Raw genomic sequence first — 116,141 nt, 5'->3', positions numbered from 1 at the left:
ATGATGTCACAACATAACACCATCAACATGACCTCAGAGATCCAGGGAAAACGCACCATTATTTATCCTATTTTACTGAAGTTGCCAGTACCCCTTATCGCAGTGTTTCTCAATGTGGTCATGGCCTTGATGGTTAGAATGTCTACCCCGGGAGTAAGAGGTGATGGTTTAATCTCCAGCCAAGTCAAACAAGCCCCCAGAACTTTGAGGGAAGAACGGTTTCAACCAGTTGGCTCGATATTCGGGCTTGCCCACGGAGGTACACTACTGCACATTTGAGCAATCCATAGAGTTTAATGCATGGGGATTTCCGGTGGCATAATAACTCTACAACATACACATACAAAAAACTATAAAAATGGGACCTAATGCCTCCCTGCTTGGCTAGGTCCCTGTGACAGCGCCATGTCTAGGGGTGGACATGTAGGCCTACATCATGTAATATAATACTAGTACACTAGTGCAGTATATTAGTGTCATGTCCAGGATATGTAAAAAGGCAAAAGATAACAATTTAATAAGAAGACAAAAAGCTCTTATCATCATCATACATCAGCCAATCAAATCATCACATTCCATGCCCCCCCCCCCCACACACACACACTCACACACACAAAGCTGTGCATAGGAAGGGCTAGCGCCCCTCAAAAATAACACTAAGACAATGAATACATTTCAAAATTGTTGAAATTGTTAACATTGTTAACAGGTGTATAGACAGATGATATAGGTTCGTTGTTACCTACCTAGCATATAGTTTCAATGTAGGCCTACAGATTATTAGTTTCATTATAGCTAGGTTCTTGGTTTACTGAGGCACTACAATGTCCCTCTGCATTTGACGTATGCGTTTACCTTGATTATTGTAAGTCGCTCTGGTTAAGAGCATCTGCTAAATGCCAAAATCGCATTAACATTAAACCTGTGAAATCTTGCCTTTTAATAAAAGGCAAAAAGCCAAATGAGCAACATTGACTGTGATAGAGTGGAGCGGTCATTATCCAGAAATAACACACAGCTGAATTTGGCGATTGACCAATCAGAATCAAGCATTAAAAATCTGTGTAATAAATGGAGATATCTGTCAGTCCTTGACCCTTTCATGCGCATATATAGAGGGATCTAGATCTGTCTGTCCTTGGCCCTTTTTACATATACTGTATATGCTGACTGATTTGTTAAAAGGGTCCCTGGCTAATGAGACAAACGACAAGAGAGCACGCCAGTGCGTTCAGGGCGCATTTCCGAATGCACCCTAGAGATGTCCCGATACTGTAACGGCATCGGCCCTTATTTGCCATATCGGGTGATATCGGTATTGGCGAATATGCCAACCACCAATCCGACTCAGGTATGGCAGGTAAATAAAATGTTGGGGCATGTAGAGTTTGAGTTGCCCAAACTGCAATTGCACATGGAGTCTGCTATAAACACACCATGAGATATAGCTAGATATAGCTTCGGGGGGCGTTCGGAAATGCACACCGAGAATGTGGTCAGTTTGTTGAGTGTGGTGGGCGGTGACGTCACAGAGTGCGTTCAGTGTCCCTTATTAACGAACGACCACAGCTGTGACGCATTCACACGAATCACAACGACAGGCTTCAGGGTAGGGTCACTCAGTGCGGGCACTCGGCACATCCGGTGCGCAGCGCACTGGGTTTCGAACGACAACACACCGAGTGCACTGAATAAACGAACGACAAGAGAGCACACCAGTGCGCATTTCCGAACACACCCATAAACACAATACGAGACGTGATGGGAAGTTTACGGAATGCATTGGGCTATGTGCTCGCGCGACTACTTGAACCACGTGACCAGGCTGTTTTCTGCCCCCTCAATGTCGTAACTCTGTCTTATTTTATGGCTCTGGTGCACACCAGAAATGTAGGCCTACATACAGGGTGCGTTCGGAAATGCGCCCTGAATGCACTGGTGTGCTCTCTTGTCGTTCGTTTATACAGTGCACTCGGTCTCGGTGCGTTGTCGTTCGAAAATCCAGTGCGCTGTACACCGGGTGTGCCGAGTGCCCGCACTGAGCGACCCTACCCTGAAGCTGGGGTTGTCCAGTGTGAATGCGTCACAGCTGTGGTCGTTTGTAAATAAGGTATACTGAACGCACTCTGTGACATCACCGCCCACCACACTCAACAAACTCACCACATTCCCGGTGCGCATTTCCGAACGCACCCTAAATGCACTGGTGCGCTCTCTTGTTGTTCGTTTATACAGTGCACTCGGTGCGTTGTCGTTCGAAAATCCAGTGCTCTGCGCACCGGGTGTGCCGAGTGCCCGCACTGAGTGACCCTACCCTGAAGCTGGGGTTGTCCAGTGTGAATGCGTCACAGCTGTGGTCGTTCGTAAATAAGGTATACTGAACGCACTCTGTGACATCACCGCCCACCACACTCAACAAACTCACCACATTCCCGGTGCGCATTTCCGAACGCACCCACAATCTACACTGGATGATATGCTAATGGAGCGAGATGTTACACAATAACTTAATTGGCCCATGTCATTGTACATTAAAATAAACAATACATTCTGATTATAATGTAAACATTAAAATATATTATATATTTTATTTTATTGTATATTTTTTGTTTGGGGAGGGGGGGGCAAAAAGCACACAAAATTGTGACAAAATTAAATTAAAACATAAAACATTACACATGTAAACAATGAATCACTGCATGTGACCCATATGCACCCCTGTCGTACTCCAATTATTGTAAAATAATAATAATAATAATAATAATAATAATAATAATAATACTTAACAAACAAACTTAATATTTAATTATCTTTTAGTCACATAATAACCATTGCTGGATAATTGATCAGGTTCCCATCGGACCAGCTTCAAGTAGAAAAGTAATTATTAATCACATAATAAATGATCGATCAACGGTGATGAGACTTCCTGCTCAAACCAAACGTACGACACATTGAAACGAGTTGCATTCTGGGTAACTGAGGCTCAAATTGGCGAAAACATCGCTCGGTTTAAGTATAAAATTGGGCATTGGAAGTTGAATCAATTCAACGCTATTAGTGTGATTACAACTATTGACGAGCTTCTGCGAACTCGGCACGTTTTGAGACCGACGAACGTTTATAAATCGTCAAGTTAGAACGAACGGGGATACAAAACACTACAACTACCAGAAGCCACCGCGGCGACGTGGGATTTACGTTCCGCAACATAACAGCGTCGATAGAGAGAAAAAAGGCACCCGCTTCCGTGTTGTTCTGGTGTTTCTAATAACAAATAAACAGTCGTTGGGTGGGTCAGTCCAAACCGGGCCGCACTGCCATGGTTCTGTAAGATCTTTTGACCGTTTGTGGCTTATTATTATCGTCCATTCAAAACAATGTCTCTTCTGCAAAGCTCCAAGAAGAAGGACAAGCGGATCCTGTCCGGTACCTGCCCGGACCCGAAATGCCAAGCCCGGTTGTTCTTCCCTGCCTACGGCTCCATCAGCATCGAATGCACCGAATGTGGCCAGCGCCACGAGCAGAAGAACCTGCAGAACGTGGAGGAGGTGACCGATCCCGACGTGGTGCTCCACAACCTTCTCAGGAACGCCCTGCTGGGGGTCACGGGGGCCCCCAAGAAAGGCACGGAGCTGGTGAAGGTGATGGGTCTGTCCAACTACCACTGTAAGCTCCTGTCTCCGGTGTTGACCCGCTACGGCATGGATAAACAGAGCGGAAAGGCTAAGCTGCTGAGGGACATGAATCAAGGTGAGATGTTCGACTGTTCTCTGCTGGGAGACAGGGCCTTTCTCATTGAACCGGAACATGTGTCCACCGTGGGTTATGGCAAGGACCGCTCTGGGTCCCTCATCTACCTCCACGACACCCTGGAGGAGATCAAAAAAGCCAACAGCAACAAGGAGTGTCTCATCCCGGTCCATGTGGATGGAGACGGCCACTGTCTGGTCCATGCCGTTTCCCGGGCTCTGGTGGGCAGAGAGCTGTTCTGGCATGCCCTCAGAGAGAACCTCAAACTCAACTTCAAGCAGAACCTGGACCGCTACAAGGCTCTGTTCCAGGATTTCATTGACGCGGCCGAATGGGAGGACATCATCAACGAGTGTGACCCGCTCTTCATCCCCCCAGAGGGAGTTCCTCTCGGACTGAGAAACATCCACATCTTTGGCCTGGCCAATGTCCTCCACCGGCCCATAATCCTGCTGGACTCACTCAGCGGGATGCGGAGCTCCGGAGATTACAGCGCCACCTTCCTGCCGGGGCTTGTGCATGAGGACAGCTGCAAGGGGAAAGACGGCAAGTTCAACAAGCCCATCTGCATCGCGTGGAGCAGCTCGGGTCGCAACCACTACATCCCTCTGGTGGGCATCAAGAACACCGTCCTGCCGACGCTGCCTGCCCAGATGCTGCCGAAAGCCTGGGGCGTCCCCCAGGAGCTGATCAGGAAGTACATCCGGCTCGAGCAGGACGGCAGCTGTGTGATCGGTGGAGACCGCAGCCTCCAGGACAAGTACCTGATGCGCCTGGTCAACGCCATGGAGGAGGTGTTCATGGAGAAGCACGGCATCCACCCCTCCCTGGTGGCTGACGTCCACCAGTACGTGTACCGCCGCACGGGGGTGATCGGCGTCCAACCGGAGGAGGTGACGGAGGCGGCGCGGAGGTCGGTGTTGGAGAACCGACTCCACCGCTGCCTGATCTGCGGGGCGCTGTCGGAGCTCCATGTCCCACCCGAGTGGCTGGCGCCCGGCGGTAAGCTCTACAACCTGGCCAAGTCCACACACGGCCAGCTGAGACCAGACAAGAACTACAGCTTCCCACTGAACAACGTGGTTTGCTCCTACGACCCGCAGCGGGATGTCCTGCTGCCTGACTACAAGCTGAGCTCACTGACCACGTGCCACTGGTGCCATGGCACCTCCGTCCGGCACGTCCATGGAAACGGCTCCGTGGCGTACCTGGATGGCGACCGCACTAATACGCGCTCGCAAGGCGGCAAGTGTGGCTGCGGCTTCAAGCACTACTGGGAGGCGAAGGAGTACGACAACCTGCCCGAGGCCTTCCCCATCACCCTGGAGTGGGGCGGGCGGGTGGTGCGGGAGACCGTGTACTGGTTCCAGTACGAGGAGGATGTGTCGCTGAACAGCAACGTGTACGACGTGGCCATGAAGCTGGTCACCAAGCACTTCCCGGGGGAGTTCGGCAGCGAGCTCCTGGTGCAGAAGGTGGTGAACACCATCCTGCGCCACACAGCCAAGAAGAACCCGGGTGAGTACAACCCGGTGAACATCGACGGTGCGCACGCACAGCGCCTCACCGATGTCGCCGAGGGCCAGCAGCAGCAGGCTTCGAGCGACAGTCAGCCGCCACCCTCCAAGATCATCCTAACGGGGCAGAAGTCCAAGACGATTCACAAGGAGGAGCTGACGATGAGCCGTGCCGAGCGCAGCCTCCAGCAGAGCATCAGCGAGCAGGCGCTGCTCAGCCAGAAACGACTCACTGACCGCCTCAAACAGGACGAAAACAAAAACCCTGGCCGCCCGGCGTCCCCCGGAGCTGGAGGGAAAGGGTCTCCAGAAACAACGTCCTCTTCCTCCTCCGCTCCGGCCACACCCACTAAATACTCTTCTTTGTCGCCGTCGTCCAATAAGGAGAAGAAGATCCGTGTCACCACAAGCGACGGGCGGCAGGCCACACTCACGCTGTCGGCTCGCACCACCTTCTCGGAGCTGCAGCGCAACGTGTGGGCGCAGTTCTCTGTGCCGCCGGCACGCCAGTGCATCCGCTACGGCTTCCCGCCCAAGGAGCTGGTGGCTCCGGCCCACGGCGAGGAGAACGAGCCCGTGGCGGCCCTGCAGCATGGTGACAGGGTCACCGTGGAGATTCTGAAGGGCCCTGAGGAGAAGGGCACCGCTGTCCCGTCCTTGCACTCGCAGCAGGAGAAGAGCCCTGCCCCGCCGGCCGAGGCTCTGCCCCTTCGCACGACCGGCTCCGCCCTCCTGAAAGGCGATGGGGAGGGCCTTGGCGGCGGGCGGCTGAGCAGCAGAGAGCTACAGGACAGCATAGACCTGGAGATGTCCTCCCTGTGTCTCCTAGCAACCTTGATGGGTGAGTTCAAGAGTTGATAAGACTTGACATGAAAGCGAAGCGAAGCTAAAAGATAAGCTACAAACGTCATTATAGCAATTACATTTGTATGTACAAAATGGTTACTTTTCACTTTATCAGAAAATGGAAAAATAATGGATTCAATATCGTTATGTAGTCACAAGCTCAAACCGGCATACACACTTAACCAGTTTCACTGTCACTTTCAAAATCGCAATATTTTTTATACTTTGGCTCACTCTTGTACGATGAAGTAGGGTATTAATTTATGGGCGGTACAATCTGGAGATACAAGGTTTCTGCCAGACTGTGGCAACTTCCAAGCACTGAGAATCGATGAACTACACTGCATTACATGTAACCTGCACTCCCATGTTTCTCAAACATTTTTCATGTCAAGAAGCACCCCCAAAACTACATATTAAGCTGCCCCGTTTGAGATTATTTGGTGCCAGGGACCCCCATAGAAGATTATGAATTATGTTGAAAATGCATTAATTTGGTAGACATTTAGCAATTAGCATAACACTATTTTACAGCTGTATGTGTCACTCCGGTGTACTCTGTGGTTACAAACGACCCACTTGAGTGCCATATCAACTTTTAAATTAGCCTGATTATTTTTAATTAATCTTGCCAGTTGTCGGAAGTATGTCACTGCTGAAAGACAATATATTATAATAGACTTGATGCAGAATGCCTAATCTTCCTTTGATTGAGGAAGTTGGATTTTAGATAGTGCATCCATGGGATGCCATGGATGGCACCCACTTTGAGAAACCCTGGTCTAGGCTACGGTGTGTCCCTTGTCGAGTGTATGCTGAGTCACGGTGGTAGACCTAACGAAGTATACCTTTACTCAAGTACACCATGTGTAGTGTCTGTCCTTTAGTGTTTGTATTTTTTGGATACTCCACTATATTCCACTCCACTCCACCTTTCAGGGCTGACATTCGTTTCTGCTTTAACCCATGGATGTAACTAGGAGTGCATTCAGTGCAACCCAAAATATTGAAAGTAGCCAGCATTGTGAGCTTGTAGATCGACTATTTTAACGTTTTTTTTGCACGACACTGTTGTGATGCAAAGTATGAAATTATGCTTAATGGCTGGGGTGAATCACAAAAGCCTGAGTAGATGTTAAAATCTACTCACATTTCACATGAATGTGAAATATCCCTAAGTGGTTCATTGATTTGTTTGTTTTTCTAGATTATTCAATTGAAAAAGTAATTGATGGAAAAATTGCTAAGAAAATAATAATGGATAGTTGCAGCATTATACGTAACAATGGGGATAATTGGTGTAGAAAACAGAAACACAGTGAGGGGCCTCTGGTAGTCGGGATATTTAGGCCTGAGGCCGATTCTAAAAACGCCTCTAAATCCTGACCTAAGTTTTCTGAAAAACTTCAAATATTTATATAGCTGCATCAAACTTTTTACATTTTTGAATACTGTACATACTGTACAGAACCCCAACATGGGTTCCCGGCCTGAAGGGGCAAAACACCAAAAGGGGTTCCCGCCCAGAATGGGTTAATAAAACCTGGGAATCTCACTTATCACATTTGCGCTGACAGCTATGACCGTTTTTTAGCCGAATGTGTGTTTTCTGTGCAAAAAAATACTTAAAGCACAATGGAATGTTGTACATTTTGCCTGCATATAGGTTGTTAATGGTTAATGTCACAGATTCTCCTAGACCTAGGGAAACTGAATTTCAATCTTTGTGAGATGTGTTACCAGACACCTTTACAAATGCATTGGTGAAGACATTTATTGGTGAGGAATATATTCCCAGACTGGACATAGTCCCTGACTATGGTGCCAGCCAGGAATAAGAAAATATCTTAGTTGTTATTGTTAAGCCCAGTCCACAACTATACATCATGATGCAACGAAGAAACGTTGCGGAGAAACGTTGCAGCGGTCTGATTCATTCCGTTGCAGATCGACACATACACATAGCCGGCTCATTGTATCCGATCGCAGGTTATTCAACTTGGAGAGGTGAGAGAGAGAGAAAAGAGCGAGCAAATGGGGGGGGGGGGGGGGGGGGGAAGGAAAGGAGAGCTATTTCATCTCAGCGCCACTGTCCAGTTGCAAACCCCGGTTTTAGAATTGTGATGCAAGTGTTTGCCAGTTTTAAGTGGTTGTGTTGGCTATAGATTATTGTACAACAGGATTGCCTGGGTGTGTGGGAGGGGCTGTTCCATAGTGACATTACAGGTGGACTTTAAACTGCATGTGCACAACACGCATGCACAATAACACACTCGCGTACACAAACAAAAATATACCGTTGTACTTTAATGTTCACAACAAACTCACAATACATTAACCATACTGTAGCTAGCACGCACGCACGCGTGTGTGCGCACACACACACACACACACACCTACCTGTCATTTGTGATAAGCTCTCAGGTACTTTTGGGACTTTTGACCGACATACTGACCGAGAGGGAGAGGCGGAGTTGCACCACTCAGTTCACACGGTTGTGATTTTCTTGTACAAATACAATTTTCAATTTAGGCGTTTATCAGACAGACTTACAAGTGCAAAAAGAGTATGAACTCTAGTCAATAAACGACAAGGTAAACAGACTGAAGTAGAGTGCAGAGAGATTACTGTAGTTGTAGTGCCTCAAAGCAACTACTGAATAGCCTTATGCAATTTGTCTAGGTGGTAATATGTCTAGTGAAAACATAGCTTAGGATACCACATAAACAATTAACCTAGCATCTATCTAAACAACATGCTACGTATCTAAATAACATTCTGTGCCTTTGAAACTATAGGATTCCAGTTAAACAATTAACCTAGAATCTGTCTTAACATTTAATAACATTCTGTAGATAAGTGATCAAGAAACAAAAACATGATTAACTAACATACTGTAGTCAAGAAATGTCAATCCAAACTACTAACTAGTGAAAATAGCAGATCTACAAGTTCACAACGCGTCACTTCGTGCTGCATTGTGTTGTTGTAGATTGGCTATTTTCACTACGGCTCCAACATTTGTTTGTCTTTGATTTCTTAAAAAAAAAGTAAAATATTGCTTTTTTGGGAACGTTCTTTGCAAATGTTTTCAACTGATAATAATTAAAAACTAAATGTAGGAAACAAAAAGCAAAGACCCATAAAATGTGTCCGTGACCCACAATTGGGTCCCGTCCAACTGTTTAGGAAACAGTGCTGTATATCATTCTGCATAATGAACTAAACTAGCATCTATCGAATAAAAGGTGACAAGAAGGATTACAAGTGGGGAAACAGTGCTAAAGGGTGAGGTGCAGTCTGAAGAGGTGTGTGCTAGGGGGTGAGGTAGAGTCTGAAGAGGTGAGTGCTAGGGGGTGAGGTGGAGCGTGAAGAGGTGAATGCTAGGAGGTGAGGTGCAATTGTGACTTGTGTGATTTGATTTGCAGGTGAAGACGTGTGGTCGTATGCGAAGAAAATGCCTCACTTGTTCCAGCAGGGCGGTGTCTTCTTCAACATCGTCAAGAAAGATATGGGTATGTTCTCTCCTCAACCCTACTCAACACGTGTCTTAACTCTTGAACCCATTCAGGAAGGCCAAGGGAACCCCTTTTGGTGTTTAAGGATTATGTTATACTTAAGTAATACTTAAAAATAGCAGATCTACAAGCTCATAGTGTGGCACCGAGTGCCACTCTACAAGATTTTAGAATTGCTATTTTTGAAAAATCGTGAAAATGGGGCGCAAATCTTTGAATATACATTATATTCTTTCAGTGCGAACATTTTTAATTCAAATCTTTGCTTCTGGGGGGGTGGGGGGTCTCTGGGAAAAAAATTTTTTAGATGAGGGTCCGCAGCTAAAATTCTTGAGGTCCTTGACATGAAAAAGGTTGAGCACCACTGACATAGAAACATAGGTTTTTCAGAAAACTTCTCATTAACCCTCCTCAACACGTGTGTTATCTATTTAAAGGAGGACTTTGCCCACTTTCTGCCTTATCTTCATGTAATTGGTCCTCACTAATGTTCATTACAAGAGCACCATTTCTGTCTACTCACTGTGTCTCAGAGGAGGGCTGTGGAGTCAGTTCAGAAACATGCCTGCCTACCAGTGACATCATTTGTAGGTGGGTTTGGTCATTTCAAACAAGATCTTAATTATTAAATGTAATAATGCAAGAACAATGGCTTCTATTCAGGGGAGAAAAAGGCTGTAGTTTCTTGTCCACAGTCCACCAATGAGAAGCAGAGTGAGTAGACGGAAATGGTGATCCGAGGTAGTTCTGTGTCGTTAGCTCCATTTGCTCGATAGAGTATTAACAGGATAGAGATTGAACCGGAGTGATAGCCCCGCCCTCCGCTATTTATTTCAGTGTAAGTTGCTCAGTGGTGTTTTGAAGCACCCGGAAGAACCGTCTACTTCCGCATTTGTGTCCAAAATGCGGAAGTGCAAACGGGTGCTCAATGTTAAAGCCCAGCTGCACGGGGTTTCCTCATCATAACTCCACGGGTCCGCCTGCAGTCCCCGCTCTTACCACTAGGGCCGAGCGCCTCAACGTTGGAGAGCCTCACTGGGGGCTTGATTTGCTCCATATGCCTAGAGCTTTTAAGATCACTGTGAAAATAGTGGTTAACACACAAATCTGTCCTTTTCATTGTGTGTGTGTGTCACTGTGTGCGTGCAGGTCTGTTGGACGGTAAACACTGCAGCCTGCCTCACCTCAGTGGTAAGACGTTTGTTTACAACGGGGCGGAGCAGCGCGTGGAACTGTGCGTGGACGCCGTGGGCCACTTCCCCGTCGGGCCTGACGTAGAGGAGCTGGTGAAGGAGGCGCTGGCCGACTCCACCTCCTCCGGGCGGAGCCGCGAGGGGAGCCCCGCCCACACGGGCGGAGGAGGAGGCGGCGTCCTGAGGCTGGGCAGCGGCGGCGTGGTCCGCAAGAAGGAGCACGCTCAGAACATCACTGCCTTCCAGGGCAAAGGTCATTCGCTGGGCAGCGGCGGCACGGGGGGCTCCTCCCCCCAGGAGCACCGGCCAATCACGCGGCAGCACAGCAGCGGGGTGGACCTGAGCGACAGCGTGACTCGGGGGGCGGAGCTGTGGCAGATTCCGGAGGAGGCGGGGCTGGGGGGCGGGGGGATCAGGGAGCTAGTGCGCGTGGCGCCGGGCGTGGCGACGTCCCGCGACAGCCGGGGGGCGCTGCTGGACCCTGGCTACGTGGAGGAGCAGAGACGCAGGCTGCTGGAGAACGTCTCCAACATCCAGGCCTCCATGGACCGACACCTGCGGCAGCAGCAGCAGGTCTCCCAGGGGCCCAAAGAGACCCCCGGGGCCCCCCCGGGCGCCAGGCAGCGGACAGACGGGGCCGATAAAGCGGCCGGCACCGAGTCCGTGCCTCCCAGCCAATCAGTGCCTCCGGCGGCGTCTTCCATGGACGTGTCGGCGCTCCAGCCCGAAGCACAAGGTGGCGCCGCGGCCGCCGGCCCCCTGAAGGAGGAGGACGAGGAGGAGATGGAGAGCCAGGATAACGAGCTCCGCCTCCCCTCCACTGAGCCCATGGACCACTCCTGATCCAGGTTTTTGGTCTTCCAATCAGCTTGTGGTTTCTTTGGTTGTTTGTTTTACTGCATGAAGAGTAGAATGAATGAAGAAGGGTTCTCCTCGACAGCCGCCGATCTCATCGCTGACGCAGCCGCTTGCGCGCTGCCGCTAAACGCACCGCGGGCTGCTGGGAGGTTTACTGGGAGGCAGGAGGGGCTACCGGGAGTTATACTGGGAGGGCAGGGTGTGTGAAAACAAAAGCATTCCTGTAGATAGGATCCATCCTACTCTGAGTCTTAACTCTGAAAGCTGCAACACAGCAGAGATTGTTGAACATGCTCCAAACGACGCCAAACTTTTCTCCCGGTTTCGGGAGGGCTCTTCCAACACCAAACAAAGTTCGGAAAAAACTAAACCATTTTATACCCTCTGAGTTTCGGTGGACAGTGTGTGTGTGTGTGTGTGTGTGTGTGTGTGTGCGCGTGTTTTATCTCTCCATGAATTAATTGCCATCTAAATTAGTTGTGTTTGTGGTCGATCAGAGAGGGATTATTATAAAGGTGTTTGTACCTCATAACTTCCTCAGCCGACATCTCTTCAAAACGATCAATATTTCGCTGCCCGTAGAATTGTGCTTTTTGGAAGAAAGGATGCAAATACGAGCTGAACAAAGTTTGGACGTCAGTTTGGAGTATGCTGCAGCCTTTACCCCACCCCCTCTGCACCTCTTCTACACCCGACACTACAAAAACATTGCTTTGCTGTGCTACAAAACATTGCTTTAGTCATTTTCAAAACCAACCCTGTAGCTGCAGCAGTCGGAGCGGTGTCTAATTTATATTCCATAGTACGACACTGTCACTTGCCAGCAACATACGTTCTTTCTTTTCCTTTTATATCCTTTTTTGTATATTTTTCTCCCGAATTAGTTTGTTCTGCCAACTCCCCTTACATATCTATTGCCATGTCACTGCAATTAGCCGTTCGTGGGGACGAACACAGACGACCATATGTCTTGTCCGACATACATGACGTCAATATCGATTCTACGTAACTCATGTGGAAGAACACTATTCCTCCTAGTTCCACACCCCACCCAAACAGGCTCCACGATTACGTTGTAGGTGTCATTCATGCAGAGACAGAGATCACCTGGCACCCTCCCTGCCCGGCTTTCCTGCGAACACCGCCCTATGCACTACAGCCATATTGGAAAGAAATTGGGCCACTTCCTTCACAGTTGTTGCCAATGATACTAATGAAGGCTATGTTCCATTGAGTGTACAGTGTAGCACAGTAGTTATCGCCCATCTGAGAGTGTACAAATGTAACCAAATGGACCCTTATACAGTAGGTCCATTTGTATACTTGTTTCACACCTGTAAGGGGCCATCTGGAACCCTCACGAGGAACCACAAGGACCTCCTGCAGCATACCTTGAGAGACCCACTGGTTTAGCAGTGTGTTTGGTTTCCAGTGAGCAACACGCACATACAATTGACTCTTTTTGACCAGAATAGAACACAACCTAAAATTGGCATCATTGGTAACACCTGTGCAGGAAGTAAGGGAGAGGCCCAATATCTATCCAATGTGGCTTGTTTGCATCGAGGACACGCCAAGCTTGATGCACCATGGTGGATGGATTCACACCCCCTTGCCTATGTGGTGGTTTGTGGCGACTTTATTCCTGTGCCCCTGAGATAACTTCTCATTGGTTCTCGGCTGGTGCATGGGTACGGTAAAGTCCACTACCGTAGAGTCTAGGGCAGGAGTTTTCAACAGGGTTGTCTGGGACCCCTGGGGCGTCCTCAGAGTTACTACAGGGGTGGCACCAAATCTTTATGTGTTACGATATTTCTTTTAACACTAAGCACTTGATGGGGAGAGGGAAGCCGGGCAGGCAGGGTGATATTTGTCACTGCATGTACTCCTACGGGCTGGGGGCGGAGCCTGTCATTGGGGAATGTTGACCTGGGGGGAGTAGGACAGAGGCGCTACGTCCTCCCGGGGGGGGCTCCTCACTGGCAATAGAGCCAGTAGGATACAACAGCAGTGGCAACACGGAAAGGTGTGGGGAGGAATTTGTTGGCATAATGACTAAATAGGGAGGAAAAGGTATAAAAAATGATTTGCTACTCTAAATAAATAAAAAGTAAAAAAGCACTTCTTGCTGGCAAGCAAGAAGTGGTGCGACGGATTCTAAATGGAGTTTTAACCATCAGCATTTGGTTCAATTCACTTCTCTGCTTTCTCTCGGAGAGGAGGAGCTTCCTGGCATCACATCATAACTCAACCTTTCATAATTTCTCAGAGTTGACGTCTATTAATGTTTGTAGGATCTGAGCTTGTTGGGTTTGAAGAATGACATGCATTATGTATCACATTTAATCCATGGTTTATTATTTTGATTTCATGTGTCTTTCTCGAGAGCAATGAGGATGTTATTGTTCCCCAAAAACAACATGACCAAAGATTACAGTATGGTCCCTTATATCTGTCACCTGATATTAATTAGACCCCTGAGCCAATACACAATGTACTATCATACTATACTATATTCATAATATACTATGTATCAACTACTACACCAATAATAATAAAACTCTGTGACAGGATTATGTTGTCCGGAGTACCCCAGGGCTTTGCACTAGGTATGCTCCCTTTCCACCCCTCTATGCCAAATCTCTTGGGTGAAAATAGCCAAATGTTAACCCCAAGAATAATGACGCCAGGGTTCACGTCACGTCTGTTTTGCCCCTATTAATGTATCGATTCAAGCTGGATTCCTAGATGTTTACAGGTGTGTGGTGGACCCGTGTGTTCGTTTGATTGGTAGTTTGAACATGTCGCTCCAACAAACCAGGAAGTGACATCACTAATAATACTAGGATGAAATGACACTCACTTTAAAGCTAAAGTGAACAATTATTTGACTTTATCATGTTAGTTTCTGAATGTGCCTAAATAAACATCAGGTCCAAATGGAACCTTTTTTTATGGATTTGTAACTCTGAGAGTGTACAAACAGGTCTGTGAGATTAATGATAAATGAGTGGGTCCTTGAAATGAAAAAAAGACCCAGATGTCGTCCTCCTTGCTCTTGAAATGACCTGGTCAGCTTAACCGTCTTAAGCTTTTTGTTTTTTGGAACGATGTTTAAACTACAACAAAGATGACGGCTCATCTAGTGTCCAATCTGGTGCGCCGTCTTCTTCAAATATCTTTATTGACGTTTGGTGTCCAGGGCCTAAATGTCTCAACGGAAGAGTAGGGAGACCTCCAACCGATGCACATGCACTAGTTACAGTATATTGTAGTAAGGGAACACTCACCAATTTTCAACCTTATCCTCATATAATTGCTCCTCACTAATGCTCAGTAGAAGATGGCACCATTTCTTGTCTTCCTCACTGTGTCTCTGTCTCATTGGTGGGCTGTGGGCAGTTCAGAAACCCACCTGCCAGTGACGTGCAAGTGATGGCCTTTCTCTTCCTGAAAAGTCAGCATGCTGAAATAGAAGCCATTGTTCTCATGTAAAATCAAATAATTTGATTCATTGAAATGACCAAACCTAAACCAGGTTTCTGAACTGTCCACAGCCCCTCCTCCGAGACGCAGCGAGTAGACCCAAATGGTGCCATCTTATAACGAGCATTATTGAGGACCAATTGCATGAAGATGAGGTTGAAAAAGGGCTCATTTAACATACTCAATGTGTGTGGGATTGTAGCTTTTAAAGTTCTTGGTTTCAGCAGTAGGCCAGTGAGACTCTGGTCTCTTAAAGGTTTCTGTCTTCTGATGTGAATCACAGGTTGTTTTCTCTTTGACGATAATATTTTTCGTATTATTTTTCTTCAAGTGAACAACAACACAAAAAAAACAGTATCAGACTTCATAGGACTTTGACAAAACAGAGGTAATAACTAGCTACTAGCTGTACAGTGCATCAAAGTAGTGCAGTGGGTTCTCAAAAGTAGGGTCCTTGAGGAACCCTTAACAGGTCTGTAACTGCTAGTGTACAACATGGAACCAAATGGACCCGTACGGGTCCATTTGGTTCCATTTTGTACACTTGCAGAGTTATGGGGGGGTCATAGTGGTTTGAGAACCACAGAAAATAGTGAACGGTGTTGACACAGACAACACTTGTAATAAACCTGACTTCTTTTGTTTTGTTTTTGCCTGCTGTATACTAACCCCATTGCGTTGCCACTTGTATGATAATAGTATATATTGTAGTATACTTTGACTTGTACAGAAACACGATTTGTTCAGCACTTCATTTTGTTTTTGTTATTAAACTTCCTCTGGTTTGCTAATAAATAAAGATAATGGATGATGATAAAAAAGGCTTCGAACATGGCTGTTTGCATGTGTGACACATTTTTCTGCTGAACAATAAAAGTACCTCCTGGATGTGTTTTGTATGTTGTGGTCAATGGTAGCTTTTCCACGTGCTCAAATTTATACAAACCTTTCCCGAAGGCCCAGGCCGTAGCGTAACGGTCTGGGCACCGGACTGGTAATCCAGTCGCAGTGTGCCGCGGGTTCGACTCCCGGACCCGACACGGCCTTTACTGCAAGTCATCCCCCCATCTCTCTCCCGTTTCCTGTCAGCCTACTGTCTGTCCTTTCAAAAATCAATAAAAGGCGTAAGCCGCAAAAAAATATCTTAAAAAAAAAAAAGAAAAACCTTTCCCGAATTAAGTAGCCGATCTTTGGGGTTGTAGATAGGCTGTTTTTTAAATACCGGTGGATGCTGTAAGTATAAACTGGGGATTCATTTTCAGGTAATGTGGGTTTTGTAATCTAAGCCGACAAGTATAAAGTATTGAAAAATTGACATATTCCGATAAAAGTACCACATATATTTTACAGTACTTGAGTAAATGTACTGTGCTACTGTGCTGGCATCTCTTCACACCCTAATGGACAATGTAACAGTGACACCTAGTGGCTTAATTAGGCTCTTTTATTTATATTTTTTACAGTAGCATTACCACAATGAAGAAATTGTCAAATGTCACGCCCCCGTTTCCAGTGACTGATTGTTCTTCTAATGAATGTTAAGACTCATTGAATACACCATTTATTTTTATTAAAATATATATTTTATAAGTAATTGAAAAAACACCCCCCATGGTGCCTGTGAGTTTGAAGTTCAATGGGTTTATAATAAGGGGCGTATCTGATCAAATACATATCAAATATCTAAATATTGAATCAAGCAATTTAAAATCTATCTAGGTTGCACACAAAAGCCAGAATATACATTTAAAGGGAAACATCCCTTTAAGAGGTTTAAATGAGATGTCACATGACACCATTCTTCACAAAAGCCAACAGGTTCTTTAATGAACAGTCGCATACAAAAAGTGAGTTTACTTTTCAAAAATATAACTTCACAGCTGTCATTTCATTGACTCCTTTCAACTCACATGAAACTACACGATTACAACAATAAAGACACTTAGGAGTGAAACCTCACTGTATACAATCTCCAATTTCCGTTGCATAACACCATGTGCAATGGTGTATTGTATGTATTGCATAATGATGCACCGCCATCTTTATTATAGTTCAAAATGCATTACCTCTCTGTCTGGAGAGCAGTTAAACAGCACTATACGTTCACATTCTTCCATAACGTATGCTAGTCTAAAAAACACATTCTAATGTCCGCTGTGGGTTTATACCACTCACTGTCAAAAGTTGAGGGTTCTATTCTCTGTGTAATAGAGCAAGGCACTGCCACCGTCATCGATGTTAATGATGAATTGACAGCAGAATCAATCCTAAATCAGCAGACTAGAATATTCATTCACATTTCACATCCACGTTGACGGAATTCAAATTAAAACCACATCAATACAGAAAACATGATTGCGTGTTTTTTATAAATGTTCAATAGAGAAAACAGTTTCATAAAAGGTGTGCGTGTTGCTCTAGTAGTGTCTCATTTGCTCCTACCCCTAAAGCAGTGCTTCCCAAACTTTTCAGGTCGAGACCTAAAAGAGAGATTAGACTTTTGCCTGTGACCCAAACTAGTGAAAAAAGCAAATATATAAGCGCACAATGCATCGCTTGTAGATTGTCTGTTTTCACTACTTTTTTATTATATATATTTTTAGTGCCTGGCCTAAAGGACAGACTCGTCATCACAATAATGTACATGACAAGTATAAAAGTCATACACTGTGAGGAAGTTAAGGAAATAAGTAAGTAAAAAACGTAGTTACACAGCACTAACTAACTATATGGTATCTAACCATATTCACAGTAATGTCCAGGGATGTATTGTGTGTGTGTGTGTGTGTGTGTGTGTGTGTGTGTGTGTGTGTGTGTGTGTGTGTGTGTGTGTGTGTGTGTGTGTGTGTGTGTGTGTGTGTGTGTGTGTGTGTGTGTGTGTGTGTGTGTGTGTGTGTGTGTGTGTGTGTGTGTGTGTGTGTGTGTGTGTGTGTGTGTGTGTGTGTGTGTGTGTGTGTGCGTGTGTAAAGAGACGTATTGTTAATAAAGCTTCATGGAAGCTTCAAACAGGTGGGTGAGATCTTCCTCTGTGTGTTCTCTGGGAGACAGCTTGGTCACCCTCTCCTGAAAAACAAGACAGCTTTGTCACTCTCTCTTGAAACACAACACAGCTTGGTCACTCTCTCCTGCTGTTTTCGTGCTCAGACGCACCCAGCCACCCACACATAGCTCCGTAAGGGAGTGGTTGCACCACTCAAAAACAACACAGCTTGGTCACTCTCTCCTGAAACACAAGCGCAGAAAAAACACATTCAAACCGTGGTCTCCCAGGGCTCCGCTCAACTCCTCAGCTCCTCCAGCTTTTCCTACCCGTATTATATTTATACTTCTTAATTATACTTTTATTTATACTACTTATACCGTATTTTATTTATGCTTGTAGATCAGCTTACAACACATTGCAATACGGTTTGTAGATCGGCAATTGTCTGCAAATGTTCGCCCCCGAATAGGGACATTAGGATGCATGACCACAGGAAGTGGTCATGCGCTGTCTCTCCTACAGTTTCCCTCTCGGCTGTCCTACTGTCTGTCTCTCCTACACTGTGTCCCTCTCGGCTGTCCTACTGTCTGTCTCTTCTATACTGTCTCTCTCTCGGCTGTCCTACTGTCTGTCTCTCCTACACTGTGTCCCTCTCCTACTGTCCTACTGTCTGTCTCTCTCTCGGCTGTCCTACTGTCTGTCTCTCCTATACTGTCTCCCTCTCAGCTGTCCTACTGTCTGTCTCTCATACACTGTCTCCCCCTCGTCTGTCCTACTGTCTTTATCTCAGCTTTCCTAATGTGTTGACGTTGTCATTGTGTCACTGTCTCTGACACCTGAATTTCCCCCAGGGGATCAATAAAGATCTCATTATCTGTAAAACATCTTTTCTACATTCTCAGTCCTGCGACATTATTAAGATTGCACTGCACAACTCATGTGAATATATACAGACACAGACATTGCTTCAAACCAGGGGGGCAGTCAGCCAGATATTTCGTGAAGCCTCATTTGAAATCGGTAGTTCATATAATGGCCTGTTGGACTGCTGGACTGGACCCAAAAAGCCCCATAGCTCCATAGAGGCCCATGTATTTTGGCCCAACTTCACCTAGACTGTATTACCTTAATAAACATGGTCATGAATACTTTCTTCTTCCAGTCACTAGTTTAAAGTCTCATTTCTAATGTCATAATATTCTTTTTGGAAAATTATGGTCCCATTAATTAAAAAAATGACCATAAAGTCGCGTATGTTCTGAGGGGCGTGGCTACCGTTACAGTCTATGATCGGGATTCCCCTCCCACTCAAGAGTCTTCTCCTCCCACTCGAGTCAAAATAAAAACCAACGGAGAAGAAGGGGGGAAGTCCCGCCTCGTTGTCTGGGCAGCCAATGACCAGCTGGTACAAAACGGAGCCAGCCAATGGCCAGCTGGTACCAAACGGATCTAGAAAGATGGCGACTTACATCAGGAATTAGCATATCATTACAGGCTTCATTTTACGTTCATGTTAGACCCGGGGAACGCTTTGTCCATATTTTTTACAGTCTATGCTTCAAACGCCAGTCAGGTAATCTTCGCCTGGGAAGAAACGCCATGCTAAAAACACCACCAAGCCCACTTTCGCTGTTGGTATAACCGTTTTCTTCATTATAACTATATAGCAACATATAACATATAACTTAAATTAGTTCACTTTTAGTAAGGAAGTGAAGAGTTGAGTGGAGTATGAGGCTTGAAATGGCAGTTTTACACACTCTAAACGCGTGAGGAATCACCAGGCTTGAAGGTCTGTCAAGAGGAATCAGGAGGAAAGCAAGGTCCCTTTGTTGATCTTTATTTAACGTGTACAGCCGTCCACGGATGCTGCAACACGCAGGCAGGTCTCCCAAGCAGGCATAACCATACAAGCACAGAGTTACAGTTTATATAGCAGTTTAGTCCCACCCACAAGGTGGACCCAGAAGTGAATACAATCTCTCTAGATGTAAGGACCATTTGCTTACACACAAAGGAAGAGGGGGGGTGGGGGGACAGGTGAGAAGAGGCTCCAGGACAACAGAGCCACGTGTTAATTTCTGTTGTTCTCACAGCAAGGCTCAGAGCTTCCAAGCTAAGGTTGTCTAGACTATTTAGTGTATTCAAATTACCTTTAGGTGATGGGAAATTCTCTGTCAAATCCTTCCTCTTGTTAATTAAACAACAGCTTAATTAAACAATAATTGTGAATTTTCCATCAATATCAAAATAATACATCATAATACATTTGAAGAAAATACATAAAAAATAGAAGTACTTGTAACATATTTGAGCTAAGCAAAAGAATGACACATGGGTTTAACAATCGTGGCTAGGCAATCAAATAAACCAATAAATCCCTAAAAATGATACTAATACAGTACCCTGTTGAATCAATTTGACCTGTATTTAGCAAAGCAAACTATAACATAACAAATAAACAGAAAACATCATATTTCCAAACAATATTTTCTTTCCAGGTATACGGTCGAGTGATCCCCCCACTTTTTTTCTTTTTCTTTTTAATTGGGCTGTCTGATAGGGGGAGGTGTGTGTGTGTATGTGTGTTGAGTCTCATGGTGGGTAAGTCACATGGTACTCCTTAGCAGACTTCCGAAAAGTGTCTCTCCAAGTCCATTTCCACTTCACCTTCTTTTTCTTTCCACCAGGATTGGAAAATAAAGGCTTCTTTCTGGCCTTAGATTTAAGAAATGGAGGCGTGAACCTCTCCTTTCCTGCCAACTCTGACAGTGCGTGTAAAAACTTACGGAACGCAACTGCCGGTACTGCGGTCATCTCCTCCTTCATTGGTTGGCCCGCTGGAACCTTCCCTGGGCGTGTAAGTGTGTACACCTCTCCCACCGCCTGTTGAACGAGTAGATTCTTGGCCACACCCTCGACGTCCGTCGCTGGTTTGACGATTAGGGTCGTGTAGGTAGGCTCCAGGGCCTCCGTCTCTAGACAGCCGCCTGCCGCCTCCGCCCTTGTAGTCAGCAGCCCTCCTGCGCTGTGCACAGGAGATGTCCCCTTGCCCTCGACGTCTGTCGCTGGCTTGTCTCCGGTCCCGGGCTGCTCTGCTCCTGCTGGTTCTGTTCTCCCCACCTCGATGTCCGACGATTCCCTCTTGGTTGAAGGCTGTGGACCGTCCGCGTGGTTCTCCCAGGCACTCCCGGCTCCCACAGGCACCGTCTCCTCTACGTACGTAGCTGGCTGGATGTCATCGGCTCCCCATGCCACTGCATCACCCACAGGTTTCTCCGCCATGGGCTGTTCTGATGCACCCTGTGCGCGTCTCGCTGTCCCAGGCCCTCTTCTTCCCTGCTCATGTGGCGGTGTGCTGCCCTGGGTGATGATGACACTGCTGCGATGGGGCCCTGTCCCCCCATGGCTGCCAGGGGTGGACGGATGCACAGATGGAAGCAAGGTCTGTGGTTTCCGTGTCGTGTCCGCATCGTCACTGTTGGCCAGCTCTGGGCCAGGGATGCCAGTGCAGGATGGACGTCGGCTCTTAGTAGTGTCATTGGACCGAGCGGAGCCTTCCTTGTGTCGAGCCTCTTTCAATAGGCCCAGTGCAGCGGATATCAGGATTACCGCTGGAGTAGACGGCTGCAGGCCTGCAGCGACAGTATCCAGAAGGCTGAGCACAGCGGACACCAGGATTGGCGTTGGAGTCGAGGGCTGTAGGCCCGTAGCAACAGTCTCCAGAAGGCTGATCGCAGTGGACACCAATATTGCCGTTGGAGTAGAGGGCTGTAGGTCTGCAGCAACAGTTTTCAATAGGCTGAGCGCAGCGGATATCAGGACCGCTGCTGGAGTAGAGGGTTGCAGGCCCGCAGCAAGAGCCACAGCCGTCCGTTGTAGCTGGATGGCAGATTGACCGGCCCGCATGGAGCCCAGGCAGCCCAGGTCCAGGGTCTGCTGTGGAGGAGACAAAGGAGAATTCTGAGGAGCCAGTGGCCCGCTCTCTTCCCTCAAAGAATCTATGTTTGGAAGTTCCCTCATATGACTCTCCCGTTGTCTAAATTGTGCTTCCTCCATCCACATTGACAATACTTTCCTGTGGCGGTCACATCTGTCAAGTTTGTGCGTTTTAACTGACTTTTTCTTTCTCATTTTCTTCTCAGCTTCTCTTAGTAGTCGGTCTAAGTCAAGCAATTTTTTTATACTTAAAGAGCCTTGTTCTGGGAACCCCATCTGTTTCCACTCATCAAGACAGTCTAATGCTTCTGGACCATATTTTGCAACCATCCCGCTCATGAGAGGAGACCATCTTTCTTTGTCTTCTGCCACTGGCGCACTTTTTTTATTTCCCATACTGACTATCTATGTAACACGGTAATCTTTGTGCTACAAACTTTACTTGGTCTAAACACGGTATCTTTATGTCTTATCTGAGAGTAACAAGATGTCTTTATGTTGTTTAACAAGGTTCTTATGCTATTCTCAGTATAACAAGGTGTCTTTGTGTTTACAAACTTACTTCTCTTTCTTTACTGGACTTAATGCCAAACGCTGTATCTTTATGTTTTCTTTATGTTGTTTTCAACAAGGTTAACAAGGTGTCTTTGCGTTTGCAAACTTGGCTTAATGCAAGGTCTCTTTTCTTAGGCTAGGCTTGCTGCTGTATTTTGAATCAAGCATACTTGACTATTACAATAGATAGGTTGGCAAAATATGGTCTTAGAATTTATAATTAGCTCTTCAATTGTCTGAAATTTGGAAGATTCTCACCGTTTTTTTTAGTGTAGCCACAGGGTTTTTTAAAATCCTGGCGCTGAACTCCGTAGATGCAGCCTTGACTTCTCCTGTAGATGGCGTTCGTTGACGTGATGGATAAATCAGTCGGCTTGATCTTCCGGAGCTCAGACAACACAGGATCCCACTTCTTGACACCAAATGAAATGGCAGTTTTACACACTCTAAACGCGTGAGGAATCACCAGGCTTGAAGGTCTGTCAAGAGGAATCAGGAGGAAAGCAAGGTCCCTTTGTTGATCTTTATTTAACGTGTACAGCCGTCCACGGATGCTGCAACACGCAGGCAGGTCTCCCAAGCAGGCATAACCATACAAGCACAGAGTTACAGTTTATATAGCAGTTTAGTCCCACCCACAAGGTGGACCCAGAAGTGAATACAATCTCTCTAGATGTAAGGACCATTTGCTTACACACAAAGGAAGAGGGGGGGTGGGGGGACAGGTGAGAAGAGGCTCCAGGACAACAGAGCCACGTGTTAATTTCTGTTGTTCTCACAGCAAGGCTCAGAGCTTCCAAGCTAAGGTTGTCTAGACTATTTAGTGTATTCAAATTACCTTTAGGTGATGGGAAATTCTCTGTCAGGCTATACTACTACACTCTTCACATCCTTACTAAAAGTGGACCGACGTTGAGTGCTGCTTCAGCTGTGTCAAAACACTATCCTGCGCGTCGCATAAAATGAGTTGACTGCAAGTCAGGCAGGTGTGTGTGAGAAACATACATTTCATTCACACAATCGCGCCAGCTTGTCATTATTTAATTCTGCCCGTCAGATCGCCCGTGCCTCCCTAACTTCCTGTTCATCTCTCATTTCAAAGTAATTATCTGTTACATAATAAAGATTGTACCTGAGGAATGGTTCCTTTGACCAGTCCAGGGATGTCATCTTTAGTGTAACCCACAGCGCTCAGGCCGTCATCTACTTCCAGGTCATACAGAAACTTCCTCAGCGTGTCGGCCAATATCGGCCCGGCATCCTCCCTCTTAGCCATGCTGGTGTCGGCACCTGAAACCAGCAACACTCACATTTTAAGGCACACTCACATTTTTATGTTTTCGATCTTCGTTAACAACTTGAACCCCTGCATCTACAACTTGAGCTTGTAGATCAGAGATTTGTCAGGCTACAGTTGTAAACCAAGTCTGTTTCACTAAGACTAGAGTGTTTAAATAGTTAAAAAACAAATAAAACAAGAATACCGTGTGACCTAAATACATGGATATAATGATGATTACAACACATTATGACAAGTGGGTGTTCATAAGTCAGTGATGTTACCTAGGATCTGTGCTGCCTCCAGGTGACGCTCTGGACACATGCTGGCTGTGAAGGTAAACACTGCAGGAGAGGTGAGGACCACCGACAGACCATGAGGCTGTGAACACACACACACACACACACACACACACACACACACACACACACACACACACACACACACACATGATTTTACGTTTGGTTACAACTTACATGCTGAAAATTGACGATCTACAAGCTCACAACGCATCGCAGTGCGACACGTTGTGAGCTTAGATTTGCTATTTTCAGAGACACACAAGCACAACCAAACATAAAATGAATTGTCTACCGGATCTCTTCTCCACTAGTCCCTCTCAAACATTTTAGTCTAGTTTTTCATTTGTTGACGGAATTGTCAATATTATTTAGTCTTAGTTTTAGTCATCAATGTCATAGCTTTATTTGGTTTCGTCAATGAGAGATGAACATTTTTCGTCATAGTTTTAGTCTACAAAATTCAAGGTGCAATCAAGGTGCAGTAGTCAAGGTGCAAAGTACATCATTTAAATTGTCCAGCTATACAGGCATGAGTAAAAATGAAATGAAAGTAAAAAAAAAAAAAGTATGCACTCACCACGATAGGGTGATCCACGTTGTATCCTTTAGCCATGTAGGTCTTCACATTACCAGCGATGGGGTACGACATGCCATGACTACACAAACAACAACAACATAATAATACCAATCACTAGAGGGAGGCATACATTGAACAATGATTATGACTAATTATATAGCGGTGCCCGTTTTGGGCACTGGCCTACTTGGAACGATGCAAGTTGGACATGAATGCCCCACCCAGCTATTATGTCTGTGTCCCTTTATGCCAGTTCTTTGTCAGGCATGCCCAAATATGGAGTCTATGCAGATTTTGTGTGTCCCTTTTTTGCCCATATATGTAGATTTCTGTATCTGTCTCTGCGTGTCCCTAGAGTTCTGTGTCAGGCATGCCCAAATATGGAGTGTTGTGATGTCAGAACAGGCCAGCTCCATATATGGACCCTGGGCAGGGGCCCTGTCCAGAGCCCGGGCAGAGGCCTTTTGTGGCCGATCTGGGCAACCGTGGGTCCGACCGACTCGACACCGGGTACTGCACTCCCTGCGCGGGTGTAGAACGCGTGTGTCGAATTTGAAGTCGGTGGGGCGAACGGTTCTCGAGTTAAGTGCAGACAGACAGTCTCTGAGGGGTCATATTGCAGTCCAATAGGATGGCATTCAACAATGTGCCTGGCATCTGTCTATATAACATGCTATATAAATTACATTTTAACCTCCGCAAAAGCCTACAAGATCATCATGGCTACGGCAGGATAACAATGTGTTGCATAATTTAACTTTGTTCTTTCTTTCTTTGAGAAAGCTTTCCTGGCAAGAGGCATTTTGTCAATGTTACGGTCCTATGAGGCCCTAGTGTTGTTTTGGTCTGTGCATAATCCACTTTTAGTGTTTTCCAGTGCTGATGATGGATGGTGGGAGCGGCAGTAGAGATTGGAGGCGTGTCGTGGAGATTGTGAAACACCTGAGCCTCATCACCAACCAGTATAAAGGGAGAGAGAAGCCTCTTTTGCCATTGTACCAAACACCACATGCAAACACTGCTGCTGAGACCCTGTTTGTTCTGTTTTCCCAATGAAAGCATAATTAGTCAGATAAAGTCACTAGTCTGACAAAGTTGTTAGCCAAAGTTACTAATCAACTCAACTCATAAACCACTGTCCAAGTATCACAAACCAAGGGAAGCTGTATCTGGTAAGGGTGTGCTGCTATTTATTTTGGTGCCCCAGTTTTGACCCATTGTTTGGTTAGTCAGGGAGCCTAGATTGTGATTTTCTTTTTGGTGTAGTTTAGGATTGTTTCTTTTCTAGGTAGGGTTGGGGGGAGTTTTTGTTATTTTTGCATGGCCACCCTGACGTAATATATATACACGCTTTCCCTGTTGTCTTGTGAATATTGTGAAACCTCTTTTTCAATAAATGTACACTTTTGCCTGAATTGGTTTGTGATCCTTGACAGCCACATATTACACATATTACCCACACATATTACCCCTTTGGAGCCAAGACCCCATATAGGGTCATAAGGTCGTAATAGTCAACAACAAAATAATCACCAGAGATGGACTCCTGCGTTTCCAAATCCAATCCCTGCAAACACACTAGCCAGATGCATGCTGGACCTGGCCTCCTTGTCCTCTGGGTCACGCACTGACCTGTAACCATCAATAGTATTATATATACATTAATTCATCAATCGGTGAAGAAAGCAAACATTCTGATTATTATGACAGATGTAAATCTAATAATGTTTAATAGAATTGTGTTAAAGGTCTCAGGCACTGCAGGAAAGCTGAGAGGGAGACCGTGTAGAGACAGACAGAAGAACAGCTGAGAGGGGCAGTGTAGGAGAGACAGACAGTAGGAGAGCAGAGAAGGAGATAGTGTAGGAGAGACAGACAGGACAGCAGAGAAGGGGATAGTGTAGGAGAGACAGACAGTAGGACAGCAGAGAAGGAGATAGTGTAGGAGAGACAGACAGGACAGCTGAGAGGGAGACATTGTAGCAGAGACTGGCTGGATGTAATGTGATGGTATGCCACCAGGTGGTGGTATCGTACCGTTTCATGTATTTGGCCACCACATTGAGTGCATGACGGGACCAGACATCACTGATGGGGTTGCTGCCCTGGTAAGCTGGTCTGTTGATGGGGTTTGGAGGACAGGGCTGTCGCTGGTTGTAGGGCAGAGCGGTGTACGACTCCAGAGCATGGCTGCAATGCAGGACAAACATTCATTAGAATCAGGTACAATTCTGAGGAAATTGCAAGTGTTGTTGCACTAACGTGAGCCACAAGGGATCCACTTGAAAATTAATTCAGTCTTTCTATTACATATTGTGATGTCGCGAGGAATCCGTTCTGTTCTTGATGACTTCTGTCTTGCCATTTGGCATTTATATTACATATGGTGATGTGAAATTTGACTTTTGGGGTTACAGAAAAGGTTACAAAAAATATAAAAAGGTCAACAAAAAAAGCAGGTTTACTTTAGGTAACAAAGGTTCTCCATCGCCAAGTCGGTCGGACTTGCGATAACCATGTGCTCCTTCGGTTATGCCAGGGACCAGTAGGGGGTTGCACCACCTCACAATAAGTCCAAACGTAGACTACTGTAGCTATAGCTTAAATGGCTTTTAAGTCAAGCCATTTAAGCTATAACTAGGCCAAGTTTGACGTTTGACCCTTGCACTTCTGTAACTCTGACAGTATACAAATGGTGCCAGTTGCATAGTGCATACTGTCAAGAGTTACGGGGGGGGGGGGGGTCCTTGAAAAAGACAGACGGAGAGAAATAAACACACAGATGTGTGGATTTCTGGTGTTCTGGACGTTCATTGGTATGCTTTGAGACACTATTCTAAGTCTGCAGTCTTTACTTGATCTCGCACCGTGTCGTTGGTCGACTAGGGTTCAAGTTGCTTCTTCTAATCCTTGTAAGTCAATGTGGGTAAGAGTGTCAGCTAAACTGAATCACCTTTCACCAACAGCACAGATACAAACCTAATCATGTGACATTGACTTTTCACCTCAGTTAATGTGTGACGACATTATTGCTGTGGGGCTCTGGGGCCGCCAGTCAATGCCAGATGTGGGAGAAACGTACAGTATTGTAAAACACATGAAAGGTTGCCCTTTGAGTCTATGTGGCTAGTACATTTAAAGACCACATTATTTATTTATTTTCCTTACATTTTTATCCGACAATTTTGAAACCCATAACCAGTGATACTGATGTCTTATCTGCACATGACACTATTATACACAAAGGTCTATGTTCTATATCTGTTACAGTTCTATCATTGCACCTTTATGAATATATCTGTTACTATATAAGCTGCTATTTCAACATCATGTAATGTAGATAATATGTGCTACTGTATCTATTTCTATTTTAACCTCGTGTATATATATCTGTTACTATACACCTGCTGCTTTTTAACATCATGTATTACTGTTTTTCGTTGCTGTCGGGAGGAAACCTCAACTCAATTCTTGAGGTTTTTGATTATTTATTTTGGCATAAATCAGTGCTATTGAACACCCTTTACGTCTGTGAGTTGTTTCGAAAATATTGAACCAATGGAAAGTAGTAAAAAGTGCTTTGGACAAAACCTCTTAACTCCATTGGACAACTTTATTTAAAACTACAAATGATGGATGACGCTATTTACACCTGCAACATGTGACTGGACGATACATTTGAAGTAGACTCACCACAGAACGTCAAATCCACTATTGGCTGCTACTCTCTCTGGCATATGGAGAGTGTGGAGAGGATCCACCATGCCCAGGGTTGGTTTGATGGCCCTGCTGGCAATACCTGAACACACACCAAAAACACAATCATGAATACAACCCAAACCCCACCCCAAAACACATTACTAGCTGAACACACAATACTCCAAGCACCACCCTTGTTAGGGCTTAGGGCGGGGTGGTGTTATTTCTTTCCACAGACATACCAGTTTTTGCCTTCAGATGTTCAAAGTCAAAAATAGCAACCCCAGTCGTCTCACTGCCGGTTCCAGCAGTCGTAGGAACTAAAGAGGAAAACATAGATATTATTTATTTATTATTTAGAAACCCAATTTGCACTGTAGGGCCCTCATTTATCAACCGTGCGTACGCCAAAATATGGGTGCACGCCGAAATTACCGACATTTTCGGCATTTACAATTTCCGCCAAAGCTTGAAATTGCACTTGAGTAGGACAAAAAGTTACGTCTGGTCGGGAGCTGTCGTACGCTTTGTCCTCACCTGTTGTTCTGTCGTAGAACAGCGGAGCAGCGCTTTGACCAGCTGAGAGGCTGTCACAGGCATCTAAACATATGTTTTCACTCCTAAAATGCATAAAACTAATAATACATGTGAAAAAAATATATTTTGTAAAGGCATGTCATATGAAATTGGTAGGATATTTCCAAGTGTGCAAGAAATTAAAATCGCGCAATTAAAAACAATGTTGCAAGTCATATAAGCCATTTAAACAGTGTTATGCATGAGCGCATACCGGTAGCCCCCCCCCCCCCCCCCCCCCCCCCCCCACTCCTACAATAGTTAACTTCCATGACATGGATCGAGAGGCATTTGCATAGTTATTAGCTGCAGATATAGCTCTTCTTTTCGCAGATAAGTAAGCCTGGGACCGAGTCTATGCAGCTATCAAGTCTACCAACCAACACCAACGGGTATGGCTCCTGCAATCTACAGCCATGTCTTTCTCGCGTTACGTCTCGTCCTTTTAATTAAGGATAAACCCGACGCGTCGCTCGAATGCCAAATGTGCCTTGCCGGCGTGCGCAAGTGCAGGGGAGTCGAGGGGACCGCATCGGAGATAGGCTAACCCAGCCAGCCCACCAGTGCCAGCCATGTACATGAGGCTGGTATAGGCAGCACATTCATATAATTGACACTGCCCAGCCACAGCAGCGACTCGCGAGGCAATCTAAATAGATTGTCATAAACGTGCATGGTCACGGTTTAGAGACAGACGGGACAGGAGGGAGGAGATGCACCTAAAACAGCAGCATGTGTGCGCGCGCCTATTTAATTGTTATTTAATTCATATGGTTCACAGGTTCAGGTTTTCGTTCACTAATATATTTTGTTGTATATTAAATGAACGAAGACTTTAATAATTTAGCCTACAACTAACAACACACAGCAGGCGGCGTAGCGTGGATTAAATGATTGACTGGGCAAATTAGCATCCCCGCCTGTTAGGTGTGAAGTGTGGACGGTTTGGGGGACCATTTAAAACAAAGGCGGCTTGCATGCTGTGGTTTACTAACCAGAAAGGCAAGCGAGGCGAAAGGCCTTTCTTTAATTCATGCAGGTGTTCGTTCTTTATATATTTAAGATACAACTAGAAAAAGTGCCCTTCTGGGCACAGGTCTCCACCAGGTTATCCACAGATCCGTGCAGTTAGAGGTAAAAACACTTTTCGGGCAGTTATAGCGCCACCTTGAGGTTGAGTTGAAATTGTTCATGTGGCATTTTGTCCTCGGCCTAGTGGGAATGTGGGTGCACAATTTCACGGAAATCACGCGATGTGTTCATGATTTGCAGCATTTTGTTTGAAACTGAGCACTCCTGTGAACTTTGGAAGCCAATCTTAACCAATCAGGATGGAGTGTGAGAAATCTGAAAGACCGGTTTGGTTGAATGGCTCTAGAGAGACTGTGTACCAATTTGCGTGATGTTTGGACAAAATCTGTAGGTGTGCTGTGCAAAAACTTGTTTTGCACAAAGCGGCCTCCTGGTGGCGCTATAACAGGCCGTTCTGGAAGGTTTGGGGCAGAGGTTCATCGTTGGCATCCAGGGAGTGTGTGTGCAAAATTTGGCATCGACCGGGTTAACGGTGGCCGAGATTAGCTGTTCACGGACACACACACACACACACACACACACACACACACACGGACGGACGGACGGACGGAGTGCAAAACATACTCTCTCCCCATGCCTTCGGCCTGGTGGAGACAATAACACACCAGTTGGGCTTGCAAGTTGCGTGTGCGCGCCTGTGTGTGTGTATGAGAGGGGGGTGAGGCGGCCAGCAAGGGGAAACTTTTTTATTTGCTTTTTCCATTGTGTAACTAGGTTACCATGCGTTGTTTGATCGTATTGCATGTGTTCATGTCGCAAAAACGAGGGCGAGGCTTGATTTCATAGGGCGTGCCAGATAGATTTCAGCCGTCACATTTATTAACGTTGGAACGAAATTAAGGAAGGATCAGCTGTTTGCGATCACTTTATAAATGCCGTGGCGACGTGGGTGTACTACGAAACCTGCACTCGAATATGTGGCAGATTTTACACTCAATTGATAAATGAGGGCCTAGGTGTGTGTGTGTGTGTGTGTGTGTGTGTGTGTGTGTGTGTGTGTGTGTGTTTATCCATGTATCGATGCCATCAATAAGTGCAGCACAAGTATGCCTTTAATCCAGTGGTCCCTAACCGTTTTTCCTTGGAGCCCCCCCCCCCCCCACATGTGCACACACAGAGGAACTTATATAAATAAATGAATAAGTAAGTAAGTAAGTAATTAAGTTGTTTATTTCACAAAATAATGTATTGGTATTTACAAATAAGTAACCACTATTTGAATGAACTCCTGAGTCAAAGGTTCATAATGTTCAGCTCTGGACTAAAAGAGGAGAAAATGGTGAAATCAGCTGGTTCAGCCTGTCTTCAGGCTGAACGCGGACTTTATTTTTCCTGTGGATCTACACTTGTGATTATGTGGTTGAACCTGTTTACATTTTATTTCTTGTACATTTTGCACCTTAATGTCTAATAATGACTAACGTTTAGTTGTAAATGAAAATTGTGTGTTTGCCTGTTACTGAGTACATCGGTCATTATTATCCAGAAATAACACTCCGCTATTCCGCGATTGACCAATCAGAATAAAGCATTCAACCAAGCCGTGTAATAATGGTTTTAAAATGTGTGATCTGTGTAGAAGGTATACCTGCGATCAGAGGTTTAAGAGCACCAGTGATGGGTTTTCCTTTCCCAATGGGAGCATTGACGAAGTCCAGGAAGTCTGCCTCAGGGTGGCACGCGTACAGATTGGCTGCTTTGCAGGTGTCAATCACAGAGCCCCCACCCACTGCCACGAAAACATCAAAGGACTCACGCTTGGCAAACGCAATGGCCTCCTTAAAACTTATAGAGAGAGACAGACAGAGAGGGGAAACAGTGAGATAGAGAGAGAGACAGACACAAACAGACAGAGGTACCATGTGATGTACGTTACATGCTACTAATAACAATGCATAAGCAATGCATAAGCTCTCAATCCAACACTAAACCCAATAATTACAACATTCCTGTGGTCTAAATTTCTAATCACTCGAATGCCATCCAACCCTGAACACATTTACACTGTTACACTGTACATTTAAAACACTCAAATTACACATCAGTTTCTTTTTATCCTAATGCAATTACGTTATGCCAATTTCCCTCACACACTTGTGTGTGTTGACTGTCACTGCTGAGGCGAGCCCTACAGGGGGGTCATGTATAGGGGAGGTGGGGGGTTCATGAAAATAATCAAGAATGGAATCACACCCTCGAACACGACCAATGGTGTTCGTTGGAGGACCAGGCCAAGCCAGAGGCACAGCGGACAATTCACTATCCAAAGACTCCAAGGTGACGAGCAGGAACTTCACCTCTGCGCCAGCTAGGGTTCCCTTTACACTACCCGTGTTCTTTTACTGGTCTAATATGTTAAAATTGTATGAATGTATTGGTTATATCTGTCTGTCTGTCTGTCTGTCTGTCTGTCTGTCTGTCCGTCCTACCTAAAAAAACACATGGCACTCAGTTTGGAAGATATACAATTATTATTTTAAGTGTTGCAACCACTTCATTAAGGAGCTTTGTATGTCTTTGGCTGACTGGCTGTGTCTGTCCTTGGCTGGCTGGCTGTGTCTGAGCACGAAAATATAATTTGGTTGGTTTTCAAAACCAAGTGTCACTGTTGTGCAGCCTAACACACACATACATATTAACTATATGATGATTTCAGGTGTATAAGTACAGTACAGTACAGTACAGTACAGTACAGTACAGTACAGTACAGTACAGTACAGTACAGTACAGTACAGTACAGTACAGTACAGTACAGTACAGTACAGTACAGTACAGTACAGTACACGGTAACTCTGTCATTTCTCAACCGTTTTGGATGCTCGCCGGAACCGGCCCGGCACCCTGGGGGCGTTCCTGGGGGTCTGGATGTTCCGGGGTCCCCCCGGGGTCCCCCACACAGAATTGCACCACTTACTTCACTTACTTTAGGTGTGATTTTTCAATAAATATGCAATCAATCAATCACACATCAATGACACACGCATGCACACTGTGGCAAACCAGGGGAAACAGCCAGGCCTATTCCCCACAGAAGGAGGCTGGGGGAGTATATCACCCTGTACAGGTATTGCAGCCAATGGGAGCCTGGACATGGACGCACCTGCAGCCAGTAAGGCAATCAACAGAAGCTTTTAAATAGCCGACACCCAGCTGCCTGGTGAGTCAGTTTGGACTAATGGAGGAGTGAGGAAGCAGGAATCATCCTGCCCTGTTTTAGCTGGCATCTCCAGGTCTCCTTTTGTTCTCCTGAGTTGGTAAAGTACCTGACATTAAACTGTACTTTGTTTGGTATTTTGTTTGTTGGTTTAATGCTAAGTGGTTAATAAAAACGTTAAACTTGTGATTTTGTGATGTCCTTCCTTTATGTTGAGGTCTCCAATTCGAGCCACTTGTTGTTCTTATATACTTTGTTTGGAGACCGCAACATAAAGGAAGGACATCACAAAATCACAAGTGAGTTCACGTGTTCTATGTAAATTCTTCATTTCAATTTCACAGCCATTCAGTTCCCAAATTTTTTTGAAAAAAAAATAATAATTTGGGGACCCCCAAAAACAATTTGGCGACCCCCTCGGGGGGTCGCGACCCACGGGTTGAGAAGGAGTCTGTGTTAAATTGGGAGGGGCTAAGGGTCAGAGGGGAGGAGTCGGTGTATATACCTGTTGTCTGTGGGCTCCACTCGGACGTTGTCGTAAAGCTTATAATTAACTCCGTTCTGGGTCAGAGACTCCAGAACGGCCTTGACGGGAGGCAGAGTCGACAGGTTCTTATCTGTCATCAGACACACCTTACGAGCTCCCATGTTCTGGAGGTCCTGCAGGGAGACAGCCGAGGAGAGGAAATATTGTTTATTTTGTTTGTTTGTTTTTCAAATGGTGGAATTCTAAATGTATAGGGTTAGGGCTGAAGTAGTTAGTGTTGTAACAATAATCAAAATCTACATTATTAAAAATAATATTTACCTCTGAGATGTAGTGGAGAGTAGAAATACTTTAAAAGTAAACATACCTCCAAATTGTACTCACTTCACCACTTTTCAACTTATCTTCATTTAATTGGTCCTCACTAATGTTCATGAAAAGAAAAAAGTCTGTGTCTCATAGGAGGGCTGTGGGAAGTTCAGCAACCCGTCCACCAGTGACATCATCGTTAGGCAGATTTTTGGACATAGGAGGGGATAGCGCCCCTCAAAAACAATGAACAGCCAACAAACAAACAACCATACAAAACAACATACAACTATTTGCCATAAGGCCTCACTCACACCTACGTATACATCTAGCTGCAAGCTGATGTATGTATGTTGTATGTGTTTCGACTGCCCCCCTCCCCCTCATACAACACGTTTGTCTCTTCAAACCACGTGACTCCCATTGGAAATTAATTGCGAGCTTGCAACAGTCAACAAGTCTCATGCATCAGCTATACAACATTCTGTTGTGACAGTGTGAGTGATGGGGTTTACTGATGCAAGCTCGCAATGCATTTCCAATGGGAGTCACATGGTTTGACACAACATTTTTGTTGTATGAGGGGGAGGGGGGCAGTCGAAACACAGCCGAAAGCCGTACAACAAAAATGTTGTGTCAAACCATGTGACTCCCATTGGAAATGAATTGCGAGCTTGCATCAGTCAATAAGTCTCATGCATCAGCTATACATCAATCTGTTGTGCACGTGTGAGTCAGGCCTAAGCCTGAGAGAATAGGTGTGTTTTCAAGGCAGCCTTAAAAGAGTCGAGTGTTGGAGCCTGGCGAATCTCCATTGTGAGGGAGTTTCAGTGTGGGGGGAAATGTAGATGCCTCCTTCGGCTATGTATGAGCCTTAAGGCTCATACATAGTCTGGATTTTCGGTGGTTAGGTGACCACCGAACTACAACATGACGTCACAAGCCGCGGTGAAGAGCAAACCACCACCACCGCTCCAGCCCTTCTCTCTGTTTTTACTCACCACCGCTCAACGTTATTTCAGCTCCGGTGGTCAGCTCACCACCGGAGCGGTGGTCACCTCACCACCGAAAATCCAGACTATGAATAGGCCTTTAACAGGGAGCTAATATTGTTTCTGTAGGTGTCAGGTTTTTAGGGACCGCTTGTTTTGCACTGCCAGCTAGGCTACTACTAGTAGGAAGTACTGGAGCACCTGCTGGGTGGGGCTTTCTCACATTGTAATACAGCCAGAAAACTCCATTCTGGCAGCCAACTCGGTAGCGTGCCTCGCTAGTCATTAGACTCCTAAACACCTCCTGGTATCAAATCCTGGTTACGGTTAAGGTTAGGTTTAGGCATAGTTTTTGTGAGGTTAGGGTTAAGGTTAGGTTTCGGCATAGTTTTTGTGAGGTCAGACTTAAGGTTAGGTTTAGGCATAGTTATTGTGAGGTTAAGGTTAGCCGTTACTGTAGGGTTAGGTTTAGGCATATAACCACTTGCGTGCGGTGCGGTCCAAATGAACACAGTGGTGCGCTCCCTACCCCACTGACAACCAATAAAGCTCCTTTGAATTGAATTGATAAGTCCCGGAAAAGACGCGCTGTGATTTGCCACTATGGCCAGCGGCAGCATGCCTTTCTGCACTCCTGGCGCATTCCCTTCAGCTCTTGCGATGAACTGCAACTGCCAATGAGGCATATAGGTTATTATATCTATGGCTGCCATACTGAAGGCTGTCCCCAAAGGTTCACTTGCTAGTTTGGGGGACAGAGAGAAGGTCCAAGTCTGTAGACCGCAGTTTCTGTGACATACAGTAGTACGTTTATGGAGGAGGACTGAGAGGTGTGGAGCCAGAGTGTTAAGACTTGAGACATTTGTAGGTGAGAATTGTTTTTAGATTTTTTTCAAGCCTTTTCTGCCTTTATTGATAGGTTGAAAGTAGACCGACAGGAAATGGGGAGAGAGATGGGGGGGGGAAGGCAAAGGCCTTCGGGATCGGGAGTCGAGCCCATGGCACGCCGTCAGGCTGGCTCAGCAGCCTAGGTGCCGAGACGAGACGGTTGAGCTAATCGTCCGGGCCATGAGAATTGTTGTTTAACAAATAATCTCATGTACATAACTGCTACAGGTTTGTAGTACATTCATTTGACTTGACTATTTCCATTATTGATACATTATACTCCACTGCGCCTACATCTCAGAGGCAAATTACTACTTTTTACAACACACTGGTTGGAACTATACGTTACCATGCCGATCTCTCTGGTGACCCCCTCCCCATATCGGATGTTGGAGCTGGCCATCTGACAAGGAGATGTCACAATGTCAAAGGGGTATTTTTATTATTTTGTATTTGTACAAAAATTACATTAAAAAAGTGCAGATAATACAAAGTGTAGGTACAGTATGCCTACAGTTTGGGGTGATCTATACTTAGTTATCAAGTAATTACCTCAAATGCATAGTCAGTTTTCCTGACAGTGCATGCAGCAGCTCCAGCCCCTGAGATTAAATCATAATGAATAACTATTAGCACAAATCATAATATGCATATGTGTGGTTTTACAATATGAATTACAATTATAACTGATAATAATAATAATAATAATAATAACTTTACCTTGATGGAACGTATTGGAGTGGGCGGGGCATCTGCAACTGTTGACAAACAAATTGACTTTAAAAAAAGACTTTAATACATTTTAATACATACATTGGTTACTCTCCCCACTGCTATAGGCCTACAACTACACTATAGGCTAATGCAACACTACTATATATATTTTACAATTATGCTGCTAATTAGCATTTGCCAATTATAAATTATTATGACAATTATAAATGGGGGAGGGGGCAAATAAATACATATAATCATTTTTAATTACATAATACCTCATATTCAGCACAGTAAGTGATTTTGGGCATAAACCAATTTTGGTCTGATAATCAAATCATCTATAGCCTACTTTACATTAGTTCAGATCTTTTTTCCACAGCATACATTTATTCATGACTTTTACAAAATCTTGGGGGTAAAAAAATAATTAATAATACAAAACATTGAGATGCCCACAATGTTTATGGAATACTGTACAAATTATGCGGTGCACTGCCCATGATCGAGTGCCACTCAACCTGTATGCTTTATTTATATTCCTATAATTTCCCACTCTAGTCATAATGTAAAAATACTAATGTATTACACTATACTAGCCTAGCTACTAATTACCGTACAGAATACTATTTTAAACTACGGTACAAAATGATACAATACTACGAGTCTTTAAAACTCGTGAAACGGTGAATCAGTTATGCCCAGACCAGTGCAGACCACGCTGTTGTGCCGTGCGTCTTTTAACTTTTCTACAGCATTGATTGCTTGTAGTCTAGATCTGTTTTTCAGATTTTGTGTGCGCAACACCATCGTACTAGAAACGTGACAGGCAGCAACAACACGTTTTAAAACAACATTATATAAAACGTTAAAATATATATTTTTTAAACTCACGCTGCTCTCTCCAGTTGTCTGAGCAGATGTACAACTCTGTCTCGTCCTGCCATTGTTAATTATATATATATATTATTATTTTTCCTTTTAAATAAATGTCTTTGAGACTTGGACTTGAAGTCTTCTGCAGAATCTCTAAAGATGTGTGTTGAACGTGTTGCTGCAGCTGGGGGTGTGTGTGTGTGAGACGTGTTGTTGGTTGTTGTACAGCAACTTTATAATCCTATAGCCCGGGCGGACGCGCTCTGTGACTGGCTACTTGATTTGTTATTATCACAATATTATGTAAATGTTGTTTTGATGAAAAATGACAGGAATATGATCTGTTGCTGTCATATTCACCTTGATGACAGACACTGATTGCTGAATGATAATTCAGAAGGAATGAAGAAGAATGATCTGATGATAATTTATTTATCCTATATGAAAAGTTTATTTTCTCCACTACTTAAACTATAAATCAGTATTCAGTCAGTTTACACATTAAATACACATTCATTCATGCATTAATTAATTCATGTTTCATTTATATCGTTCAACATTTTTTTGTTCACGGTAATCACGTGCTACAAACAGTGCTAGCCTGTTGCATGGCAACCATAGACTGTAAAAAAATAGGATGGCAACCAGCCAACCATAGACTGTAAAAGATGGCAACCATCTAACCAGTGCGGATGTCCCTCCCGGCTATGGGAACTAGTGTGAAGCCATGCGACCCCTGCTGTCCACAAAAGTGAAGACATTCAGGTGAAAGTTCAATGGACAGTCCAAAGCCTTCTGTTTGGTGGACTGTTTCGAAACAGTCACAACATATGGAATGCCAGAACAGGTCAGCTCCATATATGGAGATGGAGATCTAAGGGTAGGGCGATGTCGCGTGCACACATCAGCCTAGGTGACAGCAGACTGCTGGGTGAGTGCTGGAGCTTTGGCATGGGGGGTCAGATCAACATATGGAATTAATTCTGTACTGGCCATATATGGATCAACATATGGAATGTGAGAACAGGTCAGCTCTTAATTTCCGGGCCTGATGAGAACTCTAGTGTGGCAGCGGGGGCAGTGTGTTGAGTGTACAGGGTTTGATGAGGACCCAGGTAGGGCCAGGCCTTAATTTTCGGTCCCGAAAATTGTTATTTCTAATTGATTTATTGTTTAATGCTGCTACTAAAAGGATTGTATATACCTGTGCACAAGATGTAAGAATAAAGACCACCATCAACCTTGAACATTAACCACTGGAGATGACCTTTGACAACTGCATAACATGGCCTATATATATTCTTCATTGACCAGAGTCCCCCAGTAATTTTTTTCCCCTCTAGTTCTAGAACAAATATCTTCGCTGAAGATAACACTCACAGCACGTTGTGTTGTGAGCTTGTAGATTGGCTATTTTCACTCTCAGAATAGCGACGCTATGTGGTCTTTAAATATGTTAAAATCTTACACATAATGTAAGCTATAACACTGTTTGTTTTCCAACGTGGATCACTTTGGTCTTCTGGTTTAAATTATTAAATCTATTATAAGAACATTTAGGTACAATGAACAGAACCTGTCTACGTAATAGAACCACATTATCGTATTTTCTATGTAGTGTAATTGAAAATGTATATTTTCCTCTGAAACCGTTTTATTTCGAAGGTTTGGTAATAAAACACAATAAGAGCAAAAACATACAAGATAATTTATATTCGTAACAAAATCATCACATTTGTGGATTATTCTCCTGAATGTTCCATGTTTGGTTTTTGATCACCCAGTGCATAAAGTAGATGATTCCACAACCACACAGCTGTTAAAAACAAACAAAAACAAATACAGAATCAACTCTTCTGAATGTTTACAGATTCAAAGACAGAGAAAGATTGATCTAATTGGGATTACTCACTCACTGTTGACACTACATTCTGAAATGTGTCAGAAGCATAATTTAAGAAAAAAAAGGGTGTTTATGAATGTATGGTTGCTGACAAGAAAATCTATAACATGAATAACGTGTCTCATGTAGATGGACGGATAGATTGAGATGCACTCAATCTGTAATCAGATAAATCAGCTAAAACTATTCTGAGTTGGGGAAAATATGCATAAAAGAACCGACTTGCAGGTTAAATGTGAACACATTTAACATTTAATGTGCCAATTGTCATCCCCTGAGACCCCAAATAACACCCCTGAAATGTCATCATGTGTTGTTCTCAGCGTGATACAGTCCTGAGATGCAGCGCTCTACTTCTGGTTGAGCCAGGAGAAAGAGAAAACATGGCGGGGTCCATCTATGTCCTCACCGCCGCTGGGATCTGAGGAGGCCTGAAATCAAAGCAAACATGAGAATGTTTTCTTTAGTGGCTTAAAAGTTATTATTATAATTTTTTTTAGTAAACCGTAAATGAACCGGAAGTGCCTCCGTTCGCCTCCATGTAAACAGATTTCTTTTAATGCATTGATCTCGGGTTCTTTTCCCTGCAGATTGCGTATTTGAAGCTTTATTCACGGCCCATAACGAAAGTGTTGATGATTACAAAATGTCAAATAAGATTGCGGGACACTTTACAGTATACACCATGAAATTGGAAGCCTAACCCGAAGAAAATTTATTTTATTTTTTATTGTGGCCGTTATTGGAGTGCTCGTTTTCGGACTATGGCAACGTGACGTTGAAACGTCCTCATGCTCGCTCTGTCTCGTGCCGAGGAACAAGCGCTCCTATTTCACATGTACAGCTTTTCCACATGAACTGTAACATAACATGCTTCTTCATGTCACTCATAAAACATAACACATGAATTGTCTCAAACTCTCTCTACTCTTAAAGGACCAATTCACCCAAAATAAACCTTATTTTCTATCAATTACACACCTCATGAAGCGTTGAATTCATGGAGATTATTTTTGTTTTTGTCACATTTCTAAACCAATATGCCATTGACCGGGTCATCGGTCAATAAGAGATTCAGCCAGTCATCCAATTATTGGCTCAGGATTGTGACAAAACACAAAAACCTCTCTGTGAATCAAGGCTTCAAGGGGTGTGTAACTGATAGAAAATAAGTCATTTTTTGGGTCAAGTAAAGAGCAGCGATGTTTTTACCTGTGGTTGGCTGGCTGTGGCCTGGGATGGAGCTTGGGACGTAGGGAACGCCACTGGTCCCTGGGACGTAGGGAACGCCACTGGTGCCTGGGACGTAGGGAACGCCACTGGCGCAGTTGCGCTCAGACCCTCCACGGGCCTGTGGTGCTGGGACAGAGAGGGTGCCACCACCTGCAGGGGCAACGACGAGGGGTGCAGAGGGGGCACGGCCTGCACGGGCAGAGGTGAGGGGTGCAGAGGGGGGAAAGCAACGCTCCCCACTGTCTGAGGGGGTTGAGGACTTTTGGGAGTGGGGAGAGCAGAGCTTCCCGTTGGCTGCAGGGGAGGTTGTGGACTCCTCGGAGCGGGGACACCCGCTCCGAGGAGTGGCTGGGGAGGTTGCAGACTTTTAGGCATGGGGACAGTTGTGCCCGCTAGCGACTGGGGGGGTTGTGGACTCTTGGGCACAGGGACAGCTGTGCTACCTAGCGGCTGGTGCAGCGCTGTAGGGCCCTCTATCGCTACGTCCTCTTCACTCTCCTCATCCTCCTCTTCATCAGCTGGGGGAAAAAAAAGTGAGGGTCGCTCTTATCATCGTACATCATCATGACGTAAAATAGACACAATGGCTATTTGCTCAGACACTATGATGTAAAATTTGCCATTCATTGTCAATGGAAATTTAATGTTTGCGTAGGACAATAATAGACACTAAGCCCATTTGCTCAGACACTATGACATTAAATTCTCCATTCATTGTCAATGGGAGTTTAAAATGGGAATTTAAAATGAGTAGAGGAGGGACTAGTGCCCCTCAACAAGCAAACAAACAAATATTTAGTGTAGTTCTAGGATCGAGGAGTCCAAATATGCTGTATAACAAGCTCATGAACTATGTTTTAAATCCAGGAGAAAAAGATTAACTTACACAACCCTCACTTGCCATTAGGTCTACATTCATGCACACTACTGTAGCTGAAGCAGTGAATAAACAATGTGATGTATTGCTGTAGGTTCTCACATCTGATGAAGCTGAGGATGAGCAGGGCTCTCCTCTGACGTTCAAAGTTGGTCGTGAAGTGATCAAAGCTCTCGTAACCTTGCTCCACCTTCTCCAGGTGAGATGTGTTGTTTCCTTCAATGATCCTAAACAAAGCAACACATTTTAATCAATGTTTTCATTTAGTAACCTTTAAAAACAGTATGAATTAGTTTTAGTATTGTCAAAGCCCTAAATGATAACCCATTCTGGGCGGGAAGCCGGGAACCCCTTTTGGTGTCTTACCCCCTCAGGCCGGGAACCCATTTTTGGGTTCTGTACAGTATGTACAGTATTCAAAAATTACAAAAAATTGATGATGCTATATAAATATTTGAAGTTTTCCAGAAAACTTAGGTCAGGCTTTAGAAGGCATTTTTTGAATCGGCCTTAGGCCTAGCCAAGCGCCTGTAACACTGCTTGTATTTTAATATTTTTATTGTCCACATCGTTTTTGATAATGATTTTATGTTGAACTATTATCTGGACTAGTGGTTCCAAAACCATGCATGTTCTTCCATACATTTGAACTACTAATGATATTTTTGAAAAAACAACAAAAAGCAACAGCAACATAATCACAGCTACAACGAGATATCAGTGGATAACAGCAAGCACAAAATGAAAGCATACACAAAAATAGAATAAGGTATGCAAAGAGAAATTAAGAGAAAGCCTTAACGTAAAGGTGGGTTTTCAAAAGGGATTTAAAACATGACACAGAAGTCTTAAATTAATGGTATTGCGTTCCAGAGTTTGGGAGCCCGAATTGCAAATGCCCTGCCACCCTTTGTGATGAGCTGGGCTGTGGGGGTCTCAAGGAGGGCTTTGTCTGAGGACCTGAGTGTGTACGTGTAGGCTTATAAGGGAGCCAGCATGTCAGAGACATACTGGGGAGCCAGACCATTTACAGCTTTCAAAGTAAAAAGTAAAATCTTAAAATCAATTCTATAACTAACAGGTAACCAGCGATGGGTGGCTAAAATGGGGGTGATGTGGTCCCGTCTTTTTTAATTAGTTAGCAGTCTGGCAGCTGAATTCTGAACGAGTTGGAGACGGGATATAGCCTTCTTACATAGGCCAGAGTAAATCGAGTTACAATAATCTAAACTAGACAACATAAAAGCATGGATTACCTTTTCCAAGTCTGCGGGTGACAGGAAACTTTTTATTCTGGCTATGTTCCTCAGTTGGAAGTAGCAAGTTTGCACTATACTCGTGTTATTTGGGGATTGAAAGTGAGGCCAGAATCGAAAAGCACACCCAGGTTACGGGCGACCTCTTTTACATTAGGGGATAGGCTACCAAGCTCTGAGATAAATGGCTGTGTGGAATTAGGGGGACCGAAGATTATGATTTCTGATTTGGCTTCGTTCAGTTGTAAAAAGTCTTCAGTGACAGGGTTAATGCTGTGCTCCACACACACAACAATCATTAACATCATCAATGAGTTTGATTAGAAGTTCTTACTTTTGTAGAAGAGGTTTAGCGTCCTGAAGGAGACATGAAGAGAGCGTTTAGACAGTATTATTTCCTTGTGTGTGTGTGTGTGTGTGTGTGTGTGTGCGTGTGTGCATGTGTGCGTGTGTGTGTGTGCGTGTGTGCGCGCACAGCGCCTGGTCACCTGTAGAAAGACAGCCATCTCAGACTGGTCCATGGTTTGAATCCCAGTCTCCAGAACCGTGGCCATGCTTTCCAGATGCTCCGTGTATCTCCTCCTTAGACTCCTGATGCGGTGGTGGACAAGCACTCACATTAGTTCAGACCATCATCACACTGATGATGGTCTGAACGACCGAAATGTTGCTCAATAAATCTAATTCTGCAAGTGAAGACAGTGTGTAGCACCTGACTGATAACATTACTTGCACACTCTGCTTGCGCAAGTAAATACCAAAATTAAGGTACCGGTACTCATTATTAGGGATGGAGCTTGAAACCCGATACCCCCAAAAACCTGATAACAAGCTTATTGAGTAACCGTTATCAATAAGATTCAAGAAGTAAATCTAAACACCCATGCTGGCACAAATATGTCTGTCTAAATGTGTATCGATACCTGCCAACCAGCACTACCCGGTTAAACAAAATTACGCTTTTACAGTGACGTTACATACGTTAATCAGTTAAAAGTTTCTTATTTTCCTAAAGTAAAAAGGTACCGTAGCACAGTAGTTGGGTAAAAGTACTTAGTTACCGGATGTAGTCGAGCTTCTCCTCCTGGTCTGCGTTGATCTTCAGGGTCATGTCCATCTTCTTCTCCTCCAGGATGGAATACAGGTGGTCAAAGGTCTCACACACCTTCGACTTCTGCCTGCGACCGTTTTCCTTTGAGAGAGAGAGATTATTTAATCCACATTCATAGAAGCAGATTCTGTTTTATTGTCCCATCACAGGTTTACGGTATTTTCCAGAGGTATTTTCAGTGCCTTATTCAAGGGTCTTAACCAGAAGTTAGCTAAAGCTTATGCAATTGTATCGGACCACCCGTGGCATGACTTTTGTAACCGCGACCAGCAATGCTTTACTTATGGGCCGTGAATAAAGCTTGTTTTGACTATTAACTCAATCTGGGAAATAGAATCCGAGATAAAAGTGTTTTAAGATTTCGGGCTATCAACGAGGAGGAATAATTTAGCTGACTACTTCCTTATCTCATAGCAACGGAGACGGCGATAGATGGTAGCGTAGAAGAGCGATCTCAAACTGAATCAATAGAAGTGGAGATCTCCGTCCATGGCATTCAAAGTTTAATAAGCAGCAGATGTGTACATAAGGTGTCGCAATAGAACAGTGGAGCATAAAGGAAACGTGGAACATTGTACAGTCACCTACATCTATGGTCCTGCAGGTCTCCTCCAGCTGTGTGATGATGGCCTGCAGTCGTTCATTATTTCCCACCAACATTGATATACAGTCAGTCAGCTCACCCTGGAAAACACACACACACACACACACAATATTGTTTTATTCTCATTGTAAGGTATGTAGGCCATACGACGACGGCAAAGGTTCTGAGATCACGTCATGGTCTGATTGAGAGCTGCAGAGGAAACAGGGAGAGCAGACATATGGCTCTCACTGTTTGTGGGGAAGACTGTTTCACAGGTGTGTGTGGTGTGGTCACATTGGAGTGCAATCAGTTTGACTCTGCCATCTGTCATCATGCCAGCAATATCAATAAACAGGACAATATGAATTTGTCAACGTCAAGCAATGTTTGTCTGATGCAGTGTTCACACTGGCAGATGCAAAAGATGCAAAGCTACAAAGCGTATTTGTAGCTTTGTATGTTTGTAGCTGAAGTGGAAACTGCAGCCAATACACGGCGACTATTGCACAGCTAAATGGAAATGGTGCTAGACCATGTTATGCACCAGCGTCCAGCGCCGTGCAGGAAAACTAAATAAATAAATAGACCAGGCATCCCCAATAGTGCAGGAACATTCAGACCCAAATGATCCTCCTCCGGCGCCTATGGCATGACATGTATATTCATACTTGTATGTTTCTGAAACAGACGCTGAAATATAAACACCCGGTGATGCTTATTTGAGGACAAAACAGCTTGAATCAAAATAACACATTGTATTTTTGTCATGATGTAAACACCAAAATATGAATGAGTGTAGTAGTTGTTCCATTCCAAAATATTCACCTTATTGACTTACATTGTAGATTGTACATTGAAACAGCTCTCAAAGTCCCTCTTTTAGGACATCAACACATAGCGGGATTATCATTTGTAGTTACATCATGACAAGGAGACAGGTTGGGTCTTACAAAGTGTCATTCATTTAAATTATACTCCATTGAGACAAATTAATAAAGTGAGCGCTGACGTCTTACCTTCTGCTTCTGGAAGACGTTGATGAGCGGTGCGACCTCACAGTCTTTATGCGCTCCAAACACCTTGCACATGGAACACGTAGGAACACTGCAGCTCACACAGTAGATGTTGATCTTCTCCTCTGCATGCTGCTCACACATGGGCTGTTCCACCTTGGGCTCTGCCGGTGCAGGTTTGGGGCTAACAACGAGAACACAGTAACAAGGGTCAGCTGGTGTAGACCCATTCTAGAGAACAGTGTAAGACTATGGTTGTACTGGTCAGCTCCCAGTGACCAACAGTAACAGACTGTCGTTGTACTGGTCAGCACCCAGGACAACAGTATAAAACGGTGTTTGTACTGTTCAACTCCCAGTACAACAGTATACTGTAAGACGGTTGTTGTACTGGCAGTGGCGTGCACAGACATTTAGAGGGGCAGGTGCTCCAAGTGAAAAAAGGGCACCTTGTGCAGCGAGTGGAACCGGCTGGTTGCCTTAATAGTGTGAGATTTATAGATTTTGGGGCCTAAATAATATATTAGAAGCTTTTTATCAAGAATTGATCAATGCCACCATGGTCCACATACTGCACAGTATGCAGGGGGTGCGCTAGTGTCTATCTGTGCACGCCACTGTGTACTGGGCAGCTCCCTGTACAAGAGTAGAAGACAGTGGTTGTACTGGTCAGCTCCCAGTACAACAGTATAAGACGGTGCTTGTACTGTTCAGTTCCCAGTACAACAGTCGGTGCTTGTACTGTTCAGTTCCCAGTACAACAGTATAAGACAGTGGTTGTACTGGGCAATACAACAGTAGAAGTCTAGAAGACTCCCAGTACACTGTTTCAGTGTGTGGAGAATTTAGAATCGGATCACATCTCTACAATAAAAATAGTCTTGAGCCTACAGTACAGTGCTCTACATTTATAAATAGTCCCAAGACAAGCAGGTCAGTGTATGGGACAAACGGCTGGTTAATGTGTTGCAATGTCTGCTAGCAATTCATTCATACAGCAGTCAAACCCACAGTAAATGCATGGTTATTAACCCATGGTTCAGCTCATAGTAAACTAGGGTTAAACCAATGATTAAAACTATGGTTAAAGGGCCACTTCACCCCTTTTGCAACCAGATCTTATTTTAATGATGTTTGGGAGACAAGAAACACTTTCCTGGGGGTTTTTATGTGGGTAATTTGTGTTTTTAGATATTTCAGTATTTCAAAGTGTCCATGGGCTCCATGATGTCATGGACACTGGACTACATGTTGTCTCAATCAGACAGCCCTCCCCCTATCTACAAGGAGGAGCAGTGGACCAAAGCATTATGGGAATTGTAATCCAGGAAGGAAGTGAGCCCAGTGTCCATGACATCATGGAGCCCATGGACACTTTGAAATACTGAGATATCTAAAAAGTAAAAACACAAATTACCTACATAAAACCCCCAGGAAAGTGTTTCTTGTCTCCCAAACATCATTAAAATAAGATCTGGTTGCAAAAGGGGTGAAGTGGCCCTTTAATGCATGGTTAAACTAGTAAATTCATGGATGGATTATGGACCGGGTCCAAGTGCCCACAGGGGCCTGTGACCATGAGATAATTTACTCAACTATATAGGTTAATGCTCAAATTCAGTATGTGGGTCCCTGGGGACCAATTCTATAACTGTCAGTTAGGTGGGGTAACAGTGGAGAGAGTGATGTGCTCTCCTGCACTATAGCCTACTGTATGTACTGAGTTGAGCTCGTTACATAGAACTGCTGTACATCAGAGAAACTAAACTGCCTTTATGAAATGTTGTGTACTATTTTGGGGGGAAGGGGGGTGGGATTATTTAGCCCCCACAAATCGTAATCGGTAATCCTTCCCTGCATAAACTATGGGTAAACTACTAAACTCATGATCAAGCTCATGGTTATTACATGGAATACAAGAACGATTGTCAGAACTACCTGCTCTGCCCCAGTCAAATTCCGGCGACCTCGGAATGGACGGCACCAGGTATTTCAGTATAAATAAATGCCCAAATCTGACCTGATCTGATCTATTCCTAACATTAACCTCAGTAAAACTATGCCTGAACCTAACCTTATTTCTAGCATTAAAGGGCAAGACCACTTTGGTAGAGGTTTGGCTTGTGTAGTCAAAAATAATTGCACCAGTGATTAGTAATTGATCATTCAAAATATGCTCCTCATTGACTTACACTGTACACTGAAACAGCTCTCAAAGTCACTCTTTTAGTACGTAAACAAAGACAAACATAGTTGATTCAGTTGCTTTTGCCATTTTTATTAGGAACAAACCCAGACTGGATCCATGGATCCGGATGTTCAAATAGTAAAATCAACAGGAAGTTAAAATTTCGGGGCGCTAGCCCCTCCTATGTCCAGCTTTGAGGGTTTGTGCGCACACAAACATTGTGTAAACACAAACATTGAAGAGGAAGGTGAGGACGCAAATTCTCCTCTCTTCACATGGGTGTGATTTTATTATAAAACAAATTAAAAAAATAAACAGTAACCCGGGTTTGGTGATGTTCTATATTGTCTGAATCAACTTTGTTTGTGTTTGATTATGTACTAAAAGAGTGACTTTGAGAGCTGTTTCAGCATTGTAAGTGAAGGAGTGGCATATTTTGAATTATCAATGGAGCAATTATTTTTGATTTCTTGTCCACATTTGGAGTTGCATCATGGAAAGGTAACAACTCAAACCTCAAAAACGTGGTCTTACCCTTGGGCCTTTAACCTCAGTAAAACTATGACTAGATTTAACCTTATTACTAAACTTAACCTCAGTAGAACTATGCCTAAACCTATAACCAGTAAGTCCCTGCACACAGAGCGCGTTTCTCCATCGGTTTTCCGAAAAACGCACCCAGTGTGCAACCACCTTTATTCCTAGCATTAACCTCAGTAAAACTATGCCTAAACCTAACCTTAACCTCAGTAAAACTATGCGGGGCGGTGTTCTGCCTTGGTGGGCTGAGTGTTATGAGAAACAAATTGGTAGTTATTGAGTATTTATTAGTGCTGAGCGTTGCGGTTAAACCCACATATCTAAAATGTTCCATTCACCTGGTAGAACCCTGTTTCATCATGTCTATGATATTTTCCACCAGCAGGTTACGCTGCAGGCCGTAGACTCCATGTCGGTCCAGAACCACCTCATGGCGACATGACGGGCAGCGGAAGCGACCGCCCGACGTGACGGTGCCACCGGTTCTGGTTGTCATGTATGGGTTGGCCGCCTGGAGAGCAAACAAACATACATACAAATAAATACATGTGACTGTACATGGCACTTCATGAGCTTCACTATACAAGCTTTTAGATCTGCTGAAAAAGTGAAAAGATAGGAACTAACCAGGTGCTCAATGGAGATAGCAAAATGTGATAATGATAAAAAGGTGCTCACACGGATCAAAAACGCGATCAATGATGAAGACCTTGTAGGTCGAAACAGTTGCCTTTTTAATTTAATAAAGGCGTTCCTCATTTTTTTACTTTGTGTGCCCGGATCCTTCTCTTTGTATCTCTCTTTTTATCCTTGTAGATCTGCTATTTGAATATATCTAAAAAATAAAAACATTTTCTTTTTATAGAATCCAGACTGGATTACCAGCCAAGGTGCCAGGACCACTGAGCCACGGCCCAGGCCAAAAAACAACATTTTAACTCCAATCTTTGCTTCTGGGGGTCCCTGGAATAACATATTTTTAGATGGGGGTCCACGGCCAAATACATATAATTTTGGGGGTCCTTGCCATGAAAATGTTTGAGTAGGCCTACCACTACACTACTGTGTTAGGTCTAGGATTTAGAAGACATTTCTAGAATCGGCATCAGGTCTTAATGCGTTAGACTTAAGGGACCACCTATAAAATGTAGATGGTGCATCTCAAGGGGTTTATCCATCTAATAAAGGTTCTACAAACAAATAGAAGGTTTAATTGTCACTCACTACACATACTGGTGGTACAAGGAACCAAATGCAAGTGTGTGACATCTGCAAGATACTGTGCAACATCAACAGTCGTTCTCAAACCTGAAGGACCCCAGATTGATACTATATGATGTGTTCGGTTAGGAAACGGACCCCCATCTGAATTTATTTCGTGCCAGTGACCAGTGACCACCATACATAATTTGTGTTTGTAAAAATTATTCCAAAATGTTTTTCAAGATTTATTTTTTATCTACAAGCTCACAACGCTTAGCCTACATGAAAAGTCTTTCTAACCAAATGATACAAATAGATGATATTTTACTGAATAAACATTTGAACTTACATTGTGTGTAGGTCTTATTTTAGACAGTAAAACATCTTGAAGTGATCGTTGTAAGCTTGTAGATCGGTTCTTTTTTAAATCTATTTATTCAAATAGAAATGTGCCCATGAGGTATGCCAGGTTTAATGTGGTAAAAATATATTATTTTATTAAATACTTATATAGTGATATAATTATTACCCCAAAGAAATAGCATTTCCAAAAGTAAATGCATGTATTTAATGCATTTTAAGCAGGGATAAAACATATCCCCACCACCCCCACCATAAACATGAATGACAGGGATATGACAGACCAGGTGTTAGTGATATGTTGTTTGGTTAACAAAAATGTGTTTGTTATAAAGCTAGACAATTGTATCCAATCAGGAGAAAGAACCCCACAAAGATAATGTGTCATCTTTTGTTCCAGTTCCATATCATTTTTTGTTTTGTTTAATCACTTCCTTGTCACTGTTGTTTATCCTAGATCCTGTAATCACTGCAGGATACTGTTAGGCCTACTGAACAAACACTCTATAACAACAATTATTACTAGGCACAATAAGGCAGCAAGGCCAAAAAATAAGTTTTGTTTTAACCAGAAAATATACCTTTAGCTGTTTAATAAGAGGTTAAAATGCTCTTTACTAACCACATTACATGTAGGCCTAGTGGCCTTAGTGGCCTACATTATCAGGCCTGTCAATCACCAAGACATAGCTTACAGTTCACCATCATTCACATGACATGGATATATGTAATCATTCTTCATGTTCATACCTGGAAGACATCGTTGGCACATTTCCTGCAGAGGTTGTGTTGGCAGGGCAGGATGACCACAGGTTTGGTGAACACCTCCAGACATATGGGACAGATCAGCTGCTTCTCCAGACTATCCTGCATGCTTCTATCTGCACTGGACTGACCCGAGATCAGCAAAGCTCATAGCATGACCCACAGGTTCTACTGCAGTGCAGATACAGTCAGAACTGAAGTAGCCTACCTCTCACACAGAAATTAACAACCAGAACCCGGCCAGAAGAACACCGAACAGAACCAGTTACTTAGAATCTGTAGATCCAGACAGGCTAGCCGCTATAGGAACAGAACAGATAAACGCTCAGTCACTAACTGCACGTTTCGCGAGGTAAGCAAATATATCTCGTCTTCAAAGTTGCGTCTTTCAGGGAGTTCTCCCTGTCCCGGCTGTGTTACGCCGCAATAAGTGCACTATCGACTTATGTGACCGGTGAAAGTAGTCTGCAAACAAGATTTTAAATCAAATGTTCGTTGTTGAGATATTTGTTTTACAGGCGGATATTGTTCGATTAAACATACTTGTTACGTGACTGCTTGCTTTACAATTCGCCAAACTGTGAAATTGAGTTGAGTGTAAAAACTGTTTACTCTGTGGACTCACTAGATTCGATAGGTCGCCGGTGTGTGTGTGTGACCGGACTGTGTTCGCGGTGTGCCAGTGTGTCAGCTGCTGTTTTTAGAAGGTCGCACGTCAAATGGTTGCCATGCTGACATGTCCTTATATGAAAATAAATGTCACCACAGCGGGGCCCGGGGCCAGCTGGTTAGAGGGGGGGGGCAATGTATGTGTTGAGAAGTTGACTGATGCGTGCGGGTGCGTGCGTGTGTGTGTGTGTGTGTGTGTGTGTGTGTGTGTGCGCGTGTGTGTGTGTGTGTGTGTGTGTGTGTGTGTGTGTGTGTGTGTGTGTGTGTGTGTGTGTGTGTGTGTGTGTGTGTGTGTGTGTGTGCGTGTGTGTTTGAAAAAAAGGCTGTTCCATCAGTGGTGGATGAACTCAATAAAATAAAAATAAAATGATTACAAAGGCTTGTATTGCAAATTGGAAATATTCAGTTTTTGTACAAATAAACAACATACAGCCCCATCGGGTTCTGACCTTATATTGTTGACAAAAGATATAGGCCTACTGCCTAAAAGACGACTAAAAACTTGGTGTTAAACAAAAGTGTTTTTATTTCCCTTATAATTCAGTCATACAGTTTCAAACAGAAAGCTTCTGCACAGCTGACAAAACATTCACTTCTATTCACACTTACAGTATACAGATTTACAACCACGTCCACAGTGTGTTGCAACAGCAGATCTACAAGCTTACGATGCATCACACCTGACACATTGTGAGCTTGTAGAGCTGCTATTTTGGAAGGTTTGGGGGAAATGTTTATTAATTATACATAATAACATGCCCAACAGGTTAAAAGAGGTTAACAGCACAATCCAACTGATTATAGCTGCTCACAATTTGTGTGATAAAAGACAATCCTGCCCTGGCAAATCATGCTTTTTCAGCGTATAAGATATAGGCCTACTCCTGTATGTACAGTACTGTCTGCATGTAGGCTATGTATCATTTAACCAATTGGAATGTGTTGATTATTTTTTACAGGATGTAATGTTGATGCATCATCACAGCAGAACTGAGTTCTTCATGATCTCTACATGTGTTCTGGCTGTACAGAGAGCTGATCGTGTTCTGGATGAGTTTAACAGGCATATGTTGTTGGATCTCAGTTCTGCTCCAAAGGAAGCAGAACACCATGCAGCAGTTTTTCAGTTAAGTACATTCACGTCATATCCCCCGGATAGCGTTAAATGGTTAAAGCCCAGAACCTCTTAGGGTTATCTGTCCTAAACAGAATGCCGTCCTGCTTTCACACTAGTCTCTCCAGACAGAATGTTGGCTCACACAACGTTCAAATGCAGAGTCCATCGTACAACAATAAGTGCTCAACACCTGCAGAAAACTACGCGATTGTCCCTAGAAAGAATAATTCCTGATGTAAATCAAATTAGTCAAAGATAGCTTGCTTGTTACGTTGCAGCAATGGGCAGTCAAATATGTATTTTAAAGTTTTAAATTTAAAGTTAAAGTTTGTTTGGGGACAAATTGTTTAAACAAAAAACACCAACGACAACAACACAAAATATCTTAAATTTGTACAAGCTTTAAACTTAAATAAATGAGAACCAAAGCCAAACACCAAGCCAAACTGTATTTACAGTGACACATACTGTATATCTAACAGAGAAGGCATTAAACATCATTCAAAACAGCAACAACACAAACGTCATCATACTGTATTTCCCTGTGTCCATGTTTGCACAAACCATGTATTAAAATTCTGTAAGAAAGAAAGGCAGGTGCGCTTCCTCTGGATGCTGCCCTTGGTTTAGGCAGTGGGTGCTCAACTATAAATACACCGTCCAAAGTGGGAAAAGTGGCACTCTAAAATAAAAGATGCAAGACTGAATTGCATCTGAGCCAGTCTTGCATCTTTTATTTTGGGGTGGCACTTTTCCCACTTCGGTGTTAATGGATTTAACATGTATTAAAAATCCTTTGCTAAAAAGATAATTTTTCAAGCATTGGAGCGACAAGATAAACTACATTCATTCCCATGACATTAAAGCCTTTATTACCCCCATTAAGACTTACCCCCATTGTGGGAATCAGAAATCTGTGTCTGCATGATTATTTCAATAAATAACCAGAAAGGGGCAAGATGCAAGTTACTCTGAATTCATACCAGCAGCGCTAACGCTGATCCGCCACGATAAATGAAATAAACTGTGCGTGTCTGAGGTTATTATGAGTGACAGGCTGACAGACACTGTCTGTCAACGTGTTGTCCGTCTGCTATCAGGGCTTTTGTGGACATACTGGGGTGGCAGTGGCTCAGGAGCAAGACACTGAACCCCTGAGGCCCTAACTGCTCCTGATGAGCAGGCTGGTCGCCTTGCATGGTTTCCTCTGCCGTCGGTGTGTGAATGGGTGAATGTAATGCACATTGTAAAGCGCTTTGGATAAAGGCGCTATATGTAAATGCGTCGTTTAGTGCAAGTTGCACATTTTGAAAACAAAGATTTAGTAGTAGTTGTTTAAGATCTGTAGTTGTGAAATCGATCAATATTGAGCAACGTGATCTGTTGTTTACATTCAAGCTGCAGAGACCATGCAACAGGCTGTCTCATCATCTCCATCGCTCTGGTCAGCTGTCCTGACTGGACAGAGCAGCTGTGTGGGAATCAGGATCAGTTTTATTGATGCATCACATCTCACTGTGTGAGGCCCTGGAGCGAACCGAGATGTCCCTATACTCTCTAAATACGGCATAACTTCAGATTTTGTTTTGATCTACAACTGCTAGTTTAAAACTTAAACTTTATCTACCTATTATGTTAGAGACAGGCAGGAGAAGTGAGCACACTACATGCTCTTCTCTGGCAGTTTTTTGTAAACCACAGGTTTGGTGAACACCTCCATGCAGATATATGGAACAGATCAGAGCGTTTCTCCAGACTATCCATGCTTCTATCTGCACTGGACTGACTCGAGAGACCAGCAAGCTCATAGCATGACCCACAGCTTCTACTGCAGATACAGAACCAACCAGAACCCAGAAGAATATACTGACTAGAACCAGTAGAATAACAGAATCTGTAGGTCCAGACAGTTTAGAGGAACAGATAAGTCATTGCAGGTTTCGCAAACAGAGATTCTCTTCAAAGTTGCATCTTTCAGGGAGTCCTCACTGTCCCTGTTGTGTTGTGTTACACTGCACATCAAATTCTGTTACCAGTGGAAGTAACCTAGGCCTAGTCCAGATTTTTTATAGTTTGTTTGTAAACAATACATAGGCATTATGCCATGTAATTGCTCAGTCTTCATTAATTTCACACCAACAGCTGGTTAAACACTACTACTTTTATACTGTATATCCTGTGGTCTGGGAGGACACCTACTGGTTGACAGGTAGTACTGCTTGAAAGTCCAAATTCAATTTCTACCCTGAGCAAGCAGGCACATCTCAGCACAGGGGACTTGGGGTTCGAACCTGGGTAAAACATGAAAGCAGCTTTAATGTTAATATGAAATTCATGTAAATTACGCATATAGTGCACAAAGTATTTTTGTATTTTAGACCTGATGCTTGCAGTGTTAAAATGTGAAATATTGTAGGCCTGGCCTACTAATATTTTAATAAATACTCTAGGCTAGGGCTAGGCCATATGGACAACATTGAATACACGTTTTCCTTTTTTCTCCAAAACCTTCAAAAATAGCCAATCTACAAGCTTGCAGCCTGCTCTTGTAGATCTGCTATTTTGGCTATTTTGGGACGTTTTTGAAAGATTTTGAAAGTATAAAATAAGGCGTAAGTGACTAAAACCAGGAAAATCCAACACGTATGCCATATCACGATAGTATGCTATCCAAACTCCCAGATGATGTCTAGTCTCATATGACCAAATATGGATATAATATGGATGTTAGTTTAAACTCATGTGTAGCTGTCTCCATATCGTTTCTTCCCATCACCGATCAGCTGTGTCTTCTCACTGGATTTGGTTGGCTGCTGGACCACTGGGGTGTCTACATCTGCACAGGACAAGGACATTTTTGAAATTCATAAAAAACTATAGATTTTGTAATTTTCTAAATAAAATTTAATATCTTTTGAACTGAAAAATGAAAAAGGAAAAAGGATAATATCAGTCACCAGAAGCATGGACGTTTGTTTCAATGCGGCCAACATTCATTAGAAGGCCAATATCAGTCACCAGAAGCAATGTTCTTACATGGTTAACATACCATACCATAAACGTAAAAATAATAATAATAATAAGGGTAATATTAATATTAATAATAATAATCCTTTCCACCCACCGGTGTCATCGTTGCGAAGCTCCTCCTCCAGGTCTTCTGGTGACAGATTGCATTCTGGCTCCGCCCCCTCGCCAGGGGGCATGGGCTTCAGCCGACCACAGCAGCAGTTACAACAGCAGCACAGACAGCAGAGGCAGTAACAGCCTGTCAACACGCCACACAATGCAAATAGACCCTAGACAGACAGACAGACAGAAATTAGTCATCCGTGTGCCAATAAGCTCTTGAGCTTTTTTTGTGTTTTATCCTTTTGACAGATATATACAAAACTATACTACAATATGGTCATGTAAATGCACACTTAGACATCAATCATACACATACGTCAGGACACCCCAAATTCACTTTGTGTAATGTATGTTTAGCTGTGGACCACTTAACCCCGATATTGATGTGTTTTGAGCTTGTAGATTCACTAGATTGTCTAGCTAGATTTCCGAATAGGCAAAGTGTAAAGCATTTTGCTGGGGAGATGGGACCCCCTGGTCTCCCTACCAACGACCAAGACCCCTGGAGGGCCCCACTCCCCAGACCCCACTTTGAGAACATACACACACATACACTAGCCCTGCTAGCCCTGCCCTGCATATTTGCGCACACGCATGCACACCACACACACACGCAAGCGCACCGTCGCACACACACACGCATGTGCACACTCTAAAACACAGCACTGGCATAAACGTTAGAGGTGCGCCCTTGCGAACCTTTGCTGGTTCAATTCCCTGGACCTGCAGGAAAGTCTGGGTGGGGAAGTGAATGGTCATCACTCACCCAACACTGCCGAGGTGCCCTTGAGCAAGGCACTGGCCAACTGCTCCAGTGGAGCTGCTTAGTGGCCAACAGTATAAAGACTGTTGTATGGTCAGCTCCCAGGTTTTAATGTGTCTGTGTGTTTCTATGTGCAGGGCGTTACTGAAAAAACACTTGTACTCAGCTACTATACTCTGTGTAAATAAAGTACCCAAAAAAATAAATCATAAAATAAACAGCATGTTTTCACAATGATATGGTTTCTCAAATTCTGCTATAATACTTGTGGGGGCATTTGGCCCTCACAAGAATAGTAAAACACATGCACACACCTACCTTGGCCCACCATGTGGACAGCATGAAGTACGTGTTAACATTCTCCTCTCCAAACTGCTGAGCGACGTACAGTCCCAGAGAGCCGTAGGAGTCATAGATGTTCCTCTTGGTGAGATCAGAGAGGACAGAATTTGCGCTGTTCAGCTCCTTAAACTTGTCTGATGCCTCTGGGTTGTCTGGGTTCTTATCGGGGTGGTACCGCAAGGCCAGTTTCCTATATGGAGGTCAGGGTCAGTGGAGGAAGAATTAAGTATCTTCAATCATGTTATAGTGGTCCAGTTCTTTCTTTGTCTGTTGTCTGTCAACGCTGTAGTCCCGTAACCAGTCAGTAACGATTTGCATGTATGGAAATGCGATTTCTTTGACGTGTGTATAGTGCCTTTCATACATAAAATGTAGCCCAATGTGCTTCACATTAAGATAATACATAATAAAGTACGATGCCAGAAAAAGGTTAGTTAAAGCTAACACAATAATACAAATTAACTTTTCGGCTATCTTTACACTTATTTATAATATCTATAATTTCCTTCTTTTCAGGATAAAACTAGAAATTTAGTTTGGTGTTTTTTATTTCTTAGTTTTGGACCCACAAGAAATTATTGAAACCATCAACCACATCAATTTGTTGTTTGTTATCAGTAAAATATCCGGGTTAGCTTGGTTTGGTTTGTCCTTTTTTAATAATACGGTTATATTACACATGCCTTTAATAATATTTTGGTTATACTGGTATAATAATCCTTGCACCCTCAAGTTATAAATGTGTTTGCTCATTTCCAAATTCACTTGTTTATTCTCTCTACTGATTGTGGACTGTGGAGTGACAGGGAGAACGCTGTTAATGAACAATGACAAAGATTTCTATCAGCAGAATGTAGAGCTTTTAACACTTATTTTAATAGAACAGTAACACAGTACTCACATGATCACATAACCACTTGAACCTAATATACTTAGTTCACTGGTATAGTATTTCCTTTCTGAAAATATAAGCAACCTACAAGCTCACGAGTTGTGAGCGTATTACCCATACGCATTTCTCAGAATATTCAGCCCAGTATAGGGACGGTAGGATTCAGTTGGTTGAAGGAGTTATTTTCGAATAATTACACAACCCATGAAGCCTTGAATTCATGGAGATTTGTTTGTTTTTGTTGCATTCCTAAGCCTTATTGACGTCTCTGGTAGTTCAAGGCTTCATTCATGGGGTGTGTAATTGCTAGAAAATGTGTGATCTCTTTTAATGGATCAATGACATTCAAATAGGCCAACATGGCCGCTACCTGTAGGCCTTCTTGATGTCGTCGTGGGTGCAGGTCTTGTCCAGGCCCAGCACCTGGTACAGAGACTCTCCTGAGGTGGACAGAGTTCGCTGTCTGGACTCAGACATCCTGCCCACATTACCTGCTGACACGCACGCACGCACACACGCACACAGGCAGACAGACAGACAGACAGACAGACAGACAGACAGACAGACAGACAGACAGACAGACAGACAGACAGACAGACAGACAGACAGACAGACAGACAGACAGACAGACAGACAGACAGACAGACAGACAGACAGACAGACAGACAGACAGACAGACAGACAGACAATTATATGAGACAAAAGGCTCCTTGGCACAGACTTGAAAAAGCCCTCCTGTCTCTGACTGCCTGGTACTCTGACTGGACTGCTCTGACTGGACGCTGCCGTCTCATAACATGTTGCACTGTCGCTTAATTGTGTTGCATGACACTGAGCTTGTAGATCAGCTATTTTCCACACATCACAAATATTATGACAAATATATACAATCAGTCTTACATTCTAAACACTCACTTGGTATCATCACAGTGCATGGTTTGTTTCTTGTGACATCGACTACAAAGTGAATGTTTTTAGGCTATTCTTCCAGTAAGAGTTTTGGGGCTCTGTAACTTGTTGGCAGGAATAAATAAGCCCCTTGACAAGAAATATAGTTTGTATAACTGTGACAATTAATAGGGGTCTCCTGAGCTCTTGGGCTCCTGGGCAGAGGAGGCCTGGCAGCCGCAGACCTGTTCAGTAATCCACTCCTGTCCACCTCCATTTTCTAAGCTATCTTCATCTGATACTTGACTTGTCAAGTCCTAACAGTCCGTTCCATGACGGAGTTTACGCAGTTTTACTACAATATATAAGTACACAATATTCAACCACATGCACACAGCAGCAGGTATACCTGTTGGCCTCGGTGACCTCGTTCAGAACTCCACCGATGTCTCGCTTTGTGTTCCTGAATCCAAACTTTACAGCTTCTACTTGGAGTGTTGGTTTGGTTAGTAACTTTAGTGTTGGAGCAGCTCGTGTTGGTTAGAGGTGGATCATCAAACATTCATCAGGCGGGCTCGGGTTTCACATGCAGCACGGCACCGCATGCAGCCTCAGGCCTCACCCAGCCGCTGTCACAACCAAACTGGTGACATGTCCAGTTGGGACACAGGAGGTAGAGCGGGACGTTGCCAGTTTGATCCCGACCCCTGCTTAGTGTCCTTGAGCAAGACACGGAAGCCCTAACTTCTCCCGATTAGCAGGTTGGGTCCGTGTCGTTTTCGACCATTTGAAAATGTATTTCATATTTGACAACTGCAATTCAGAAAACGTTACGTTTTCTAAATACTCCGTAGTAGTCCGTGTCATGGGTCAGTGGGTCAAGGCACAAGTTTCCCCTCCCGCCTGGAAGGAACATTTGGCTCCTAGGCAGAGGGGACCATGCACAGGGAACTGGTAGAATCAGGTTTTATAATAGGCCTACCTATTTCTACGTTTTATTTTACCATTTCTAAATGGTCAAATAAAAGGTAAAATTACAGTTATCAAATATGAAATTTAAATATAAATGGCCTAAAAATACACGGACCAGGTTGGTGCCTTGACATGCATGGTTTCCTTTGTGTGTGTGTGTGTGTGTGTGTGTGTGTGTGTGTGTGTGTGTGTGTGTGTGTGTGTGTGTGTGTGTGTGTGTGTGCGTGCGTGCCTGCGTGTGTGCGTGCGTGCGTGCGTGTGGTGTTAGAATACATGGGTTTGGTGTGGTTGGTTTAAACTTTAAAAGTTAGGGTAAGAAGTAAGAAGGAAGTCAGGGTTTGAAATGGGAAAACAGCGAACTCCCTAGAGTCACAGTATTGCATAGGTGACCAATATGAGTGTACAGGTAATAGGGTTGATTGGGTTTCAGCCATGAGACGCTCCACTACCTGTATTGTTGTTAAGGAGAGGAGGTTGCTATGGCAACCTGTGGAGTAAGGAGGGGCTTAAAGGGAAGATTAGATTAGATTAGATTAGATTAGATTAGATTAGATTAGATTAGATTAGATTAGATTAGATTAGATTAGATTAGATAAAATTAGATTAGAATGCAACTTTATTGATCCCTGTGTGGAAATTCCGGTGTCATATAGCAGCAACAGCAGAAAGGTGCAGGTTAAAAAGTTAAGATATATGAATAAATAAAATAAAATAACTATAAGATATCAATAGGATATCCCTGGCATTATATAATTATAAGGGTCAATGGTAGAAATCTCGAAAATGTTCCCATATTCCAGAGATTCTCAACCTGGGGTCAAGTATCCTGAGGATATTGCAAGTGATGGGCTCCCAAATAATCGACAATCACAAACATATAATAAAGAAATGTATGTTAAAATGTATTATTTCTTTTCATTGTAATACCGATAAACAGGAACATACATAGTAGCTTATAAGTTAGTTCCATTGACCCAAGCCGGTACACAATCAATCGATTGTTAAAAAAAAAGAAAATATGTTCTGAAAATGCGCACAGCGGCAGCCGAATGCCTTTGCATGGAACTTGTTTTCTTCCACAAGTTCCAGTCACGTGTTTCTTCTGTTGCTGTTGGTATCATCCAAATATCACACTTGTGTGAAGTGAGGAGCGCTCTTATCATCATACATCATCATACATCACATTCCGTGCTCAGCCAATCAAATCAACAAAAGTCATAACGGGCAATCACTTTTGGCGTCTTCACTTTTCTGCCCTCACTTTTATCTTCAATATGTACTTTGCTCAGCCAATCAAATTATCTCTATGGGGTGATCAGCCAATCACAAGCCAATGTTAAACACCTTAAAGCTGGGCATAGCATAGGAGGGGCTCCCTCAATAACATGCGAGTCCCGACGGCTCCAGACCGTACTGACTCACTGAAAGCTTGCATAACGTCTTCAGACTAGGACTTAAGTCTAGGATGTACAGGTCCCCTGGTGTGTATCCTCCAAAGAGGACAATACAATGTCCCACCACGCAACAGCTCATCCAAGACATCCAAGATGGGCTTTTCCCCTTGGGCTCAACCTTCATCCAGGAGAAGGTCTGTGTATTAAATTTCCACACGTCATTGAAGGAAATTGAACCTTTCTGAGGAAAGTTGTTTCCACCAAACAGATACAGCTCTCCATAGTAGACAAAGGCTGAATGACCCCAGCGTCCTTCCGGACAAAGCTGTGCAGAAGGCGTGCTCAGCCAACAGTTGGTCTCTGTGTCAAATACTCTGACCTTGCTGTAATTGCTCTCGTCCTCGTCCATGCCTCGGCCCCCAAATACAAACATCTTTGCCCCTATGATGGTGGCAGTGTGACAATCTGAAACGGGTGTAGGAGGGCCACTGGTGTTAATCAAAGACCAGAACATTGTGGTGGTGTCCAGCTTGTAAATGTCATTAGTGTATCCAGTCAGCATGTTGAATCCTCCAAAGATGTACATGGCCTTCCCCAGGACACAGGCTGAGTGGCCACACCTCGCCTCCGGGACAGTCTCAGAAACCACAGGCCTGGACCATCTGTTGGTGTTGACGTGAAACGCATAAAGCACGTTGCACTTATTCCCGTCGATGTCGACAACCCCGTTGCCAGATTCCTTTATTTCAAAATCCTCTACTCCCCCCCAGATGTAGATGACATCGTCTATCAGCACAGCTGTGTGGCACACGCGCATGGAGGGAACCTCAAGAGGACATTCACCTCTCTCACCTGTCACTGGGGGCATCAATGCCCAGCGCAGTGACCCTGTGTTGAAAACGAGCACGTCGATCTCGTCCAAGTTATTGTAGGTTTCGCCGAGACAGAAGCCTCCAAAGAAGTACACCTTGTGCCCCCGTGCCACTGCAGCATGAAGGCTTTTCTTTGGTCCTTTGAGATACACCGTCCATCGCAACATTTCGCATAAAAGTAAAAACTTGAATAGAATATAGGTATATATGCTAAGTCTGGGTGAAACAATAGTATAGGATTGTGTGCGGTTCCACTTATATGTTACAGAGGCACAAATGTCATGCAACGCTAGGCCTACTAGGCTACTACTATACGGTTGGATGGCACTTATACACCTGCCTTCTAATGAGAGGAGCGCAAAATCTGTCTTGGAAGAGCCACCCATCGACTACTCTAATATACGGCAACCTTCCCCATGTTTCTTCACTAGTCCTATCCAGAAGAACACAGTTTGCCGACCACTGCTACAGAGCTGACAATGAGGTTATATCTTCCCTTCTTTTTTTTTTTTAAGATATTTTTTTGCGGCTTACGCCTTTATTGATTTTTTAAGGGACAGACAGTAGGCTGACAGGAAACGGGAGAGAGATGGGGGGATGACATGCGGTAAAGGCCGTGTCGGGTCCGGGAGTCGAACCCGCGGCACACCGCGACTGGATCACCAGTCCGGTGCCCAGACCGTTACGCTACGGCCTGGGCCATATCTTCCCTTCTTCTCTGGAATCCTGCCTCAAAGTAGACCAGATGTCATCGCTAGGGAGTATAGGGACAGTGGGACACATGCATCAGTAAGCAGGAACTGGGGATGACAATGAAGGACCGGAAAGTCTGGCGTGGCATTGTGAAATCCATGATCTTGACCACGGTCAAAAAATTACGATGACTACTATTTGACTACTATTACTACAACTAAAAATATATTATTATTGTCTCCACCAGGCCGAAGGCATGTGGGGAGAGTATGTTTTGCACTCCGTCCGTCCGTGTGTCCGTCCGTGTGTCCGTGTGTCCGTGAACAGCTAATCTCGGCCACCGTTAACCCGGTCGATGCCATATTTTGCACACACACTCCCTGGATGCCAACGATGAACCTCTGCCCCAAACTTTCCAGAACGGCCTGTTATAGCGCCACCAGGAGGCCGCTTTGTGCAAAACAAGTTTTTGCACAGTACACCTACAGATTTTGTCCAAACATCACGCAAATTGGTACACAGTCTCTCTAGAGCCATTCAACGAAACGGGTCTTTCACATTTATCAGACTCCATCCTGATTGGTTAAGATTGGCTTCCAAAGTTCACAGGAGTGCTCAGTTTCAAACAAAATGCTGCAAATCATGAACACATCGCGTGATTTCCGTGAAATTGTGCACCCACATTCCCACTAGGCCGAGGACGAAATGCCACATGAACAATTTCAACTCAGCCTCAAGGTGGCGCTATAACTGGCCGAAAAGTGTTTTTACCTCTAACTGCACGGATCTGTGGATAACCTGGTGGAGACCTGTGCCCAGAAGGGCACTTTTTCTAGTTTAAAATGTTTTTTTTGTGGCTTTCGCCTTTATTTTATATTTTTTATGGAGGGACAGACAGTAGGCTGACAGGAAATGGGGAGAGAGATGGGGGTGACATGCAGTAAAGGCCATCGGGATCGGGAGTCGAACCCGCGGCACACAAGCCCCCAGTAAGGCTATCCTATCCAACGTTGTAGATGCCACTACCTACTGGCGAAATGAGGAATTGCAGCACTTTGCTTCAGAGTAACCTCGCCTCACCAGGCTTTCCGCCACCCCTTAGAACCCCGTCACTGATTGGTCCACCAGAGTCAGATGGTACCGGAGCGCGTCCAATCACAGCGTTCGATGTTAGAACGTGTGGTCATTTTTCTGCTTGATGAGGAAACGGACGGAGGGAGCCCGCCGTCGAACAGATCGTGTTTTTGTTTGTGAAAACTGCGTACAGTTTTAATTACGTCTTAAACCTGACTGTGCTGTTTATGCCTGTTTAAAGTGACGGTTCAGTTGACGTCATGTTTTGCTGGCGACGCCGTCGTGACGTGTGATGAACAACAACCTGCTAGCCGAGCTGAGCTAGCCGCCCTGCTGCTAACGGCTGGCAGAAAGTAACGAAGTAATTAAACGTCACTGGTAAGAGACGTGTGTCACAGTGTGTGTGTGTGTGTGTGTGTGTGTGTGTGTGTGTGTGTGTGTGTGTAGGGTGGGGGGGGGGGGGTGTGACTGTGCGCGCGCGCCAATATGTACGCTCAGTCTCTGTGTCTGTCTGCCATTGTGTGTGTGTGTGTGTGTGTGTGTGTGTGTGTGTGTTGTCTGTCTATGTGTCAGTCTGTATGTGATTAATTTAGTCTGTTAGCCCTGGTCCAGTGCTTATAGCGAGAGAGACTCGCTGACGCACTGGACCAGGGCTATTTGTCTGTCTGCATCATGTCATTCTCTGTCTGTCTTGTCCTCTGTACAGTGTGTGTGATATTATTGTGGTATCCACTGTAGGGCTGGGTGAGAAAAGTGGAACCAAATGGTCGCTTATGAGTCCATTTGATTCCATTTGCACACACTCAGGGTCAGAGTTATGACAGTCCTTGAAATAAAAAAAAGTTTGACAACCACCGGTATTATAATAGCAAAGCGGACGTTCGTCTACATTGCAGCTCTGACAGTGTGATAAACCGGTTCCTGAAAGCAGTTCCAAATGTGACAGAACCGATTCTGGTTCTTCATTCCTCAATGTTGGATCATGTTGGCAGCCCTATTGGCAAACACTGTCCGTGACCCTGTAACCATTTATGTCATGGACAGTGTTTGTAATAACACCCTGTCACTGTTGGTCTGCAATCTGCATACATAAACACACCACACACCAACCACAACACACCTGTTATATGTGGGTGTCCTGTGTGAAGGTAGTTTACATGTAAACACAACTGCTATAGTTACCCCCATAACCTGGTACCAGCAGGTCCGACATGAAGCTATTGAAGACCGTGTGGATCAATAGATGGTTCCCAACATTGGGTTTCCAAGGGGTCCCCGTCTAAATGACTGATATGTGTGCACTCTTTAAAACTGAAAAAAGTGTATCAAATAGGGGTCCGTGGTCTAATGCACATCAAACTGGGGGTCCTTGAAATGAAAAACGTTTGAGAATCCGCAGAGGCTGTGTGCCAGTGTGGACATTCTCCATCAGTGCATGCTGTTAACTGTGGAGCAGCACTACTAACTCGTTTTGTGCCAATGTTCTCTGTTCTGTTCAGTTTTCTACCTCTGGTCTGCTTTGAGGCAGGACTCCAGAGAACAAGGGAAGATATAACGTCATTGTCAGCTCTGTAGCAGTGGCCGGCAAACTGTGTTCTTCTGGATCAGACTAGTGAAGAAACACAGGGAAGGTTGCCATATATTAAATCAGTCGATGGGTGGCTCTTCCAAGACAGATTTTGCGCTCTCATTAGAAGGCGGGTGTAAGTGCCATCCAACCGTTTCTCTTGTTTCTTTGAAACAAGAGAAACAACAGCTGAAACAACAGCTGTCATACTACATAGTCATACTGTTGCTGTATAGTGTGTACTGTATACAGAAATGACAGTTAAACAAATTGATTCATATATATCTAAATGCCCTAATGCAGGCTGACAGTTGTGGGTTCGGTTCCCCGAGCCTGACGGCCATTTCTTTACATACTTTATTTAGAGTTTTTGTCAAGTACAACTTACAAGACACAACACAACAGTACAATACGTCAAATGACAGAAAAGTAAGCATGTCACTACATACTGACACACACACACACACACACACACACACACACACACACACACACACACACACACACACACACACACACACACACCAAAACAATGACCATCAGAGAGCAGGGATAGTTACGTATGAGTTCAATAGTGAAAAATGCACGGTTTCACCATAGCAGCCAGATATACAGAACATATACTCAACTGAGCCTGACAACCTTTTAATTGCTGCACGTCACTCAAGGTTCATGCAACTGACTCGCTGTCTGTCTGTCTCCCTGTTTCCTGTCACTCCTCCACTGTATCCAAAACAAGGCAGAAACGCCTTCAGAGAAAAAAAAGATTCAATCGATTATAAAATGGATCCAAATGTTGGACACGTCAAAGGAAAAAGCGTGTGAGCTTGTAAATCTGCTATAATTGTGTTCTAAGTGGTTAATGGATTCATAGATATATATATTAAAAATGTTGAATAAAAAAAGTAATGATAGAATTTTAGCTATGAAAATGATCGATAGTTACAGCCCTTAATGTAACTGCCAGACTGTAAACTGTTTACAGTGGGTTTCCTGAGGACACTAATCCCCAAACCACAGGCTGTCAACACAGCTCACAACCCATTTGGTTCCATTTGTACACTATCAGAGTTACAGACCTGTATGGGTCCATTTAGCTTGGGAGTCCTTGAATGGGTCCATTCAAGGACCCCTGGGGGTCTGGACCCCATGTTGAGAACCACTGACTATCTAGCTACTGTCTGAGACCGACCCTAGAAATATAAATATTACATTAAGTTTGCAAGTTTGTAGATCAGCTATTTTCGGTGCTGTGTGTGTGTGTGTGTGTGTGTGTGTGTGTGTGTGTGTTCATCCAAAAAATACGTATTTCTTTTAATCAATTACACACCCCATGAGGCCTTGAATTCATGGCAATATCTTTTTTGTTCTTTTGTCGCATTCCTGAGCCACAAAATAATAGGATAATCTGTCCTGTCATCAAATTATTGGCTCAGGAATGCAAAAAAGACAAAAATATCTCCCTGAATTCAAGGCTTCATGGGATCATGTGTAATGGATAGAAAATAATTCTCCCTTCTTAAGGTGCGTGGGTTGTGTTGTGCGTGAGTTACATTAAACCTGTCCATGTATGTGTGTGTCTGCATGTGTTTGTGTGTTGAGGTGTGTGACTTGTGCATGGGTCAGTGAGTGTGTGTGTTGCAGTCATCATGAGCGCCGGAGAGCCAGACGCGTTGGCGGTGGTCAACCAGCTTCGGGACCTGGCAGCGGACCCCATGAACCGCCGGGCCATCGTCCAGGACCAGGGCTGTCTGCCGGGCCTCATCCTGTTCCTGGACCACCCCAACCCCCAGGTTGTCTACTCGGCCCTGCTGGTAAGACTGCAGCACATACGCCTTGGGAGCTTGTAGATTGTAATTCAGCTTTCTATTTTTTTTTAACTAATCAAAGTATTTTTCAAAGTTAATTTTAATAGATTTTTCCATTTTTGAGGCCTATGTCCAGCTTTCAGGGTGTGTGCACAAACCTTGTCCTAACACAAACATTAAATTTCCATTGACAATGAATGGACAATTTTACGTCATAGTGTAAACGCAAACATTGATATGTTGTGTATAGGAGACTTTCAACTCTCAACTGTCAGTAAGATGTCGGTGATGATAATGTACGATATAAGAGCGGCCCTCACTTCACATAGGTGTGATTTTTTTATATATTGGTACAAATATACATAATTGGTAGTCTACAACTCTACAAAATCAGGATCGACATCGGACCCAAAAGTATGGATGGGTCATACTCTAAATGTGTTGTAGTCCTGTGTAAAGGTACTGTAATTGCCTGTAATTGCCAGTGTTGTCGTGAACTGGCTCAATCATGATAAACATTGAGACAACACACGATTAAAATAACTTATTATATATTTGTAATTCTCAAGAGAATAAATGTTACTTAAAATCTTTAATGTGGTGTGACTAGTCAGTTGGATCAGTACTAATAGTAATTGTGTAGTGTACTGTATGTGCAAGTGCAGAAACAATGTTAGGAACTACTGTAAGGAACAAAAAAGCAAACAATGTTTCCTGTTTGGGAGAGGGAGGCAGAATGGCCTTGACCAGCCCGCTTACATAAATACTCCAGAGGACGATTGGAGTGTAACTCGTCCTCTAGACTAGTCTAGGGCTGCGTTCGAATTGCTAGGGTTGTTCCCTACTCTCTACTCCCCATACGGGGATCCAGACTCAGTGGACTCAAATAGTGATGAATTTGGACAATACAGTATGGGGAGCACCGACTCTGACGTCAATATCGGTAGAGGGCGCTATAGGTCCGCAGGTTCATGTACTTTTTATTTGCATTGTAATCCCCATAGGGTTTTTTCAGATCGCCTCATAAAGAACTGTTTGAAAAATAAACAAATCATCCCGGCCGTTTCACTCATTTGGATATGAAGAATCAACTGACTGCTGAATTTTCGCTAGGAACAGACTGTATCAAATAAGTGACTGCAGGCTGTTACCTCCCTGCAAGGACAGTTTGTTAAATTATTTTTAAATTCATGAATGAATAAATAAAAAATAGGTTAATGAAAATATGTTTGCAGGCATTTAGACCTATATGTATGATAAAAAGGTTATTCTTTTAAAATAACATAGGCCTATGATTATTATCAATAAATAAATATTATATCCATTATCCAGCAATATGAAAACCGTGCACCACCTTGACAATATGAAAATATCAGCAGCATGATTGATTAACCACATGAACATATCCCCCCGCTAATCCTGGGGCGGGGGGATACGGCAAAAATAGCCAATATATAAGCAAGTCCATGTTGTGAGCTTGTAGATCGGGTACTTTTGGTAAAGAATTACCAAAAGTAGCCGATCTACAAGCTCTGCTCACAGAAACAGCAGTCAATTACTCCCTACATAATGAAGTTTTAATGTATTTTATCGCAATTCAATGAAATATGTTTCATAGATTGTTAGATAGCATATTTTTTCATGGCAGGAATTAATGAATATTAATAAAACATATGTTCGGACACAATGTGTCTCACATCACATGCATGTATTTAGCCTACGTTTGTGATAAAGAATCTCACAAATATATTCTACAGCAAGCAACTGATTCCTTTCCTAACGTCATGTGCTGGGCCTGGGTGATACATGAATCAGATTAGTAATACAAATTAATAGTTTTATTGTAAATAAAATAAAACAACTGCAAATAAATGCACAGATCATTTGTCTCGAGATCTGTAGCTTCGAGATCCGCCAGGGAAGAAAAGAGAGGGGAAAACGAATGTTTAAAAAGTACATTTGTGTTGATTTCTTTCGCTGGTTCAACTTCTGCCTCTTCTGAGTTGGAGCGCAATGAGCGCATGCATGCAGAAGCAGCACACGTGCGCAAACGCGTGCATGTGCGCAGCGAGCTTGCGCAATGCATTATGGGGCAGATTTGCCTCGCTGTGTTTTTGTAGTGACCATCGGATGGTCCCTACAATTCCCGGTGCATTGTGGGATACTTCAGTCCACTACATTAGGGTGCAAAAATGCTCACTACACATTCGGACACTATAACAAAATGGCGGAACCCCAAAGTAGTGCACTACATGGGGCATAGGGAATTAATTCGAACGCAGCAAAGGACTCTAGGCCAGTGGTTCCCTAACTTGTACTCCAGACCCACACGAGAAATTAGACATTTGCCCGGACCCAAACTAGCAGATCTACAAGATTAGACATTTGCCCGGGACCCAAAATGGCAGATCTGCAAGCTAGAGATAGGCTTTTTTTCACTACTTCTTAAGCACTTGTTTTCTATTTTTCTAATAATGGTTAAAAACAAAATGTAGGAAACAAAAAATTATGGGATCCATAAAAGTGTGTCCAAATGGGTCCCACTCCCGACCCACTGTTTGGGAAACGGAGCATTGAGCGCACCCCTGCAGGCTGGTCCCGTCCTACACATGAACAACACCATTAGAAACCAAAACACAGTTTTTGGATTTTACAGTAGTCTCTACATTGTGATATTGCTATAGAGTGTTCGTTCAGTCTTCAGTAAACAGTAAATACATTTTCAGGTCAACTGTATGTCACGTTTCAACAGGTTAAGTTGAGTTGTGTGTCAGTGAAATGTGATTGTTTCAGGCGGTGCGTTACCTGGCAGAATGCAGAGCCAACCGGGAGAAAATGAAAGGAGAGCTGGGAATGATGCTGAGTCTGCAGAATGTTATGCAGAAGTGAGTGACCTGTCTGTGTCTTTCTCATCCTGTCTGTCGCTATCTCATCTCTAATCTCTCTCTGTGGAAGGTTCTGGGTTAAAACAGTGGTTCTCAACCTTTTCAGACAGTGACCCCTCCAAAATAATCGTATTTGAAGTTGAACTGGGGACCCCCAAACTCTGACTAGCACTTGGAATTGTAGGAGTTGAGGCATTACATTTACCCTAGTTTTATGGTCTTTAGGGTTAGGTCTTTTTTTTTCTCTTTTCTTTAAATCTTTCGGTATTAAAAAGGTCTTAAATGTCCTAAAGTTGTCACCTCACTATCATCCGGGGACCCCCCAAAATACCCACAGGTTGAGAACCACTGGTATATATACCCATATAATAAGAGATCAACTGTGTGTGTGTGTGTGTGTGTGTGTGTGTGTGTGTGTGTGTGTGTGTGTGTGTGTGTGTGTGTGTGTGTGTGTGTGTGTGTGTGTGTGTGTGTGTGTGTGTGTGTGTGTGTGTGTGTGTGTGTGTGTGTGTGTGTGTGTGTGTGTGTGTGTGTGTGTGTGTGTGTGTGTGTGTGTGTGTGCGTGCGTGCGTGCGTGCGTGCGTGCGTGTGCGTGTGTGTGCGCGCGTGTGTGTGCACATGCAGGAGCATCACTCCAGGAGAGACCAAGCTGTTGTCGTCGGAGATCTACCAACTGCTTCAGGCGGCCAACAGTGCTGACGGTGACCCACCTGAGGACGCGCCCAGCCGACGCAAGGCTCAGTTCTTCCTGGGTTCCACCAACAAAAGGGCCAAAACCGTGGTTTTTCACATAGACGGCCTGGACGACTCTGTGAGTTACTGAAGAGTTCGCTACATATACAGTATATAAAATATATATAATATAATAGGCATTCATCAGACGCTCAATCTAGAGTGTCAAGTCTGAGATCAGAATACGCAGATTAAAGTCCCTATTTTATGCTTGGAGCGTAGTGTCGACCGACCAGGTAAACGATGAACTTACCATCTGTCTAAACAACATGCTATCTAAATAACATTGTGCATTTGAAACAATAGGATACTAGGTAAACAATTAACCTAGCATCCTGTATAGTGTATACTATAGTGCATTTGAAACTTTAGGATACCAGGTGAAAAAGGAATTTATCATCTGTTTAAATAACACTATATCTAAATCACATGCTTAACAAGAAACAAGAAAACAAGTGACCAAGATATATCTGCATAGTAAACATGTATCCAGAAGGAATATACGGAGATTGAAGTGCTAGGTGGTGAGAAGATCTCAGTGTAAAATTGAGTGAGTCTGCAGTTCTGACTGCATTGGGTAGTTTATTCCACAGTTTTGGAGCCAGGAAGGGAGAAGAGTCTAGGACATGTGGAGTGTTGTCCAGGGTGTTTTAGGGAAGGCTCATTCATAGTCTGGATTTTCGGTGGGAGTAAAAACAGAGCGAAGGGCTGTGGCGGTGTTTTGCTCTTCACGGCGGCTCGTGACGTCATGTTGTAGTTCGGTGGTCACCTCACCACCGAAAATCCAGACTATGAATAACGCTTTTGTCTGGGTTCCAGCCTGATTCGCTGTGTTCTGTGAATCTGTTTTGTCACTCGCAGTCTGGAGTCTGGACAGGGTCCTATCTCCAAGGTAGGTGGGACATGTAAACGGATGAAATCGACCTGTGGCTTCTTATTGTTCTGTGGTGCGGGTTGGAAAAAAAACATCAGTTTGACGTTGTATCAATGTGCACTGCGGAGCTCCTGCACTGCTGTTGCCCTGCCAACGTACGTATCATTCACTAAATTCTCCCCACACAGTTGTCAGGTTTTTTGTACTACTGAATCTGACATAGTGGACTACTGAATCAAATTAGTCTTTACTTTTTACCGTAGGTTTTACTCTCTCGTCTCGAGTGAGAAAAGCATATCAGCAACAACCCTTCCCCTTAGGTTGGGCAGAATGACCAAGAGTGGTCACGCTTGCCCAGCCTACCCTCCCGTTCACCCTCCCACCCTCCCATGGGTCCTAGGGGAGGCAAAACAAGAATTAAAATAAATTAACAAAATAAGGAAAAATAGTGTCTGAACAAATAGACATGTCTATTTTGTGTCATGATTATGAATCGATTTGTGTGTTAACCCTGTATTATACTTTGCAGTACAACGGTGGTGTGCAAAAATTAAAATGACCAATCTACAAGCTCACAACGTGTCACATCATGGCATGTTGTGAGCTTGTAGATCTGCTATTTTCACTATTTGGTGTTCAGAGTCTTGCTCAAGGGTTTATGAACTGCTCAAGGAGCCCTAATTGGTCCCGATGTGCCTTGCATGGTTTCCTCCGCCATCGGTGTATATGTGTGAATGGGTGAATGTCACATTCAATCTTTGTAAAGCTCTTTGAATAAAAGCCTATATAAATGCACCATTTACCAATACTTCACCCCAAAGAATCTCACTCACCCATGTAGCCTTGAATTCATGGATCATTTTTGTTTTGTTTTGTTTCTTTCCTGAGCCAAGTTTGCTGCATTAGGAGACTAAAAGAAAATAATATACACTCTAAAACAATTTTTGGTGTAAATGAAAGAGAATGTTTTAAACATGGATTTGCTCTTGATTGATGATTGGTCTAATGGTCTCCCATTAATTTCAATGTAGTCAAATATTGAATTATTCACTCAGGAATGCGGAGAATGACGCCATAGAAAGTGTTAAGAAAATGTTAAGCCATAGAATGACGTCTTAACATTTAATGATGTGTTCTTCAGAGTCGTAGGACACTGTGTGAAGAAGCCTTGCTGAAGATCAAAGGAGTCATCAGCTTCACCTTCCAAATGGCTGTGAAGAGATGCATCGTACGCATACGATCTGACCTCAAAGCTGAGGTGAGGACACCTGTGTCTGTCTGTGTCTCTCACTAGGTCTTTCGGTCTCTCTATATGTTTGTAATATCTTAACATCCTTTTTTCTTTTTCATGTATTAACCATTTAAACGCTACCGTCCCTATTCTGGGCATGTCATGACAGGCAAACATTGGGTGAAATGGCAAATCTACACGTCTGCTCAACCATTTTCTGCAAATGTTCGCCCAGAAAATGGATGCAAGGCTTCAAGTGATTAACAGTTTTTCTTTCTTTTTTTAAGATATTTTTTTGCGGCTTACGCCTTTATTGATTTTTTAAGGGATAGAAAGTAGGCTGACAGGAAACGGGAGAGAGATGGGGGGATGACATGCGGTAAAGGCCGTGTCGGGTCCGGGAGTCGAACCCGCGGCACACCGCGACTGGATCACCAGTCCGGTGCCCAGACCGTTACGCTACGGCCTGGGCCGTGATTAACAGTTTTAATGCCGTGATTAAACAATCGTGTTCCAGATCTCCCTGCCGTGTTTTCACAAACCTTTGAAGAGCCACTGCCACGACTGCGAGTTGCTTGTCATGAAAATCACTTTAAAACGGTGTAATCGCTTGTCGTAGTGTTCAAAAAGATTCCAGTACAACCACAGTCTAATACTGTTGTACTGGGAGCTGACCAGTACAACCACAGTCTAATACTGTTGTACTGGGAGCTGACCAGTACAACCACAGTCTAATACTGTTGTACTGGGAGCTGACCAGTACAACCACAGTCTAATACTGTTGTACTGGGAGCTGACCAGTACAACCACAGTCTAATACTGTTGTACTAGTCTGGGAGCTCAGCTGACCAGTACAACCACAATCTAATACTGTTGTACTGGGAGCTGACCAGTACAACCACAGTCTAATACTGTTGTACTGGGAGCTGACCAGTACAACCACAGTCTAATACTGTTGTACTGGGAGCTGACCAGTACAACCACAGACTAATACTGTTGTACTGGGAGCTGACCAGTACAACCACAGTCTAATACTGTTGTACTGGGAGCTGACCAGTACAACCACAATCTAATACTGTTGTACTGGGAGCTGACCAGTACAACCACAGTCTAATACTGTTGTACTGCGATCTGACCAGTATAACTACAGTCTAATACTGTTGTACTAGGAGCTGACCAGTACAACCACAGTCTAATACTGTTGTACTGGGAGCTGACCAGTACAACCACAGTCTAATACTGTTGTACTGGGAGCTGACCAGTACAACCACAGTCTAATACTGTTGTACTGGGAGCTGACCAGTACAACCACAATCTAATACTGTTGTACTGGGAGCTGACCAGTACAACCACAGTCTAATACTGTTGTACTAGTCTGGGAGCTCAGCTGACCAGTACAACCACAATCTAATACTGTTGTACTGGGAGCTGACCAGTACAACCACAGTCTAATACTGTTGTACTGCGATCTGACCAGTATAACTACAGTCTAATACTGTTGTACTAGGAGCTGACCAGTACAACCACAGTCTATTACTGTTGTACTGGGAGCTGACCAGTACAACCACAGTCTAATACTGTTGTACTGGGAGCTGACCAGTACAACCACAGTCTAATACTGTTGTACTGGGAGCTGACCAGTACAACCACAGTCTAATACTGTTGTACTGGGAGCTGACCAGTACAACCACAGTCTAATACTGTTGTACTGGGAGCTGACCAGTACAACCACAGTCTAATACTGTTGTACTAGGAGCTGACCAGTACAACCATAGTCTAATACTGTTGTACTAGTCTGGGAGCTCAGCTGACCAGTACAACCACAGTCTAATACTGTTGTACTGGGAGCTGACCAGTACAACCACAGTCTAATACTGTTGTACTGCGATCTGACCAGTATAACTACAGTCTAATACTGTTGTACTAGGAGCTGACCAGTACAACCAAAGTCTAATACTGTTTTACTGGGAGCTGACCAGTACAACCACAATCTAATACTGTTGTACTGGGAGCTGACCAGTACAACCACAGTCAAAAGCCCCGTTCAGATAAAAAAAAGCTGAAAAAAAAAAAAAAAGCTAAACTCATTTCCACACAGCTTTTTTTTTAGAAAGTGGGCGTGTACAAGGTACCTGTCACTCAAGCTGCCTGGACTTGCTTTGAGACGAGAGAAAGAACACAGGCAGTTTGCGCATTTGAAAGTCAAAAATGTAAAATAGCGAATGTAGAGGAGAAATAATTATATATTTAGTTACATCATAACCTATTTATCGATGAATAAATAATATAATCTTGGTAAATTTCTTTGTAAATAACCGAACGGACCGGATCTCAATCCTCCCCAGTCTTCAGTGCTCATCTCCCCCCACTCCGCTCTCCTCTCCCCCTCTCGAGCGAAACCCTCCGGGCATTTTTTTATATAGCGGCTCTGTATGTAATGTTAATGTTGATTTAGCAAGAGCATACCGTAGAAATACAATTGTATATATACAGCACGTCGTAAAAGCAATTAAAACAGCTTATGTTTACGTGTGATTTCCGGACATTCAGTCCCAAGTCTCAAGTCCGGGGAAGGGAGCCCCCGCGGCGCTGTCTGTCTGTCACTGACCCTCCTCGGCTGGCTATATGTGGCAGTAGGAGACCGCTCTTCCACACTGCACATTATAATTTACAGTCCTCAGTTCAGGACAGGTCGGATCAGGAATGTCCGCATGCATATCATACAACTCATATAATATTAATTATTGATCTCTCTCGCGCTCACACACACACACACATGTCCCCGTGTCGGGCGCTCAATATCACACACACACACACACACACGGGGATTGTGTTCTATCTATCTATAAATATAGGCTATCTTCTACTGTCTTTCAACTTTTGCTATGAGGTTCATCGATAGGCCTACATGAACGCAATAAACCAATTGAAATGATTCCCTCAAATAAATCTTATCTATATGCGATTGGTTTATCGATTCAGAACGCAGCAAACCAATCACAAAACACGGGCAACATATTGCATAAATAGAGGGGGTAGATACAGCTGATATAAAGGCTATTCATTATTTATTTTAAAGGTATGATTGACGGTGCAAAAGTTTCAACAATCAACATACATTGCAGCGACAGACAGACACACACACACACACACACACACACACGACGACGACCGGCACAGAGTGCTGAGAGCGGGCTTCTCCTCCCCTATCCTCGGGGAAAGTTTGGGGGGAAACTCCGACACCGGTTGGAACTATATTGTTTAATTGTTTGTCTATCTATCTATATCTGCTAATTTATCAACCGTGTGTGTGTGCACTGTTTAGTCCACAATCAGCATCAGCGACGGATAGCGTTCTGGACTGGTCAGTAGTCCGCATCAATAGCTTCGATGAGAACCGGGGCGGGGTGAATGCAGGATCACTTCTGCCCAGAAATTGACAATCCACTGGGAACACGGAACACAACCTGTTTTCACCGCTTCGACAACTTGTTTCTCATATAAACTTTCATTTATATCGATAAATATGCTATGGTCTTGCCAAATATCCATTCATATTTCATATACAGCCCATATTTAAAAAGTTTATTTTTTAATTCGGAGAATCGCAGTGGACAGCTTTTTCAGAGCCTTTTCCTTTTGTGAAATGATCTCAACTCCGCCTCCTCAAACCACGCTGTGCTCTGATTGACTACACGCAGCTTTTAAAAGCTTCAGCTTTTAAAAGCTGCTTGAAAGTTAAGTTTTGGGGAGAAAAAAAAACGCAAAAAAAAAAAAAAAAAGCTGTTAATTCTAAGCTTCAAAACGCAAAAGCTGCTCTGCATAGAGATAACATGGGACCACGAAGCTAAAGCAGAAGCTAGCTTCTGCAATGTGAATGGGGCTTAATACTGTTGTACTGGGAGCTGACTAGTACAACCACAGTCTAATACTGTTGTACTGGGAGCTGACCAGTACAACCATAGTCTAATACTGTTGTACTGGGAGCTGACCAGTACAACCACAGTCTAATACTGTTGTACTGGGAGCTGACCAGTACAACCACAGTCTAATACTGTTGTACTGGGAGCTGACCAGTACAACCACAATCTAATACTGTTGTACTGGGAGCTGACCAGTACAACCACAGTCTAATACTGTTGTACTAGTCTGGGAGCTCAGCTGACCAGTACAACCACAATCTAATACTGTTGTAATGGGAGCTGACCAGTACAACCACAGTCTAATACTGTTGTACTGCAATCTGACCAGTATAACTACAGTCTAATACTGTTGTACTAGGAGCTGACCAGTACAACCACAGTCTAATACTGTTGTACTGGGAGCTGACCAGTACAACCACAGTCTAATACTGTTGTACTGGGAGCTGACCAGTACAACCACAGTCTAATACTGTTGTACTGGGAGCTGACCAGTACAACCACAATATAATACTGTTGTACTGGGAGCTGACCAGTACAACCACAGTCTAATACTGTTGTACTGGGAGCTGACCAGTACAACCACAATCTTATACTGTTGTACTGGGAGCTGACCAGTACAACCACAGTCTAATACTGTTGTACTGGGAGCTCAGCTGACCAGTACAACCACAATCTAATACTGTTGTACTGGGAGCTGACCAGTACAACCACAATCTAATACTGTTGTACTGGGAGCTCAGCTGACCAGTACAACCAGTGAGCAGCTGCACTGGATTTATTTTTACTTGCTTACTGTGTGTGTGACTGTGTGTGTGTGTGTGTGTGTGTGTGTGTGTGTGTGTGTGTGTGTGTGTGTGCGTGTGCGTGTGCGTGTGCGTGTGCGTGTGCGTGTGCGTGTGCGTGTGCGTGTGCGTGTGCGTGTGCGTGTGCGTGTGCGTGTGCGTGTGCGTGTGCGTGTGCGTGTGCGTGTGCGTGTGCGTGTGCGTGTGCGTCTGCGTCTGCGTCTGCGTCTGCGTCTGCGTCTGCGTCTGCGTGCGTGCGTGCGCGAGCAGACTCTGGCAGCAGCCATCGCGTCCACCGAGGTGATGAAGGCTCAGCAGGTGACAAAGGGGGAGAACGGAGAAGAGGTCAGTGTTTACATGTACAAAAACATGTAGTTATTGAAAAGCACTGAGTGTGTGTACATAAGAGACCCCTGTTACTGAACACTAGTATATAGCAATGATTAATATCACAATATAGATAAGAATAATGTTTAGTGATTCACATAAACACTACACTAGTAAATGATATAGAACGTTTTATTTGCCATTCCCACATCCTACATAAATAAAGAGCCAGATTCCAGGTGCCTAACTAGCTTTCCTCTGACAATAACCTCATAAGAAGTCCAAAAGCAAACGGTTCTCCAACTCCATCCTCTGTTTCCAAGTCATAAATGAACAGATGTCCTCTTGCAACCCTCACATTCCAACCCTATTAGACCCTCCAGAAAAATGTGATTACACAATCGCATATATCATTGCATAATCAGCCAAAAGGTGCAGATTATGCCAGGATCATATATAATTATAATTAGGGCTGTCAAATGATTACAGTTTTTAATCGGATTAATCACAGATTAATCGACGTTCGATCGATAAGCACGGGAATCATTGAAATAAAAAATAAAATAGTCATAAAAAAAAAAAGCGGACCATTTTGGTCCGCGAGCCATGCTCGCGCCTCGCAGAGCCTCCTCCGTCCTCACATGTTAACAAGGAAGTCATGCAGCTACAGTCATGCCGTCCAGCGGTCCACGCCGGAATAATAATTCAAAAGTGACATGGTTGCATTTTAAAATATGCAAAGAAGTCCACGACCACTGTGATGTCAAAATAATGTGCCACGTTATGCAAAGTTGGCACCTACTGTATATAGCGAAGAGGATTCTATCCATCCCTGATTCCCTGCCACTACAACCCCTTCGGAGCGCATCTTCTCCAAAGCGGGATTTATTGTCTCTTTTCTGCACTAATATAAGTACGGTAACTAACTATAATATTGTACTCTCAGAGAGAGCCGCTTTTTTTGGTTGTGCGAACGCGCCTGCGAGACGGCATTTTTGTATTCTTTGAAATGGAACGGCTTTACGTGTATCTCTCTCTCTCTCTCTCTCTCTCTCTCTCTCTAAGCAATAACAATTGTCTCTCTCTCTCAAAGCATTTCTCTCTCTCTCAAAGCAACTCTCTCTCTCTCTCTCTCAACTACTGGTTTTTAATTACATATTTCCATTTTGCACCAATATTATACTGCCATCCCATGTCTTAATACAGTGTTGCTTTGCGAAGCGATTAAGAACACCTGCCTGGGTGCTGTGCGAACAGTGAATAATTATATAGTTTCTTACCTCATGGCTCGTGCTGGTTTGAAGAAAGAATAATTAAATAAATCCAATAAATATAATCCAAGGTTTGTTTGTCTGGAGAATGGAGATCCAACACTGTCATATTATTAAAGTAAGTAAAGCGCTGGTCATTGTGCTGCAGAGTGAGAAGCTGCTCCGCTCTGCTAATTGATCTGACCTATATATATTTGCGCAACTGACTGGCATGAGGTAGCCTAGTAATTATACTTATTTGGCAGCACCTGCAATTCAGTAACCTATACACATTTCAAAAGGCTTTCATATGCTATTAATATTTTTTCTAATAAGGTTTTCCTTATAGATAGAAATGTGATAATTTTTGTATCGTTTTGGATATTAACAAATTAATTATTAAAGCACAGGGCCTCGCATTTCTCCCAGGCAGCTATGATTGCGAGCCATGCGTGCGCCTCGCATCAAGCATTCGTCTCACTGCTGTCATAAAGCCTCAATTAAATGACGCTTTATTTCCGTTAATTTTACGGCAAGAGAAGCAAAATGCCGTTCCTTTACACTTGCGTGTGCTGTTTCCACGAAGCCTCTGAATTTATTTCAGTTATGCAAAATTCCGATCGATCGTTTTTCTTTTCGAAGCGTCGATCACCAAAGACGTGATTGAAGGTAAGCCCTACCAAATATGCCATGTTTTCCTGTATATTGTTGTGGAAATGGAAAGATAAATGACAGAAAGCGGATATACATTTGTTTTAACATACCTATGTAGTATTCTGTTTATTTATTATAACAATTTAACAAATCCTGTGTCCATAGGATAGTGTTATTCTTCTTCTTTTTTCCGCTTGTTTCCACAAAACAAGCACCTGAAATAAAAGTGAAATACCACCACTCCGTGCATGACAGCCAACAGAAAGAGATCAGGAAGTGGGCAGCGGGGATTTGTCAGTGGTTTATGATCGTCCGCTTTTGAAGGGTTGCACCTCTGTGGGGAAGTTGTCTTCAATAAGCCCGAGACTTGTGAAACGCAGTGAACTAAGTGTAAATCGAGGGACTGGCTTTCTCGTCCATACAGCCAGGTCCAACGCTGAACGTCCTCGATCCATCTCGCTCTGTCTCGCTCTGTCCGTCTGTCTCCACACTTGCACACCATGCGAAATCAACAGGGCATTTAAAACAGGCGGTTGACAGGGGTGAGTGACAGGCGTCATGAACAGACAGCTCGGGGACCATTTCGGTGTGTTGATTGCGTTTAGTATTTTAACGCAGTTAACAAAAATAATTAACGCTGTTAACACGATAATTTTGACAGCCTTAATTATAATATAATATAGCCAAAAATATTATCACATATTTCCAAAGCAAAAATGCAGGGTTCACTTGATTTCACAATCCCTGCATTGTTCACATAAACTCATCACTTCACCCGTTCCTTCACACACAGAACAAAAACAAAGTGTGTGTGTGTTGTGTCGGTAATAAATAATTATTCTTCATAATTATTATTATTACCAGATCCTGGTATCGTTCGAGGACGTGGACGGTGTGCCAGTGGAACGTAACGTGGATCTCCCAGACTACCTCCCTGAAGAGGAGAGCCCCTCCCAGGACCCCGACAAGGCTGTGACGCGCATCACCTCCGGACAGGACGGAGCCGGGTGGCTGGGCACCGCCGCCAACTTCCTGTCCCGCTCCTTCTACTGGTGACCGACCCACTGACAGACTGACGGACAGACAGACAAACGGACGGATTGACCCTCCTGGGCTACTATACCCTCTTTATTTACCGTACCGATAACCACTTCCTCGTGTCACCGTACAGACACTAAATCTCCCAGCTGCCCTCACGATTTACTGTTTCTCTACGTCTCGTCTGGGGAACACTTAAGGCCTATTCATACTCCCGACCACTGAAACGGTGGTCACCTTCTTTTCGCTGGTCATCTCATAAAACTGGAGTATGAATAGGCCTTTACGGGTGTGTAACTCTGAGAGTGTACAGACCAGGAGTCCGCTTGGTTCCGTCTGTACTCCCTCAAGAGTTAAATTTACACTGATGAGGATTTTACATTGAAGATCGAGTTACAGACCTCTAAGGGTCCGTTGGGACCCCCTGGTGGGCCCCGGACCTGACGTTGAGAACTACTGAGAACACAGATCAACTGGGGGGAGCCCCTCACCACCAACGATCAACTGGGGAGACCCACAAATGTGTTACAAGACTTTCAACAAAGTTGTTGTGTAACCCAATGGTTCTCAGACTTTTTATAATGTAAAGGACGCCATTTTGTTCCATTTGTATACTCTCAGAGTTACAGATCTGTAAAGGTCCATTTGGAACCATCCAAGGGACCCCACTTTGAGAACCACTTGTGTAGCCCACACACATACACACACGCAACACACAACTATGATGTCAAGCATGTGGGAGGTGTGTAGCCTGGTTAATAAACCAGACTAATATCGCACGGATCCGCGGGATATTAGTCTGGGGAGGCTCAGCTTGGATTTCATTTCCAGGGAAACATTTTCTCTTTGACGCAATTGGTCAGAGCTACTGTCAGTCAAAGGTCTCAAGCATTGAACGTCACTGTACCAAAGCCCGCCCATATTGCATACCGTGTCCCTATTGGGCGCCCACATTCTCGTGTGTAGGAAATGGGCGTAAAATTGAGCCTCTCCAGACCGAAATCCGCCGGTAGGCAATTTTTTTTGCCAGCGGCTGATTCGGTCTGGTTTATTAACCAGGCTAGGAGGTGTGTGCGCTCCTGTACGGACACATCAGACTATACAAGACCAGGGAAGCGGATCGGACCGTTTCTGTTTGGCCTCAGTGTTTGAGTGTAAACTGGGATCATGGTTCTTTTAACCCATTCTGACCGGGCACCCATTTTGGTGTCGGCATCATGTTATGCTTTAGCTATTTAAAAATAGCAGATCTACAAGCTCATATCGCGCCACCGAGTGGCGCGATACGAGCTTGTAGGTCTGCTATTTTTGAAAAATCGAAGAGCGACTGACATTTCTTGAATCTGATCTCAGGTCAGAATGGGTTCATCAGGACCAGTGTGTGTCCAGCGGAAACCTCGTATGAATCTGATCTCAGGTCAGAATGGGTTAAATGGGTCTATCTTAAAGTCATACTGTGTAACCTTTTCAATTAAACAAGTTTTTTTTAAAATAATCTTTCACTGGTATATTTTTCCACAATAACCATTCCATGTAATTGTTTTTATTATTATATTTTTAATTGTACAACTTCTGCCCTGTGCCAAAAGAACGCAGGCACCGGAAATTTATTTATATTTATTTATTTTGACATCGCTGTTTCATTCCAAAATATGCTCGGCGGAGCTAGGATCCTGCAGTGTTTGTTTTGGAACTGAATTCTGGGGCCCCATACACACATATCAAACACAATGCTTTTCCAATGGGAGTCACATTGTTTGACCAAACATTTGTGTTTGATGGCTGTGTTCTGCCCATCAAACTAAAATGTTTGTTCAAACCATGTGACTACCATTGGAAAAGCATTTTGGTGGCCATTAAACACAGACAAGACACAGAACATGTATTTGATGTGTGTATGAGGCCTGGGAATTACAGTTCTAACGGACCAATAGACAGACACTAATGACAACAGGCGTAGCCATAGACACTTAACAAGATATTGAAAGTTACTCAGTATGACTTTAATTGTAACAAATGTCTTATTGTTTGGGAAGTGTTGGCATTAGTACTAACACTCTATTATAACTACAACTCCCATCAGGCAGTTGAGAAGCCAAAACGTTTGCTTGATGTTACCACGTGTAGAAAACTTCTTTGAGGAGGATGTGTGACCCTCCTCTTCCTACTTTTTCCACATCATTAGAAAAAAAAGTGTGTTCAGGATATGCAGCAGACACTGTTTGTTCAGTTAGCTGTGCCTTTAATTTAACTGGCCCTGTCCAGAAACAAGTTCAAGTTGACCCTGGTTTGTGTCTGGGTACCAGGTATGATTGGGACCAGGCAGGGTACCATAGGCCTTGTAGGGTGGGTTAGGACCAGGGTACTAATTACATGTGGGACCAGATAGAGCTGGGACCAGGGTGCCAATTACATTTGGGATCAGGCATCAGGGTACCAGTTAGAATTGGGACCAGGGTCATCCTGTGACATATTGACAGACAGACAGATGCATAAACATGGTACCATGTGTATTTATTTCAGTTTTATTAGATCACACACATCTTGCGCAACCAATGACTTCAACATATCTGCCCTTTGAGCAGTGAAGCCTTACTCGCTCCAGCAGGTATTGCGGAGCCTTGTTTCTGGACGAGGTCGTTGTTTACAAACCTGCATGAATGCCTTCAATGTTTTTTAACCTTGTATGTCAGCCCAACATCCAACTGCGCAACAATGACACCTATCTGCTGTAATGGAGGGCTGCAACAGTTTAACTACTCAATTTAATTGAATAACGTCTTTCCAACTGACATGCCTGTTTTGGACATGTTGTAGGACAAAAATGTAAAAACAATTATACAATGTGGCTTTAGTCGATACTAAAGATCTATTTGATTATTTTTTGCGTTGATGCTGTATATAAAAATAAATATTCTGAAAGAAAGTGCTTCTGGATTATTTGATTAATTGCCAAAGTAATTGACAGAATCACAAATCACTAAGGAAGAAAAACAATAGTTGCAGCTCTACTGTGATAATTGACTAAATCGATGAATCGTCAAAATGCATTGTTATGACTATGTTATTGTGCGTCTACAGAAGGTGTTTAATTCCAACACGCACTACTTCACATGGTTCACGATGGAGTGAGTGTTACATGTTTCAGTTGAGCTTCAGGCAGTACTACTTACCTATGTGATGATGTATAAACGAAGCTGCCCAATGACGATAAAGTACAGTTCCCTTGTCTTAAAGAGTGAGATTGTGGTTCTCTCATTGTCACGCCAAGTGTCAACATGACACTGATTATTAAGTGTGTGTAAAGATGACTAATTCGTCTTTGTGGGTTTATGTACCTCTAATGTGCCCATAGCCCCACCTCCTCATCGTACTGTTGAATCCACTGCAGCCTGTCAGTCATGCCAGGGTTATGTCACCATGGACATTGGTTCTTCAATCTTTTTCCTGTCCAGTTCAAATATAACATCAGGTTATCAAATGACAATTATTTATAAACTATTGATTTATGTAACTTGTTTTCTCAGCTTTATTCTACTCGGTTGAAGTTTAAATGAATTGATTTACAGTAATATCAACCCATCAGTCATTGTTTCATCAATTCTGGGTGAACTTGTATTTAGTTTGATAACTGGTGAAGAAGATGAGTGCTTCATCACCACCAGATGGGCCGTCGTAGATCGGGTGCCAAGAGAAACATGACAGAATAAAACCTACTGTGTCTGATCAACCTTTCTTGTGTTTGAACTCACTGAAATCCAGAGTGCAGAGTGCGCAAGTAATAGTTTTTGTCCAGGGCGATGTTTGATGCGTATGACGTAATGACTACTTGTGCTTGATATGGCAGTGGTGTCAGATTACATACATACATACATTACCTTTAATCCTCCCGAAACTAAAACATATCGTCATTGCGTCACCATCGAAAACCAATTTTACACCCTGGCATTGGGTCCTTTAATCCACATCTTTATTATGTCATCATTGAGAGCTACATGTAGTTGTACCAGTTATACCCTGACGTCATATGCTGCTACGATACATACGCATCAAACGGGGCATACGCAAAGTAACCAACAAAATACATACATACATGGATGCACCTGGGACGTATCCTCAGTGATGTATCCCAAGGTCATCAGGGTTTCGAGTCTACCAACAAATACCCCTCACTCAGGTGACTCAGCCGGGGTGATCAAGTCCGACTTACGTCCCAGTAACTACCCTCGATCAGTCCCATTAGGGAAAAACCAGGGCCACACAATCCGTTCCTCCTGAACTACTCTGCCGGGACTGGGAGGTACCATTCTGGTGCGTGGAAGGACTAGGCTCTGTGGGTTGACTCCTGTCCGGGCCCCTCCTACGTCTCACCAGGTCCACTCCTGCTCTCACCAGGTCAGGCCCTGTGCATTGCACCAGACTCCCAGCACCAGGCACTTTATACTACTAATCAACTTACAAATTTAGTCCGACGGAGCATCACAGTACAACTATATGGGGACACAAAAGTAGGACCCGGAAGTATCTCTGGAGGGGGCGCTCACGTCACGGCTAAAATACTGAATGGGTTCAACTCCTTGTCCTTTGACTAAATCCTCTTCAACAAAAGGTGTTTTGTCTGTTCTCTCCGAGTCCAACATGATGACCTCCCGATTCTCTGTCTGGTAACCGGTGTCAACTGTCAAGTCCTGTCAATGAGTGTAATGATTCTGTGGGCTGAATTTGGCCCCTTCTGCCACCAGTTTGACACCCCTGGTCTATTCTAGACCACCCAACGTGCAAGGATGTCTTGCCTGTATGTTCTCTTTCCCAATGCAAGCTTCTTTTATTTGGCAAATGGGTACGCAGAAGCTTCTTCGCTAAATGGAAACGGACACAATCAGCATCCATGGACTTCCCAATGCAAGCTTCTTTGGCAAATGCGTGAATAGAAACAGACGCTATCAGCATCCATGACTTTTGAAGTTAGGCTATATTTTAAGCTCCCTATATATAACTTTGAAACTCAAATTTGTTACGTCATCCACATGTTCGTTTGCCCTTGAACCAGCAAGTGGCGGTGTGCGGGTGAACGTCCTTCTACGTCTACTGCCTTGTTGTCGCCAACGCACCTGGGCACAGCCATTATTGAGGTAAACAGCCATTACACCTGACCTACAGTGCATTGCTCCTACACCTGGCGAGCAGTGCCCTGTTTGCCAGGTGTAGATAATCAGTGCTGCTCATTAACACCTCAGTAATGGCTGTGCCCAGGGCACCTCTGTGGATTTGTGTATAGATGGGCCTTTATTGGTCCATTGTTGAACCCATGAGGGGCATTTCTGGCAATTAAACTCCTTTAAATGAACACATACGGTAGATAGGACGATGATTCACCTATGATAGCAGAACCCCCTATTTATGCTGGTGGTGGTGCGGATGAAACCTCCTTCCCATGCTGAACTCCTGGACAACGGGGACCTTGCAGGGTGGAGGTGGGATGCTCAACACTCAGTCTGAAAAGAAAATGAAAGGTTGAGTGTCAGTGTAAAACAGGATCCCATTGCTTGATTGGCTGAAAATATCAAATGTTGGAAAGAAAGAGAAAGAAAGAAAGAAAAAAGAAAGACATAGGCATACTCAGTTTTTGAAAATGTTGGAAAGGATGTGGCTGAAATCACGAGATGACCCTAAAATATAATACTTTATTGGCAGCATTTAAAAGCACACATCACCATTTACAGCACCAAAACTAACATACGTGCAAAAAAGTATAATTACTAATATAAACAGTTAACAATTCATCTTAAGTCCAATTGGTAATTCTTAGCCTGAGAGAAAAGATGTTTGACCTTTCGCTAAATCTTAAAATGGAATAGTAGGCTACTGATACACAGGACAGTTATAGGGAAAAAAGATGCAACTATTAAATAAAAATACAATTGATAGCCCACTTACGTGTAGTTGTTGGTTAGGGATCACTGAGAACTTTAATGTTCTCTGCATGCCTTCTTTCCCATCTGAATTAATGAAGTCTTTTTAATGGTAGTGATCTTATTTTACCCATTCTTCAGTTAAATTGCCTGGAACTTGTGCTCTTGCTGTATTTTTAGTTTTAGTTGGCTCGCTGGTTTGATTTTCCTTGTGATTGTCTTTATAGTCGGCTCGCTAATCTTTTTTTAATTTAGTGGGCTCACTTTTTAAAATGTTTTTTCATTTGCGTTTAGTTTTTTGTGGGCTCAAACCTTTTCCAGGAGAAGCTCTCTGGTCTGAATTTCCACAGATCATTGAAAATAGGCCTATGGCCCAGATGAACGTTGTGGCCACCAAATATGTAAAGCCCTCTGTTGTAGGAAATGGCTGAACGACCCCTGCATCTTTCAAATGAACCCGGCTGTTCCATTTGTATACTCTCGAACTTACAGAAATGCAAGGGTCCAATTGGACCAATTAGTCCTCACACTCTCCGGGGTGTCTGATGTCGTCAATCTTGAGGATCATCTTGACCACCTGCGTGGCCAGCGAGATCTGCTGCTTCTTGCCGATGAGCGTCTCGACGACGTGCTGCTGCTTCATGTCGTTGGTGTTCATCTGGAGGCAGTCAATGCCCAGGAACGGCTTGTTCTCCGTCACCTGCCTGGCCCGGACCTCCGTCATGGTCTGGATGGGGTTCATCCCGCTGTTCTCGGCCAGCGCCATCGGGATCACCTCCAAGGCATCGGCGAACGCCCTCATGGCATACTGCTCCAACGACGGGCACTTATCAGCCGCCCGGTTGACGGCCAGGGCACACGCAATCTCATTGGCTCCTCCGCCATAGACGATGCGGTTGTCTCTGACCAGGTTGCGGATCACACACAGAGCATCATGGAGGCTTCGTTTGGCCTCCTCGATGATCATTTTATTTCCTCCGCGGATGAAGATGGTGACCGCTCTCGAGTTCTTGCACTCCTCGATGACGAGCATGCGGTCCTTGGTGGTGCCGAAGCAGATCTCCTTCACCACACCGGCCGTGCCCAGCTTTTCGGGCTTCAGTTCGCAGAAGCGTGGCACGATGCGGCCGCCGGTAGCGATGGCGATCAGCTCGATCTCAGGCCCGCCCACCCAGCGAACGGCGGGCAGCTCGTTCTGAAGCAGCAGGTGGTTGGCCTCGTCGTCGAAGCCCCACTGACAGATGGCCAGGTTGGCTCCGTTGTCTTTGACCTGTTGGATCATCTCCAGGAACTTGTCCTTCTCATACTTCTGCAGGGCCTTGAAGTCCTCCACCGAGGTCACGTCCAGCTTGTGTTTGGTCTTGGGTTTCGGGGGCTCAAACGGGCAGGTCAGGATGGCGATCTTTGCGTCTTTCAGAACCTTGGGCATCTGCGGGTGGCTGAACTCTTTGTCCACGAGGACTCCCTTGATGAGCTGCGTGTCCTCCAGTTTCCCGCCCACCTTGCCCTCCATCTTGATCAACTCAAAGTCCACGTCCTTCCTCTTCATATCGGCCACAGACAGGATGGCATTCACGGCAATCTCGGCCATCTGTCGGTGGCATCGGTTAATCACTTTGGATCCCAGAGTGGTCATGGCCGTCTGTATGAGGGGCTCCGTGTTGTTGAGGTCAAAGGGGAAGGTCTCGCTGATCTTGTCCAGCTGCTCGATGGCGATGCGCGCAGCCTGGTCGTAGCCGTCAGAGATACGGATGGGGTGGATGCCGCGGTCCAGCAGCAGCTCCGCCTCCTCCAGAAGAGCTCCGGCCAGCACCACGACCCCGGTGGTTCCGTCACCGATCTCATCGTCCTGGGACCTGGACAGCTCCACCATGAGCTTGGCGATCTGGTGGTCCATGTCCATCATGCTGAGGATGGTGGCTCCGTCATTGGTGACCGTCACCTCTCCGTCCTTATCTATCATCATCTTGTCGAGGCCGTTGGGTCCCAGCGACGTCCTGAGCGTCGACGCGACTGCCTTGGCCGCCATGATGTGATCCTTGAGCGCGTCCATGCCGGTGAGCCGTGTCTTTTTGTCCTGGTCTTTTATGACGATAAAGGGCCTTCCATACTCGTCGAATGCTACAGGCAAGGACATGTTGACAGTAGGATGGGTATGCTTACTAAAGCTTTAGAGGTCAGTTTGTAATCTTAAACAGTGCGTGAAGTGAGCTGCACTGGTGTCAACTTGATCTCTCTGTTTCTAACTGTCTAAATATGCTATCTCTCTGAATCTTTTATATCTTATAAAGTCTGACCACCGCTCTGGTCTGACGTCATCACAACTCCAACCAGTGCCAGATAAGCCCGACAATGCCGATTTGCACAGTGCACACACAGAGTTCCATATCATTCACAAAGCCCTCTGCCCCCCCACCCCCCACCCCTGCCAGGGACTACATGTGGGAAATGCATAATCATCATACATCATCATCCCCTAACCTCATCACACAAGAATCTGAACTAGGACTTAATATTTGTGCTGCTGTTGACCACTAACGCCACATGATGGCCCCAACACACAAGCAAATTTAGGTTGAAACATGTGCAGTCTACACAGGTAGATTATTAAATCCACTTTAGGACCATTCAAAACTGTGCAGAAATCCTATCTGTTCTCAAGTAACCTTGTTATTATATAGCACCTGTTGAAATTCTCTTTGGATGTTTGTGCATTGTTTTCTTGGACTGCAGCTGAGATATGAGTCAACTCATGACCTATAGAGATAAGATCCACAGACTGTGTGAGTCACATGTATGAAACACAGTTGTCCACTGTGAAGTTCTGGTTGAGTTGTTGGGCAATTGGGGCAAAGTAGACTACAACCTATATGTGATGTATGCCATGCTTTTTGTTACTGCTTAAAGGACCACTTCACTTTTCAACCTATCTTCATATAATAGGTCCTCACTAATAATCATGAAAAAATGGCACAACTTTTTTTCTACTCAAACATACAGACAAAATTGGAACATAAATTTGAAGCTGATAAATGGGGTCTCTCTCTACAGAAGTAACAGAACCCACAACTCTAACAAACAATGTAGAAATCCAAATATACTTACATTAGCAAAAGGTACTCATTATGCCGATAATGTGCCAATATTATAATTGGATTGTAATAACTATATGAATGTGTATGTTCATAGCTTTAATGCTGCAGCTGGTAAAGGTGGGGTTTTACTTATTTATGTTAACCATTTAATGTATGTTTATTGTTACTATTCTAAATCTGTGAATAGTAAAGCTTTCAAATAGTTGTAGTGGAGTAATATGTATATAATGAAGTAAAAGTAAAAAGTTACTCAAAAGTTACTCAAAAGTTATACCGGTATAGCTACTTATACTCAAGTACAGTACTCAAGTAAATGAACTCAGTGGTGCTGAGTCACTTAGGGTGAATGTGTATTAATCTTCTACCGATATGTGGGAGGTAGGTGAGTCAATATATGGTTTGACCCCAAAAAAATTGCAACAAAAGGTTTTTCAATGGATTTTGGTAGTATTGGGCATGCTAAATAACATACTAAAAGTTTACCAAAATCAACCTCCCAGAAAGCCGCCATTTTCAAGATGGCGTCCAAAATGGCTGCGGGGAGCTTAAAATGGCTGATTCTGTGATGGTGAAGTCTGCATATGACTGTGCAATTTCACCATAGCTTTGTCCGAGCTTCCATGGTATTCGGTGAAGGAGCGAACCTCCATCAAGAACATAATGCTCTGTTTCTGTTAACGAATCTAAGATTGCATCACTTGCATGTCCACTGATCGCATGCGCTAGTTGAGACTGCTTTTCAGAAGCTTGTAAAAGGTGATCCTGTCCTTCAATCTTGTGCAAATGCTTTTACTGTCCCAAACCAGACCACAGACGTGATCGATGACCTTGGATGCCAAGTAATGGCTGTCCTCTTTGGTGGAAAGTGCACAGATTCGCTCGCAACAATGCGATATAAAACTTTCAGCAAGAAAGTTGTCTCAGCTTCATCAACTGTAACGCCTGAACGTCTGCCACCAACTGAATCTGCTAACAAATTTCACTGTCGTAGAGCATACTACCAGATCATGATCTGGATGGGAACAGAAGATGGTATGGATGCCCTGAACTGGGGGTGGCACCTTCAGGACAATAGATTTGTCCCACTCATGTCAACAATGAATGTTGCTCCAGACAGTCTCTTGAAGGTCATTCATTGTAACTGTTCCACAGCTTGCAGGACACTCCGCTGCTCATGCAGAAAATATGGACTACCTTGTACTACTGTCTGTGGATCATGTCAACTTCAGGAATGTGACAATCCACATAACAAGTTTCTTCCAGAGGAGCTTGGGGAGGATGATGACTAAAGACCAACAACAGAACCACCTTTTTTGGTTGAATAGTAACCAACTTTAAGGTATAACCAATTTAAGCTCCAGGCAGCCATTTTTAAAATAACGCCTAGATATTTTTGTATGATCATAAGCATGTCTAGAGGTACCATAATCAAGTGAAAAATCATTTGTGTATTTTTTTCTATTGATATATAGCCATTTTAATTCTTTTTGTATGTTGTTTAGCATGCCCACTACTACCAAAATCCATTGAAAAACCTTTTGTTGCAATTTTTGGGGGGTTAAGCACTTTTTTTTCATAGATCGACTCACCTAAGGGAGGATATAGCCTACCTGGGTGTACTGATGAAACTTTAATAGTTATTTAAACCTTTTAAATCTATTTAATTCCCTGGGACCCCAATCTGCACTGTAAAGCCATCAGTGTTTAGTGGAACCAAATTAACCCAAAAGCCATAAGGGTACATTTGGTTCCATTTGTAGCATATACTACACTCTAGTAGTCTATTATTACTGAGACTGCTGCTATAGGTCCATACCGTCCATTGGGTTTGAATCATTAATTTAACTGGGGACGGTACGGTGGGGACCCCCTCCCACCGCTAATTAAATTAGCGTAAAAGGCCACCTCGGGGGAAGCGTCCTCCGTTTCCTTGACGACCTCTCCTTTAGCCAATCATAGCACACGGTCAGTCCATGTAGGCTATGGGATGGGATCCAAAACATGTTTTCTAGCTGAAGGCAGCCAAGAACCGAAGTTACCGAACTCAACTGTATATGTTTTAGTATTACTGCAAATCTGCAACCACAGGACCCGTCCTGTCTTTTTTTTTCCTTCTATCAAGTTTTTTTCCCCCTCCTTTTTGTGTTTTCTGTCAACGGAACTGGACCGAACAGTCTCGTTCCGTCAGGACCGAACAGTCGTTCCGTCTGGACCGAACAGTCTCAGATCGAAGCTGTCCTCTCCTCCAGGAGATGATGCTGGGTTCGGTTCTGCTGCTGGTGGTCCTGGGACTTCTGAGCGTCTACCTGCTGTGTCTCCACAGTGGCAGGAAAAGGTTTGATTTCAACCAAAACCCTGCATAATCTGACACCGTTGTGTTCCAACTTAATTCCATATCGTTCAAACGAGTTTAATCGCACATGGTAATCAATCTGCAGTGTTGCGTTAAAGCGTTGTTTTAGCAACAATATGATTTGCAATATCATAACAGTTACATTACCACGTACGGTGTGCTTCATATTTTAAGTTGGTTAATAAATGCGTTATAATGTATTATTTAGCCTATAAAGAGCCTGAGGTGTAATCAATACCAGTGCGATCAGGTTACTTGCTCGGTGGGTGGTGCATTCACTTCCACACGAAGTTGGCTTTGCTAAAATAGGAGAAAACACAGACGCGCGCACACACACACACACACACACACACACACACACACACACACACACACACACACACACACACACACACACACACACACACACACACACACACACACACACACACACACGCGCGCACACACACACACACACACACACACACACACACACACACACACACACACACACACACAACTCATAGTAAATGTGAAAGACGTGAATTCATCATCATCAATATATAAATGCATGATGGAAAAAGCAAGAATAACGATATGACAGTGATAAGAAAGCCAGATCATTATATTAAGTCAAAGTCTATCTGTCTGTGTTTCCATAACCTGCTGTGGGGTGTATACTTGTATATAGCCAGGGACTTGTTGCTGCATGTTTTACACTTGAAGGATTTTACAAGACCTTTCTGAGATGAGATGTAGTGTGGAGTATACTACTATGGCATATGGAACAAACAATGGAAGCAGGGCTGCAGCCATTTATAATTGTAATGTTCTGTCGGTTGAATAATCGAGAAGTATGTTTTTGAGTGGTGCAACCACTCCAAAGAACAGCTTTGTCCGTGTTCGCCTATGTATGAGCATATAATGAGTACCAGTAGGGGCACTGTTGCCAGAAACTGACAGAGAGAGACAGTGCTGCACTGTTGCCAGAGAGAGAGAGAGAGAGAGAGAGAGAGAGAGAGAGAGAGAGAGAAAGAGGAGGGGGGGTGGGGGAGAGGGGAGTTGCACCACTCGGTTCACACAGGTGTGATTTTTTCTATGAAAACCTGCAAAACCTGTCTGTCAGCCATACATGGAGAAGCCACATCATCACCTAGATGTGCATGGAGCCGGCCAGCAACTCTACATCTGACCTTAAACCATTGGATGTCCATATATGGAACTGACCTGTTCTGACATTCCATATGTTGATCTGACCTCATCAAACTGTACACTCAAGATAGGGCCAGTACAGAATTCATTCCATATGTTGATCTGACCCCCCATGCCAAAGCGCCAAAGTGTCAAAAAAATTTGAGGGGTCCTAGCCCCCTCCTATGCCCAGCTTTTCATGTTTGTGTAAACACAAAGATTGAAGACCAAAAAATCACACCGTGTGAAGTGAGGGGCGCTTTTATCATCGTGCATCATCTCATATTGGCCAATCAGAATGCCTGTTGCCACAAATTTACGTCATATTTGGCAGACATTTGATCTTATTTCTACTTTCATTGTCAATGTCAGATATGAGAGGTGTGGGGACAAGATGACGTACATTTTCCCTTCATTGTCAATGGCATTTAATGTTTGTGTTGCAGACATTTTACGTCATATTTGGAGGACATTTGACCTAATTTCTCCTTTCATTGTCGATGCCAAATATGAGACGTGTCAATGGAATTTAATGTTTTTGTTGCAGACATTTTGTGGGGACAAAAGCTGTATAGAGCGTCGCAGTCCCTCCCCCTTTCAGAACGACGCCTGGCCCAGGAAATGAATCCCGATGCATTTTTCCCATAGACATTTCAAAACGTATTTATTTAAAGATCTTTTAAGCGTCGTACGAAGCCAACTCTTGTCGTGACAAATCATGACAACACACACAATATTTTAGACCAAACAAACAATTACTTGTTGTAATTAGTTTGTTGTCATGATTTGTCACGACAAGAGTTGGCTTTGTCCGCGGCGTAATCGTCTTTAAATAAATACTTTCTGAAAAGTCTATGAGGAAAATGAACAGGGATTTATTTTCCTCGAGGAGGTGGGACTGCGACGCTCTATATAGGAGGCCCTCAAAAAGTGAGGACACAAATTGTGATTGGCCGGAAAGACATTTGTGATGATTTGATTGGTTGAGCATGGAATGTGATGTATGATGATAAGATAAGAGCGCCTCTCACTTGACACGGGTGTGATTTTAGCCCCTCCTATATACAGCTTTTGTCCTCGCACTCAATATTTGCCATTGACAATGAAAGGAGAAATTGGGTCAAATGTCTGCCAAATATGACGTAAATGTTGTCCCCACACGTCTCATATTGCCATTGACAATGAAAGGAGAAATTGGGTCAAATGTCCACCAAAAATGACGTACATTTGTGGCATCACAAACATTAAATGCCATTGACAATGAAGGGAAAATGAACGTCATATGTAGCTGAGCAAATCGGCTAACCATTTACATAAATTCAGTTGTTCATGAGATGTTGTATGATGATGTATAATGATAAGAGCGCCCCTCACTTCACACGGGTGTGATTTTTGCCCCTCCTATATACAGCTTTAATGTTTGTATTTCAACGATGCTTGTTTAAGAAAACACTATAGACAATAAAGAGAAATGTAATGTTTGCTGCTGCAACCCTATAGTCAAGTAAAGTAAATACTTAACATTTTACACGTCGCAACAGCTTCTTCTGATTAGGAGCATTTGTAAGCGATTACACATTGTGCGTGTGTGTGTGTGTGTGTGTGTGTGTGTGTGTGTGTGTGTGTGTGCCTGTTTGTATCTAGTTACTCAGCCAGCTAACCTCATCTTCATAACATCCACTTTTAAACCTCTCTCTCTCACTCACTCACACACACACACACACACACACACACACACACACACACACACACACACACACACACACACACACACACACACACACACACACACACACACACACACACACACACACACACACACACACACACACACACACACACACACACACACACACACACACACACACACACACAGGAAGGTTGTTAGCAGCTCCCAGTGTCCCGCTGCTGCTTTGTTTGCTTGAGAACAGTGAACTGCGTGGGCTGCTGGACAAGAAACCACATTCCAATCGCACGCACGCACACACGCACGAGACATGCAGAGTCCTGTAACCGAAAGGTCACAGGGTAAAATTATTTTACATTTATTTGGCAGCGTGCATGCATGACACTCTCTGATATTACCCCCATGCAATAACATGGTTCATTGATTGATACTTGTCTTGAACCAAACTTGTTGTTCTTCTTGTTATCTCTGTGCACGCTGAACAAAAAAAATCTATATTATTTTCGGAAGTCTGTGGGAGTGCCCTAAATGTCTCTCTCAGTATCTGCTAAAAGTGTTGAAAAACCTCTCTCACTGAGGACGACCTAGAGAGAGTAGTATAATTGTTGGTTTTTGGTGGATCCTGACATGAAGATCTTGAGAACAAATGCAGTACTCTACAGTGTTAGCGGTCATTCTTGGCACTGTTCTAGCCTTGCATTTCAATGGTGCCTTTATCCGAAATGCTTTACAATGTGCATTACATTCATCCATTCACACACCGACAGCAGAGGAAGCAGTGGCTCAGGAGTTAGATCAGCCGCCATAGGAATCTGAATGCTCTTGGTTGGTTCCTGGGCTACTGCTTAAGGGCCCTTTTCCACCGGGGTTGAAATGGTTCAGTTATTTTTTCCCCGCCTAATATTGAACCAGTTCAGAGTGTTTCACTGAAAATGAATTGGTTCAGAAGTTCAGAACCCAGTGTTTCCTGCAGGAAAAGGCCTTGGCATGGTGCTGGGCGCGGGGGGACCTTCTGGCGCGCCGCCTATGGCCTAAGATTAATTTGTATTATTGCTCTTGTATTGCTATTGGAGACACTGGGGAGGCACTGCAGGGGCACTGGGGAGACACTGGGGGGCACTGGGGGGACACTGGGGAGGCACTGGGGAGACATGGGGAGGCACTGGGGGGGACACTGGGCAGACACTGGGGAGACATGGGGAGGCACTGGGCAGGCACTGGGCAGGCACTGGGAAGACACTGGGAAGGCACTGGGGAGACACTGGGGGGGCACTGGGGAGGCACTGGGGAGACACTGGGGAGACATGGGGAGGCACTGGGGAGGCACTGGGGGGACACTGGGCAGGCACTGAGGAGGCATTGGGAAGACACTGGGGAGGCACTGGGGAGACACTGGGGGGCACTGGGGAGGCACTGGGGAGACACTGGGGAGGCACTGGGGAGACATGGGGAGGCACTGGGGGGACACTGGGCAGGCACTGGGGAGGCATTGGGAAGACACTGGGGAGGCACTGGGGAGACTGGGGAGGCACTGGGAAGACACTGGGGAGGCACTGGGGAGAAACTGCAGCCACTGGGGAGACATTGGGGAGGCAGTGGGGAGGCACTCAGGGGGACACTGGGGAGCCACTGGGCAGACACTGGGGAGGCACTTGGCGGAAACTGGGCAGACACTGGGGTGGCACTGGGGGAGGCACTGGGGAGGTACTGGGGAGGTACTGGACATTTCATATCACACACACACTATGATTCACTATCCCCCTAAAATAAAAAAAATACAAAATAAAAAAGAAGCTTGGCATGGCGCGATTTATTTCAAGCGTGGCGCAGCGCCATGCCAACAACATTGTGCAGGAAACCCTGGAACCCTGAAAGTTGGTTCGTAACTTGAACCAAAAAAATTGCCGCTGGTTTCATGAAAGCACCAAGGTTCCAAGAATTTAGAACGGAACCAAAGCAAGACACAGCGAGACACAATAACCCCTAAATGCTCCTGTGTTGGTGTTTCCTTTGCCGTGAATGGGTGAATGTAAAGCGCTTTGGATAAAGGTGCTATATAAATGCACCATTTACCATTTCTTTTAAACAATGCAAGGCATCAACCTGCTCATTGGGTACAGTTAGGGCCGGGGTTCATGTGTCTTGCTCAAGGACACTTTAACTTTAACCCACAGCTACCATGTTAAGTGGGGGGGTCGCGTGCATTTTCAGAGCATGATTATTTTAATGATGATCAATTGATTGCATTCCGGCTTGGATCAAAGGAACAAAAAATAAGTTACTATAAGTTCTTATTCATCAGTGTCACAATTAGCCATAAAGGTTTTAAAGACATTTTTTTATACTATCATTAAAATCGTAGTGTTTTGCCTAATATTTGGGGGCCACTTTCAATATCCTCGTGGCCCCACAGGTTGAGAATGGCTGTATTAAACAACGTTGAAGTTATATCATACCCTAACCCGTGTGTTGAAATAGAGCTCAGCTCCTCGTCTAGGAGTGGTAGCCTCGTCTAGACTAACAGTAACACGGAAGTGATGCTTGGATTTCTTGGAATTGGAAGTTGTTGTAACAAAGTACATAATGTTTTTACTTTACTTGAGTATTTGTATTTTATACTTTAGTGTCGTACATGTCATAGATAAATATTGTACTTTTGACCCCACTACATTTCTAGGAAGGGAAAAAGCACATTACAGTATGAATGAACCACCTATCTGAAAATAGCAGCTACAAGTTCACAACCCATTGCAATATAATTATTCTTTATAGATATTTATTTTGAAAATGTCTGTAACATTTTTGAAGACAGCAATACATTGATATTAAACCCATTCAGGACGGGAACCGCTTTTGGGGTTCTTGTTGCTATTATGTGTACAGTATATTAGCAGCATAACATTTTGGTCATTTTTGAGTGGTGCAACCAATCCAAGGAACAGCTTTGTCCCTATGGGACTATGTGACTATGTACTATGGGACTATGTTACTATGTTTAGAGTACCAATTGCGGGTGCTGTTGCATCACTCGCTTCAGACTTTTACACGTCGCAACAGCTTCTTCTGATTAGGAGCATTTGTAAGCGATTACACATTGTGCGTGTGCTGTTGCATCACTCGCTTCAGACTAAGTTGTAAATGAGGCTAGATGGTTATCTCCCATTTATGTTGTCTTAAAGAGAGAGTGCAGGAGAGACAGACAGTAGGACTGAGAGGGAGACAGTGTAGTAGAGAGACAGTAGCACAGCTGAGAGGGAGACAGTGTAGTAGAGACAGACAGTAGGACTGAGAGGGAGACAGTGTAGTAGAGACAGACAGTAGGACAGCTTAGAGGGAGACAGTGTAGTAGAGACAGACAGTAGGACTGAGAGGGAGACAGTGTAGTAGAGACAGACAGTAGGACAGCTTAGAGGGAGACAGTGTAGTAGAGACAGACAGTAGGACAGCTTAGAGGGAGACAGTGTAGTAGAGACAGACAGTAGGACTGAGAGGGAGACAGTGTAGTAGAGACAGACAGTAGGACAGCTGAGAGGGAGACAGTGTAGTAGAGACAGACAGTAGGACTGAGAGGGAGACAGTGTAGTAGAGACAGACAGTAGGACAGCTTAGAGGGAGACAGTGTAGTAGAGACAGACAGTAGGACAGCTGAGAGGGAGACAGTGTAGTAGAGACAGACAGTAGGACAGCTGAGAGGGAGACAGTGTAGTAGAGACAGACAGTAGGACAGCTGAGAGGGAGACAGTACAGACACATTGTACACTAATACCAGTAAGACGCCCTGAGGGCGAGAAGCGACATTGCCCTAAAGGGCGAGGTCACGTGCACACATCCGCCTGGTTAACGGAAGATGGCAGACTGCTGGGCGAGCGCTGGAGTGTACAGGGTTTGATGAGGTCAGATCAACATGGAATGTCAGAACAGGAAGGATGGGTTGGGAAGGATCAACATATGGAATGTCAGAACAGGTCAGCTCCATATATGGAGATCTAAGGGTTTGAGGTCAGATGTAGAGTTGCTGGCCGGCTCCATATATGCAGATCTAGGTGATGACCCAGTCTTCTCCATGTATGGTTATCCAGGGTTAGCTGATGTCAGGTGTGACCATATATGGAGGTGTGATGTCACGAGGCGTGACCATAGAGCGTGGGGTGACTAACTAACGGACAGACGGACGGGAGTCGGGAGATGCAGGTTTTCATATACAAATGCGAGCTATATGGTTGCAACAAGATATCAGAATGAAGTATGGACAAATATATTCAGTATTTGTGGGCACTGGGCATGAATAACTTTTCATGTTGCTCGTCTTTCACTGTTCGAGCAACAGAAAGCCCCTCTTGCCTGAGCCATGGCATTATGTGTTGCATATATTGCACACTGGGTTAAAACGACCCTGTAAATGCAGCCTGTCCCCCCTGGCCTGCAAGAGGCACTGCTCTTGCGGTCAGTCCACTCCTTCAACAGCTTAACTTGGAACAGTGGGAAACACGTTTCTGACAGCAAACGTTTGTAGCAAAAGCCCTCTTGAAATAACCTCCTGCAAGCAGCCTTATCATAATTCTGCTTCTGACGCTGTGGAGCGCTGACCAAATGACCGTTGGTGGTCTCTCATCTTTAAAACACAAGAGAGTATTTCTTTTAGACTTGTAGGTCAGTCAAGCTAAGCTAAAAAAGGGTGTGCCCCAAAATAAATTGCAATAGTAATTGTTTTTTTAGGATCCTGAGGGTCAACCAAATAACAAATTGGGAATGAAATGCATAGTGGATCATGGTAAATTCAGGGGTTATAAGGCAAACATTATGCTTTAAGTAGCATGTGCCATGTAAAACTGGATTGAACGATTACTATTGCAATTTATTTTGGGTCAAACCTTAGATTGACTGGCCTATTGAGGCAGGGACCCTTCCTTAGCCTCCTTCAGCAGCACATCCAGTGGGCCTCGTCCTGCAGGGCCACACAGAAGCTTGAAAGGGGAGAATCCTGTCGAAGCTTGCGCTGCGGTACCCATAGAGTCTATAGGCAAACTAATCCCAGTCTGCCACAAACCTTCTGAGCATGGATTTAAGAGCCGGCTATCGATGGCAAGGGCTTGTTTTCTCTTCCTTCGTTCCCAGCAACTTGTAGGTCTCTCTACACAGTTTTGAGGTGCAATGTGTACCTTTGAGGAATCCCAACCCACCCCACACCAAACATCTGGATCAGATTGTTGGAAATCTTGACCTTCCTACATGGGAAGGCCTGAGGGTGCATTGTAGCAGAGACCAATAGAGGAGCTGGGGCTGAAATGTCCAAATGGCAGAGAACATCATTCTTTTTATATTTCTAGACAGATTTACAGGAATGTCTCATATTAAATGTTAACTACTAGGGCCGGGACTAATTGCGATTAATTACGATTAATTAACTACAGAAAAATTTATGCATTAAAATAATTAACGCATTTTAATCGCACTATTTTTTTCACCGCGGAACGTTGTCACTGGACAGTTTTCAGACGGACCTGCGCACCAAGTGTCAGTGTCCTCTTCAGACAATAACACCACCAGACACCGCAGACAGTTCACCAGACTGGGGGAAGCCGCTGAGATCACTTTGCTTGTCCCCGTGGATTGGAAATAGGATTTAAAAGGCTATCCGATGGTAGCGTGGATTACAGCACAGTTGTGTGCAATTATTCAATAAAGAATTATTACCCCTATTACTACAAAAACATGTTTTATTGCTTAAACTTATGTATTCACTATTCATTGATTCACTAGTATACCAAAATCTTTGAAAAAATTGCTTTCTCACTGTTCTCGGGTCAAATAATGATATGCGATTAAAATGCGATTAATCTAGATTAATTAATCGCAAAGCCTCTGATTAATTAGATTATTTGTTTTAATCGAGTCCCAGCTCTATTAACTACTGTAGGACTATACTTGTTCTAGAGAATTAGAGCACAATCATGCAACCCAGTAGTAGAATTAATGGTTATCAAAGTCAGTTTCCATAGGCATTTGCTTGATTGTCAAGATTGTCAGCACTCTGGACGGACCACTCGTTGTGTCTGCATGTCTGTGCAATTGGGCTCGGTGAGTGGACATGTGTGCGAATGGCCAGGTTTGGTTTCGTTTGGTTCCGTTTCTCTCAACCATCGTAAATGCTTCATTCATGGTCTGGAGAGGGTAAAAGGGCAGGGGCTTGATCCCCTTTGATGTTTATGTTTGCACTGCACACGCCTGCTTTCTTGCACCAGTAAGATGCCCTGAGGGTATTATTTTTAGTCGACTAAAACTAGTCATATTCATTTTATTCAAATGAATATGACATGATAAACTAACACAAAAAATCTACTTGCAAAAACAGTGTTTCAGTGGCACAGGCTCCTAACCTTCAATGGCTTGAGAGACTCAGTGCTTTTAAAGTGTGAGGCTGAGCAATCCCCTCCTCATTGTTCCATCGACTCCATTTGTATAGACCAGTCCATTTGGTTCCTAACTATCAATCATTTAGATGGGGACCCCTTGGGGTTCACCAGACCTCACCGCTGCTGTAGAGTAACTACAGCTTAACCCTCTGGAGTATTTTCCACACGCTGCAGTAGTCCCTACCCTGTTTACATGCCCGGTATTTTCTGTTTGCTGATGGGTTTTTAGTTATTGTTTGGACCCAATTTTTTATACAAGAGAATACAGTGTACATATAGACCTCATCTCACACTGTGACCTCGTTTGATACAAATACGTTATTTTCTAGGTTTCCCATGATTCACTGCAGCTCTCTCATAAAGAAACTGTGACTTGGCAGGGTGACGATCTCAGGGGGGTCACAGGAATGCGTGTAACCCCCTGCAGAGCCCCTGCCTTGTCTGTGTAGAGGTTGTGTCAGTGGTGGGAGAAGCACTCTGATAACTTACTTCAGTAAGAGGTAGCAATATCACAATGTAGAAATACTCTGCTACGAGTACAAGTACTGTATTCGATTGAGTATACTATTATGTACAATAGTATTGGCATCAAAATATAGTTAAAGTGCCAAAACTAAAATGCTTGTGGGTTGTGAGCTTGTAGATCTGCTATTTTTTAATTGGCAAAGTATAAAATTGGGCTTATTTGGTTATGCTTTTCAATAATCTAAATCTATATATTGTAGTGGTGTAAAAACTGCCTCTGAGATCATGAGATGTAGTGGAGTAGAAGTGTATTGAAAACCGGACATATGTAAAGTAAAAGTACCTCACATAAGTACTTAAGTAAAATTGCTTCCACCATTGGTAAGACTGATATGTTTTGTTCTGTTTGTGTCAGGGCTTCTCTGGTTTTGTCTTTGTTGACATGTCAAATAAAACAAATTTACAAACAAAAGTAAAGTAAATCCACACAGATTTTTCACCTCTGCATTGACAGAGCTGTGTGCATATGTATTGCTTGTTTTGTGGCAGTTGGTCTATACTGCATGCTGATTATCTTGATTGATTTGAGGCCCCCAACACACGCACGCACGCACGCATGCACACTATTAAAGACTACACTGTAGTCTTTAATACTGTAGTCACTACAGTATTTCAACCACAGACTACTACTATCAGTTGTAGACTGTAGTTGTACTGGTCAGCTCCCAGTACACCAGTAACAGACTGTAACTCTCATTACATATTGGTAAAACAGAATCCATTATTTTTGGGTCTAACCACTCCCTTAGTAGGGTAAATAATTTTAGTGTCAGAATTGACGACATTATAATTGCTAGTAAAGTAGAGATTACATATCTGGGCTGAATCCTGGACAACAAGCTGACAAGTGAAGGCATGGCAACAAGGGCGATCAAAAAAGTAAATCAAAGGACAAGATTCTTGGGGAGAATCTCCTCCTTTGTTAACAAGAGGGCTCTCAGGACATTAGCTGGAGCTCTTATTCAGCCCATATTTGACTACGCCTGTACCTCCTCGTTCTCGAACATCTCAATGTCACAAAAAATTAAGCTTCAAACCTCCCAGAACAAACTAATCCGACTCCTTCTAGGCCTAGGACCCATGACCCACCTTTATGCAACGCATTTTGATGGCAGGATGGCTATGGGTAGAAGACAGAGTCAAGCAGTTGAAAATGGGGCTGACATTCAAAATTGTAAATTCCTTCAAAACAAACAAATCACTGGCTTCCTTTAAAACCGGTCTGAAAAATCACCTATCAATGTCAGCGGGTCAAAAGGAGAGAAGATGACTGCCCAACCTCCCTATACCCTCCTCTGAGTGATTGTTTTGTATTTTGATTTTTTTGTACACCTGTAAATAGTTATCATGTTTTTTAGGTATCTCGATTACTGTCATCATTGTGTTGTGAATGAATGCATGGGACCCGAATGGAAACAAGACCGCAAGGTCTTTTTTCGGTGCTATTCTTTTGGATAAATGTGCTTTGACTGTACCATGTACTGTTTTGCTTTTGTTATTGTCTAAAATAAAATAAAAAATAATCAAGACTGTGGTTCTACTGGTCAGCTCCCAGTGTATAAGTATAAGTGCATACTATACAGGTCAAACTGTGATTCTTTCTCACACATTTGAAATGACCTTTTATGTTTCTTCTGCAGGAAGGATGGCGAGCCTCCACTGATAAAAGGTTTGATTCCCGTCCTTGGCAAGGCAGTGGAGTTCGGCAGAGATACTCTTGGGTTTCTAACAGACCTGAAGAACAAACATGGAGATGTCTTCACAGTTCAGATAGCAGGTAGCTGTTTACCTGGCTGACAGTACTGACAATACTCACACACTGGCACACCTAAATCTAACACACTCATGGCTGTGGGGAAAAGAGGGAAAGTAATAGAATCTAGGATTGTCAGGTCAGTTCTTGAAAATGACATCACTTTGACAAAGACAATAGCAACAATAACATAACAATCACCTCTGAATGTCATATAGACAAGGGCAGTGTTGAGATGGAGGAATGCTTCAGATATCTCAGTATCAGCCTGGACAGAAAAGGCACACACAATTAACACACTTATACTTATGTCATCCACAATCTCACAACACTTCCTTTTACAAAACTACAATCTAACCAATATGTAACTCTACTGCACCCCCTGCTGCTTAATCATGGTAACTGCTTCAAGTGAGAACAAGAATAAACAGGTGTCGCACATATTCCCTCATCTTTAGACAGTTCTTTATCGATCCTTGTGGGGACATTCAGGTGTCATAACATTACTACAATAGGCATGGCAAAATGAAACAAAACTAACAAACACAATTTTAAAATCAGGACAAATTCAGATAGAGCGCAACAGTAGAGAGATACATTAAAGAACTGTCACAAGCCATGTGCGCTTGGCCTGACCGAGTTAGTGTAATGTCCAGTAACTATTAATACATACATATAGATATTGTAAATAGAGGTGTAAGTATAATATACAATATTTCAGCAGTAATATGAACATAGGCTACATAATATATTATACTTTTACAGACTCCCCATCTCAAAGAGAGAAGACTCGAACTGAACTGTACCACTGTGTTACTTTTCTGCAATAGACTGTATGCGCATGCACAAAGTGAGTGGCAAATTGAGCTGCAAAGTGAGTTTAATGTTGTTTAATGCAATACGATAAGACTTTTCTGTTTGGGCTGTCAAGGCCAGAAAGTAGTTTTTGGCCACTCAGTAGATGTTCCTGCATAACTTCTGAGTATGATGATGATGTCACACGCATAGCCTCTATACAGATAATAATAAAAAATATAACTATCACTCTCTCTCTCTCTCTCTCTCTCTCTCTCTCTCTCCAGGTAAATACATGACCTTCATAATGAACCCTCTCCTCTTCCCGTCCATTATCAAACATGGCCGCCAGCTGGACTTCCACGAGTTCACGGACCAGGTGGCCCCGCCCACGTTCGGCTACCCACCCGTGCTGAGCGGCCGCTTCCCGGGCATGGACGACCGCATTCAGCGCTCACAGCGCCTCCTGCAGGGTGATGGCCTCACTGCACTGACGGAGAGCATGATGGGACACCTCATGCACATCTTTAGACAGGACCACCTGGGGGTGGAGCCAGGAGGTAGGCCTGGCGCCATTTTTACGTCATCAACTGATCGCGATTACTTACGGATGATAGCAATTAGTTTTGCAAAGTTGAAAGAATGGTTTCCGTTCATCTGTATACAACAGTGACATTTTATATTCCATGTTGTTGTCAACACACTTTTAACTTCTTCTGCAGAAAATATCGGCTACTTTCAGTGAACAGATTTAATGTAGAGCAAAAACAGAAAATTCACTATTTTATAGAGCCCTAATCATCAACCTAATCATTATCCAACACTTTCATGTTGGATAACAGTGCCCCCTGGAGGCTGGAAAATGTGCAGCCTGTACGAGTTCTGCAGCACGTTGATGTTTGAGGCGACGTTCCTCACGCTGTACGGCCGCCCGGCGGACTCCCGGCGCCACGGCGGGATGAGTGCGCTCAGAAACGACTTCCTCAAGTTCGACAACATGTTCCCTCTGCTCATCGCACGCGTTCCCATTTGGATGATGTGGGGCACCAAAGCTGTCAGGTATACGGATAGGAACAGGGTACTATATGCACAGCAGCCATATTGGAAAGAAAGTGGTCCTCTTCCTTACTTCCTTCACAGGTCTGACCAATTATACTAATTATGGCTCTGTTCCATTTAGTGTAGCACAGTGGTTCTCAAACTTCAAATTTCAATGACCCCTATAACTCTTGAGAGTCTCATAGCTCATGAACCGTTTGACCGTCAGCAATGAAACCTCGACACACATATGCGTCTCCTCATGCCGAACAAGTGTCGTGCTCTTACTTTTGACCTCTGACCTCTAGATCACACGCCTTTTTTTTTTTTTTTTTTAATTTTGTCCCTAATACATACATGGAGTGTCATATGCTTTTGCAACTTTACAGTATGGTAGAGGGTCATGCCAAATAGAACTGAAACCAGCCTTTAAAAAAAACATGAACAGCAAATACATAGTAATGAATAATGGACCAGGACCCAAATAATTGTCATCACAAACACTGAATGATTCTGCTGTTAACAATAGAACAATGTCATGTAGACCACATGGTCTAGTGGTTAAGATGTTGGACTTTCACGCGGGAGGCCCGAGTTCAAATCCTGGGTGTTACTTTGGTGCCGTAACCCGGATCGGGTTTCCCAGTGGGAGGAGGTCTAAAGGGAGGTGAGCGTAGCAGTGGCTCAGAGCCTCTGCCTGATGGTCTCAAAAGTCTAATATCTCCCCTGGTCCAGAGGGATATCCTGTTGGTCTAGTAGTTAAGATGTTAGACTTTCATGCGGCGGGAGGCCCGAGTTCGATTCCCGGGTGTAGATCTGTTTGAGTGCTTATGCGTTGGTACTCAAAGTAGATTTGCTTATTGCCTTCTTGAATGATTTTGCTGTTAACAATACAACATGAGTATTGAGTCATGAGTATGAGTCTTCAAGAATGATGCCCCCCCCCCCTCACACACACACACACACACACACACACACACACACACACACACACACACACACACACACACACACACACACACACACACACACACACACACACACACACACACACAATTAAAACTGACCCTGTCACAAGTACATGGTCTTTTTTTTCACACGTTCACTCATGTTTCTATTTCTTGTTGTGCATATTATTATTCATATTGTTATTCTTATCGCTGCTTGCAGCGATTCTTTTCTAGTTATTATTATTATTATTGTTATTATTATTGTATTGTTATTGTTATTGTTATTGTTATTGTTATTGTTATTATTTTATTATTATTATTATTATTGTGCAGGGATAAGCTGATCAGGTGCTTCCTGCCTCAGAGAATGTGTCATTGGTCCAACACGTCTCAGTTCATCCGCTGCAGAGCAGAGATGTTTGAGCAGTACGACTCCCTGGGAGACGTCGACAAAGCAGGTAACAACAACATTGCACACTGACCCATTACACTTCTTTGGGGGTCGATGGTACAGAGTCTTACAGATCTGTGATCTGTGAAAATAGCGTTTGGTTGGTTTTCACAAACAAGTGTCACTGTTGCGCAGCCTAACACACACACACACACACACACACACACACATATTAACAGTATGATTTTGGGTGTGACAGTACAGTACAGTACAGTAGAGGGACCCTCTGGGGACCCCCACACGGTAACTCTGTCATTTCTCAACCGTTTCAGACTCTGGGTATACGGTTGAGAATACGGTTTTAATTAGCCATGCGTCCGGTGCTAGACACGTATCAATACGTTTCGAGCACTTTCTTTATTGAATACTTCGCCTTTCTACACACCCGGACAATATATCAAGCTGCCCAGAAATATCCCACAACCTTCCGGTCACTTGATCTTTTTTTTTTTTAAAGCCTCTCCCCCTCCCTTCCTGAAAACAGGACGGGAGGGGTGCATTGTCACGTAATGGCGGCTCGGAGGCTCCCATGCGAGCGTATACAACAGAATCACTGCATAACAAACCGATCGGCTCGTATCCACCACTCAGTTCACACGGGTGTGATTTTTTGTCCAATGTCCAGCGCATCACTTTGCCATCCTGTGGGCGGCTGTAGGGAACACGGTACCGGCTACGTTCTGGACCATGTACTACCTGGCGGGCCACCCAGAGGCCCTGCGGGCGGTCCGACAAGAGGTCCTGAACGTCCTGCAGCTGTCTGAAACAGAGGACATCACGCACAGAGACATTACTCTGACCAAAGAGCAGCTGGACCACTTACCATACATGGGTAGGTTTGACTACATGGTAGTCCTTTAAAACAATGGTTCCTAAACATTTTCACGCCAAGGACCCTCACATTAATATGCATTGTTTTGTCTGCAGAGCCCCAACCGATATACAAGATATACAAGCTTGCTAGCCTTTTTTATTTTCTTCCAATCCACAGACCAGCTGTGTGATATAAGGTTTTATAATATAGCACCTATCTACCTAGTAAAATCCTCAGTGGTCTGTGAGGATTACAAATGGACCCTTACGGGTCCATTCGATTCCATTTGTACACCCTCAGTACACCATGACCATGGCATGAACCCAGCAGTTCCTGAAATGGGCTCTTTGTCCTGACCTGTCAAGAGCACTGAAAGAAATGTCACCTCAAGCCCAAAAGAAGCAGATATGAGCCTCGAGAACCACTGGGACGTGTTTTTCACGTTTTTTAAGCCCTGTTGAGCTCTTTCACTGCTGCAAAGAAGAACATTCTTTCCATGTGTGAAAGGAGCACAGTCAGTGACAGCATCCTGGCACAGGACATGCAAGAACAAGAGGGAGGGGCTATTTGGAGACAACATCTTATTAACACCTTTAAACTCAGTGTCGCTATTTTAGGCATGTTTTTATTGGTGGAAATTGAAGGGGGATGACGCAATCACTGGAAATGTACTCTCTGGAAATGCATTTATTTACATGTTTGTTTGTTTGATTGATTTGTTTATTTTTTTTGTTTTTTTATAATTATGTTTTGGAGCGATGCTCTAGTGGTTATTTGTTTCGAAGTCGAACAGCATTCCGGGAAACCGCAGACCATGGTAGGTTAACAGCTTCCTAGATCCCTCAGGATCAAGGACAGTTTTTTCAAACGCACAAAAGAGGTCACACACAACTTCAAGGTGTCCTGGATCACACTCAGCCCTCAGCAGCAGCCAACAGGAAGCTCTGTAGTGTTAGTGCCATGCAGTCCAAGAGGAAGTGCAGTGATTTGAACACCCTGCTGTGTATCGACTATTCAAGAGGAGAAAAAGGATGAGCGTGGAGAGGCCGACCTCATGGCCAGCATACGCCATACGGTGACCCTTGACCTCCCAGTCACTTAATTACTGCTATTCAGCCAGATGACAGAACTCAATGCGGAGGAGTGAACTTGTGAACTTGTGAAAGCACATGATGAACAAAACACTGCCTTACCCGTGTTTGTTTTTGTGCATAGTTCCCATCGTGTTATTTTACCAATAAAACAAAGAAAGGGAAGAAGAGAGGGGTGTTATCAGCCATTTGCCGTTCTTTTTACTCGTTGTACTCCTGTGTCAATAAAATATTCAATCAATCATAACTATGCATTTTTGTCAATACAAACCCGATCAATCAACGTTTAAAAAGTAAAAGTGGTATTAAAGAGTATTAAAGATTGTATTGAATGTTCACAGACAGCTCCATCAACGAGAGCCTTCGTCTGTCGTCGTCGTCCATGAACATCCGAGTGGCCCAGGAGGACTTCCAGCTGACGCTGGAGGCGGAGCGCTCAGTGGCCGTGAGGAAGGGCGACTTCATCGCTATGTACCCCCAGATCATGCACATGGACCCCGACATCTACCAGGACCCTGAGGTACCCCTAACCCCCCTAATCCTAACCCTTAAACCTAATATAACCGCCACCCTAACCCAATGGGTTCGTAATTTCGCGGACGGGGCCCCAAGGGGTCTCCAGATGATTACTTAATGTGCAAATTGTTTTCTCACTCAACAGTAAACAAACCAACATACAATACAAGGGATAAAAAAGGTCTATATCTGAGTCGAAGCTCAAAACGCCTCACACTGTGATGCGTTTTGTCCCTCTGGAGTGTGGAAATATAGTGGCCCTCTCCAATCTCCTCCATCAAAGTCGCCTTGCAGTGCGAGGCGTTGTGAGCTTGTATAGTTCGGCTATTTTCAGAATATTTATCTGTGGAACCTATTCAAACTAAATGTAATGGTTACAACTATAGTGCTCGTCGGGGTGGGGGATGCCCAGTTCAAATTGATTATTTCGGGGGTCGTGGCCTGAAAAGTTGGGGAACCCTTTTCAGGCCACCAAATCTTTAAAAAAGCATCAAAATCAGTTGAACCACATACATTTAAACACTTAATATAACAAAATAATTATATGTATATAACTTACAACCCACCCCCTTTAATTGGTTAAACATTGGTTTTGGTTGTTCGCAGGTGTTCCGCTACGACCGCTTCATCGAGGCAGGAAGTGAGAAGACGGACTTCTTCAAGGAGGGACAGAGGTTAAAGTATTACCGCATGCCATTCGGCTCGGGCTCCACCATGTGTCCTGGACGATACTTTGCCCTCAACGAGATCAAACAGTTCGTGGCACTCACGCTCATCTACTTCGACCTCCAGCTGCTTGCAGGTCAGAGCAAGGCCACGCTGGACTACAGCAGGGCGGGGCTGGGCATCCTGCTGCCGACCAAAGACGTTAAGTTCCGCTACAGGCAGAGGAACGCCTGATTGGACCAGACCAGTTCCGCTACAGGCAGCGCAATGCCTGATTGGACGAGACTGAGGGCTGAAGGGTGGACAGATGGATGGATGGATGGGGCTCTCTCTCGCATTTTACGATTAATTGTCATACAAATAATTGTGATTAACTAATTAGTTTGTGTTTTTGCCATTGAACATTGGGACATATACATACTGTAAGGCACAGGGCAGATATGACAAATATTTACCGGTAGTCATTTTATATGTTGAAGCTGAAATACCCAATATGCTATTTCCATATTTTTTTTAATCTTTTTTCAACATGGAAAGGATTATAAGGATTGTGCAAAATAATTGCGATTGTCTAAAATAATTGCAATTAGGCGAGTATGTACTTGTGACAGGCTGTTGGATGCATGTATGGACGTACGGATGGATGAACTGCTGGACAGATGAACGGACTGAGGATTTATTTTTATCTTTTAGAATTATCCAATAAATTCTTACTTTCTAATGTTTCTATTAGTTTGTTGGGTAATTTGTTATTTGTTGTCATGATGGTTCATGTGTAACTTCACTGTGTGTCTTAGTCACAGTGCTACAGTCAGTGCTGGACAGTAATTACATTTACTTGTTTTTTCTTTTCTTTTTTTGAAAATGTCTACATTTCAATACAGCATACAATGCATTGTTATTACAAAATAAATTGTACTTTTGAATACTGGTATTCAAACGTACTTTTAATAGCATCCAGTATTTTAACTTGAGTACAACTTGACAGAGCAATTTTCACTTGTAGTGGAGTAATATTTGACTATACTTTGACTCAATTGATGGAATTGAGCACTGTCTAGCATCATGTCAAATGTGAGAGAATGTGAGGGAAACATTTGACAAGGTGCTGGTCTAGACAGTTACTTCACTTAAAATCTAATTTAATCATTGGACTGTACACTTAACATTGACAACAAAACAGCTAAAGGTATAAGTATTGTATGTATATTAAACATCGTTAAAGCAGTGGTTTTCAACCCTTTTAATATCAAGGCCCATTATTTATTCTGCATTTGAACCACGGAGTAATGTAGATGTTTAACAATAATTTATCTCTTGAAAGTGTAAAATGAAACCAAATGGACCCGTATGGGTCCATTTGGTTTCATTATACACCCTCAAGTGTTAAAGATCTAATAAGAGTCAATTTGGCTGCCAACTCTCCATCATGTATCTGGGGACCACCTGCAACTCCCTCAAGGACCACTGGTTGAAAACCACTGGGTTAAAGAATTAAAGCTCTATATTGTGATTGTATGATTACTATCTACGAACACTAGTCTATAGTATGAGGATGAATCTTTGTGTTGTGGAACATTAGCTGAAATGATTTTCGAAGGGGAAAAGAGAAAAGTACAGAACAAACGGTCAAGTTGAATGAATATTGAATGTTTAAATGTTAGTTGTATAGTTTGTATAGTGTAAGAATATAGTGGCCTAGTGGGGGTCCTCGCTTCATTTTTCCATCAGCCACATTAGCACTTTAACAAAAAATATACACTTATTGAAACTCAATGAATATTGACTGTTTGCATGTGGTCTACACTACTGACTACAATGATTGATGAAAGTGCAGCTTAAATCACTGGTTCTCGGGTGCAGGATCACTCAGGCACCCTTGGTCACCAGTGAGTCGAATTGTTGCTTGTTATGGATGGAAATGAGCATTCTTGCTAAATCCAATGGCATTGTATGTGTGTTATTCAATTAATATATGCACTGTCCTGTCCAATTACACATATAAATTAAAAAAATACAAATCTAAGTGAGTCAAAATGGCATTTGCACATAGGCTACTTACAATTTGTGATTTCCCCCAACGGGACTTTTAACGGGACTTTTTCCCCTAACAGGACTTTTAACAGGACTTTTTCCCCAACGTGACTTTTTCCCCAACGGGACTTTTAACGCGACTTTTTCCCCAACCGGACTTTTAACGCGACTTTTTCCCCAACGGGACTTTTAACGTGACTTTTTCCCCAACGGGACTTTTAACGTGACTTTTTCCCCAACGGGACTTTTAACGCGACTTTTTCCCCCAACAGGACTTTTTCCCCAACGGGACTTTTTCCCCCAATGGGACTTTTAACAGGACTTTTTCCCCAACGGGACTTTTTCCCCCAACAGGACTTTTTTCTCCTGTTACAACTCATACGTCTAGGGGCAAAATGAGTAGGCAACATAACAGGAAACCATGATCAAATGCGAGGTCATATTACAATAATAAACCTTATTCAAAATATAATTACAATAAATGGCTCTCTTAATCAAACAAAAATATAGACACTAGAAGACTCCACAATATAAAACTGATCATGACAAACACACACTGCACAGCTGCTTCCATTCATTGACGGTCATCAAGCTCCTTGGAGGTGTGGCTATGTGTAGCATCATATACCCTTTAACCCTTATCTGTGTTGCCTAATTCTATTGTAATTGTTTTGTGATTTATTTGATGCCTTGAAATACATTCAGAGTCTGTTAAGGAAATGTGTAATTGTATAGTTAGTCTATCTCATGGGTTGTGTTTTACCTTGTTTGAGTAGATGGTCCAATTACTAATCATTGTGGGTGGGTCTCACCTGGTATATAAGGGAGGCTGGAAATGTTGTGGAGAGATTGCTCAGTTGAGACAGCAACGAGACAACACCAAAGGAGAGCTGCCTTCAGGGAAGGCAATAAGGCATAGCCTGTTTTCAGTGTCTTTATTTGTTGGTTGTTTTTGTCTTTGTTAGTTATCAAGTGTTTATTTCTTACTTTTGGTTTTTGAGTGTATTGTGGCCAGTAATATTTTTGCAGTATTTTGTTTTGCCTTAGACCTGGGCTGTGACAATCCGTCATATGGGCTGTTCATCAGTTTTGGAGGTAAATAAATACAACAAAATATCTACATTCTTGAACTGCGTCTGCACTACACACACTGTAGCCAGGACAGTTTGTGCACATGTACAAAAAGCTGGACATAGGATGGGCAAACGCCCCTCAAAAACATGACCTGTATGTAGCTTTCATTGACACTACATTTACAGAAAGGTTGTTGCTTTCCTCATTTCTAAAGTTTTACAGTGCTGTATTATGTCCTAGTACTGGAGTTAGCCAGTAGGTGGTGCTTTAACATTGCATAATGCTGTTTAATTGCAGTCTTCTGCCAGGGTTCTTTTCATTGAGTCCAGACTCCAGTCAAAATTAAGCAAGCTTGTGTTTTTATCTGTCTAACCTGGAGCAACATAAGGACTACTTTGGTTTTTTGTTTTAGGTTATTATAGAGAAAGTATGAGTTAAAAAATAAAATTGCTGCCGTCTTTGCTTTCAACGATTTGAGCTATTTTGGGTGGGGGCATTTGAACAAGTTGCTAAATATTTATTTTACAATTATATATTTTTTTTACAAAATGTTACTGTGATTTCTTTATTATTTACTGTAGTCCTGTATAGACCCCAGGAAATTACATTTCACAAAAGATCACGGGATCTACTGAATGTGAAGGGGGAGGCATTGTGCATGCATGGCCAGATGAAAATGTCTAGGAGGACTAGTAGGACTATAGTAAATTTTATTTATATAGCACCTTTCCAAACATAGCTTTACAAATAGGCCTATAAAGAAATCGCTGTGTTCGAATGCTGTCAAAAAATATAGCTAAAATTGCTAAAACTAAAGAAAGCAGCAAATTAAATGAACATATTTTTTTTCTCTAACTCTACTAGTTTAATATCTATTGGAATGGAGCCTGTCTACCACATTAAACGGTGTGGCTTTAATCTGTGCTTTCTTTATTGTTTGTCGTGTTGGGAAAATCTACACTGACTCTGTGTCTGTTTGTCACACACAACTTGGTGTGTATGTCTATCACCCAGATAGACAGGAAAGCTGACTTATTCAATCTCCAGAACACCCAGAGAATTGCTGACTCTTTCTCAGACCCACAGGCCAACGGATACAGAAATTTGTAATTTGTCGGTTCTCTGAATTGCCAAATGGTAATTGAGGCTTTCCTGATTGGACAACATGCAAAGCTCAGCCAATCAGTTAAGCTGATACTTAATCATTTTAACTGATTGGCTGAGCTTTGCATGTTGTCTGTGCCTCACAGCAGTATAAATGGAACGACTCGCATCCCCCACTCCCCGACATGCATGGCATCAACTCCCCTTTTGCCATGTCCCAGTAAAGTTTGTGTATTTCTCGCATATACATAGGTTTCTTCTGTCCGAACAAAAGGAGAAAGAACATTTTCTTCTTAGTTTGTAGTAAATTTGACTTTGGGACTTTTTTGTGAATTTAACTTTGACCCAATTACTCCCAGAATGTAATGACACAAGCTATTACAAGCCAATATACACCTTTCGGACGGACAGAGAAATTTGAAGAAATTCCCTCTAGGCGTTCCTGAGATTGTGTTCCAGACATCACAGTCACACCATAACAGTATCCTTCAGATAGAAGTGGACCTCGAAAAATGAATTTCATAGGGCTCTGAACCCATGGTCCAGATGGGCGATCACATTGGCTAGTTGGTTTTCAGGCAGTCATAGGTGCCAGCTCTTTATAGCTATTATAAACAATGAACTACACTTTGACAGTATCTATGAATTTACTCATTCAAATGTAGTTTAATGGCCTGGGCCCTGGCTCAGCGGTCCAGGCACCTTGGCTGGTAATCCAGTCTGGCAGTGTGCCGCGGGTTCGACTCCCGATCCCGACGGCCTTTACTGCATGTCATCCCCCCCATCTCTCTCCCAATTTCCTGTCAGCCTACTGTCTGTCCCTCCATAAAAAATATAAAATAGCTGTTGACACACACGCACGCAAGCACACACACTGACAGACTGACAGACACAGACACACATGTGTAACATGATCTAAAACTAGTTTTAGACTGCAGCCTGTGACATGCGTACAAGCTGTCAGGGTGTGTTCTGCCACTCTATTCCCAATCCAGATTCTCTCCATGGTGGTGGACATGAAGCTCTGAGGGACACTGGAGGACACAGAAGACCAAGAAGAAAGAGAGAAAAGATCTGCAAGTAGGAGAAGAGAAGGAGGACGTTGTTTGGGGGGGCAAGGGGACTACGACAGGGATAAGGTTTACACATGGTTTGACTTGATTTGTCAGAGTCGAGGGTAACTGCCCCAGTTACCAAGCAAGAAAGTCTGGGAGCTATTCTAAGGGGCTGCTGTTTTCCTTCTAGTTAGTTTTTTTTTTAAGGAGAACTTGTGGGTCTCAGAATGCATTCTTTTATCACCAAACTTCTCGTCACGTTGACGTGTCTGGCTGGCTGCAGCCAGGGTGTCATGGACGAATGTGGCGACGAGGAGCACAAAGTCCAGCGCTGCATGCCGGAGTTCGAGAACGCGGCCTTCAATGTGACGGTGGTGGCCACCAACACCTGTGGCGCCCCGTCGGAGCAGTACTGCGTGCAGACGGGCGTCACCGGGGTCACCAAGTCCTGCCACATCTGCGACACCCGGGACCCGATGCTGCACCACAATGCCTCATACCTGACTGACTACAACAGCCATCAGGACTCAACCTGGTGGCAGAGCCAGACCATGCTGGCCGGGATACAGTATCCGAGCACCATCAACCTCACCCTGCACCTAGGTAAATACTTAGAACACACCAAACCTCACCTAAAATACAACAAAACTGACCCTATATATAATTCCGGTACATCAAAACCCACTCTGCACCTGTGCACAGTACCAGTAGGCTACACAACCTCCCTGAAGCTTGTTCTGGGAGACAAAAGCCTGCTTCATTCTACTAGACCAGGGGTAACCAACCAGGGGTTCAGGAGCTACCAGTAGCTCGCACAAGCCATTCAAGTAGATCCCGGAGTGAGCGGGTGTCAGACTGACAAGCAGCCAATACCAATACCAATACCAATACCAATACCAATACCAATACCAATACCAATACCAATACCAATACAAATACACATAATGTGGCTTTTGAATAGCTCGCAGTGATGGCCCCAGACTTGTGTATCGGGTCATCAACTGCAGAGTTTGTTTGTTCTCTTGTTTGACCGCTATCCGTTGGGAACTTGTGATGCACAACTTGTGCATAATAGTCATGCATATCAGAACAGAACTATGGTATAAAAACCCACAGAGCTAAACAGCCTCTCACTCA

At 43.7% G+C, this 116,141-nt stretch overlaps 7 protein-coding genes and 1 long non-coding RNA gene across 9 annotated transcripts; 4 read left to right on the top strand and 4 right to left on the bottom strand.

The window, feature by feature from the left end:
* Nucleotides 1–3,236: 3,236 nt before the first annotated feature.
* On the top strand, nucleotides 3,237–16,060 carry LOC310870267 (deubiquitinating protein VCPIP1-like). The gene is made up of 3 exons (XM_083781426.1): nucleotides 3,237–6,111; nucleotides 9,546–9,632; nucleotides 10,785–16,060. Exons 1-3 carry the CDS (start codon nucleotides 3,381–3,383, stop codon nucleotides 11,669–11,671), a joined length of 3,705 nt encoding a protein of 1,234 aa, XP_083637552.1. The 5' UTR covers nucleotides 3,237–3,380; the 3' UTR covers nucleotides 11,672–16,060.
* A 677-nt stretch (nucleotides 16,061–16,737) lies between these two features.
* adhfe1 (alcohol dehydrogenase iron containing 1) lies at nucleotides 16,738–37,767 on the bottom strand. Its single transcript, XM_083781103.1, has 14 exons — nucleotides 37,613–37,767; nucleotides 36,725–36,762; nucleotides 36,557–36,606; nucleotides 36,354–36,407; nucleotides 33,834–33,988; nucleotides 31,763–31,959; nucleotides 28,749–28,826; nucleotides 28,501–28,606; nucleotides 26,845–26,997; nucleotides 26,341–26,439; nucleotides 24,808–24,886; nucleotides 24,213–24,309; nucleotides 23,782–23,939; nucleotides 16,738–18,235 (listed from the first exon to the last, which is right to left on the bottom strand). Exons 1-14 carry the CDS (start codon nucleotides 37,663–37,665, stop codon nucleotides 18,152–18,154), a joined length of 1,401 nt encoding a protein of 466 aa, XP_083637229.1. The 5' UTR covers nucleotides 37,666–37,767; the 3' UTR covers nucleotides 16,738–18,151.
* Nucleotides 37,768–39,230: 1,463 nt separating this feature from the next.
* On the bottom strand, nucleotides 39,231–51,267 carry LOC310870151 (E3 ubiquitin-protein ligase TRIM63-like). The gene is made up of 10 exons (XM_083781228.1): nucleotides 50,615–51,267; nucleotides 48,640–48,812; nucleotides 45,577–45,757; nucleotides 44,563–44,658; nucleotides 43,925–44,055; nucleotides 43,352–43,454; nucleotides 43,198–43,220; nucleotides 41,710–41,834; nucleotides 40,710–41,248; nucleotides 39,231–39,928 (listed from the first exon to the last, which is right to left on the bottom strand). The coding sequence occupies exons 1-10, from the start codon at nucleotides 50,735–50,737 to the stop codon at nucleotides 39,848–39,850; spliced, it is 1,575 nt and encodes a 524-aa protein (XP_083637354.1). The 5' UTR covers nucleotides 50,738–51,267; the 3' UTR covers nucleotides 39,231–39,847.
* A 3,836-nt stretch (nucleotides 51,268–55,103) lies between these two features.
* Nucleotides 55,104–58,926, bottom strand: dnajc5b (DnaJ (Hsp40) homolog, subfamily C, member 5 beta). 2 transcript variants are annotated; one of them, XM_083781478.1, is made up of 5 exons: nucleotides 58,842–58,926; nucleotides 57,915–58,038; nucleotides 56,629–56,842; nucleotides 55,540–55,714; nucleotides 55,104–55,251 (listed from the first exon to the last, which is right to left on the bottom strand). In XM_083781478.1, exons 2-5 carry the CDS (start codon nucleotides 58,019–58,021, stop codon nucleotides 55,154–55,156), a joined length of 594 nt encoding a protein of 197 aa, XP_083637604.1. In that variant the 5' UTR covers nucleotides 58,022–58,038; nucleotides 58,842–58,926; the 3' UTR covers nucleotides 55,104–55,153. The 2 variants fall into 2 exon arrangements, with proteins under 2 accessions (XP_083637604.1, XP_083637605.1); XM_083781479.1 differs by lacking the exon at nucleotides 58,842–58,926 and having other exon boundaries at nucleotides 57,915–58,108.
* Nucleotides 58,927–63,467: 4,541 nt separating this feature from the next.
* Nucleotides 63,468–81,024, top strand: LOC310870027 (armadillo repeat-containing protein 1-like). Its single transcript, XM_083781041.1, has 7 exons — nucleotides 63,468–63,815; nucleotides 66,607–66,818; nucleotides 69,606–69,697; nucleotides 70,322–70,508; nucleotides 72,445–72,561; nucleotides 77,510–77,584; nucleotides 80,335–81,024. The coding sequence occupies exons 2-7, from the start codon at nucleotides 66,654–66,656 to the stop codon at nucleotides 80,524–80,526; spliced, it is 828 nt and encodes a 275-aa protein (XP_083637167.1). The 5' UTR covers nucleotides 63,468–63,815; nucleotides 66,607–66,653; the 3' UTR covers nucleotides 80,527–81,024.
* A 17-nt stretch (nucleotides 81,025–81,041) lies between these two features.
* On the top strand, nucleotides 81,042–84,238 carry LOC310870028. The gene is made up of 3 exons (XR_014570199.1): nucleotides 81,042–81,250; nucleotides 81,576–81,678; nucleotides 81,931–84,238. It is a non-coding gene; the product is annotated as an uncharacterized lncRNA (long non-coding RNA).
* Nucleotides 84,239–86,937: 2,699 nt separating this feature from the next.
* Nucleotides 86,938–88,464, bottom strand: LOC310870084 (T-complex protein 1 subunit epsilon-like; the record flags this gene model as incomplete). The annotated part of the gene is made up of 1 exon (XM_083781117.1): nucleotides 86,938–88,464. The coding sequence occupies exon 1, from the start codon at nucleotides 88,447–88,449 to the stop codon at nucleotides 86,938–86,940; it is 1,512 nt and encodes a 503-aa protein (XP_083637243.1). The 5' UTR covers nucleotides 88,450–88,464.
* A 3,255-nt stretch (nucleotides 88,465–91,719) lies between these two features.
* On the top strand, nucleotides 91,720–110,054 carry cyp7b1 (cytochrome P450, family 7, subfamily B, polypeptide 1). Its single transcript, XM_083781547.1, has 8 exons — nucleotides 91,720–91,850; nucleotides 103,304–103,440; nucleotides 104,499–104,771; nucleotides 105,054–105,270; nucleotides 106,533–106,657; nucleotides 107,276–107,482; nucleotides 108,897–109,075; nucleotides 109,678–110,054. Exons 1-8 carry the CDS (start codon nucleotides 91,768–91,770, stop codon nucleotides 109,969–109,971), a joined length of 1,515 nt encoding a protein of 504 aa, XP_083637673.1. The 5' UTR covers nucleotides 91,720–91,767; the 3' UTR covers nucleotides 109,972–110,054.
* The last annotated feature ends 6,087 nt before the right edge of the window (nucleotides 110,055–116,141 follow it).

This window comes from Protomyctophum parallelum (genome assembly GCF_964188405.1).
Source record: "Protomyctophum parallelum genome assembly, chromosome: 14".
Classification (NCBI taxonomy): Eukaryota; Metazoa; Chordata; class Actinopteri; order Myctophiformes; family Myctophidae; genus Protomyctophum; species Protomyctophum parallelum.
The sequence above is the reverse complement of the archived record's forward strand: the minus strand, read 5'-3'. Positions and strand labels throughout refer to the sequence as shown.

What these genes read in the sequence shown, in the direction of transcription:
- LOC310870267 (XM_083781426.1), top strand. Translation starts at nt 3,381, where the DNA reads ATGTCTCTTCTGCAAAGCTCCAAGAAGAAGGACAAGCGGATCCTGTCC. An exon ending in TCTCCTAGCAACCTTGATGG is followed by an intron (nt 6,112 to 9,545) that starts GTGAGTTCAAGA and finishes TTTGATTTGCAG; the next exon opens with GTGAAGACGTGTGGTCGTAT. An exon ending in CATCGTCAAGAAAGATATGG is followed by an intron (nt 9,633 to 10,784) that starts GTATGTTCTCTC and finishes GTGTGCGTGCAG; the next exon opens with GTCTGTTGGACGGTAAACAC.
- adhfe1 (XM_083781103.1), bottom strand. Translation starts at nt 37,665, where the DNA reads ATGGCAGGACGAGACAGAGTTGTACATCTGCTCAGACAACTGGAGAGA. An exon ending in AAACTGACTATGCATTTGAG is followed by an intron (nt 36,408 to 36,556) that starts GTAATTACTTGA and finishes TCTCCTTGTCAG; the next exon opens with ATGGCCAGCTCCAACATCCG. An exon ending in GTGGAGCCCACAGACAACAG is followed by an intron (nt 31,960 to 33,833) that starts GTATATACACCG and finishes TCTCTCTATAAG; the next exon opens with TTTTAAGGAGGCCATTGCGT.
- LOC310870151 (XM_083781228.1), bottom strand. Translation starts at nt 50,737, where the DNA reads ATGCAGGATAGTCTGGAGAAGCAGCTGATCTGTCCCATATGTCTGGAG. An exon ending in ACGTCTTCCAGAAGCAGAAG is followed by an intron (nt 44,659 to 45,576) that starts GTAAGACGTCAG and finishes TGTGTTTTCCAG; the next exon opens with GGTGAGCTGACTGACTGTAT. An exon ending in GAGAAGCTCGACTACATCCG is followed by an intron (nt 43,455 to 43,924) that starts GTAACTAAGTAC and finishes CCACCGCATCAG; the next exon opens with GAGTCTAAGGAGGAGATACA.
- dnajc5b (XM_083781478.1), bottom strand. Translation starts at nt 58,021, where the DNA reads ATGTCTGAGTCCAGACAGCGAACTCTGTCCACCTCAGGAGAGTCTCTG. An exon ending in GACATCAAGAAGGCCTACAG is followed by an intron (nt 56,843 to 57,914) that starts GTAGCGGCCATG and finishes ACCTCCATATAG; the next exon opens with GAAACTGGCCTTGCGGTACC. An exon ending in GCTTCGCAACGATGACACCG is followed by an intron (nt 55,252 to 55,539) that starts GTGGGTGGAAAG and finishes TGTCCTGTGCAG; the next exon opens with ATGTAGACACCCCAGTGGTC.
- LOC310870027 (XM_083781041.1), top strand. Translation starts at nt 66,654, where the DNA reads ATGAGCGCCGGAGAGCCAGACGCGTTGGCGGTGGTCAACCAGCTTCGG. An exon ending in TAGACGGCCTGGACGACTCT is followed by an intron (nt 70,509 to 72,444) that starts GTGAGTTACTGA and finishes TGTGTTCTTCAG; the next exon opens with AGTCGTAGGACACTGTGTGA. An exon ending in AGGGGGAGAACGGAGAAGAG is followed by an intron (nt 77,585 to 80,334) that starts GTCAGTGTTTAC and finishes TATTATTACCAG; the next exon opens with ATCCTGGTATCGTTCGAGGA.
- cyp7b1 (XM_083781547.1), top strand. Translation starts at nt 91,768, where the DNA reads ATGATGCTGGGTTCGGTTCTGCTGCTGGTGGTCCTGGGACTTCTGAGC. An exon ending in CCTGGGGGTGGAGCCAGGAG is followed by an intron (nt 104,772 to 105,053) that starts GTAGGCCTGGCG and finishes GTTGGATAACAG; the next exon opens with TGCCCCCTGGAGGCTGGAAA. An exon ending in GGGAGACGTCGACAAAGCAG is followed by an intron (nt 106,658 to 107,275) that starts GTAACAACAACA and finishes TCCAATGTCCAG; the next exon opens with CGCATCACTTTGCCATCCTG.